At 39.2% G+C, this 144,179-nt stretch overlaps 1 protein-coding gene and 1 pseudogene across 1 annotated transcript; one reads left to right on the forward strand and one right to left on the reverse strand.

The window, feature by feature from the left end:
* Nucleotides 1-6,276: 6,276 nt before the first annotated feature.
* Nucleotides 6,277-69,539, forward strand: wg (wingless). The gene is made up of 5 exons (XM_065224475.1): nt 6,277-6,736; nt 32,340-32,602; nt 58,927-59,225; nt 66,334-66,644; nt 66,720-69,539. The coding sequence occupies exons 1-5, from the start codon at nt 6,633-6,635 to the stop codon at nt 67,024-67,026; spliced, it is 1,284 nt and encodes a 427-aa protein (XP_065080547.1). The 5' UTR covers nt 6,277-6,632; the 3' UTR covers nt 67,027-69,539.
* Nucleotides 69,540-72,254: 2,715 nt separating this feature from the next.
* On the reverse strand, nt 72,255-73,400 carry LOC135703215 (luciferin sulfotransferase-like; annotated as a pseudogene).
* Nucleotides 73,401-144,179: the final 70,779 nt, after the last annotated feature.

Below are 144,179 nucleotides of genomic sequence, written 5' to 3' on the forward strand. Positions count from 1 at the left end.
ACAATTAAAATGTTAAAACAATGTAAAATCATAATATACAGAAATAAACGTAATTTTACTACTACTACCAAGGCCACTGACACCCTCATAAGTGCTACGGAGTTGGGAGGTTGGGTAGAGTATCCAGTTAGGATTCGCCTCAAGTTGGCGATGCAACCAAAAGTATGTATTGTTTATGTGTTGCTCATTTAATCTCTCGATAGCCGACTACCTAAAGAAAATATTCATTTTGTTAAAATCATGCAATTTAAGAGTCATGGTGGAGAGCTTGGGATTAAACCCATGATTTTCTGCTCAGTAAGCAAAAACGATCCCTCGAGGGTCATCGGGCATCTCACAATCCACAGCGCTTAGCGTCAAAATACGATTAAGTTCTCTTTTGGCATGTAACGAACGATTAAGATACGTGATAATTCATTGTTTTTTTTTCCTACAGTCGATGGTTAATTTAAAATAAACGAATAGTACTGCCAACGACGACGATAATAGCTAATTTGGAGCTTACCTTTTGTTTAGGATAAAAATGCCATGAAACCTCCTTTGGATCCTCATGTGCATCTAGTTCCAATTATTGTTCTTTGTTTTGCGCTAAAGTCCTTGCTATAAAATTAGTTCGGTTTCTGTCTTCCGTGGTGGACGCTCGGGTTGGCAAAATATTTCCTCTAACGCCGTGCTACGGTTATCGTGCCAGTGTTCGAGCCGCACCTCCTCACTTTGCTATTGTCAGATTGACAACATTGCCAAAGTTATGCCACCCAGCTGTGTCTATGTTTCAGCTGGTAGTCGTTTGTAATCATATGACTCGGGGAGGCGTGAGGTAGGGACTTGTGAGGACCGGAACTAGGTACCACACTCCTTCCATTTTTGTAGCCCTGTCTAGTCGCATAGGAGTATTGAGCAAAAACCCAAAAATTGATAACTTAAAAAAATATGTAAATCAAAACCGAAAAAAACCATCACTGATTCTTTCATATGTTGTACAAATAAACTAATAGACAAAAAATATTATTTTTGATAACCATTCTTTCAATATTTTGATCTTTGAAATCGGCCCAGAGCACTGGTTCAAAGATATAAATTAAAAAAAAGTCATATGAAAAAATCAGTTTTTTTGGACCACCCTAACATGGAAATGGTCATCGATATTTTGTAATATTTTGTGATAAGAAAAAAAAACTACCAATTCTTACGAAATTCTGAGAACCACTTAGCGGTTTGCTATGGAATGCCTACATACAGGAAATGATGACTAATGAAGTGTAAGATGACATGTTTCTTCAACTCCTGGAGTGAAATATAATTAACATTTATGAGTTGTTTTATTAAAATAGTGTTGTTAAGAACAGTCTCATAAAACCCAAAAAAAAAAAATCGTTGTCATAAAATGTCCTACACACTTCGTTTTTTTCAACAGTTCGGCAATTTTTTGCCGAGATTTTTAACAAGATTTGCGTAGTTAAGTGCTCGGCAATCAATTTTACTCAGAGCTAAGTAAACATGACATTTGTTTATTAAGAATCAGCAAGCCATTTTCCGAGACTCGGCAACCAAACTCACTTTTGCTGTGATCTCAGTAAATCAGATTGGCAAGCACTTGGCTGTGCGAAAATCGGCTAAAAATTTAGTGTGTATATAAACCTACTCAATTAACACACTGTTACGTGGATAGAAGTGGGTTAAACGTTATTGCCAATCATATGTACGAATTACATTTACAAGCAACCAAAAGTTTCAAATTAAACGATAAAACTAACTTCCCACTCCCATAAAGTCGAAATAAAATTCCAACAGAACTATTAAGTTCCATGAAGTTCAATTAAAGTTCCAGCAGAACTTTCTTCCCAAGCAACCAAAAGATCCAAATTCCACGGTTAAACCCACATTTAAGTTCCACAAATTACATATTAAGTTACAACATAACGTTCTGGCTACTTTAGAAGCTATAGAAAGCACACGAGGAGCTTCTGGCTCCAAAAAGTACGCGTACTCTTGCAACTTGAAGTTCATAAAAAGTTCCAAAAAATCCCCAAGCACTTCATAGGAATTTCAGGCAAGGCGCAGCCCATGACCGCAACAAAGTTCCAAGCAAGTTTCCAGTGGAACTTCTTAGCAACTTTAAAGTTTCATAAAAGTTCTCTGCAGAACTTCTAAGCAACTTGAAAGTTTCTTAAAAGGTCCGTCAAAGCCCACGTGAAACAATCTTATATTTTGCGATAAGGAACAAAACTACCAATTTTTACGAAAATATGAGAACCACTTTATCATTTTGCTATGGAATGGCTGGAATCATTCATTGACATCGCGGATCTAGAATTAAATTGTCAGGCTGATCAACCTCTGGTAATAGATGACAAGTGTAAAAAGTTTAAAATTATTTAGCACTAATAAATTGTTTGAAACAAGGTTTAACTCTTTGCTTGAAACTCTACATAACGAATATCCATACTTTATGGGAGCATTGTTTTTTTTTATTAATTACTTTATTTGTACAGGCTCAATCGAATAAACTTTACAGAGCCGAGCTATCATTTTCGTTATACATTATTGATGTCTTATATTTAAAGTTAAAGGAGCTGGACTCGCGGTTGTCTCGAGGTTAGTGGAGATTTACAATTTTTTTGGATGGGAAAAGGGAGAAGGAGGTTTGAAATGTGGTTTACGATGCAAATGTTTAATTAATCCTAAAACATGAACTTATTTCTATTCATCTTGAAAACAAACATTGTGCGGGAGCATTGTGTTAATATTAATCTTTACTTTTCATGGTTGTATATAATTTATTTAATTTGCAATTAATATGGTAACCAACAAGATCCTGGAACTTCGAATAAATTTCAGAAAATTATGCTGAGAGTTTAAAATTTTGTTGTGAGATTGCTCTATCAATTTGATTTCAATAATAAAGGGTGTCCACGATGAAATTGCCACACACAAAATTGATTCGCAAAATTCGAGTTTTCATCCGATTGCCATCAAATTTTCAGGGATTGAGAAATAACTATTAAACTTCATTTTACCATTTTACTCGTATTTTATTTACAGTCCATACGCAAATGCCCGCACCTTGGCCTTAACCCCGGCCATAAGATTCTGCACAACCTGTGAATCAACCGTTTTTTGCATGTAAACCCATACTTTCTTCAGTTCCTCGACTGTCTTCACTACCTTAGGTCGTTTAAGAAGGTGCTGCTTCATAATCGCCCAGTACTTCTCGATGGGGCGGAGCTCCGGAGTGTTGGGAGGGTTGAACATTTTCGGCACGAAATTGACCTTATTGTCCGCATACCACTTCAGCACGTCCTTGGAGTAGTGGCATGAGGCCAAATCCGGTCAGAAGATTGTTGGGACGTTGTGGGCCTTCAGGAGAGGAAGCAGCCGCTTCTGGAGGCACTCTTTTATGTACACCTGTCCGTTCATCGTGTCCTGGGTCACGAAAGGTGCACTCCGCTTCCCGCACGTGCAGATGGCTTGCCATACCAGGAATTTCTTCGCAAATTTGGACATCTTCTGAGTGCGGACATGCTCCGGAACGCTGAATTTATCCTTGGCCGTGAAAAACAGGTTGCCGGGGATCTGTTTGAAGTCGGCCTTCACATATGTTTCGTCGTCCATGATGCAGCATTCAATTTTCGTCAGCATGTTGAGGTACAACTTCCTGGCACGGGTTTTGGCGGACTTGTTCTGCGATTAGGGGCCTTTTGTACCTTGAACGTTCGAAGCCCAGCCTTAGTTTTGGCCTTCTGGACAAAACTTCGGCTTAGGTGCAGCTTCTTAGCCACATCCCTAACGGAGGCGTTCGGATTTCGGTTGAAGGCCCCAACTACGCGGTTGTGATTTTTGGTGTTGTACGGAATACTTTTTCCTTCACTTCTGGGCTTCCGATCGGTGGTCAACCGTTCCTCGAACCGCTTAATCACTCGCGACACCGTGGAATTCGCGATTCCCAACGTTTTAGCGATGGAACGATGCGAGAAATCCTTGTTCTCGTGATGAATGCGCAAGATTTTATCACGCACGAGCTGTTCTTTCGACTCCATTTCCGCGAGTTTTGATCACAGGACTTTAAAACTTGCAGGATGTAAATAATGCACTATGAACTAAATCCACCCAAATTTTCATTAAATTCTACCCAACGGTTAAAAAGTTAGAGCAATTTCATAGTGTGGCAATTTCATCGTGGACACCCTTTATTATTTAAAAAAAGGATTTTTTCGTGGTTAAAATTTTTCAGAGCATTCCAAATTTTTCCAGATTTTATATTTTAACTGGATCAGATTTTCCTGAAAATGATATGGCAACGCTGAATACAGACCACGAATAAAAAACGTAAGGCAAGCCTGTTTTGAAGATTCCTCATTAATCAAAACAGCCTTATAAATCAAATTAATCATGATGCCCCATCATAATTGAAGTTGCAAGTATCTCCACTTGGCACCATATAGCAGTTGATGGTGAAAATTATGTTCCATTCTTGCATTAAATTCCATGGAGCCGCATGGTAAACTTCTGAAACACACATCCCAACACATCCACGTGTCTCCATGCCTCATGATTTTGAATTGTCGGCGAAATGGATCATTTTCACCAACAGAATTATAAACATACAGCACACATGCCCACACAACCCACAATTAGCACCCACTGTGCGTAACACGACATTGTCATGCAAGACTGTCAGGTCGTACGCGTTAACCTGGGACATGGGGACCAGCTCTGATGCATAGACGACTCTGACTGCGAGACCAGATACATTTGTATATCGTCGCTGTTGGCTTGCCTCGTTCCATTTCCTCCCCCTCACCACCCTCCTCGTTCGTGACTAGCGCACACAAGGTAGTTAGGTAGGCAGGTATCATCTCATAATCATAAAACGTGTTGAGTTGAAACAGTTTTCAGTTCAGCATAGGCATCGACGCGGGTAACAACACAATTAAACAATGTTTTGCTGCTGCCTTCTGTCAGGATGTAAATTTATAGCCCTCTCGTGTGTTCTCGTTTAACGACAAGCATTGACAGTTGGGTTATTAAAATGAAATTGTAATCACTCGGTGCAGTATCGATGCGATCGGTGAGGAGTGATTGCGAGCGTGGAAAAAAGTGCGCTTGCGGCAGTGCATAAAACCAGGAGGCACTCGATCATCACTCAGAGATTATGCTACGTGAGAGTTTGGATCTCTTTGCCTGTTGCCCGTTGTTGTTGTTGTTGTTGTTTGTTTGTTTACCTTCGTATTTCCATTAATAAAGTGCTCTCGTCGGTCACGATCGTTTGAGTTTAGCGAACTCCCATCTCCCAGCGGCAGCAACAGAGCATGGCGAGGTAAAACATATCGAAACCCTCGAGGAAGTAGTGAAGCAAACTGGCGTGAGAGATTGAGAGAAAAAGAGAGCGATCGTGTGCTTAGGAGTTAAACGTGCGCGAGCGTTTAGGTGCAAAAAGAAAAGTGAAAAGTTTCTTTTCTTTTCACGCCGGCCAATTTGGGACTCTTTTATTACCTGGAAAAGCCCGCTTCATCACAAGAGAAAGAGCGAAGAGCGAAGGCGATCGATCGCCAGAGTGCGAAGAAGGAAGGAAACAAAAAAAGGAGGTGGTGACGAGTCCGAAAAGCATACACACATCGGTCGGTAGGTAGAAGAAGTGGAAGAAGAGGAACGAACAAAAACAAAAGCGGACAAACACAAGCGAAAAAGCGTGCCGAAGCGAAGCATAAAAGAAGGAAAGAGAGAGAGAGGGAGACAAATAGCGAAAAATTCCAAACCGATTGGTTGGTGAGACTGCAGGCGAAGGAGAGAGAGAGTAGTGCGGCAACATGCTGGAAAGAGAAGGCGACGTCTTTAGGGCTGCTGCTGCCGCTGAGAGTGGAGTGGCAATAGCGAAACAATCGAACGAAGCGACGACGACGACGACGACGGAGGTGCTAAGGGCATAAGCGCGCCGAGAGAGCAGTAGATGCAAGCAAGGCATGAGAAAGGTGCTGCTGCTGCCCGAAGGATATCGTCGGTCTAGTAGCGCAGAGCGTCAGCATAACAGTTTTCGTGCGCGATCGTGATTGATGTTCGTTTGCCTCGGCGGCCCCCATTTTTTTTCGATGTGTGGTTGATGTGGAAAGTGACTCTAGGAGGAAAACAGAGCCGTCGCCGTTTTTCCGTTGCCACCGCGCGCCGTTGCCTAGAAAGAAGAGAAGCAACGTGATGTGAAGTCGATTTGAAAGGATTTGATTTTCCTTACCTTCTGCTACATGTGTGCAAACTGTCGTTTCGATCACGGCGACCAAAGGAAAGCTTTCTGGCGGATCGTGATTTGAATTTGAATCCGGTCCGGAGTGATCGACCAAGGACTAGCAGCCTTTCGTCCTCTGGAAGTGTGGAAGCGTTCTCGAGGATCATTACCGGTGGACGGTGGAAAATGATCGACTCAGTGATTGCCGCGTCTGACAGTGTTCGAAAGTAGAATTGGAAAAAAGTTTAGCAAAACCGGATGTGATTACCAGTGCGTGCGGCGGTTGCAAGGAGCGTGTGCGCTATTGGCAATTTGTGGTGACAAAAGATTGCGTTTCCGTTTTTTTGTTTTGTTTTGAGAGAGGTAGAAATAAATCCGTCAGCCCGATTGCTGAAGAGTGTAGGAATATTGGACGATGGAACTGCTGTCGATTGTGCTGGTTTGCCTGATGGCGGTCAGTGCGAACGGTGAGGTTGAAAGCAAAAGCAAGCCCGGACGAGGGCGGGGGTCCATGTGGTGGTGAGTAGTTTGGCATTCGAATTGGATTGATTGGCAGTTTAAGTGATTAACTGGGTACTTGCTGCCGGAAGATTATGACTTTTCGATTATATTCTGTTGTGACAAAGCAGTATCTGGAACCATTAAATGTCGTAGCATGTTGTAAATAATGATTTTAAAAGTATTTTCTCGAAACGCTGTGGGTATGATGAAATTTGAATGTTGAGATTTTGAGTTAGAAGAGTGGACATGATAGTGGACAAACCATGTGCATAGTTATAATTCTCAGCGCATATGTTAATTTAGAGCTTGACAACTGTAGGGATTTCTATAAAGGTATCTGCATTATGAACCAGTTGCCACTAGTGTTGGTAAAGTTGACGAAAACTCAATATGACTCGCGAACTTTGTGGAATGTCGCGAACTTCTCCAACGCTGATTGCCAGTGAGAATTCAAACATCACTAAAGGGCAAACTTTTAACTTTTTTTTTTCTTTCGGGTCATAATCACTGTCCTGCATTGATGTTTTGTGATATGTGCGTGTCATTTGATTAGTGCATGCCCCAGTACCACATTATTATGGAAAAGTTATGATGTATTCGTTTTCGATACAGTTAAATCAAACATAATTGCTATTCTCACAAGAAGCCTTATTCAATTGTGATGTTTTGCAATATTCGAAGCGTTCTAGGGCCATTCCAAAGACTCTCATCAATCAAAATAGGTCTTACATGAATCCTCAATTAATTGTGATGTTCCGCATCATTTGAACAATTCTGGGATCTCTTAAAAATATGTACCTTCTCAGCAATCAAAATAGGTCTTCGTAGTGAGAAAAACAAGCGATGATACTGATATTTGACTAGGCATCGGAACCCTGATCTGAACCTTTTTCTTGTATCCAATCTCAAAACCGAGGTTCATAACCGTCAACAAAAAGAACATCGGACTAGAGTTCGATGTGGTTGATCTTTCATCCCGTCACGTAGCAAGAAAAGGGGATGTACCAGCGTTACTATTACATATTTAAACTATTTAAAACAGACATTGGTCGTAAGCTTTCCTTTACTTTTCTCTTTTTCTGGTTTGAAAGCCACTTTTCAAAAATTCAATCAGTTTAAATACTTAAGTTAACTATTGTGAATCTCAACCATTTTAAATCATTCGAAAGAGTGCGACAACTGTGTATTGCACTCATTGTTCTCAGAAAACATTGGACCTATTTATGACTTGTTTTTAAAATTATTGCTAAAATTCTGATATTTGGTCAGCGGAGCATGGTGCATATCATCGATTCATTCGGTTTTAAGAGCAATTCCGATAATTCAATCTATGACGAGAGGTTTCTGTTCAACCGTTGGTGAGAGGATTAGCTTGAAACTGGTTTGTTTATGTGTTATTTTGTGTTCTTTCTAATTGACGCTTAATCCTCAAAATCCTCCGGAATGCTACTTAGCAACGTTTGTACATTAATAATGTGGCTTAGTTTTCGTATAGTTAAATCTAAAAAGTGGTGTTCGAAAATCGATGTTTTATTATAATGTATTTACTAAAGCAACGCTCTGCCTGCGTTTCACCTATCGAGGTTTGGTTATCTTTATACACAGCAAAAAAACAAATTTTATTATTACATCCAAGAGGATGCACTTCAATCATGTCGAAAATCTCATGTAATTTTGATGGCCACAAAAATAAACAAATGTAGTAAAAGCAGCGTAATGTCAGTTCATGCACTGTATTAATGATAATTTTATCCTTTTTGGCAAGTAATATTACACCATATTTTTGACACGATTGAAATGCATCCATTTTGATGTGATATTAAAATTATTTTTTTGCTGTGTACATTTATCCGACGGATATCCGTAACTCACTCTTTTCTGTAGGTCACTTTTAAGTGTATTAGTCGATGTAACATTATTCGCCAAATACAAAATTGATTCTAGGGGTTTAACAAATAAACTTTAGAGCCTCAATTGACCACCAGGTTTGATTTTTTCTACTCGATACTTCTGGTAACTACTGCGATGGATGAAGATATATATGTGTTTGATTTGTTCAGATGAGTACAGTTATATATTTTAAGTAGCTTAGGGGATCTACACACCTTGAGTTTCATCCGAAGAATTCACTGAGATAACTGTCATTAATTCAACATTCTAAACCAAAAAAACAAAAACCTTCTTAAGACAGTGTTTCTCAATCCAAGGATCGTGGGCTATCTTTATTGAGGGGATGAGAACTCAATTTGTTGGGAATTACAATCTTTTTCGAACTATCGCGATTCAGCTCAAATATCAACCTATTTGATTTTTATTCATTGCTGCCATAGGTGGTACATTTTATATGTCATCACTAAATTGTATGGGGGAAACTAATGTCACAACATTTTTCCCCACAGCAATTTCATGATATTTACCACCACAATTTGGATATTTGGCTACAAAAATGTTTTATGAAATTATGGAATAATTAGATATTATTACAATCTTTTGCTTGTGTAAGCTTCAAGAAAAGATTGTGAAGTAAACGTTTCGTTTTTTACTTAAAAAGGATTGTAATAAGGCTAACACAAATGTTACCAAAAGATCTTGTTAAACGATTTTTGTTTATTTTTTCGTTGTTTGTAGTATTCCATAAGTTTTAATTTTTCATGAGTTTTTTAAATATAGGAATTGAATACGGACATTTTGAGATATTTGGATATTTATTACTTTTTAAATTTATTTAAAAATGTCTTAAAAAAATTTACCGTGTATATTTTCTCTAGAAACCCTTTTTTCTACAAATTTCCCTAAGTCGTGATTTAGATCAGAAGTGACCTTCTTGTGCAACAATTTATTAAAAAATATTAAAGACACTATCAAAAAATATGTACAAAAAGGCCGAAATTTAGTAAAAATGCGAATGATTGCCTTCAACAAACAATTATGCAAAGTTTCTTGCAAACAGGGTTACTTCCACTCACTTGCTATAAAAAAATGTGTTTCCGGATTATGAAAACATTAGATGTTATAATGATAATTAGTACTTGTAAGTTACAAGAAGAAGTCGTGAAGTATGTGTTTGCCACATTAAACCTGTCAATATTGCTTTCAGTGCGTCACAATCAGCGATTTAACGATTCGTGAGCGCTCACTCAGAGTGAACGCTCGCGAATCATAAGATCGTCGATTGTGACACTCTGAAAGCGAAATTGACAGGTTTTATGAGTCAAACACATCCTTTACACCCTTTTCTTGTTAGTTACAAGTACAACATATAATTATATCATCTAATGATCTCATAATTTTGATAACCATTGTTTTATAGCAAGTGAGTGGAAGCAACCCTGCTTGCAAATCGGAGAAGGTTGAGTCAAAAATATATTTTTTGCTTTCTATTTGCGGCCTGGAATTGCTCATTTCTAGGACCGTTTTTGGGGTGTTTAAAATCATTTTGATGTTTTCAAGAATGTTTTAATATTCTCAAGGTTATTTTTGGGGTATGGTTGATTAATTATCGTTAGTTGTGTATGAGACTTTTTGCCTCACGTCCCAACCGTCAGAGGAAAATGGAGCAACACTTAACGTTTCTAGTTTGGATGCTTCCAACGACCAACCAATCATATAATTCCCAAAAACGATATGTCCACGTCTCATCCATTGGATTCTGAAGAATCGTGTTTAAATCCTCGATTTAAACAGGCCCGATGTTTTCTGAATCATCTTGCCCCTTAAATACTGCACAGTAGGCCTGGCCGTTGTGATATGTGTGACGCATCTTCGATGTGAAACATATATTGAATAGACAAGTAAAATGATGGAGGTATATCAATCATTTCCCAGGTTGCTTTCAATGTTTGGCAGAGTTGGTGTTAGATTAAATTTAAGGGCAATTCGATGGTTTTTTTTTTCATTAATTTTAGTGTTAAGGTTAATTTTGCTGTTTTATATTACTGTTTTGGTACTTTTTTACCATCCTGGATTTTTAATAATTTGAAGATTTGGGTTTCACAGATATCATTCAATTTATTTTAAAATTGGTTTCTTTAATAGTTTAATCGTTTTAATCGTTTTGTTTGGGATTGCCTGGCTGAGATTGAGAGCTTTAAAAGCTTTTTTTTTAACGTTTTGTGACCATTATAGCTCATTATGCGCTTAGGAAGCTTGTGAAATCACTAAAACCGCTTAATTGTCTCTGTAGGCTGTACAAATATCTCTTAAACATCTAGGAGCTTTGCTGACCTTTTCAGATCCGTGATAACCTATTGAAGTGCACGTAATCATCCGGAGCTTGCTAAATACTTGTGATGTTCTTTCGACCTTTCTCTCGGAAGCTTACCGCCCCGAAAACAACTCTATGGAAAATTTACTTGTTAAAACACTTTTTCTATGGAAGTTATGAATAGGGTTGTTAGTTGAATTCTCACAATAGCAAAAAAAAGGTGAATATTTTCCATTTAATTCCACTTAGAAGTTTGTATCCATGGCAGATACGTGTTTCAAGTTCAATGTGCAGTCTTCATTTGTGTCATCCTCACTAAAGACAAATTTAAATCCAACTGTCTCACTAATGTGCTTGAGAGGGTTAGTTTTTTTTTCTTGATTTGTTTTCCTTCGATCTTGTTTTCCGTGCTGAGCACCAATGCTACCAACGCCAGGGAGGCAGCTCCCACACCTTGACCCTACCTATCGACCCATCAACTCATGAATCGGGGACCAACGGCGTGATCAAAGATGTTATGCCTCAGAACATCCCGGCGGCGCCGACTGGGATTGAACCCAGGCCTGCTGGGGTGAAGGGTTAGCTTTCAAAAGATCTTTAGTTGGAATGACACTGATGAATACTGCACATTGTATTCAAAATACGCATTGGTCATGGAAGCAAAATACTAAGATGAATTATATGGAAAATAATCACATGTTTTCTAAATTATCGTGGTAAAAGGTTGGACTTAGAAATCCACTAAAATCACCCTTTCGGTTTTGTTTTGAGTCCAACATTTTTTGCATGATGAGATAGAAATGGCTATTTATGCAACAAGTTGCAAAAGAAGATTTTTTCAACACGAGCCGTAGTTTATCCAACGAGGTTTGCTGATCGAATTTTGCAACAAGTTGCCACAAAAAAAAAAAAAAAAAATTACCCTCAAAAAAGTGTTGAAAACTAGAACTCATCGGCACTGGTGATCATCCAGTTCTTTTCGGTACTGTTATTTTTATTATGAAAAATAGGCCATTCTCATCCTCATCCTTTAAGTCAAAAATGGATTCCGTCACGTGTAAAATTAGATTTTTTTTTGTGCGACGCGCTTCTCGTTAGCACTCTTAAGAACTCCAAATTCCGCTGAACCTTTTGGTGGTTCGCCGAATCTCTCTCTCTTTCTCTTATGTTCCCCAAACTTAACAGTTTCCTTTTCTTATTAGTTCTCTGATCTTCTCAGACGGTATCTTCAGTTAAGTTTAGCGAACTTTAGTGAAATTCAGAGCATTTCAAAGAAGCGCAACTCAGGAAACTTCAGAAAGGCTAGGACACCTCAGTAGACTCTTCGGAAACATTCATATGCACCTTAGGGAAGCTCAGGGCTACTTTAGAGAAGTTGAGTTGTTGAGAAGTTTATAGAATATCAAATTAGTTTAGGGATTCTCAGGGAATCTTTGGAAACCTTCATAAACATCTGGGAACCTCAGATGACCTCAGGGATTCACAGAAAACGTTTTACATGACAAACTCAGAGTACTTTTGAGATACTCAGAGATCTTAACAAATAATCAGGGAACCTCAGAAACGCTTTGAAGGCTTACATGAAGTTCAGTATAGCTCAGAAATGCTCGGGAGAGAATCTAGGACACCTCCTTGACATTTCTTACCAAACTTTCACTCTCAGTGCAAGTAAGTTCTATCGACCAAAAAGATCGAACATATATTTTTTAAATGCTTTAAATATCATTTATCATATGTCAGATATTGATTGTCAAACTGATCAACTATACCCAAAGACAGGGCTAGTTAGTTAAGCTGAATTTGACTTACAATATTTCTTGGCAATCAAAGGCTCAAATGCAATGACAGCGGAAGCGGAATGGCAGCTGCAGCGGTTGAGCCTTTCTGTTGGATAGTAATCTAGTTAGAATCAAATCGAGCCCATTAAGCCTTTTTGGTGTCATTCTTGCACTGCAGCTGCCGTTTTGCTTCCACTGTCATTGCATTTGAACTTTTGATTGCCACGAAATATTGTAAGTCAAATCCAGCTTAACTAACTAGCCCTGTCTTTGGGTACCGTTGATGATTTTTGATCACTATCAAAGCTGTCGTTTACATTTCGCTTCCGTCCACATTGCGTTTTGGTCTTAAAAACTTGGACACCTTTCGTTACCAATAATTGGAAATACCTTATTCTTGTGAAGCATAATCCTCCCAAATGTGGCTGTTGGTTTACAACTCATTGATTGATTTGCATTTGAACGGCATGCGGATCAGCAAAAGCTGATCATTCGATAGTTTAAGCGAATGTTGAGCAATGCAGTCGATTTCTGGGTCTCGATCGATTCAATTTATGGATTTGAATCGAGATGTGTGCTGCTTCAGTAGAACTCCACATCACTCCACATCGATAAACATACTTGGCCAATTTGAAGTACCAAATAGAACAGGTTTTTGAACATTAAATTATACATCTAACCATCTGAAATTGAATGAATTAAAGCTGGAATTTACACGTTCATCTGAATTGGTATTGTTGTTCGTTGAAAATTAAATCAATTTCAATTGAATTGTTCACATTCATGTAAAACACACACTTGCATGTGGAATTAAATCAAAATGAATGTATTATTGATGTTTTTGCTGTTTCCGGAGATGAACCAGCCTGCGGCTGAAAATCTCCTAAATAGAGATAATAATAATAAATAATGTTTTTGCTGTATATCCAAGGACAAAACATACATTATTGTACCAAGCGTAAATTTACATAATTTTGTTAATGTTCGTGAGGTGTTCTATAAGCACCATACTGCAGTGCATTGATTCAAATATGCACAGCAAAAAAATAATTTTGATATCACATCAAAGTGGATGCACTACAATCATGTCGAAAATTTCATGTAATTTTTATGACCACATAAATAAACAAATGCAGTAAAAGCAGAGTAATGTCAGTTCATGCATTGTATTAATGATAATTTTGTCCTTTTTAGCAAGTAATATTACACCATATTTTCGACATGATTGTAGTGCATCCACTTTGACGTGATATCAAAATTATTTTTTTGCTGTGTGGTTTCCTTTTCCTTTTTATTTCAATGAAGATTTTCCATTGACTGAATCTGATATGGTTTGTCCGTTATTGGCAAAACTCGTTGTTAGTCAACTCCAGTCAGTTCTAAACATTAACTCAATTACATTGCAATGACAATCACAAACTCATCATTGAAAATTAATTAAAATATGTTCTACACAGTGTAGACTACAACAAGCAACTCTATTAATCATCTTCAAGGTCGTGGCTTTAATTTCTAAATGATTCTAAATCAATTTTCCCCACTGAAGAAAAAAAAATGTACATCTCAATTAGCCACAAAACGGTTCTTGTAGCAATCAATTATAAATGAAAAACCAATACCGGAAAACAGTGAGCTACGCATAATCTTGTCATCACGTAAACATTTTTTTTCTCCCCCTCAATGCGATCATCTCCCTTGACGCTCACGCACATTTCGGACGCAGTTTTCGAGTTGCTTTTCGAAAATCCAACACACGTTCCGTTTGGCTTTGGTCTCAGTCACCACCAGCACTGAGACTCGTTCGTTGGTCAGCGCCTTTTACATACCACACCACACCAGCACCGCGCTGGCCAGAGCCAGAGGTAGGCCGTAAAAAGTGAGCACCGAGAGCGATCCCAATCGCAGCGTACCTACCAGCGACACGGTCTTGGGCTGAAACTGCTGCGCAAAACATGTGTAAATTTTAATTTGAAAGAATTTTACAATTTCATTTTCGCGGTTTGTCGCGCTTTTTCGGTCGTCCGTTGTCCATCGTCGTCGCCGGTCGCGAGCATGAAAATTGATGATTTATACCTCCACCAGCGCAGAAGTTTCGATTATCACATCGCACGGAAGACGACGGAGACCGCGACGACGACGATGACAACGACGGCGACGACGACGACGGAGAACTCGTCAACTTTGGTGACGACTGGAATGGTGATGGGAATGGGAAGTTTGGTTTTTGTCTGCGTTTCATTCCCTTGCGATGTCAATCAACACACTCCGGGAAGGGTTCAAGGATTTTTGCGCGAAGGTGAATTCCTTCCGTAAATCGGGATGCATCCGAGGACCCCTTGTCCCCAGTATGGTGGTGACACAAAAAGTGCGCTCTTACATAATAACTCTTGTTATAAAATAAATTAGTTTGTCTTTCTGCACGGCAGAACAGGGCAGAAGCAGCAAATTGTCAACTCCTGGGATCGAGATGTGCCTGGAAACAGTTCACTGTGTAGGCACTTACGGTACATAATAGCCCGTATTGTACCGCGGATGAACAAAAAGCGAAGGTAGTAATAATAATTATCATAAACAACATTGCTGTGCATTGTAAATCATCTCTTTTCCGTCCCGCCTTGTTGCGTCCCCGGACGTGTGGTGATCTCGCTTTCTGGTTCCGTGGTAAGTGTGTTGACAGTGTCATTCTACTCCTCCGGTCGTCTTCGTCGTCGGTCCAGGAAGAGTCTTAAAAAAGCGGGACATAAAACCCGAAGATCGCGTACGATCGAAAACTACTAATAAGGTGCTGCAGTCAAGTCCCGTGTTTGATGGGATGTGTTTGTTCCTGGGTTGAGCTGCTTGCTGCCAGATGGAACGGTGGTGCTTTCGATGGCATTGAAGGAAGAATAGGTCTTGGGACATTCCTGTAACGCGCGGGGTTGCTCGTGTGAAACTTTTCGTTTTTGCCGTGCAGTCGAGACGTAATAGATCATTATTATCGCGGGCAGTGATGAGAATTTGGATCAGCTTGTTGGAATTCTGATCCAGGAAATGGGCATTTGTCTGATCCGTTTGTTGTCTCATGGTGGAATATGAATTTCAGCCATTCGTCTCCATTTTCTTTTTCTTAGCATTTCTAATTTATTTCTTATCGCATATTAGCTTATTGCGTGCTCTCAACTTAGTGTTCTAGATGCGCTTCCTCAGTTATGAATTGAGAGCTTTCGATGCCTGTACCAATAAGGTGCATTAGTATAATTGCGTGGCAAGTACAATCATACTCTATGCCCAGCGAAGTCGAGGCATTTTTCAACCCGAAACATTTCTAGACCGGACCAGCAATTGAACCCATCTACCTCCAGCATGGTCTTGCTTTGTAACTGCGCCTTTACCAACTGAGCTAAGGAAGGTGCCAATGCGTCTCCATCGTATAATCTATTTAATGGAGACGCATGATACGATTTAACTCTCAGGGTATCAAGCCTGCAAACTGCAACCGAGCTCGTTTCTTGGCAACGGGACTGACGTGCTGTGTGTTACAGAATAGACACGTAGTTTGCAGGCGTGGTACTTTAACTGGGATCAACTGTGGTCCAAATTATGTATTTGATCCACTCATCTTGATTGATTCTAAATCAGGTCCCGATTATCATTTATAGAGATCTTACACTTTTATTTGGATACGATGAGCTCAAATAAAATTGCGTTAGAGAATACCTTTCAAATTCAATCAGCAACGTTTATTTAATGAACCATCGATATGAGACGGTATGAAAACCAAAAACTAAACAAATCTTAATTTCAATTTCTCATTTATTAGTTGATAATATTCGAGAGGCCTTTAATGTTACGAAATGCTAATGAGCGATTTTGTTTAAAATACTTTATATACATTTATACGGATTTGAGGGATATAAAACTTACTTTTCATCCACCATTCCTGGCGTTTCGGTCCAATTGGAACCTCATTCAAGGGATCGATTGTTATAGTTTTCTAGTCATGAAAGTTTTGTAAAACAACGTAATGTCATGAGCAAAATGGTACTGAGAGTCCGTCCGGATTGCAACCTTTTTTGTGCCGTATCCACCATTGCTTTTCACATGATCAATTACATATCCCAATTTAAGACGCAAAAAAAGGGTTGCAGTCTGGTCGGAATCAATCTAAGTACCATTTTGCTCATGAAATGTCGTTGTTAATGGTCTGTTTACATTAGACTGGCTCACAAAAATAAAAAAAAATCTTATTTTTCACGGGCCATCATCTAAATTTGTTCCTTTAGATGACAAAACCATCCTCTGAAAGTTTCAGCTCATTTGATTGCTGGCGCTTTTAGTTTGAATTTGGTAATGAGAATTCGGATAAAATTCATGAAAAAATGATACCCGTACACTCTTTCGGGCCTCCCTTAGCTCAGTCGGTAAAGGCGCAGCTACAAAGCAAGACCATGCTGGAGGTGGCTGGGTTCAATTCCCGGTTCGGTCTAGGAATGTTTCGGGTTGGACAATCTCTCGACTTCCCTGGGCATAGAAGTATGATTGAACTTGACGCACAATTATACCAATGCAAAAATGGTACAGGCATCGAAAGCTCTCAATTAATAACTGTGGAAGTGCATCTAGAACACTAAGTTGAGAGCACGCTATAAGCTAATATGCGATATGCAATAAGCTTGAAATGCGAAGAAGAAGAATAAGAAGAAGAAGACACTCTTTCGGTCATAAAAAGGTTTCCTTATTCTCGATTGAGTAATAATTTTGTTGAAGACTGCATCATGAATCTAGTTATTATTATTATTTTTTTTTTTTAGATTCCGTATTTGGATGTATATGAGCATTTTGTATATGCACATGACAAAAACAGCTGAAACATTCAGAGAGTGGTCATCAAACCTAAAGACATGAGCCTGGATGTTGGCCTGTGGAAAATTTGAACTTTTATATTTTTAGTGCCGATCTAGTTGATACGTTGCATAAGCTGTATTTTGTTGCAATATACGAACAAAAAGCCCAAATAATTTCAAGAAAGAAAATCTCCATAATACTAACTTGAATCGTAATGGTGTCTTGAGTAAAGTTGTTCCTTTTAGTTTAAGCTACATGTGCTGGAACTCTGAGCTTTATTGAGTTTGCTGAACCAGTTCTATGCACGAAAGAGTCAAAGCATGTTATTTCTCCATATATTTCAACCAAAATGCCCATATAATTTTTATACCAAAAGCGCCAGCTCATGTTACATCCGAATAAGTTGAAATTTTCATAGAGTGGTGTTCTTACCTTATGGCACAAATCTGGTGTTTGGCCCGTTGAAAAAATCTCCGTATAAATGTGGACCAGTCAAGTTTACATATATGTGATTATGCTGAATAACCATAATTGAGGTAATCTCATCAAGGCTTACCAGTACGTGAACAAGCACAAGTGTATAAACCTCATACACAAAATTTCCATGGCTAGACCATCTATAACAATCAATTGCTTGAAAATGATCCCTAAAGAACCGAAAAGTCGATTAGATAACACTTTAGTTTTGAGTCTTCAAAAAATAAAGTGAAATTCCAACGTAGTTATGAGTAGAATATTAAGGGAAACTTGAATATCATTAAGCGGAAGTTTGCAAAGAAATACAGAGGAACTTTTTAAAAGAATTTTGACGATAATTGCACGATTATTCTATGCAGCATTTCAAGAAATTTCCTGAATCATAGAAAGGCCATGCGGTGCATAATTTCATGAGAGTTTTTGGAAAATACTTAGGGTATACTAAGGGGAAATACAATTACATGTGAGATGAATTCCAAAAGAACTTCATAGAAATTCGGAGGCGAATTGAGAATATGGTCTGACTAGAGTTGCAAAAGAGTTCCGGCTAGAATTCTATAGTTGAGTAGAATTCTTGGGATTTGAAAGGGGAATTGCAAGTTAATTCTAAGGAGAACTCTAATGTTTTCAGTAGAATTCCAAAGCAAGGAGGTGAATTCAAAGGAAATTTTAAGAAGAGTATGAAAGAATTTAAAGAGAATTGAATTCCAAGGAAAATCCTGATACATGCTGGAGTCTATAGTGAAACTAGTCTATTTGTACAAGACACTGGAGAAGTCTGCACATTGTAGACGAAATACGCAAATATGTCAATGATAGTCAATTAAGAGAGTGGATTCAAATGTAATCCTTTTTTTTTCCTTGATTTGTTTTTCGTCGATCTTGTTTTCCGTGCTGAGCACCAATGCTACCGACGCCAGAGTGGCAGCTCCCAAACCTGAACCTTTCCTATCGACCCATCAACTCATGAATCGGGGACCAACGGGCTTACTTTCCTTCCGGCACTGACGAAGACTGCATATTGTAAAGCTTGCTTCATTTAGAATTGGAACAAACTTTTGCTCATATTGTGGTGCTCCTGGTGGACGGATTTGGAAGTTCTTGGCGCCCACGTGTCGGGAATTTTGTCAGCTTCACGTATGTATTTTTGACATTCCGCAAATCGCCTGTACTTTGTAAACAATCAACATGGAAGCCGAAAGAAGGGAAAAAATTGTGCACAGTTATTTGGAAAATCCATTGTGGTCTGCATCTAGGCTAGCTAAACAGCTGAAATACCGTATGGCGCGTTATCAAACGGTATAAGGAAACATTGACGACGATTCGGAAGCCTCAAGCCAATCGTCGGAGTAGAACTGTCGACCGGAAACTGCGTGGTAAGATTTTGAAGACGATTAAGAGGAATCCCAATCTGTCGGACCGTGATTTGGCCAGAAATTTCGGTGCTGCCCATAGTATCGTGAGGAGAACTCGACTCCGGGAAGGAATCAAGTTGTATCGAGCTAGCAAACAGCCAAATCTGACCATAAAACAGAATAGTGTGGCCAAAATCCGTGCGCGGAAGCTATACGACCAGGTGCTGACCAAGTTCGACGGGTGTCTTCTGATGGACGATGAAACCTATGTCAAGGCTGACTTCGGGCAAATCCCAGGTCAAAAATTTTACTTGGCAACGACTCGGGGGGATGTTCCAGCCAAATTTAAATTTGTTTTTGCCGACAAATTTGCACGAAAATTTATGATTTGGCAGGGCATTTGCAGCTGTGGCAAAAAAACGAAAGTTTTCGTTACAAATAAGACAATGACGTCGGAACTATACCAAAAAGAGTGTCTCCAAAAACGAATTTTGCCGTTCATTCGATCCCACGACCATCCCGTAATGTTTTGGCCAGATTTGGCAAGCTGTCATTACAGCAAAGTCGTTCAAGAATGGTATGCAGAGAAAGGGGTCCAGTTTGTTCCGAAAAACCTTAACCCACCCAACTGCCCCCAGTTCCGCCCTATTGAGAAATACTGGGCAATCATGAAGAGGAGACTCAAGGCAAAGGGAAAGGTTGTCAAAGACATCAATCAGATGAAGACCTGGTGGAATAAGATAGCTAAAACGATGAACGAAGAAGGTGTGCGCCGCCTAATGAGCCGTGTTACAGGAAAAATTCGAGAATTCCTTCGAAACCGTGACGAATACTTTTATCCGTATTTTTTCTTAAAAGTATGAAGAAAACGCTACATTTGTATAAAAAAGATCTTGAATTCAATAATAAATAACTGAAATACAGGCAATTGTTTTTGTTCCAATTCTATCTGAAGAAAGCTTTAGTCGAAATACGTATCTGGCATGGATACCAAAATTAATTAAGTGGAATTAAATGGAAGATAACCTTTTTTGCTGCTATAACTAAGGAATTGTTTAGATACATTCAGTGACGTGTTCTTCTTCTTCTTTCTCGCATTTCAAGCTTATTGCGTACGGCATATTAGCTTATTGCGTGCTCTCAACTTAGTGTTCTATATGCACTTCCACAGTTATTAATTGAGAGCTTTCGATGCCTGTACCATTTTTGCATTAGTATAATTGTGTGGCAAGTACACTCATACTCTATGCCCAGGGAAATCGAGACATTTTCCAACCCGTAAAATTCCTTGACCGGACCGGGAATCGAACCCAGCCATCTCCAGCATGATATTGCTTGCAGTGAAGTGTTTAGGTGAGAAATTCCAGTGAAATGAATGTTTCAATTTGGTTCCCAAGACCAGCGAAAGACTGCCAAAGCCGTCATTTACCCTAATCAAGATTATTATGACTTCCTGTTGAATGATTTGCAATCCAGTAAACAAAATCTATCCACATACTAGCACACTCCGGCAGTCTCTCGTTAGTACGACCATAAATAACGTCATAATTAATAACAATTAAAATAGAAAGACAGCTGGAAAGATAAAGAGACACCCGTATGTAGGTACCGAACCGACGTGGCGCTACCTACCTGCTGAATCGAATCGATGTCCGATCGATTGGCTGCTGCAATACCGTAATTATATTCATTTCATAACCATTCAACTAACCTACGGTCAGTGTATCAGCACACACTCCACTGGACCGTCAGTCAGTCAGTCAGCCAGTCTGCCAGTCTGCCAGTCAAGCACCCCAACCAACCGGCCGACGGAGGAAGGAACGATTTGCAATAAAACTAAATTAATTTATCAAACGACCGGTATTGGTGTTCTCGGTTCGTTTCGCAGCGCTTGTCTGTTACTATTAATCAAATTGGTAATCATTTTCCTGATCCTCTCCCCACACATACCCTTCCCGTTCCTACCACAAACCTCAAAACCTCCCAGACACCCGCGTGTGGTTCGGGCGAAAAAATACGGCCTGTCGAATGAAAAATGACACAACAGTGTTAATTTGTCATTTATTACGCTATTAACAAACGCCCGTTTTCCCCCGGTCCACTGCGTCAGGAAGTTTCAGGAGGCAGGCGGAAATTTCTCGAGTCAAACTACAAAAGGAGCACATACGGGGTGACAAATGTGTGTCCAGCGTTCAGCAGGTTCATCGCTTACACCCATTGAAGTCTTTAGTCTCAACAGTTTTTCATTCGGGGATTTTGGGTATTCAAATCAACTTAATTAGACAGATTGCCACGCGAGAATTTGCATCGAGAAACATCTCCAAAACTGCAATAAATTTCGTTGTTCATTCGAGAAGAACATCAATGCGTTTCGGCGACGAACTCGGGACCAGTCAGTCAGTCACTCAGTCACCAGAAAGGGTAAAGGAAATAAATTGTTGCGCGTCCGTTAACAAGCACTCTCTCGGCGGTTCAGTTTCCCATGTTAAAAGTTGACAAGCAAATTAATTGCATTTCACACCTGTGATAGATGCTGCTGCTGCTGCTGTGGCTGCAGAGATTGGTGTGTTGCAACCAATCAAGCGGGTGATTATCGTGCCGGGGTGACCTGATTTTTCTATACGTGTGTGTGTATGCAAAGACAGGAATAAACGGGTGATTTTATGTCGCTCGTTTGTCGACCGAGAGGTGGTGATGCAATTATAAGGGAAAAATGTTAACCTCTCTCTTCAAGTAACAGCCTCGGAGTAAGCTTTATGACAAGGTGAAGGCACAATTTTGTTGCCCAGATAGCGATCGATTTGGGTCGTAGACGTGCGAAAAAGTGCACTTCCATGTGCATTGTGCAATTCGGTTTGCAATTAAAACCGACAAAACGAAGGGAAAAGTTTAATTTAATTAGCACGAAACTATGGTCCGGGTTGAGTTCGGATTGGGAAAGGGACGACAGCGGATGAATACAAATCAATTTCAGCTCTGTGGCAATGGCAGTGCAACAGCAGCGTTGCGAATCTGCATGTACGATCAACGTGCGCTCGGTGACGAGGCGCGAACGCGGATGAAAATGTAACCGAGTGCATATAAATTATGTTAACGAGTTCGTTAAATGCCATATAATGCTGGTTAAATAATAAAATTAATTACACAAATAATTATAATCAACGTTTACGATGATTACAATATTGATTACAGCCCGAGAACGAACGGTGGCAGTCAGTTACAAGTTGGCCGGGAAATGATCGTTCATCAAATATACAGTGTAGCAAAAGCATGATCTTGCCCTGTTCACGGTTACTCATGTAGCCGCACCAGACCGGATTGGCTTTCGTCTTGCTGTGTGCTGTGCATTCAGACGAGAGGTCACGATTACTCTCCAAACGTGTGACCTCCGCCAATCGAAATCGAAAATCTGGTCCATAAATTTCCATCGCTGCATTTTTGATGAACCACCGAAAAGACAGAGGTTCCCGTCATTAAATCGGAAATCTACCGCCAGATAAACACGAGAAAAACAGAGTGCCTAATGGGAAGTTAATGGCCATTTAATGGGGGTTTTGGGGATGAGAAACACAGTCTGAAAAAGGCATATGCGCGCGTTTGTGTGTGTGCTGCAGGAAACTACGTTCGTTTAACGATATAATTTGGTGTGATATCATCGATCGAATGGCTCAGCGAGCGGGCAAGTGGAGACAAAGATCGAATATAAATAGTGATGGATCAATGTGGTTATAAAAAAAAACTATTGATTGACTGGGTTTTCTACTGTTTTCCATACGGTGTACGTAGGGTTTTAGTATTCAGTACATCAGTGATGTATGGTGAATCAATCGTAACGCTAATAGGACTACGTGAAATTATTTCAAACGCATTCTCAGCTCAATCGTGATTTGGTGTGGGGTGAGCTTGGTGGAATAAGTTTGAATGGTTTTAAGCCACCGTATTAGCGGCGCCAGTGGTGTAGTGGTAAGCGTGATTACCTCTCACCCCAGCAGGCCTGGGTTCAATCCCAGTCGGCACCGCCGGAGTGTTCTGAGGCATAACATCTCTGATCACGTCTTCCTTCGGAAGGGAAGTAAAGCCGTTGGTCCCCGGTTCATGAGTTGATGGTTCGATAGGTAGGGTCAAGGTGTAGGAGCTGCCTTCCTGGCGTCGGTAGCATTGGTGCTCAGCACGGAAAACAAGATCGACGGAAAACAAATCAAGGAAAAAAAAAAGCCACCGTATTGCAGTAAAATCACACTGATGTAGTACTAGGGCGCTTCATTTTGATAAACATGTGGTGACAATTAAATCAAACGTTAACATTCTAGTGCAACATGTGCGCACGTTACTTATTGCTATTTTACATATCTGTTTTGTCAATTAGCTTAAGTGTGTCAACTTGGTGGGCTACAACAAAAGTCTTTGTTGTCTTTGAGAAAGTCGACACTGTTGCAAGTTATGGACATTTAGGTGCTGTAAATCTAACAGCTCTGAAACTTAGAGAATTTGAGATGCATTGAAATATTATGCTACATACTTTTCTTATAGGGCACTCCCCCCAGTTTGATTCATAACTACAAAATATGAGTCTGTGCAAACAATGGTAAAGATTGATGAAGTTGATATAAAGATTTTAGCGAATTACTATGAGCAGTTATTGAATTTCACTTACATCGGTTTAACTCTGACCAAACGATAAAAATAAATAAATATTTGATTGCCATAACAATGACCAACTAGCCTGTTGTTGATGTAATGAAATAGATGCCGTTTTCTGGTACAATGTCATAACAATCACATAGTCACATACCCAAGTAACATTTCAAGTTTTATCGAGGTTTTAAAGCATGCTACAAGTCTAAATCATAGTATTCAGAACCTTAATAAAACCAAAATTGTTACTTGGGATAAAATTAGAGCGATATAAGTTAAATTTAAAATGCATTCATATTAATTTCCATTCAAGTTTCAAACCATTTGCGTGACTTGTAAACCTTCATCAATCTTTACCATTTTTGCACAGTTTCATATTTTGGTGTTATGAATCAAACTAGAGAGTGGCCTATTAGAAATTTTACACATTTAAAAAAATAAAACACCCAAATGTAGTACCCTTGCTTCTTTAAATTTACCAGTAGCTTTCAAATAGCTACAATTTCCTGTTCAGACTTTTTCTCATGTGAGGCCAACATAGGCTTTGAAATGTTCAATGAATTAATAAAAACATCAAATCAGCATGGAAACTCCAAATTCACAATAAATAGCGTTATAAACGTTTTAATAACTATAATGACCTTCTAAAGGCGGAAATCGTCTTAAATAATAGCTTAAAAATCAACCAAATTACTCCTAGTGGTCATACTTTCAAATTCTCTTGCAATTTTATGTGGGTTTGTACCGTTTTTGATCATTTCTAGACCTATGTTTTTCCGGACTTCTGGTCACTGGAATCTGCTCAGGGTGGACGTGCAATCCAATCAGCCTACTGATCATTCTTGTATGAAATTGGTTCCAAACGTAAACAAACCCTGTAGGTTACTTATGGCTTGTTTACGTTTGGAACCAGTTTTGCGAGGTAGGCGACGGTTGTTCGTATTTGACAGCCACCTCCCCCCCCCCTCTTGTGTTCATCTTGGTGGGGCTGATTTTGATGATGAATTGTATAATTATTATTTTTATTTTTCACAAATATAGCACTGTAGAATGGGTTGTGTTGGTTTTTACACGCAGATCGATGAAAAAATATTGCGTCATGCTGAATTGAAGATTATATCCAGGTTTTAGACTCTGAAGTCGACAATATTCAAAATAAGCTATTTGCCCTTAATGAAATTGATTACTTTGCGATCCTCAAGCTTCTGATTTGGACAATTTTGGGTTGTATATTAAAACACTGATGAATATCAACAAACGTGTATTCACTGATGTATAATGAACTCATTTTGTTTGTTTCGCTCGTACGTGACAGCGAAGATTAAAAAAAAAACGCGTCACTTTTCAAATTGACCAATCCAGGGTTGCTTCCACTCACTTGATATAAAAATGTTTTTCGGAATTACGAAATCATTAGATGTTATGATGATATTTTGTACGTGTAGTTTGCTGGAAGAGGTTGCAAAGTATGTTTTTGACTCATAAAACCTGTCAATTTCGCATTCAGAGCGCCACAATCAGATATGAGCGTTCACTCAGAGTGAGCGCTCACGAATCATCAAATCGTTTATTATGACGCTCTGAAAGCAATATTGACAAGCTTAATGTGTCAAACAGTGTTAGAAAAGTTCGCGATATTTAACGAAGTTCACCATGGGAAAAGTTCGCGAGTCATAGTGATTTGTCGTGAACTTTTCCATCACTGGTGTCAAACACATACTTAATAACCTCTTCTTACAATATACATGTACTAATAATCATTATAACAACTAATGATTTCATAATTCCGTAAACAATTTTTTATAGCAAGTGAGTGGAAGCAAGCCTGGACCAATCTACATTGATCGATTCGCTTCATCGACTCTCTCTCGCTCGGCTCCAAAAACATGTTCATCTGTTCTTATCATCCAATTTGCTAAATAAAACTTTCTTTTTAACAGAGTATGTAGAAAAAATAGCTCAAAACATGAATTCAGTCAAGTTATTAACAAAAGAGAGAGTCGATGAAAAGAATCGATCAGTGTGGATTGGTCTTTTTGAAAAGTGACGCTAGAATTCATCTACACTCAAAAAAGGCCACACGTCTGATTGAAGCGTTTAAATACTTAATTTTCAATTGCACAATCATATTTATTTTAAGTGTGTTTCACCTTGGTTCAATGTGTTATTCACATTAATTTGTAGTGTGAAAATCTTTCACTATCATTTCAAGTGTATTGCACATTGGATCGCACTACTGTTCAAAACAGATGGATTCAAAGTGTTTTGGTTTTGAATGCGATGTGAATTGCTTGTACAGAAAGGTGAACATCGAAAACAAGGGTTGCGACTTCGTCCTTATCAACCAGCTTCATATATGAGAAAAATCGTGGTAAAGTGAGATCGAACGAAGAAAACGGCAGTAGCACACCCCAACAGGCTAGAATCGCATCCCAAATTAGGTTTCATCTGGCAGTTTTGTTTACATACTTGTCCATTCATTTTTAGAGTCGGTAAACTAGAAAACCGATCAAGTAGAATATTGTAGAACCTTGAGCATGGTTCATAGCATAAGATTCACACATGAAATGGATGTATTTCACAATAAGTACAAAATGATGATGACGTGTGAAATTGTTTGAGTGTACTCTGAGTTGAAGCGCTACTCCTTGCATGTGATAGTAAATGATAACAACAGACACTGATTTAAATACTCGCGAAAACATATGTATGAGTGATTCTAAATGTGAATCTGAAGATATTTGTGAAATTTAATGCTCACATCATATGCCGGATATTTTGAAGGATTCCAGGATTCTGTATCTAACTATAACGAACGAGCGCGTGAATTGCAAAAGTTGGTGCAAGCATTCGATTACCAACATTTCCAGTACACACAAATTCATGCCTCCGCCGTTCGGTTACTATTGAAATACCGAACTGTTCGGTAAAAGTTTAAAAATCAGTGAAAAGTTTATATCAAATAGAGGAAATGGAAGTAATGTCGGCCTAAATGCTCCTAATTTGGGCCCATACATAAATTCAGCAATCGACTAAATTTTTAATAGCGACCAAAAATATCCATTAGTACCGTTTCAATAACGCGTTCATCTAGATAAAATTGAAAAATAGCGGATTTTTAGCGATGGGCCCAATCATAGATCCATAGGCCAACATTAGAGCCATTTCTCCTATGTGCAGACTTAGTTCAGTTAACTCCATTTAATAGTAAAACATTAAATTAGTCGATTTTAATGATGTCTTACGTGTAACTGTCATTTGAAATTTTACCGACTTTTTCAGCTGTTCAAAAACCCGGTAAAATTTTACCAACTTCAGTGATCTGAATTCACTGTGTACGGCCTAAAGGGCACACGACTGCAGGATGTTTTCCACTTTGCATTTTCAAGAACACTAATCTCATCATCCAGAAGTGTTGCAGTAGTGTTGCACCAAATAGTGCTATTCGGCCAGGTGTTCGGCGTTTACACCAAAATGTTATCTGATATTCCGCTGTTTCATAACTAACCAGTGGTCGACAACGTGTTTAAGCGTAATTCGGTGCATCATTATCATGCAGATCCAAAAATTTTACGCGATGTTTGTACGAGAAAAGGCTTCCACCAATCGTGCCTCCAATGCATCAAAATGGGCTTCATATAACCGTAATGGTCATAAAGTCCAATCTCAGCCTTACATTGCAAAAAAGGGCAATGCTGGTTACTTGGGGATGGTGTAAGTACTCGAAAGTAAACATTTTTAACTTTCCCCTAAAACACCAGAAAGATCAAACTGGTCTCAAAAATTCTTAATGACCCAAAACATGTCAATATTGGATTAAACATCCGAAATGGTCTGAACATTGTTTGAAGGTTTTAAATAAAGTGCAAATAGGGATTCTAATTGCCAAATGGGTTTAAAATTACGCGATCACTTCCAAATATTTTAATAGCCATTAGGTTAACAAAATGGCTAGAAATGTTAAAACTGCTTTTAAACTCTGACCCATTTTTTTTTCGATCATATCAAAATGTCCATAAGATTCTAAAATCTCCCAAATTATCTTAACAACGCCCTTGGAAACATCAATGGCTTTCATGAGCCCGAAACAATTTCCTTTAGACGACAAATGACCGAAGCAATACCAGGAAATTCAGTTAGCCCAACAAGCTAAAGTATTTTCATCTTACAATAATTTTTTTAAAAATATTTCCGGCCAACTGGTCAATGGGTCAGTTCTAAAAATCGCTGAAAGCGCACAGCCACTCATTGATGGGGTCATTCCATTCATCTAACAAAATCAACTTATCGGCATGGAACTGACCAACTGGTCGGTTAACCAGTAACCAAAGAACGAGTCAACTGAACAGCTTTGCAGGTTTATTGATTGGTTTGTTTGTTTGGGTGATAGTTGGTTGGTGTTTCCATTTGCTGGCTTTAAAAACTTTCAATTATTTTGGTCGGTCTATCCATAATTTTGGACAGTTCTTTTGTGTAGTTGGATGGGTTTCTTGGTCAATTTGGTGTGTTATGGTCAATTTGGCTCATCTTCATCGAATGATGAGTGTGCTTGTGTCGGAAGTGATTTCTGCTTAAGCAGAAACGGAACGCCATTATTTTTTGGAAAATCAAAAGTTGTTTTTTTTGTTCAGAACCAATAGTCTGAAAATGTGTTCCTTCCCAAGTAACAAAGCTAGAGCTGCTTGGCTATATTCAAAATTTATAAAGGTTTTATTGCAGCTGCAACCATTACCTACAGCTTTATCACGGTCATATACAATGCAAGCCATGAAACATTCTTATAGCTATCTACAAAACTCCTATAAAGCTAATTAAAAAACCAACTGATGCTTACGCTATTTTCACTTATGAAAGGTTTTATGATTGCTTTGAAGTATACAAAAAAGTAATATGAATTGCCCTTATAAAACCAAAAAATAAATCCTTTCGTTGCTTTATAAGTAAGCACAATAAAACTAGTTGGCCATGAAACAGTTATTTTAAAACAATTATAAGCATTCAGTTGCAACTTGTCAGAAATGTAAATAGGTGGTTTATTTTTACAACATAGAAAAGAATCAAAACTTTCCGGTACTTCCAAGCGGAGCGCAAAGAAAATCAACAAAATTGTTAGCATGAGCATGAAAACATTTCGTGTATACGTATACGCGACGTAGTGTGCGTAAGAAAAACGTCAGCAATCTCCATGATTCTTCCGTTCTCGCTCGCATATACATGGGGTGACACGGTCGAATCTTGGTCGAAATACATGGAATGGTGACAGTCCTAGGGCAAAAAGGTTGAAATCACGCATAACTTTTCATAAAGGTTAATGTAACATTCAAAACTTTTCTAAATGTTTGTAAAATTCATCGGTTGCACCCGTAGAATAGGAATATACATTTGCCCTCAAATAAAAAAAATAATTCAAGTTGAACATTGCATTAGGTCCTAAGTTACATTTACAGATTCTCTTCGTCGACTTTCTCTTTGCATCCCCACGGTCATGTAAAGACTTAAATCGCACAGTATGTTTCTTCAAAAAAGCTATTTATTTAATGTATTTGCAGAAGAGAAAAATATAACATTATATACTTGTTAGCCAAAAAATCCGAAACAGAAAGTAAAAACCATATTTCCGACGTTTTTTTCTTTAACTCCATATAACTTGGAACCAGCAGACTGTGAAAATTTAACGTCTTTGAAAGAGCTGTTCATTTTGTCAAGATAAACAACTTTGCCCAGAACATCAAGTCTCCAAAACGTCAGAGAAAGAAGTTAGATTGTGGCACCATCTTTGCGGAAGAGTTTTGAACTATTTGTTTATGTCAATAGATGGTCCTTATTATGATGGGAAATTTTGCCCAAGACACCAAGTCACGGAAATGTTTCGTTTCGGAGTTATTAATTTGTGGATTCGTGACCCAGTGTGCAATGTAAGCATTAGACATTTTAAGGAATTGCGCTTGGTGTTTTTCTTGCCTGCTGTCCTCTGTCGCCATATTGTCATTATGAAAATGCCATTAGCCTTGGAATAAAATCCAAGAAATTTCAATAGAATAATGGCTAAATAAGAGATCCGAAATGATTTCCAGTGTGCATTGGTGTGAATTTATGTATTGAGATCTATTTTCTGCAAAATTAGGGTGATTCCATCAAATTCTTTTGATTTCTGAAACAATCTTTTTTGTTAACTTGAATTATTTTGGAGGCGCATTTATTTAACGCTCATATTATCCCAATATACACGATAAAATTTCAAGCGCATATGTTTTGGAACTTCAAAAATGTCGTATATTTTATCTGAGATTTTCACTAATGTCGTCATGAAACTAAATTGATTGCATGATGATCTTGACACCAACACTCAAACCTATTTTTACCGATGAAGACTTCCATATGGAAAAAAAAGTTTCAGCAGAACAGAACAACTAATTTATGGCGGTTGCTTTGAAGCCAATGAAAATTAAATTGGCTTTATAACTGATTTTCACCAAAGCGTAATAACACTGCTTGGATACAATATTACTCTTATAGAGGCTATGAGAACCTTTTGTAGAGTATGGGGCTTTCTGATAAAAGGTTTTAAGACAGCTTTATTGTGATTCTCAAACATGCTTTATAAACCTTATCAAGAGTGGTCCACTAAGCTGGAAGACGATCTTATAGCGGTTATCAAGAGGTTGTGCTGGAGCTATTAATTTTATTGACAGTTTTATAAAATTGATCTCAATAACCACTAATAGAGTGCAATAAAACAAGAAATGCTACTTGGGTTGTGTTCCGGTAGGCAAGTAGAATTTAATGAACACATTTTCATGAACATAATTTTGGTTTTGAACGAAAGAACTGTTGTCAAATTTTTGAAAATGAATGACGTCTCATCTTAATTAATTCTCATTTATTTTATGAAAACACTGACAATAGCGGAATATTTAAAAGCATTTTCCCTTAAATTGAGAAAACTTTCTTCAGACTACACACCTTCTCAGTCTTATCATCTTCCCACATCCGACGCATTATTACGGATAATTTATTACCCGTGCGTGTGCAATACCGACCGTCTGGTCACATTACACCCAGAAGAAATCCACCGCCCGGTAAGCGTGCTCTCGGCAGTCTTTCACCCAGCTTTCCCTCTTCCAGCATCGATCTGGGAATCGAATTCGCGCGATTGCCATCGAAATGACCATTTGGGGATAAAGCGCCACGGTTTCATCACATCATCGTCGGCTAATCTGTTCGCATCGGTCCGCCGACCGATTGTCGCGACTTGTCTTTTGACTTGGACAAAATGCCATCGTCGCTCCCGCTCCGTCGCCATCGCCGCCGTCATCGGTAGCTATGTAGCTTATTAAACATTCAACAAAACATGCTCAACGGTCTCAAACATGGTCACATCTTGCCACGCTGCGCCGCTAAAGTTCGCTCTTTTTATGATCATTGTTGGCGATTTTATGGCAATACCACTCTGTCACACACGCACGCGGCAGTATCGTCGAGATGTGGATCCATTTGTCGTCGCTTCCTTCTCGTCACCGCGCGAGATGGTTATTAAATTACACTGCTTGAGTTATGAAGCGTGGCTGGTCAGGAATTCCGATTCCATCCAGTGTGAGCCACTTTCCTGTGGTTGTGAATTTTAATCTTCATGAATTCTTGGAACGGGACGCGGAACTTATGGCTCCACCGAAATTAATAACCAATTGCGCGTCTGTTTGTCCCCAAACAGTCAGTGCTCCACGAACGCAGTTTCCCCACCACCAGCCAGTAGCTTGTTTACCATTTATCACCCAGTCGTCGTCGTGGTTGTCAGCCCCTTCCAGCAGTTCACAGTTTTGTAGGCAAACTTCATTTGCATAAAACAACAACCATTTCGTAACTACTAGTTGGATCGCAACAACTCTGTGGTCGTATTTTTCCACGTCCCAAATATTGATCCAACCAATACACGAGTTGACATCCACAGCGGTCTTGAATTCAGTTTTGGTGATTGAGACGTTCGAAAAGACGATTCCAAGAAACAACCGACTGACACACATGTTTTTGAGTGACCATATGACCAACCTGTTACTTCCTGGCATCCTTCAACCTTTTTGCTTTTTTTTTTCGGAACGAGATTGTGTGAAATTTGATGCGTACCTTCCTAGGTCAATATTTGTTCTAAGAGTTAATCCATCATCTTCCGTTCCGTGTGATCCACTGTTTGTCTCCTTTAGTTCGTTTCTTGATTCACAGGTGAATTCTGAAGTACGTCATTCCATATATTTACCCAAGAAATCTAGGCATCTTCGAAGAAAAACATACCCGACGAAAGTTGGAGTTGAACGCATTGTTTTAACAGATGATCTATCCTTTCCTTTTCACAGGGGAATCGCAAAAGCAGGAGAACCGAACAACATTTCCCCGCTGGCCAACGGGATGATCTACATGGATCCGGCGATACATGCCACCCTGAGGCGGAAGCAGCGCCGGTTGGCACGGGAGAATCCCGGGGTGCTGGCGGCAATCGCCAAGGGAGCCAACATGGCCATCAACGAGTGTCAGCATCAGTTTCGGAATCGGCGGTGGAACTGCTCGACGAGGAACTTCCTCCGGGGCAAGAATCTGTTCGGCAAAATTGTGGAACGAGGTAAGTGCGTGCTGTGGGATGTTGGGTGTGAATTGAGTGTAATGAAGTGATCAAATTGGGTGGCGCATATTTATTTTTACACTTGCGAAAATAGACTCTCGAATCGATTAATAGGTGGATGAAAATTGAATTATAGTACGCACGAGTTTGCTTGGCAAACTTGTTGTCTCATTTCCTTAAGGGTAATCGAATCGCACCGAAACAATATATTGGTTTCTAAATAATATTGGTGTAAGATTAGAATAAAAAAAATAAACAGATATTTTTCCTTTTTTTCTAAAGATAAATTATTTGTAGGCAATATGTCATCATGGCACAAAAATCGCTGGGCTCAAAAAAAAAAAAATTATTTACACGGAGATTATCTTTAGAAAAATAGGTCGGTTAGGTTTATTTTCTTGATGAGATGAAACCAATAGATTTTCTTGGGTTTTTTTATATTGTTTTCCAATAGTTTGAATAATCCATCAAAGTGTTTTGTTATTTCCATACGTGTAGTTTATGATTTTCAAAGTTGGGAGGAAATACTATACTAATATCAATATGAAGCTTTTGTGCAATAAATTATTAGCTTGAGAAAGTTCTTAAGAGGATATGCCATTAATGCGTCCATACTAATCAATTACACACTCTTTTACCTTACTCATACTTTGATGTATGAGGATATTTGAGGTATGCAAGATCAGAGTCAAGATTTTGAAATTAATTCATAAGATCAATGAAGTGATTCTAAAGGTCTTCAAAGTTCACTACTGAACCTGACCCGTTAGAACATGACGCCTCTGGATGCGGATAGCTGAATCTGAAGTTTATGCAATTGAAATCAGGAATCGACCAACCAACTCGACTTTTAACTCTTACCGACAGAGCGCGATAAGGCTGAAATACATGTCATGTAGGTTGCATTTTGATGCATGTTTTTTTAAATTTACCATCTAATCGAATAAATGTAGATGGAATGCACTGGATTCCCATTGAACGCAACATGATTTTCTTAACTACCTGATTGTAAATCATAAATGCTCGATATGAGAAAATGTCCGAAGCTTGTATATAGAGTAGTGCCTAAGTTATTATGAGTTCAACGTAGAAGCCCGAGCAGGAGAAAATATCTAATGAATACGTAATTCTGACCTGATACCAAAATTTGGTATTGACCAGCATGACATGAGAGGTAAAATACTATAGAATAATACCAAAAAAATGCTTGCAAAATACTGTCTAAATATTAAAAATTGATATTTGTTTACCAAAAGAATACCTGTGTGGCATTGTTTTGGTATTGTGTTGTCACAGTTTGGTATTAGAATGGTTTTGTGGGAACATTTTTTTGTATTATTTTTGGTATGTACATCCATACCAATTTAATGTATCAAGATATTCGTTCCTGCTCGGGAGTCGCATGAGTAAAGTCCAGAAGGCTTATTGGTCAACATCAGAAGCTTTATGGACTTAGTCTAAAGGCCTAACTAGTCATCTGTTTACCATTATTATGACGTTGCCTTGTAGGTTGATTTTTCGGGGTGAGCTTCAGATTCAAATATCTACTTTCAATGATATTTTTTATTAATATTAGAAGGTCTGATGAGTTTAGTCCAGTGGTCTTTATTAATCTTAAGGGGTAGTTTCAGCCTCCTGACTCAAAATTTCAGAATAGCTATTGAGGAGGATCCTGAGCAGGAGAAAATACCTTATGGATACCAAATTCAGGTGTGAGAATAGCATAACTGGCAACCTGAATATGGTATTGACGAGGCTGACATAAGAAGTAAAATACCAAAAATAATACCTCAAAAATGATCTACGAATAACGAACTAATAATTAATTTAGTTATTATAATAACTGACGGATAACATACGCCTTTTTTTTACGCCAGAATACCATAGCCTGCTATTTGAAAGGACTTCTAATACAAATACACTAACTCTTTGTCGTTATTGTCTAAAAACTGAACCCGAGCAGGAACGAATATCTCGATACCTTAAATTGGTATGGATGAGCCTGACATAAGAGGTAAAATACCAAAAAAATGTTCCCACAATACCGTTCCAATACCAAATTATGATAATGCAATACCAAAACAATACCACCCAGGTATTCTTTTGGTATCGAAATATCAATTATTGGTATTTACAAAGTATTTTTCATGTAACTTTTTGGTATTATTCTTTGGTATTTTAACTCTTATATCATGCTGGTCAATACCAAATTGTGGTATCAGATCAGAATTAGGTATTCATTAGTTATTTTCTCCTGCTCGGGATTTGATATTTTACAAAATATTTCGATAACTGAAAAATATCAAAACAAGCTTTTATACCACACGCATAACAAAATAAGCTATCATACCGCATTAAGATATTCATATGATATCGGTTAGCTATCGGTTCCTGCTCGGGATACGAGTAAAATCGGAAAGATCTCGTGAATCAGTTATCCTGGCTTGAGAGTCAGGATTTAGATATTAGTTAAAACATTTTATTGACCAATTTCGGTGGCCTTAAAAGCAATCTTCAGACGTCAGCTTCGGTTAACTCGTATGGTTGAATTGATAGGCTATATGGAAGGTGTAACTTAGGTCAATTTCAGATCTCTTTCAAATCATCTCGGAAGCTAATGCTTATAGTGTAATCCAAGAGCCTTAGTGGTTAACTTCGAATAGCTTAGGAGATAAGCCCACAGACATTATAGATAATCTTATAAAAATATTGTGGGACATCTTATGCGTTTACTTGGTGAGGCCTTCACAAGATATCTTGTATCAATATTCATTACAAGGTGCTTTATGAGTTCAATCGAATCATAAGTCTCTATATGAAGGTTCATTAAAAGGCTTTGTGCCAGCTCTGTAACCAGATATTTTCAAAGATTATGAGCTCTAGGAGGTGTAACAGCTTTTTTATCAAAATGATTTTGAGCTAATCGAGGCGTGATAGAAATATTACCTGTTATGCTGGTTGGGTCTGGTTACTAGATATTTTCCGAGATGTTGAGCTTCTGGGTGCGTTAGTTTTTTAATCAAAATAAGTTTGAACTCCTGGAGGTGCAGCAGCTTCGTAATAAAAATGATTTTAAGCTCCTCAAAGTGCAACAGTTAAGGGCCTCGCTTAGCTCAGTCGGTAAAGACACAGCAACAAAGCAAGACGGTGCTGGACGTGGATGGGTTCGATTGTCGGTCCGGTCTAAGAATTTTTCAGGTTGAAAAATTTCTCGACTTCCTTGTATCTCAAAATTGATCTTACACCAGGACAGAGGACATTTTGACGTAGGACTACGTCTGTGATTTCTATATGGGGGTGCTTTTTGTGAAATGCAAAAATGGAACATCTAACAAAATTATGAAAGATTTGGAACGTTAATTACTCAGCTGCCCCTGGACCGATTTTAATAGGTCAGAAATATTTATACGTATCTGTTTAATTCAAGGCTTTACCATTTTTAGAAATGTCACTTTTGAAAATTGCACGAATGTGCAACTGTTGCTATGATAATTAAAATTATCACCGATTGACTGCGAAAAGCGATTTCCCTAACACTGATTTCAAAGTTGAATTCCATCCGGTCTCCCCAAACGGTATTTATTCAACCACCGCGTGGTGAGTGGTGGTATTCTCCAGTACACAACGAAAGGCTCCCCACAAGCAGCTAGCTATCAAGGCTGGTCTCAACCGCTGATCGGATTCATTTCCAAACACCACGTGTGGTGGTGTCCGGTCGTCTGCATCATCATCAGCAGTAGCAGCAGTGCTTTTGACACGTGGTGTTGAACATTGTTCTTCAGTACACAACGAAAGGCTGGCTGCAAGCAGCGAGCTGCATTCCACAAGAGCATCTATAGAAGGAGGATGAAGCCGCACCGCTATTGAGGAATCAGTAGCTCTTCGTGGGTCGCTATGGGCCATCTATGTCAAGCGCCTTATACTATAGAGTATAAACAGAGGGTACCCCGCTCAAATTTCTATTCCTACACATAACACAAGCTCATGCTGCAGTTAACAAATAAGATTTATTATATAAGACCACGTAGTCCTACGTCGCCATTAAGTACAACCCCACAGGGCTGTCCCTTGTAGTTTTTTTTTTGAAAAATGGTGAATAGATATATTGTTTTAAATCATAGCTGGTGATTGATCAAATGTTTATTGATGTATTGCTATAGTTTTAGCCTTTATTGGAAGAGCTTGTAGGGGAAATGGATGTAATATCGGCCTAAATTCCCCAAATTTGGGCAATTGACTAAATTTTCAATAGCGACCAAAATATCCATTAGTACCGTGCCAATGACGCGTTCATCTAGATAAAATTGATAAGTAGCAGATTTTTAGCGACGAGCCCAATCTTAGATCTATAGGCCAACATTAGAGCAATTTCCCGTATGAAATTAGATTTATTTTAGTGAAACGCTCAATTTTCAACTTTTTACCTAGTGGGCGAATTTTAGTAAAATTAGTGGCATATGAATGATCCTTACTACCACTGAGATTGAGCAAAATTTTAAGAAGTTATGATCATTTTATTTAAAGAAAATAAGATTTTTCAAGAAAAAAAACGGGTTCCTTAATTTGCTCTAACTTTTTGTAAAATCAACCAAATATGCCTAATACTGAGTCAATAATTGTTAAATGTATACTGAGTCTGCTCCCAAAAATTCAGAAACGTATCTTTTTAACTTGTGCTTTAAGAAACGTTTTTTCTCTAAAATTTAAATACAGCTGTATTACTTTCTTCTTGAGGATGAAATCATCTTGGAACTTGGTGAAATCAAATACAAGTTTGCTTGAAAGTTTCTGTTTTTTCTAAGTAACTATACTACAGTCTTGAATCGCTAGGGTTTGAAATTATTGGGTTTGCGGATGATATAGTGATAATAGTCTGCGGAAAATTTGATGAAATCATATCAAGCAGAATGCAGACGGCATTAAATGTAGCTACACTGTGGTGCAAGAATGAAGGATTGAAAATAAATCCTTCAAAAACAACGATTGTACCCTTTATAAAAAGACGAAAAGTCTTATTTTCAAAACTTTCTTTGGAAGGAACAGAATTAAAATATTCTTCGGAAGTAAAATATTTAGGAGTAACTTTAGATAGCAAGCTCTATTGGAATGTACATTTAGAACAAGTAATAAAAAAAGCAACCAATGCTCTTTGTATTAGTAAAAGGACGTTTGGTAAGAAATGGGGACTCAAACCTAAAATGTTACATTGGATTTATTCGGCTATAGTAAAACCAAGAATAATTTATGCATCACTAGTTTGGTGGCCAAAAACAGTGCAAAAAACAGCTCAACAAAGACTTGAAAAACTGCAGAGGTTGGCCACTACCTCCATAACTGGAGCAATGCGCAGTACTCCATCTAAAGCCTTAGAAGCTTTGCTTAATCTTCTTCCTTTACATCAATTCATTCAACTGGATGCAATGAAGAATGCTCTCAGACTCAGACGAACAAAAGAGCTCTTTGAAGGAGATCTTAAAAATCATATGAGCATCTTGAAAGAGATTCAATTAAGTCCACTAATTTTAAAGAATGAAGATTTTATGGCAAAAACTCATGAATTCAACCATCTATTTAATGTGTTTAATACAACACGCAATGATTGGGAGACTGGAGGGCCGTTGATTCGTCCTGGGTCTATAACATTCTACACGGATGGCTCAAAACAGGATAACAGGGTAGGGGCAGGAATAACAGGTCCCGGAATTAACTGTTCTGTAGCAATGGGTAAATGGCCAACAGTATTCCAAGCAGAAATATTTGCGATTCTAGAATGTGTAGAAATATGTTTAAAAAGAAATTATAGGAATGCAAACATATGCATTTTTTCGGACAGTCAAGCAGCATTGAATGCCCTTAAATCAATGATCTACACTTCAAAGTTAGTGTGGGAATGCTATAATCAACTTCAGAAATTGTCCTGTCGTAACAAGATAAATTTATATTGGGTTCCTGGTCATTGCGGCATTGAAGGAAATGAAAAAGCTGATCAGTTAGCAAAGCTTGGCTCATCCCAGAAATTTATTGGTCCCGAACCATTTATTGGTATATCGCCTTCTAATCTGAAAATGGAATTAAAGAACTGGGAAAAAAGCAAGGTACAATCCAATTGGAATAATACCTCAACAGCCCGGCAATCTAAACAATTCATTAAGCCCAACGTTTTGAGTACGCAAAGGTTACTCAATCTTTCCAAAAAAGATTTAAGCACCTACACTGGATTAATAACAGGACATTGTCCTAGTAAATATCATTTTAAAAAAATTGGAAAGCTTAGCGACGATAGATGTCGCTTTTGTTATTTGGAGAGCGAAAGCTCTGAACATTTATTGTGTGATTGCACTGCTTTATTTAATAAACGATGCAGATTTCTTGATAAAGGACTCACCGTACCTGAAGAAATTTGGACCAGTATACCCAATAAAGTTGTAAACTTCATTCGAAGTGCAATTCCATATTGGGATAATGCCGATGATCAATGATGAAGATCACTCTACATAGTGGTTGATAATCAAAACACACGGCAAATAGTAAAGAGAGGATACACCACAATAGATCAAAACACTGGTCGCAGTGGTAAATGTCCACGACACGGAAAAAAAAACTATACTACATGAATTGCTCCCATGGATTGTTTTACACATATCGCTAATTTATCAAACACCAATTATTCCTAGTACTATACATTTCACAATCCTGAATCGTACCAAAACCGAATGTGCACTGAATGCTACTGTTGGATGTGAATTGAGCAATTGTGATACATGATACGAATGCCGATTAATTCCAGCAGTCAGCATCTTCTCAGCTTAAACTTGCTGTAAATGTTGACTGTCAAATCAAGTTGAACTTAGTTAAACGAGATTGCCTACAACACGAACCGGCAGGTACGTGTCTAGCAACTCTCCAGTTCCAAGACTCAGCTTGCCAAAATCTTTCACTTTCTTCTTCTCGCAGCAATGCTTCCTTCCACCGCTGTGTAACAAAACAGGCAAAAAGATCCAAAACCTCTGATTTATAGCCCATATAAAATCATTTATTAATATGTATCGATACGCTTTAATAGGGTTTCTGCCTTCCCCGGTCCCATGCGGCTAGATAACTTCTAGTCTTTTGTTCCGAACCATTTGGATTGAACGGCCGTACAAAACGGGTGCAAAAAAGCGGTCAATTTTAGTTCCTTAAAAAAAAATCCCGAAAGTGGAAACGAGTAGACACCAATATGAGAAATTTTTATTGCGACATTAAAAAATAAAACTGTCATCATCGCCATCATCCCACCGGGCACCACCGCCATCACCACCACCGGGGGCGGGCGTAGATCTATCGGTGTCGGCCGGGGTGGTCATAAAAGTCGGAGCCTTTGGACCTCTGAGGCAGCCCGGGGGCGCTAGATCTTCATCGCCATCAACATCTCGCATCTCGAAGTCAGCGATGAAGCAACAAGCACAGAAAAAAGGCGATTCGATATTGTGCGGTTGCACAATCTTTCTTCGGCCAAGGGCTTTGATAGAGGTAGTAGCGTGGTTGTAGGTCGTGTGACAAGATTTATAGCTTTTAATTGCCTTCTGGTAATAAAGTTGTAGCTGATGGGAAGAAGTTGAGGCGCTCCAGCTTCATCGTCGTCATCATCATCATCAGCAGCAGCAGCACCAGCATGATCCGTGTGGTCAACCGCATGTGAATAGCGAACAAATGGACGAGGCAAATCTCGAGAGGTAGCCTTAATTTGCTGGTCAATTAGGACCATTCCGTTCGGTTGTGGCAGAGCGAGCCTTGCGATTGCTTCTCGGTGCGAGGCATGTGCGATAAACAAATCGAAGTGAGGAGATAAAATCGCGATAAAAATATTCTCACGGTCGGATTTTTCCGCTCCGATTTGCTTTCTGTCACACACGCACGCACACGAAACGGATCGGACGGAAGCCGGTCCAACCGGTCGTCCCGTCGTCATCATCACCGACATCGTCGTCGGCGTCGTCTATCGCAAGCTGATCAATCTTTGTTCCTCCCGATGAGAGGACTACCTTAATACAGAAGGCTTGGCTGGGTAGATGGACACAAGTGCCATCACTTGGTCGGATAGCTTGGACCACACGGTTTGGCTCGATTATCGACGAGAAAATGATGAAATTAAGAGGTAGATAAGCACCTCATCGGCATGAGAAGAAGGAAGGGAAAGATATTAGATGGTACTTTGGTGTAGTTCGATTTATACTTCTGGAAATGCCTACACTGCAATTGAGCTGGAGATCCATGTGCCGGGAATTCTTACCAACTCAAAATATGAACCATTCCTCCAAATGTACCCTACCGCTAGGTGGATTACTTTCCGCATTCCGTTTAATCGTCACTTAATCTACCATCTTGATTTTCTCCCGACTCCTTCTGAGTCAGGGCTGATGGATCTCTGCGTCATCGTCTTCGTTTGGAAAACCAAAGTGACATCACGATTCGTTCCCATTAAAGAGATCTACCGAGAAGTGGGCACAGTGACGAGCAGTAGCAGAGTGCAGAAGTTTGAACATAATTACGAAAGAGTCTCCGTCGACGTCGACGAGGCCGCTGTGCATGAATGGCGGTTATTGTTTTAAAATGCCTTTTGCCCAATGCGCGGATCTATGAGTAAATACAATTTGAGCGGTTGTTGCGAGCAGCTACCTGAGCTGCCTACGAGACGATCTACTACTCCGTCGACCGACAACTTGAGGAGATCATTCGAGGACGATGAAAAAAAAAAAACGAGTGCAGTGCTGGGTGCGCTGTTTGCTACAGCTCATACAAAAGCGATTTATAAATGGCTTTGGAGTCGTCAGTCGTTGTCGTCGTAGGGGGGAAAAAAGCAAACAATCCGATGAATGGTTCGTAGGTGGGCTCCGTGTGTGGGTGGTGGGTGTTTGTCTTCAGGTGCTGGCAGCTGGTTGGATTGGGGAAAAGTGCGGGAACGGCGGGTTGAGTTTGCCGATTAGTGTGGGAAAGCTACTCTCCTCAACTGAACGCGCCGAACGGTTGCTGAAGAGAGCGTGCGTTGAATTTGAATCAAGCTGATTGGTGTTAATTGGATGTGAAAACATTTGTAGGGTTTTATCTGTGTGTGTGTATATTTCTGTTTTGTTTGTACTGCGAGCGGCTTCTGTTAGAGTTAATAATGTTTTGTTGAAATGTAGTTGCTGGCGAGTATTTTTCCTGCAATTTAATTTGACAGGTAATTTTCTTGTTGCATCTGCACTATCGCTCGTTGCGAGCCCATCGGTTGGTATGGTTTGATGTAAAGCGAATGTTTACTCGCTCGAAGGGTTTTTAACGCGCAGTTGAATAGTAATTACTGTAATCCTTCCGACATTTTGCTGCTGCGTCGTTTCTAAATTGGATGGTTCTTCGATTAATTTTCCTGGAGCTTTGGGGAGTTTTTGTATTTAGAAGACTTTCCTGAGTTCCTGCTGTTCTGGGAGTCTTTGAAACTCATTTCTTTGAAATCTGGGAATTTTTGAGTATTTACAAGGTTTTAGAGGTCGAGTCCCAAGTGACATTGCAAGTTTTATAGTGGATTTAAATCATGCTACAAGTCTAAATCATGATCTACAGAACCTTCATAAAAACCAAAATTGTTACTTGGAGTGGCTTGTGAAACTTTTTAAATGTTTTGAAATCTCTAAGTTCTGAGGCTATTATAAAGTCAGAAAACTTTTATAATTACCGGAGCACTAACAATACTAGGTTTTTTCTCATCACTATAGGAACTGCAGGTAACTTCCAGATCTCAGAACTCTAGGAGTATAAAAATCTGGATGAAACCTAAGTGCTCTTTTTAGGAGTTCCAGGAAATATTGGTACCTTAAGAACATTAAAATTTTACGCAACTCTCTCAAAATATTAAGATTTGAGATAATTTCCCAAAACTTCAGGAGTTTCTTGTACTTGATCCAGCCATCAAACTCCTGAGAACTTCGTGAAATAAAGTTATTCGAAAAACATTAGGATAATCTTCGACTAAGATAAGTATGCTAGTTTTTGACCCAAGTCGTCATCTAATCGGACATCTTATAGACCACTCGCCAGATGGCCGGAAATGGTAAAGATTGATGAAGATTTAGAGGTGGTGCAAATGGTTTGATGTTGCTTGCATATTATGGCGAATTACTATAGGGAAAGTTCTCAGAGTATCGTATAAATTTAATAAAGGGTGTAACGATCAAAATTTGGTCGACTTAGACTTGACGCATTTCTTTTATTCGAGCATTTAAAAAACCTGGACACCCCTCATTGTGTAGGTGTTTGCGTGCAGAATGATACTTCTATTTTGACATTTGTTCTTCATTTAACAAAATGGCACCAAGCACCAAAGTTTTGCACACGAATCTTGAAAATCCGAACTACTCGCACTTCAAACAGACTTAAAACTTCCTAGGCAGAAGTTTTATACGGCAACCGGAAGGGGAAAGGAGGCAGTCATTTTCAACCATATGAAACTGTTCGCTAAGTAATATCTGGTTTGCAGGCTATCTGTACCTGTGGCTTGAAAAGCTACATTTTCATTGCAACCAGGAATTTTAAGTGAACAAGTGTCTGAGAAAACGTCTGCTGCCTTTCCTGAAGCAGCACGATTGTTTCTTGCTGTTGAAAAATGCAAAGATCCGTACAATCGAATAGTATTGGGCGATCATGAAGAAGACCCAGAAAACTGTTTGAAGAGAGAAACAGGTTAGGTTTTCTTTATTAAGGAGGCTTTCAGCCTGGGGCTGGTTCGCCTCCAGCAGCGAGAAGCAGTTTAAGGTAAACTGGCGTTCTGCAGTGAACAATGTGGACGAGGTTGATGTACAGAATCTGATGGTAGGAGTTAAACGAAAGGCCCGGCAATTCGGATTCGATCAGCCGGAAGCTTAGCTGAATATTTTTTTCTGTATATCATACTAACTGAACTCAGTGTTCACTCGGCTTTCGACAAAAGCAGGCCACTCTCAATGTGTTCTACATGATCGTCTGTTTTTTCGGCAGCAACTATTGTGTGGTTCTCCTCATTGTTCTTCATCAGCAGTTCTTTCGGTCGATGCGCCGTCGACTTTGGAAAGCAACCGTTTTGTGATGAGTGTGTGAGTGCTGACCACGTTTTGCGTCCATTGTTGCAATGGAAGCGCTATGACCCCCGTTGGCGTAACTGCCATACAATGAAACCACGCGAAGCGGCTCCAGTTCTGATGGAGGAGGCTTTTTGCATAGCGGAAGATAAAGTGTTTATTGTGTTGTACCTTTTGACTATAGATGTATTGTATAGTGACCAAGAATCCTCGGCTCTGTAAAGTTAATTCGGTTGAGCCTTATCAAATAAATTAATAAACAACAATACTAAGTGAACTTAAAAACAAAAAATATTTGATTTTTAATAAATAATTTAATCTTTCTTGGATTGTTGTTTGGCCAAATTCTGATTGTAACACCCTTTATGTGGTTGCCATAACAGCGATAAATAAGCCTGTCGTTGTTGTGATGAAATTCGTGCTGTTGACAGGCCCATATTAAACTATAAATTTACCCTATTGTCACTTTTCCATATTTTTTTACGAATTGCTACCAAATTGAGCGTAACAAAACAGGCTTGTTGGTCGTTGTCCTAACAGCCACATATTCCAATTTTACAGCGTTTTAACAACTAGAATCAAAGTTAAAGTGATAAGTAATTATGAAGAGCATCTGCAAAATGATATTTAGAGTTCTAAAATCTTGAAATAGTCAAAAATATACTGTAACGATGCATTCAAATAACACGAAAATGCACTGTCCGAAACTTCATAAGAGGAACTAAATCTATCATGATACCAGTCCCTTAAAGAATATTTGTTGGTTTAATTTCCTTTGAATAGTTTTAATGAAGGCCAAGGCACACATATTCGAATAACAATTTTTCATTCTAAATTCTTTTTTATTTTACGCCACAGTTCTTTTTATTCAAAAAATTTGAATAGTGAACTAGAATTCTTCTCAAAATAATTTCGAAATGCTCCAAGATGATATTAGAACTCCTCGCACTTTCCTTGATTCTAATCTCAGAATTTGACTTATTTTGAAACTATCCGATTAAGATTCCCTTTGAATTGTTATCAGAGTTCATCTCGAGTTCTTGCCACGATGCCGTTGAAGCTCTAGTCAGAATTTCCTTGGTAATCTTGGTAAAAATTATTTTCAGAACTCACTTTGGGAGCATCTATTAAGTACGTTACGCGAAATTGAGGAAACATGGTCTCCCCTCTCCCACTTTTGACACGTTTTCCCTATACCTTGTACAATTCTTATCACAGAACTCTAAATCCCCCTCCCGTCTTGGATCGTCCCTTTGCTCCTCGTCTGCTCATAATTCCGCTGGATTCATTTTCAAAATTTCGATGGAAAATTCCGCAATAATCTGTTGAAGCTTTCGATTCATTGCTCTCCTTTACTTAAGATCTTCTTCGTGCACTTCTCATCCTGATGCTGATAAAGATTAACCTGTCAAAAGGCACTGAATTTGTACTTATATTCTTGAGAACTCTCACCAAAAATATACCAAATCAGTTCTGGAAAACTGACGTACTTGCTTTCAAAGACCTTTTGATATGTCCTGAAGCGGCCGGAACCTAATCAAAGTGCACTTTATCTACGTCTTCAGATTGGTTCCCAAAATGTGTGAGACCCAACCACCGAAGTCGTATACATCTTCACCGGAACCACCCTGAAGTATGCTCAACCTGTGCATAATGTCCTTCAATTTCTTCCTGAAAGTTTACTAGATGAATTATAGAAGATCAGTGGACATATACACAAATTGACCAAACTTTTTTTTAGTGTGTTGCCGAAATCGAAAGCTTATTCTTCTTATTCGCATTTCAAGCTTATTACGCATATTAGCTTAGGGATGGTCCATTAATTATGTCACGCAAATTTGGTCCATTTTAAACCCCCCCTCCCCCCTTTGTCACATTTTTTGTATGAACCTTAATTTTTTTTTGTATGGCTCGTCACAGTTTTCAAAATCCCCCTCCCCCCTAAATGTGTGACATAGTTAATAGACGACTCCTTATTGCGTGCTCTCAACTTAGTGTTCTATAAATGCACTTTCACAGTTATTAATTGAGAGCTTTCGATGCCAATACCAATGCATGAATTTGTATATTGTGTGGCAAGCACAATGATAACTCTATGCCCAGGGAAGTCGAGAACATTTCCAACCCGAAAGATTCCCTAGACCGGACCGGGAATCGAACTCGCTGCCTCCGGCTTGGTAGTACCGTGCCTTTGCTGACTAGTAAGCTGACATAAATGAAAAGAGCCAAAAATGAAACGTGCCAAAAACTTTGGGAAACTGATTTTCGAAGGATGCTGGTTAAAAATTCTTTTAAATCATTGCTGCCCTACACTTCACCCCTACGCACTTAATGGTGAACACAAATTGTAATCACCTAGACTCTAGACATATCCATCGAACTGCAGTGCATTACTTTAGCTCCACAAACCAGATCAAATCCTCACGCCATGCAACAAACAGCACCACCGTCACTGCCACCTTTGCCTAAAAAAAAAAGAAAAACGGCAGTGGCAATTAATTTTGCATGTTTACTTAATCAATCAGTATAAATTCGCTATAACTGTTTGGTAAATTGCCATTAATTTTCCGACAATTATTATAATTTATTGCCACTGGCTGCTGCCGGGGTCCAGATGTGCAACCGCCTAGGTCGCTGCTACTGCCATCGCCTAGAGCCACACCACCACCACCACCACCACGGTTCGGAGAGGCCTGCATTAATTAATGATATAGCGGGAGCACCGCCAAGATTGCAGAGCATTCTCTAATGGATCGCGCGCGCCATCCCCTTCTCCGCCTGAACCAACCTCCCTTGCAACCCCTCCTGCGTCCAACGCAGACTTCGTGATGAATAATGACTTAATTTCTTTCACGTTGGTTGCTGCTGCTGCGGCGCACGAGACTTTCTCCTCCCTTGGACCCGCAGTAGCTGAGGCCAGAGGCATTTAGATGCACCCGCCGCGTGGCGGACGAAGATTGAAAGCGACACCCATCAATATAATTAGAGCGCTCTCGACGTCTCTCCCCGGAGCCAACCGAGCTTGATCAGATTACGAAATCGATTCGCTTTCCACAGACCGGGTGGCTCGCAAACCAGGAAGCTCACCGCATTGAGACCTCCTGGCGAGCCTGCCGACAGGTCTAGGAATCCCTGCTGGGCCGAGTCCAATGGCAATCGAACGTCTCTTTCTCCGGGAGACAGTGTTTCAGCTTTCAGGAAGATTACATTTTTCGAGGCTGGTGGCAAAAATCAACGTATTTGCCCTAGCCGTGCGACTTTGGGCTATATCGAGGTAATTCGAGAGAGATTAACCAGCCAATTTGGTTTCTCCCATTTGCTTTTCGATTCATTGAATATGTTTGCAGCTACAAGGAGGGGTTGCTAGAGAAAACAGAAAAACAACACTCCACTGTGTCACCAGAGAATCCTTTGCTACACGGTCGGGAAGGGTCGGCTTCTCCGGTTCTCTTCTTTCGTATTTCCTCTTCCCGTTCAGGACGGAATTAATCCCGAAAGGCCTGCTGATGCAACAGGATCAACCAAACGCTCAATTGTTTGTTATTCCTATTGACGTTGTATGTACACTTTAATGTTGATTTTCCCCCTTCCTTTGATGCCCCTTTTGATGTGCGAAGGATCGGCACACGAGAAAGAGTCGGAGCCAGGCTGCGGAGGACTGAAAGAACTCTTGTAAGTGGCTCGGTTTCTCGGCTCGAAGTGAATCGAAAAACTGAAAAGGGAAAGGAAGCAACCATTTGACGACGTTTAACGTTTCCTTTTTGTTTCCCTGTCATCAAACCACTTGAGAAGACGTTAAAACGTTTTTGATTTAGGGAGAGACCGGCCCAGGACCGATGCAGAGATTTTGGTGAAAGAGCTCTCTAATAATGGTAATAAAACTGTTATTCCTTGCCGTCCGTCGCGTCTCGTATGGGACAGATGTCTGGCGGGCTTCTCTTATCTGACGGGATGCATCGAAGCCGTCGAGTCGAGCTCAAAACTGTTACAGTTTATTTTCGCGTTGCTTCCAGATGAACCAGGAAGGGGAAGTGTCGTCCGTGGGCCTGAGTGCGTAATATGATCGTCGAATTACACAAGATATGACATTGGAACAATTCCTAGAGCACCGGAGCAGCAGCAGCAGCAGTAACGAAACACGACAATCGTGTCTGGTGTGAAAATTAGCAGTCTTCTGGTTCGAAAATGAAATCCGACGTAAACGTGAAGGGACGCTATCGGAGATCAACGTGTGCGTAGTAGGAACAACAGTGCGAGGCTGACATTGAATTTGGCTGCGAGATGATCCGAGCTGGAGTGCTACCATGACTATGACCATATGACGACGGTTGCGTAGGTCTAGGCCTACACATGTAGGAAGAGTGGGAAACCGCAGCTATTCAGCGTGACCACAAGCCTACGCAACACTCACGTCCGACTGTCGATCCCGGTGTAGGAGGTTATGTAAAGCGGTGGTGATCCACAGAGCAGCATCTGAATGATAATGAAGCTGTTTGGGATTGTAAAATGTCGTACTAGGTGGTTGTTGGAAGATTGCGCTCTTACAGGGTATTGTGGTTGAAGAGTTAGAGCGTCAATCACAAGGTGTCTGGTTTGCAACGTTACTGATAATTTCTACCAGTATGTGTTGAAGTTAGTTCAGAGTACAAATGCAACTAATTAGCCTGTAATTGCGAGTTTTCGAACAAAATTTTACTAAATTAGTAGACTTTGTCCATTTGAACAACTTTGCTTTAAATTTGTCCATTTGAACAACTTTGCTTTCAGCCCAGGGCTGAAAGTCTCCTTAAAAAATTATACCTTTATTAAGGGGGATTTCCGGTTCAATTGACCTAAACTTTGGATTTTTTTTTCCAGGGAACTGGTAAGAGTTAGAGACCTGAGTTTTTTGTCAAATCTTTATTCATTCTTGCTCTACAACTGGGAATTTTTTCAAGTCCAAAAATTCAAAATGGCGTCCAATATGGCGGCTGCCCGGCGGGTACTTCCCAAAACTGCGAGCAGCCTAGAGGTCGCAAATCGTCACCTAGAAAGAAAATCGGCTCAGTTTCTTGAAGAGTATAGTTCAGAGAATGGAATGAACTAGAATCTTTGAAAAATCTCAAAATTTGACAAAATGGCGGGCATTTAAAAAAAAGTCATTTACCTAGTTACCGCCATTTTGACAAATTTTGAGATTTTTCAAAGATTCTAGTTCATTCCATTCTCTGAACTATACTCTTCAAGAAACTGAGCCGATTTTCTTTCTAGGTGACGATTTGCGACCTCTAGGCTGCTTGCAGTTTTGGGAAGTACCCACCGGGCAGCCGCCATATTGGACGCCATTTTGGATTTTTGGACTTGAAAAAATTCCCAGTTGTAGAGCAAAAATGAATAAAGATTTGACAAAAAACTCAGGTCTCTAACTCTTACCAGTTCCCTGGAAAAAAAATCCAAAGTTTAGGTCAATTGAACCGGAAATCCCCCTTAAGGAGACTGGTTCGTCTCCGGACAGTATAACGAGAGATGTGACCTTTTGTGGGAACTTTAAGTCAACCTCGCTTATTCTGTTTGATCGCGATTCAAAAAGTGCTTCAGCTCCATAGTACTACCCACAGTTTTTTTTTCGATTACTATTGAGGTGCCCAACAACTGTGCCAAATATGAACGAAATGAGGTGGATTTGAGGGAGAACTTTATAATTTGTATTGGAAACATTATGGGAAACGGTCCAAAACTGTACAATTGCTTGTCAAAAATTCAAAAACCGCTAATGTTTTACCTAACCTGGGACTTAGATTGAGAAAAAAATATACAGAGCAACTTCGTTGAAGAATGGAGATGGATTCGACTTCTGTGCAAAAAGGTGTTTCTTTTACGCGCTTGTAGATATGAGCGGAATATCAGGGTGACTGTGAAAATTAATAACTTTTGACACAGAAGTCGAATCGATTTGAGGTCTTGGACGAAGTTGCTCTGTAATGTTTTCTCTATCTAAGTCTCACGCTTGGTAAAAATTTACAATTTTAAAGCAAATTAATAGGTTTGTTCCGATTTCCATAAATTTTCCCATACAAATTTTTAAACGCTCCCGCAAATCCAAATCGTAACCGAATTCAAAATTGGCATCAAAATTTGGCACAGTGTCTGGGGAGCCCAATACAAATCAATTGAGCTTTTTTCCTTGATTTGTTTTCGGTACTTAGTACCAATGCTACCGACGCTAGGGAGACAGCTCCTACACCTGGACCGTACCTAGCGATCCATCAGTCCATGCATCGGGGACCAACGGCTTTACTTCCCTACCGAAGAGAGGCGTGATCAGAGATTTTATGCCTCACAAAATCCCAGCAACGCCGACTGGGATTGAACCCAGGCCTCTTGAGGAATCTAAAGAGCCGTGGGGAGCCGAATCCGCCATATAAAGTTGACCCACCCTACTGCCCATCCGATTCAGGAATCATGTACATAAATGCACCGTTTGGTGCAACTAGTATCTCTCAAGGGCGTAGCCAGGTTACAAAATAGGGGAGAAGGAGCAAACATTTTTTAATGATGGATAATTTTGCTGATGAAGTATTCGGTTTTGATACAGTTGCCATCGCATGGAATCGATTCTAATTGAATGGTCCCGCTATTTATACCCTTCCCCTACCCCCTGTGAGAGCACCCTGGAGGTGCCCCTTTGTCAGTCAAAATTGGATTCCCTAGCAACAAAATTAAGCAATGGCATCCATGCATCAGAACCCTAGTCTTAACCACTTCTAACTAGAGAACAACTAATAGAAGATTAGGAATCACATAGATGAAGACTAACTATTTTTTTCCTTGTTTCAAGATCATCCTCGGTGGACAATGTCGTAATGTCTTCGGAATTAAGGAGATTTTCCCGGTTGTGCAATATACATTTAAATTAAGCATAAAACCGAGTAATTAAAAAGAGAGCAAAATTTTTCTTAATTTTAACTATCTTGATAAGCCGGCGCTGGTGGTGTAGTGGTAAGCGTGACTGCTTTCTCACCCCAAAAAATCTCTGGTCACGTCTTCCATCGGAATGGAAGTAGAGCCGTTGGTCCCGGCCCAAGTGTGTTTGAATGGGTACGATATCCTTCGCAGGTGTGAAAGCTGCCTTCGATTGATACCCTACCTGATTGATACACTACCTTGATAATTCGTATAGATCTGCTCGCATGATTTTTTTTGAATGATCTCATCATATTAAAATAAAAAAAAACATTTCCCTTTACAGAGTTCCTATCAGAATTCCTCTTAAATACATTTGAGAATCTCTCCGGAATTCCCTCTAAGTTTTTTTTTACAACATTCTATGCAGTAGTATAGAAATCACGGGATTCATCCCAAAAATTGTCTGATTCTTAAATGATTCCTTCGAGAATTCACTAAAGCTGCCTTTCATAATTATATCTACAAATCGCTTGAATTCTACATAGAATTTCACCTGAAACTTTTCTTACTATTACCTTGGAACTCTTCCTACGTTTGACTTGAAGTTCTTTTTTAAACCATCAGGCTTAAAGTTTATACATTGTATACAAGCTGAAAGTATAGAGTTGATAGTCCCGTTAGAGTACGGCAGTGTGAAAATTGAACATAGAGAGTAGAAAGTGAGCAAAGGTCAATTTTGAGGAAGGAACGAATCGGGTTGATCATCGCCTTTACCAAACTCGCCCGTTGGGGAGTGATGGTGAGGGATATCCCCACCTCACCACCACTGGCAAAAGAGATGATCGCCGATTTGCTCACGTACCTTCGATATCCTCTCACCATCGGTCATCTTTTCAAGTTTCAAGCGTTTTTCAGAACCCTGAATTTTTTTTTTACTGAATTTCGAATCATCTGTCTTTGGAGAAAGTCCCAGAATTTCATTTAAACTACAGATAAATTTCGTGAAAATTGAAGAAGCTCATAAAACTGCATTTAAAGATGCTTTCCTTATTGTTTCTTGGGGAATTCTTCATAACTAGATTTTCTTTTGGATTATCTCAAGAACCTCCATAGATTTTTCGCTGGGATTTTTTTCATAAGTGCCATAAGTTTTTAATTTAAAATTTATGATCGAGCCATTTCACATTTATATAAAAGAGGCAGAATTATGACTAATTTGTTTTTCTTAAAATGCTGCACTTGATAGCATATATCCCGAACATATTTTAAATATTTATTAACTACGACGAATTTGTGAAATTTGAGTCGAAGAAAGAGTTTCATACTCAAGAAAATGTTAATGATTTTGGACAGAGATTTTTAAATAATAGTTCTAACTTTACGTAATTGTTTGTTATGGGCAATGTTTCACATTTATGGAAACATTCGGCTATTTTGGGTCCTGTAAAATTTTCAAAATGGCGTTCTCGAAACTTTTCAAAAAATTGTAGCACAGAAACCACATTTCTGATTAAAATGACGTCTGAGACAAAGTTGTAGAGAAAAATATTTTAAAATAAAAAAATATTTTTAACCCATGGGCTTTATTACCGACGTCACTTCACGGTGAAGTGACAACATATCACTCACGGTGAAGTGATTCCCATTTGATTTGCACAGTAATCACTTCACCATGAGTGACAAGTGGTCACTTCACTTCGTTTTCACCGTGAAGTGATACTCGTAATAAGGGCCCATATATTTTGAAATGAGCATTATTAATTTTTGAAATAATAAAAAAAAAACGTTAAATGAAAAAAATTGTTATTTGACGAAAAGTACGTTTGATTGAGAAGAATTTTGCGTCTGTTATGAATCAATTGTTTGTCAAAATTAACGCTCGTTTACATGTCAGCCTCAGAGCACTTAAATTTGCAAGATTTGTTTTAAGTGTATATTCTTAGGTGTATTTAAGGATTTGAGGAAAGTTTCATTGACATTTTCAACGAAGTTTAAAGGTAAATTTAAAACGAATACTATAGAAAATTTCAAGGTTGTTCCTGAAATCATCTTTAGAGAACTTAAATAATAGACCCTAGAGAGCCCGATTTAAAAAAATTCGCGATTAAAATAAAAATGTTTCTCCAAAAACATGGCAATTTTCCGTTGATGTCCTAATCCTGGAAAACTCAGATAATTTTATTTCGCATAATAAGTAGACACTCTGTCTTTGGTATAAGAATTTTTTTTAAAAAGCATTCGCTGCAAATGAAAACTGTTTGAATTACTTTTACAATTATGGTGATAATCTTATTAATCCTTCATAATTTGTAATTCTCTTTCAAATTCTCATGGAATTTCCCCTAGAATTCTAATGATCAACTCTTCAGAATTACCTTGCAACACTCAATAAATTCTCCTCATGTTCACTTCATAAATGCGTTTAAACTTTACTCCGAGCTTCTAAACTCTCTTCAATAAATTCAATAGATTCGATAAAGTTTACTTTTACAACCTAAAAAAAATCTATATTCACTTCTGCTCAGCAAAAAATCTAAAACAAATCCCACAAGAAATCCTGGACTTTAAAAAAATCCCTTTTCCCTGAAGGGCAATAATCAGCCTCCTGCAACGCACTGACGTTACTGACTGCCCGGCTGGAATCAGCAGCACTCATTTTCAGTCCGATTTCACACCTATCTCACGAAGATGATCCTCAATTATGACTCTTACTGCAAATCAATCATCATAAAGCTTCCCCGGAGTTGGACGAGCGCAGGCAAGAAACGGTATCCTGTTGATTTCTAGTCTCTCTCTCTCTCTCCCTCTCCAAACTTCCGTCTCATCCACCTAGAGGCAAGTTAAGTGTGACGACCAGCCTGGAAAAATCACCCACACTCCTATTATCACAGGAGGACATCTGGGTGCATCTTAATATTCTTTTAGGGAAGTCTTGTCTCGACTCGCCAACCACTTGGTAGCCGAAAACTCTCGCACCTCTTCGCCCCCGTCGTGTGGTGGTGGGCACAATTGAGTTGTCAAATTTTCCGCTCAATATATCAATTATCGTATGGAAGAAAGCGAACGAGGATGGTGAAGGAAGCATCGGTGATTCTCCAGGAAGGATCGAAGGCCGTGCCGGGTTTCCGAATCTGTCTCCTTGGGGAGTTTGGGTAATAAAGATGTTTTTCTGCCAAATTATGACGTTTATTGGACAGCTTGAATCGATCATCGATGCCGGTTCACAGCTCGTCGATGGTTGAGGGCTGTTGCGTGCCCGTGTTCAATTATCGGATCTATAAAGCAATTAGGGCTCATGTTTGGTGCGGTCTCAGCCACAAACAGTCATTATCTTTGTTCCATGTGGCACTCCTTTGTTGGCACTGATAGTGAGCTATTGCCGTAGTTCTTCAGATTCCAGTCCGGGAAGTATGTGTGGAATGTTGTAGAACGGCATGCCCCTGGAGGGATGAGGCCAGACAAATTTGACAATTCATTTGTCTTGTAGTGCTTAGTGGTTCGGTTTGTAAATGCGTCAATCGTTGTACGCCATTAATCTCTGACTAATGAAATCGAGCCTCGGAGTGAGAGCTGATTGATCATTGACAGCGAGAAGTTAACTCTTGTAGAGTTGCTTGAATTTTTAGACGTTCATTTCCAAAGAGAGAGGGGGGGGGGGGGCAGGATTCAGACGAAGAGGTAGCTTACGGATTAATCTTTATTGATGTCATTTGTCACTCGCTGTCCAGCGTCTCTCCCTCTCATTCGCTGCTGTTGAGCCTGTTGAGAAAGTGCTACAACTTGTGATTGATCTCATATTAATTGATTTATTGAGATTTGTCAGCTCGTTTGATGGAATAGAGCCGTGTCGTTTATTTATTTTGGGCATCAGCTAAATGATCACTATATAAGTAAGTCATCGCTCTCGTCGTCCCAGGGGTCCAAACAGGCACCGATCGATCGCGATCGCGATCCAGGCTATGATGAATATGTTATTGGATTAAATCTTCCACCCTTTCCATTCTCCTCCGGATCGATCTTATAATCGCCCGGTTTCAACAGCGGTCCATCCCGGTTCCCATTTTTGGATTCAGACATCAGTAGGTAATTGATACCCTGTCACCCCCTCATTCCCTTCCGCACTCACACCGTAGGAAGTGTGTCTCGGAAAAACGTTAATCCCGCAACCCGATGATGAATAAATTAACTCCGACATCACATTTTGCGAGTTCACACGCCATCGGATCGTGTTCCAGCGCTGTCCGTCAGTTTTGTGACGGTTTGCCCTACATACGCAGCCAGATAGTGATCTCAGCGGATCGCCCCGTACGCATCGTCGTCGTCGTCGTCACCACGTGAGACGAAAGATGAATGAAATCATGAACCCTTTGTCCTCGTCATCGTTGGGAGATATGATCTTTGCCTACCACCAGAGGAGGCAGCACTATTGAAAATGAATCGAAAAAAAAAATCTTCAACAAAACGCCAAAATATTTGTGATCATTTACCATTCATCATGTTAACAAACAGATATCCACATCATCAACAACACGGGGGTAAAATTATGCGCACTTTTTGATTTGTTGTTTTTGCGTGCTTCTGGCAGAGATAATTACCGGTTTTCACGAGACCGTCAGCGTCCATCAGCAGCAAATAATGGGGCGCAGAGATGTAGGATATTTTTTTTTCGGAGCAGAAAGGAAATCCGGTTGTGTGAGGCACCCGAAATATCGAATCAAACAAATGGGCCGGGTTCGGTGCTGCTTATTTTCTGTTAAATAACAATTAGTTTAATGGGTAAATTGAGCTATGGGCGTAACACCGATGGGTTTTTGTTTTCCCCACAGCAGAAAGCGAGCGAGACAGAGAGAATGAGAGGCTTTGATGTCTCTGATGGGTTCATCCCGTTTTCGGCCGGTTGGGAGAGGAAAAAGAAGAGTGACATCACAAAGGACGACCATGATCGGCAGCCAGCAGTGCAATGCTTGAGAAGCAGAGATCTTTTAGGGATGGATGCGTTACGAAGACGAAAAAGGCGAAGGAAGGTGCATTCATTTGCATTTGGGCGTTGCAAATTGCAATTTCGTACAAAAACTAATGAAAATTGCTCATTTTCGTGCTTTTGTTTGCGATGTGTTTCGTATTTCTGGTCTTGCGAATTTACGGCCGCATTGCAACTTTTGCTCGTCTGGCCATTTCGATGATTGACAAATCCATTCACGGTGATTGCGTTCGGGGAATGGTAGAAGCGAGAGATGCAGCCGAATAGATGGAATTTTGCTAGGAAATGATGTAAGAAACCTTCCTGGGTGGGATACTGCATAAGGCAACAGGAACTTTCATTCATAGATGCTATTCGTTGGTGGACAACACATTATTCAAGGGATAGAATTGTCCTTGACACATTTTGCGGTTATTGATCATGTAAAGAATTGAGTTAATCTAATGAATTCAAACATTTTAAATCCGTTGAAATTTGTCATGAATCATTAAATGTATGGTACAAACATTTGGAGCATTTAAACAATAGTGTTTTTTTTTAAAGAGACGATCTAGCTAAGGACTGAAAGTCTCACCCGAAAAAATCCTAGACCGGACTGGGAATCAAACCCAGCTACCTCCAGCATGGTCTTGCTTTGTAGCTGCGCCTTTACCGACTGAGCTAAGGGAGGCCTCAATCTAATGGCGCATTTATTTTAGTGGCACCGGTGGTGTACAAGTAAGCGTGACTATCTCTCATTTCAAAGGGTTAGGGTTCAATCCCAGTCGCGCCATCGGGATTTTCTGAGGCATAAAAAAGGAAAGGAAGTAAGGTCGTTGGTCCCCTGTCCATGCACACTTAGTTGTTTCACAAAGCTTGGCAAAAAAAGTTTTACTGAGATCTCAGCAAAAGTGACATTTGATTTCTGAGTCTCGGATAATGCCTAGCTGAATCTCAGCAAACAAATTAAATGTTTGCTGAGATCTCAGTAAAACTTTTTTTTACCGAGATTTGCACAGCCGAGTTCGGTAGAAAAAACTAAGTGTGTGACTTTTAAAAAAATCTGTACATTCCCTAATGCTTTTAAGTCTATTTTTTTGGACTGAAGCTCATGGAATCCTGAATTTATATAATTAAACATTTACAGATCATTAAACTTGGGCTAAGTCCCAAAACTGTCTTTCAGATCTTTGGATTTGTGTAATGGCCCCAAAATTGGTCTAATGCTTTTAAGTCTATTTTTTTTTGGACTGAAGCTCATGGAATCCTGAATTTATATAATTAAACATTTACAGATCATTAAACTTGGGCTAACTCCCAAAACTGTCTTTCAGATCTCTGAGCTTCTCTGGAGCTAGTTTTCTTGAAAGTTTCTACAATTTTCCTCAAGTTCTGCAGACTTTTCTGATGATTTCTTGACATCTCTTAGGTTTGCTGCATATCTTTGGAGTTATAGAATTTCTTAAAAGTAGCTGCAGTTTCCTTGAAGCTAATGGATGTGCCTTGAATTTGAAGCTAATACGTCCCAAATCCGTCAGAAGTTGCCTCATTATCCCTAAAAATTTCCCCGAAATCCTCGGTATTTCCTTTCATTCCTCGGAATTGTTTCCTAAAATTTTTGTGAACCTTCTTGACGATCTATATTATTTCCTGAAGTTCTCGCTTCTCTTCTGAAGATGTTCCTGGAATTTCCCTGATATTGAAAAAAAAACTGCCCTAAAGATCTCTAAACGTCCTGATGCTTTCTGAATTTCCGTGAATTTCTCGCAACTTCTGTGAATTTTCCGAAATTTTAATTATGTTCTCTGTGTTGATAGTTCCGGTAGAGTACGGCAGTGTGAAAATTGAATAGAAGTTGACAATGAGCGAAGGGCCATTAATGCGACAGTACTAGTTGCCTGTGGATTTGAAGAAAATCTTCAAGGCTCCTCATTAGACTGATGCAAAATTTGAAATTTTTGCTCCACAGTGCTCAAGCGGTTCCAAATCGGGTGTAGATTAGCCTCCCAAGGTTTGAACTGTAACTGTAACAAGGTAAGAAACTGACTGGGCGCAAACCATTTGAAGTTTATATGGAAATTACTATGGGGAAACCAAACTTTTTCTTCCATATTGCACCGTTAAAAATTTCTATAGCTATTCTTATGGAAAATTTTCTCAGCTACAACTTGGTATTTGCTTTCAGCCAAACATCAAATTAAATAGTTATTATTTGTTTAAGATATTTTTTTGATTTACGGTTTAGCGACTTTGCAGTAAAATTAATTGTTTAAAGGAAAGTTTGAACATACTGAGAGGTAAGCACATATCATCGGTAAGAGACGTGTGTGTGTGAGAAAAGATATTGATGACATGATCAAGCAACTGTTTTGTGGGCAATACTGTATTCTGCATTGTGACATAGTAGTCATTATGTTTTAGCTCTATTCTACGCGCCAGAAACACCAATATTGCCTGCTGAGCAGTTGATTGAGCATAATCATAAGAAAATAGTGACTTGAATCATTAATAACTTGATCCTTACATTTTATCGAAAAATAGTTTTCAACAAAGTTGTAGCTGTGAAAATTTACTAGAAGTACAGCTAACAAATTATACAGCAGTGTAATAAGGTTAATTATAAGATAGATATGAATACAAAATTTGGTTTTCCCATAGTAATTTCCATATAAACTTCTAATGGTTTGTGCCAAGTCAGTTTCTTACTAAATGACTTCAAATTTTAGGAGGCTAATCAGGAACCAAATTGGAACCGTTTTAACGCTGTGGAGCGAAAATTTAAAATTTTGCATCAGTCCACTCCTCATCCATTAATGTATGAGTTAGGGAAAGGAGTGTGCGTTTGATAAGTACTGCCGCCTTAAAGCTCTTCCCTCATTTTCAACTTCTATTAAATTTTCACACTGCCGTACTCTAGTGGAACTATCAACTTTATCTAGCTAATAAATTATCACACTAAAGCTTCATGTTGATATTAGATAGCATTTACAACCAACTCTGGAAATCATTATATCATTAAACATTCGGAGGTGAACCAGCCCAGGGCTGAAATTCTCCTTAATAAAGATATATAAAAATAATATATAATTATATCAAAATGAGTGGAAGCAATCCTGAGTTTAAACATTCTCAAGTGCTTTGTATATGAAAGTGACCCATCCAACGTTGACAAAGAAACAACGAAATGGAAAAAAATAACTTCTCGTTAAGTCCGGTTGAACGACTTAGACCATACTTATCCCTAAAGAAAAAAAAAATGAAAAAAGAGCCCATAAGAAGGATTACAAAACGATTTAATCATTCTTTGCTCTAGCACACACGACGCTCCCTGAGGAGTGCTACCACATTGATGATACACTGATGGATTTCCTTTCTTTCTTTCTCTCTCTCTCTCTCTCTCTCTCCAGGATGCCGCGAGACGGCCTTCATCTATGCGATCACCAGTGCAGCGGTGACCCACAGCATAGCCCGGGCGTGCAGCGAGGGATCGATCGAATCCTGCACGTGTGACTACTCGCACCAGAGTAGGGCACCGCAGGCCAGTACGATGGGTGCCGTGGCCGGGGTCCGGGATTGGGAGTGGGGCGGCTGCAGTGACAACATTGGATTCGGATTCAAGTTCTCGCGGGAATTCGTCGATACTGGCGAGCGGGGGCGAACACTCCGCGAGAAGATGAACCTGCACAACAACGAAGCTGGACGGGCGGTAAGTTTCGACTAGAGTGGCACTCCGTGAATTCTACAAAATCCCACCTAAACAGTACTCAAATCCTATCGTGCGTCAAGAGAACACATGCCTTTCCCGTGCGGGTACCACACAAGTAGCAAATCCAATTTATTAACCCGCAGAGCCTCGGGAAGCCGTCCGCCGCACTCAACCGTTGAGAAATCAAATAAATAAAACTTATTTATAACCGTTTCTTCGTGGCTACCACCAAATTGCTGCTCCCGCTGTTGTTATTGACGACGTCGACGACGACGACGACGACGACGATGTTGTGGGGAGCATTGATTCGGCGCAAAACCCATTTCGCCATACTTTTAAAATTTCATTAATAAATGTTTTAATCCCCTTCGCTGTGGGTTCGCGTGAGCCACGAAAGCACGCCTGCTGCTGCGTCTGATGGCTTCCTTGGTGGCACGATGCCGATACGGCGAATGGCAAGGGTAGGGTGGCTCCCATTCCCATTCACTTTCCCAGCGTCCACCACAAAAAAAAAAAAAAACCCGTCTAACAATTTCTCGCAGGAGACCCAAAAGTCCCCATATATTATATGCGCTGACAGCTGATAAAAGACCTAATGAAATCATTTATGAATTTTATTAATTTGTGGTGATTGTAATTAAGTGACATATTAGTCCTGCGGTGGGCGGCGTGGCGCGGGTTCCGGATCGATTGCGATCGCCAAAGCCAAGCAGAAGCCGCGGTCGGTTGGTCGGTCGGTCGGTCGGGGATTAGTGTGAAGTGGTTTCGGTTTCACTGCGCGCCTTGCCGTTGTCGTCTTTCTCCTTCGTTTATTTTTTTTCTTTTATTGATGCTTTTCTTCTGCTACAGAAGAGCAGAAGCAGCAATTAAGGTGAGATTCCTGTGGGAAATCTGTGGGAATCGACGGTGGTTTTCGGAGCGGGGTGTAGAAGGATTAAGCTGCACTGGCCGTGCAGGGGAAAGAATGTGAAATCCTGCCAATTCCGGAGGATGATGATATTTAATTGATTTTTATAGGATTTTATTTGAATTGAAAACGAAATAAATGGCTATTTAATGTGGCCATAAATCTGAGATTTGCTGTGAAGATTGAAGTCGCGCACACATACCCATACGGAAATCGTCCGAACGTCGTCGTACGGCTGTGAGTGCAAGAAGTGTGGGGTGGGACTCTTCTTTGCTTAGTCGATGGTTGGGGAGGAAATGAACTTGTAAACTGTGCAGCATTCCTGTGGTAGTAAATTATTGAAGAGGAGACGGACCCCATGCTGGTTCGTTGATCTGCTTTGGGTAGCCAGTGATGGTCAGGGTTCGTAACCGGGTGATTTCATTGTACATTTTATCTATACAAATTCGTGACAAGTTCATTAGGAATGTTCTTTCTTAGACATAAAACCTTACTACTGGGTTTTGGTCAATGAAGCGTAATTTTGATAGCTTTTAAGCCCACGGTGGCTTGGTATATTGTGTGGAAAATATAACTAAACCCAATGCCTTTGGAAGTTGATACAATTTCTACAGCGAAAAAATCTACACCAACAAGGTTCCACGTCAAATGACGAATCGAACAGACTTGACCTTTTCCGATATGAATGAAATTGTGTTGTTATGGGCAATCATTCACATTTAAGCTAAAATTTGACCAATTTGCAGCTCACAAAAAAAAATCAAAATGGCGTTTTTCATATGTTTGAACTAATTATAACTCGAAAACGTCACTTACAATCAAAATGACGCTTGAGACAAATTTGTTGGAAAATATTCTCTCAACATATGTTCAAATCTAAATCGATCAAAAGTTTTGCCTAATCGCAATTCTCTCAACCGACGCATAGCTTCGTATAGTGATTTCACAGTGAAAATCCTAGGGAACTTGATGTCGCTTAGCTATCGGTTTTTGTTGGCCCTTGTTTCCATTGAAGAAATAATGATTGTGATAAGATTTTTCAAAGTTCAAAGTTCATCATCTCACTTACCTCAGACGATTCAATCAATTTTGAAAATGAAATATCACGTCGAATTTCTCGGGTTGCGACCAATCGTATTAACATTAGTTTGGAGTAAAGATAAACCATTTCTAAAAACAAATCAAACATTATTGTTAGAGATATTATACCAGAAGTGTTCCTCACCAAATATGTGCAGAAACCAACAATTCACAATCTTCTTTGTTCTTGCCGATTTCCATCTTCTTGCACTCGTTTTGTGATGAATTAAAGGCACACAAATTTAAGCCTATAGATCGTTTATTGTTTGCTTATTCATTTTTAGTGGAACAGCTATTGCACGTCTAGTACAATTTTTATGCAAATCATCGTTTATTTATCGCTTAGTTGAAAAATGATTAAGTTTTAATCTATGAATGTATAATGTTATTTTTGAGTGTTCCTTTTTCAGAAAAATATGCACTGTGATAAGAGTCAAATAGTTGAGGGTTTAAAACCCCTTAAACATTATTAAAACTTTAAAAACAAAACAATTACATCTCTTAAATATTTTTTAAATGTGCTTTTTTTTTATCAAAAGCTTTTAAAAATTGCTATCTACTGTAAAATTTTCAAATTGGAAAATATAAAATTAAAAAAAAAAATCATTGAACAGCAACGTTTGGACACATTTTTGAACAATTTGTATAATATATTTCTGGGAATATTTCTTTCTGTGCAACATTTTACAAACAAAAAATTATAATCAATAAGTTAAGTACTTTGACTATATGTTTTAGTATTACTTCTACGTGAAGTCAACGATTTACATAGTTGAAGATGCTAATTTCAAATAACAGACTGTAGTGGTAATTTTTATACGATAGATGGAGTAGATGAAAGCATAGAGTTGATAGTTCCGTTAGAGTACGGCAGTGTGAAGATTGCATATAGATATTAGAATAGCGAGCTAAGGACAACTTTTAAGGAAGGTACAAATCGGTTTTTTCATCTCTCTTTACCAAACTCCTCCTTTGGAGAGGGATGGTGAGGGGTGACAGGAGCACATATCGTGGTAGGGGTAAACAATAGTTGCACTTTCCAAAACCTACGACTGGATTCCTTCCTTCAAATAACAACTGAAGTGCGGTAAAAATCGGTAGAACTGTTTCAAACACACAGTTGGTACTTGAGCGGGTCGGTTTTAATCTCTTTTTGCCAGTGGTGGCGAGGGCGGACACCCCTCACCATCCCTCTCCAAAGGGGGAGTTTGGTAAAGAGAGATGAAAAAACCGATTTGTACCTTCCTTAAAAGTTGTCCTTAGCTCGCTATTCTAATATCTATATGCAATCTTCACACTGCCGTACTCTAACGGAACTATCAACTCTATGCTTTCATCTACTCCATCTATCGTATAAAAATTACCACTACAGTCTGTTATTTGAAATTAGCATCTTCAACAATAAGTTAAATTAATTTGGATTGATAATTTTTAGATGTGTTCTTCTTCTTCCTTGCATTTCAAGCTTATTGCGTATGGCATTTTAGCTTATTACGTGCTCTCAGCTTAGTGTTTAAGATGCACTTCCACAGTTATTAATTCAGAGCTTTCGATGCCTGTACCATTTTTGCATTAGTATAATTGTGTGGCAAGTCCAATCATACTTCTATGCCTAGGGAAGTCGTGAAATTTTCCAACCCGAAAAATTCCTAGACCGGACCGGGAATCGAACCCAGCCAGGTGTCCAACTTAAAATTTTCTCAGAAAATAAAATTTTGCGTAAAAAAATATTTTTAAAAAATTGAAGGGGGTCCCTTTAGTGTTATTTATGTTTTATTCTTTGTTTTGGAGTTTCCCCAAAAATGATTTAAACTTTTTTACCATGTATATTTTTCTTGAAAAGCAATTATTTTTTTCCTATATATTCGTCGCAGATGACACTTTGATTAGAATTGACGTTTCAGAGATATGATTTGTTAAAAAATATGTAATACTCCATTTTGAAGTTTTTTGCGAGATTCAAATGGTCGAACACAGACAAACAGACATACCACATTGAATATTGCTCATTGTAAAACATCGTCACTAAAACATTGCCGCTATCTGTTGAGTACACTGTGGTGGTTAGTACGGTAAACAGATGGCAGTAGTGTGTAAACGTCAAACGCATGGGAATTTACTATGCGCGCCACAGGTGACAGTACTACCAACTGAGATACTTTCAAATTGACCGTTAAATGCTTGTTCGATGAACAACTTATGATTGTTATGTCGGTTTGTCTGTGGTCGAAAGTTTGTTCAAATATGACCATAACAAACAGTTATGCAAAGTTTCTTGCAAATCGGAGAATGTCGAGTCTGAAATTAATTTTGTTTTTGATATTTGGCCTGAAAATGCTCTATTTTGCAAAATGGCGAATGAGAACGACCCAAATTTTAGTTTAGTTCACTCATAATCACCAAAAGTGCAGGAACTCAGCGATGAGTAAAATTTGTCTCATGGTTTCCTGTGGAAAACCTAAAAAATCTGCCGGAAAATGAGGAAATTGACGAAAATTTTATTAAGTCTCAGAGTAGTACCAATAGACTGAGTGAATCCAATCTTTACTTTTCTCAAATTCGGGAATTTTTCCCTGGAAAATCCTAGAAAACCCTGGGAAAACATGAGGCAAATTTACTCATCGCTGAGTTCCTGCACTTTTGGCGATTATGAGTGAACTAAACTCAAATTTGGGTCGTTCTCATTCGCCGTGTGAGCAATTAATGGACTAGTTGCTCATGTCACCGTCAACTCAACGATCGCGATGAGGCACGGGTAGGGGAGGTGCCATTTCAATTTTAAAATATCGGTAAAGGGTGAAATTGATCATCCCCTCAAATGGCTTCCCAGTGAATTTCTAGTAATTGTTCTTGTGAAATGTGATTTCCCTGAATCCGATACGGATGCTAAGACCCTTGTGTGAAAAGTATTTTCAGCAGAAACACCATAACAAGATGTCTTTAATACAGAGTAGCGCCTCAATGTAGGCAATTTCATTCATTACCACTGGTATTTTGTGGAAAACCCTGGATTTCATGATTTGAATGAATTCTTCCGTAATTTATTAAATAATTCGCATTCATTGACACTTTGTTTAGTAAAAAAAACTGCTATTTGAATGGTAATGACATCAATCGTTGCACATCTACGAAGAGAACATGTGATTGAATTGATTTTCTCATTTCATTCAACTGATTCATGTGTCAAATGGACCGCTTACATATGTCGGTCCCAGGAAACAGAAATTTACACGACTTTTTCGTAGTGTGTACTATACTGCCCTTAAAAGCATAACAGTCCTATATGGGTTTTTGTCAGAATTGAGTTATCGACTCGAATCGATTGTAAACTACCGGCAGTTCACACTGTGCACTAAAATGTATACTCTTTGTTCAGTAAATATCGTGAAAAATACCAAAACTAGACCATTCTATGCCTTAAAACCTAACCTATTAAAAGCCATGAAAACATCCAAAATTGTTACTTGGACGGAGTTCTCGAACCAACCTTGGAGTTCTTGATATTCTCATAAAGTTTTTGGGACTGCCCCGAAATGAATGGAATTATTATAAAAATCTATACATTTCCCCGAAAATTTCTGGACTTGTGTAACGATTCCAAAATATGTTTAATGTATTAAGGCAGACTTTTCTGATGTTTCCTTGGCATCTCTTAAGTTTCTGGATATCTTTGAAGTCATAGAAATTCTTAAAAGTAACTGTAGTTTCCTTGAAGCTAATGGATCTACCTTGAAGTTGAAGCTGATACGTCCAAAATCCGACAGAAGTTCCCTCAGTATCCCGAAAAACTTCCCCGAAATCCTCGGTATTTCCTTTCATGCCTCGGAATTGCTTCTTACAATTTTTGTGGTATTTACCTCATTTAAAAAGACAAACACCTTAAAGATCTTTACACTTCCTGACACTCAGGCTTGATGGAACCTCGCTCGCGAGTTTGAAATGAGCCGAGCGTAGCATTTTTCTGAGGAGTAAAATGCCTACTACCAAATCATTCCACTGAGCTTCAGAGCTTGTGAGCGAAGGGGGATAAAATGAGAGTGAGGTTTGCTGCTATTCATGCTCATGTTTTCTATCACACGCTCTTACTCTCACTCTGGGTGAACTCTGAGCTTCTTGCGTCGAACAAAAAAATCACCCGGAGTCTTGAAAAGCGCACCTCACGTCAAATCATCCTCATGCTGAAGTTCACTCTCCCTCTCTCTCGAGGAGTTTTTGTTTACTTCTTCCATATTCCTGCCGCCACTCACTCAAAGTGAGGGCTGACTAAACTCCCAGGACAAGAGTGTTTTAAAACCTCCAGTGAGTTTGAGAAGTGTCAGCAAGCCTGCTGACACTTTCTGAATTTCCGTGAATTTCTCGCAACTTCTGTGATACCAAAACTACACACCACGAAAATGTCATGTAAATTTCGGTTTCCTGAGACCGACACAAAACATAAGAATCAGTTGAAAAAATCAATTCAATCAAACGATCTCTTCGTCCACTTGCGTATGTTTCGGTTTGAGAACACTTAATTTTACATGAAATGATGGTTTACGTTCCATGATTTACGTCCAATATGGATTACGTCTCGTGTGTTTCTAAGTGTGTAGGTTGTCCCATCCACAAGAGCTGTCCAATACATTTTCAACAGTGTATTTTTCGACTAGCTGTTTTTCCATATGGGACTGATATGCTTTTATGGGCAGTCTACGTGTCATAACGGGGCTTATCGGATGTCACTTCACGGTGAAAACTTGTCACTTGTCGTCACGGTGAAGTGATTCCCATTTGATTTGTACGGCAATCGCGACTCTTATTCTGAGTATCACTTTCTTATCACCGTGTAGTGATACCCGTAATAAGGCCCAACAAAATTTGCAAGTGCTACGCGAAGTTAGAAAAAATATAAATATCTGCAAAAAATAGTATCAGATTATCGGATTTGTCCAAATTGAAATATCTTCAAAATTATTGCAATTACCCTCATCCTGACGGCTCACCGCTCTACCCAACTCCACGATTAAGATCACCGCACGATCGTAAATTATCTTCCGACGATTTATGATATCAATTCCGTTCTCTTGGTTTCAACGTTCCCTCTCTCTTTCTCTCTCTGTGTCTTTCTTTCTGAACATGCAGCACGTCCAGTCGGAGATGCGCCAGGAGTGCAAGTGCCACGGGATGTCCGGCTCGTGTACGGTCAAGACCTGCTGGATGCGGTTGCCGAGCTTCCGAGTGGTGGGTGATCTGCTGAAGGATCGCTTCGACGGCGCCTCCCGGGTCATGGTGAGCAACAGTTTGCGGACCAGTGTGAACGAGGCTACCCTATCGAACCGCGCCAATCCAAACGGGTTGAAGAGCCAGAACCAGGTCGGTGGCCCCGGTGGACCGAACAGCGTATCGAGCAATTCGATTCACGCCAGGAGCCATCAGCAGAAGAAGATCAATCGGTGAGTTTTGACCGCGTTTATTTTTTGGCGTGGTTCTAATGTGAATTTTGCTTTTTGTTTTCTTCTCCGTTGCAGATACAATTTTCAGCTGAAGCCGCATAATCCGGACCACAAACCGCCGGGTACGAAGGATCTGGTCTATCTGGAACCATCGCCGGGGTTCTGCGATCGGAACCCGCGGCTGGGGATCCAAGGAACGCACGGTCGCCAGTGCAACGATACCTCGATAGGGGTCGACGGATGTGATCTGATGTGCTGCGGTCGAGGCTACCGGACGCAGGAGGTCATTGTGGTGGAACGGTGCGCCTGTACCTTCCACTGGTGCTGCGAGGTAAAGTGTAAACTGTGTCGGACCAAGAAGATTATTCACACATGCCTGTGAGTTTCACCCTCGGAGAGACTAGTCGAGTCATGAGGCAAAAACTCCGAGAACGGTGTGTTTCGCGTCCACGTTTGTCCATACGTTTTTCTGTTTCGTCCGTTTCTCTCCCTTGGCGTTGATCTCTGAATCATAATCTTGCGACAGTTTCGACCCATGCAGAGGGGGTATGGGGTTGGGGGAGGTGGACGTGGGTCAGTCGCGCGACAGTCGCAGAGTGCTGGTCATCCCCGTGAACGTGCGGTGGGAACCAAAGTCGAACCTCGGCTGCCGGCCCGTCACGAGAGACGCAGAGTGGCACAAGAGAAAAACGAGAACATCTCCTTATCTTAAATATTCGACTTTTGTTTTAAGTTATAATGGATGACATTTTGTGCTTCCTTGCGAGAGCGTTCGTTTTTTTTTTATGGTGGCATTCTTGCTCTCTTGGGAGTAGCTGAAAAAGTTTAAGATAAAAACCGAACCGAGATTAAGATTCCGGAATCAATCCGAAGGGGGTGGCCGCAGACGGACAGACGGAGAAAAAATTTGTAAATATTTTAACCTTTTTCTTTATAAATATTATTTAATTAACTAAATTGACGACCAAAAAATATTATATATTTTTTCGCTTGGTACTTTTTTCTTTGGTTATTTTTTTGTGTTTGTGAAGGAAAAATAATTGTAAGAAGAAAGTTTCCCCTTCCTTGCTTTCGACCTTGTCCCCCAATCCTAAGGAAGTGTATCATTCATATTAAGTATTTATTTACTCGGAAAGCGACTAGAATGGTGGTGAAGCGAAATACAAAAATGCGAAAAACTGATTCAGTATTAAATGTTCTATTTAATCCTTTGATGGAGTGTAGCAACTAAGACTAAGAACCTGAACGCATATTGACCTTGTAGCTTTGTAAGCGAAAACGAGATCCCAGTTATTTTAACGAATGCTAAGTTTGTTTTGTTTAGATAAGCCGTGTACAGAAAGCGAGAGAAAGAGAAACGAATTTTACTAAGTTATGCATATAGATATATTTTTTTTTGTATTAGTTTATAACCGAACGAAAAATTGTAACAGACTAACAATCAAACGAAAGACTGATAGAAATTAAAACGATTTTGCCTAGAGAGAAAGCGAGAAAGAACGGTAGCTTTGTTTTCCAAATTTACAGCTGTTTAGTAGGAATATCAGTGCAGGCACTATTTTGCAGAAAAAATAATTATCTGACAACCAATTTTGAAACCGGTCTCGATGTTGAAGAGAGGACATCTTTGAAAACGCATCACTGGAATCTGATGGGGAGGATGATCCTGCTAGAATCGCTTCTTGTTAGAGGACGAACACTCAACTGAATCTTGTGGGAGATTGGTTTGACAGCCCCTTTGACCGGATATCATGATTTTCTATCTCATTCGCACATTTAAACACACTGGGTAAAGTCCAAACGGTTCTCATTACTCACCATCTTGATGGGACTATCCTCTTCACTGGATCCGAATACCATCTCAGGATCCGGAGGATAGATACGGTTGGATTTTAGCCTTAATTGATCTCTGACAAAGTGTTTGAACTTCTTTCCTACAACTCATAATTGATTCCCTTCGAACTTTTCAAGAACGCGATTCAAGCGAGAACATCATTTTTCAAAAATCTCGGTGAAATGCTTCCAAAAAGTCCTCCCTTCAACGCCACCATGTTCCAAAATTTCTAAATTGTACCAACTTTCCCAGTTTCATCATTCTGTGACAGACAGAATCACCTGTTTTTTGTTTATTGATCCTAATCGATTAAGGTTATCTTCTTCATGAGTTTGTTCTCCTTAACGCCAACGGAAATCAGAACAAAATAGAACAATCAAAACAATCTTTAATTGTAAATATAGCCACGTAAGCAAAGTTCTTCCTAATTAGTCTTACTTTAACCCATTACCTGTGCTTGATCGATAGTAACTTATTAACTCCTTCTTCAATCTCACCTTCAACAACTTGGCAGTGCTCATAGCAGCGTAAGATTTATGCAGTTTCATTTCAAATCGATGTACATAGGAACCACTGCTGCAGCTCTTGTATTGGTAGTAGACAAGTGATAATATTGTTTTAAAAATCGATCCGATTTAAACTTAATCCTTTTAGCAATGCAATCAACTCCATCTGTGTATGTGTTTGTGTACCCTACTTTTAATGCTACTACAGTTTAGTTCAGCGTAAGAACGAAACACACAGAACAATTATAGGCTCCCTACTTAGTTAGCTACTTAAGAATGGATGTTTGTCTCCCACACATATTATTCATTACACCTACACTTAGATAGAGAAACGTATATGGATGTTCAGTTTGTGCATGTATGAGTGAGAAATGATTCAATGAGAATATGTGAATGAAAGTAGAACTTATGTATCAAACAACAAAAACAACAACAAGTAACGCAACGAAAAATTAACACGCTTTTTGTATTTTTTACATATTATAAATCAATGTTGATGCAAAAAATTGGTGAAAACAGATTCGAAAAATAAAAAATGAGAATTTTTCATGACAATCAACGATACTATTGTGGTGTTTTATGTTATTTTTATTACTATCCGAATTGATCCTTGCTAGGGGAGGGCGTCCGTGAAAGGTCAGTAATTTACGATTATGAGAAAACAATCTACCGTTGGTCTATGGATTGTGCACATCCATAAAAAATCCAATTATTAATTTGTTTTTTCTAGATTAATGTGCCATTTATACCATCCACATAAATGGATATTTTTAGTTCCTGATGAGAAAATCGTCAAAAAAGTCCTCCATCTTAATTAATTCATGAGCATGAGCATGAGCATCATTGACCGCCTGTAGGCGCAACTCCGTTATTGCTAGATCAGCTGCACTTACACAGACAACCAATAGACGTTGCTTGGGACTAGCATTCATCCTCAATGTGTAAATATTGGCGATCTAAAATTGGTCAAGAAAGGAATGGACGTAATGTTGACATAATACTCCTCAAGAAATCACTGGGGTGTAGGATAAAAGGGTTGGGATTGCAGCAGGATTCGTTTTGGTAAACGATATGCTGAATTGATGTTCTTACGATTCAATAACGCGAAGGAGCTTGGGTTTGAACCCATGGTCTTCTGTTCAGTAAGCAAAATTGGTCACCACTAGGCCACCGAGTACCTTATATCACAACACAACTACGATCAAGTTGCCGTTCAATTTGTTTTACTATGTTTTGATCCCGGCGGTGACCTCACTCACGAAGACAAGAAGAATTTGATATGGATTTGCAATAAATACGTCTTTCCTATAATTCAAATATTACTTCTTTTACGTACCCGTCCTTTTTTTCATTACGGTCAATAGTGGAAGGTGCTTGGGTTCTAACCCAGGATCTTCTGCTCAATAAGCATAAACGGCCGCTCTACAGTCACAGTGCCCCTTACATCACAACAAGCTACGACCGACAATCGTTCATTATTTGTTACAAAAAGCTATTACAATGAAACGAAATCCCCGAAAGTAGTTAACAATGGCTTCCGAACCAGATCAGGCTTACGTCACATTTGTCTAAATATACGTATTACTTTTCCGAACCTTTCCACCGGTTTCTATTATTAACGATTTTCTACAATATAGGCCTGGATAGATCAACTCAGTAATGTAACGAGGCTTGGGTTTTAACCCATGATCTTTCACTCAATAGGCAAAAACGGTTGCTCTATAGCCATCATCCCCTTAAATTACCACAATCTACGATCTACTGCACAAAAAGCTATTCAAATGAAACGACGTCCTGGAAAGCAGGCTACAATGTCATCCAAACTAGATCACGGATACACCCTTTCCGAAATTCATGGTTTAATCAATTCAACTTTTTCTCTCGGAACCCAACGATGGCAGTTTATTCTGTTGTGGGAGAGCTTGGAGTTAAACCCATGATTTTGCCATATGCTCATTAAGCAAAAACGAACCCCGAGCATCTAAAACCACAAAACACCACGACAAAATATGATTAAGTTTTCGCTTGGTATGCAATGAACAACAGACATTCGTGATAAATAATTCATATAGTTTCAGCGGTTGATGGTTAATTTTAAATATACGGATGGTACTGCCTACGGCAACTACAACGGTGTATATGACGGCGCCTAGGATGACGACAACAGCGAATTTGGAACTTACCATTTGTTCACCACAGCTTTTGGGTCTTCAATGCAAATCGGAGGAGAACTTGAGAACAGGAGGTTGTAATCCACCATAAAAACTTGATCCATCCTAGTATGCATACTGCAATAATAGAAAGGTCAGGCAATGATGTTTGATATTAACCTGAGCAAAGCCTAGCATCAAAATCGAAATCAAATTTGGATATCAACATCAAACATAAATCATAATTCGATTCTAGTTGCTGTACATTTGTTTTTTTTTTCTTTTTGGTTTGTTTTCCATCGATCTTGTTTTCCGTGCTGTGCACCAATGCTACCGACGTGCCGGGAAGCAGGTCCCACACCTGGACCCTACCTATCGACCCATCAGCTCATGAACCGGGGACCAACGGCTTTACTTCCCATCCGAAGGAAGGCGTGATCAGAGATGTTATGCCTCAGAACATCCCGGCGGCGCCGACTGGGATTGAACCCTGGCCTGCTGGGGTGAGAGGTAATCACGCTTATCACTATACCACCAGCGCCGCTTGCTGTACATTTGCTCTTCAAAAATATGTTGTAGCAGTTTTGTTTTCATTGCCGTAGCAGAATATCATATCTCAGTTGGTTCTCACTGATAGCAGTTTTCAGTTGAATCTCACTGATAGCAGAATTCGTTTTCAATGTAATGTCACAGGAAGATGTTTTAGTTTTCAATGTTTATATGTTAACCGTTAAAACGACCAAAACGATTGTAACCTGAGTTATCGCTATCAGTGACATCAAACATCAAGTTTTCAATTTTATCTTAGACTTGCTTTGCTCCGAAAGACTTCCCAACTAACCCATCAAAGTTAAAAGTTCACTTGTTGAATTTACCGATGGTTGTTTTAAATGTTTTGATCTGTGTCTAGTACGGTATTTTATTCATATTTGTTTGATTTTAAGCCAAGTTATTTATTTATGAGCAGCAATACGGAATGTGTCCTTTTATTCAACACGTCTTCAGTGTCTTCATTTTGCTTGTGATCTCAAACATGTAGGCCCTGTTTTGCTGAACACCTCAGGATTGTGTCCCAAGATCTCTATACAGTGTATTATTTCATTTCAGTCCAACAGAATCCTTACAGTAACAACTGTAAGTCATCTTCGGCAGCCACCTTTTCCCTAGTCCATTCATCGATTTGCTTCACCAGCTCCTCCGAGAGTTCACGCTTCCAGCCATCGGCCTCTCCTTTCCTGATCAACCTAAAAATACACATCTTTTAAACAGAACCGAAGCTGTACAAGAGTTTACTCACATCGTGTTCATCGAAGGATTATTTTTCATCGATTGAAATGACAGATGCTGACATAGTTTCTCAACCTGATCCTCACTGTAACTTTTACCGAAAAATGAACATACCTGGCAGATGACCAGTTTGAGATCCTGTAGGAAGCATATAGTTTATACGATTCTTTCACTTAATATTCAAATAAATCACCTTCTTCATATCCTCATAACTGATCAGCAGAACGTTATCCAGGTGGTTCAAAGCGTTAAACTCGAGCACGTGTTGGTGATACGGAGTATAAGATATGAGATTCTTAGTGAACAATTGAACTGCTCCATTGTTCCATGGTATCTCGAAAGTGCCTGTTGGTGATGGAAGAAAGACACGGCCACGGATTTGACATTTCGATACACGTAGATGATCTTTGGCTTCACGGTCCACATCGTATCCGGTAGAAGCGATGCTGGGATGTGCGTTTTGATGAATCTTGGATTCGACATCTTCTCAACAGCCATCACACTGTCGATTTCATCGCTGAAGAGACTATATCTGTAATTAACCCTGTATGAATTAATACTTACGCATTTTATTCAGCTTTCTTAATTTTACTCCAGAAACCGAAACCGCTTGCGGAGCTTAATATCACGTGCCAAGTCGTAGTTCAAATGGTTACAGATCAACCAAACCATTTCTGCCGTCCATGTTGTTCCACTTTTCGGGTAAGAAACAACCCACACGTCATCCTTTCGCACTTGCAGGTCTTTTATGCGTTGACCTAGATTTTGATAGCTTGATGCATGAAACAAACTTTATCTATAGCTAAAGTTTGTTAATGAATTAATATTCATGAATCTTACCGCCTTACCATAAAATATGGAACAGGTTCCTTGAGTGAACCTCGGAAGGGTACATTTGAATAAGTTTTGGTTCTGACGAGTACATGATCTTGTGCGGTTTGTGTTTCACGAACCAGTTGGTAGGCTGGATCGGAAACATTACTATATTCAAGCTCCATTGCGTTACGACGTATCGGTTGATACTGAGTGTAGCGATTCAACGAAACCAACTATTACGATGTGATTCTACTGTTCTTGTACTAGCTGAGAGAGTATGAGTATGGCACTCATTGAGATAACATACATCTGGTACTAGCGAAGTAGTCGAATTGTGAGGAGATTAGTGATGATGACCATGATAGTTCGGTGACTCGAGCACAACATAAGTCATTATTGCTTTATTATCGTTAAATGACGGTGCAATTATGTATAATATTGACCTCGTTTGGATCGAGTGAAGATAGTTTCTTATCACACTTTAGTGGCTTTGAATTATCTATCTCTATGTCGGTATGTATTGATTCTATCTATTTATATAAAAATGAATTTCTGTCTGTCTGACCCTTATAGACTCGGAAACTACTGAACCGAACGGCGTGAAAATTGGCATGGGGGAGTTTTTGGGGCAGGAAAAGGTTCTTATGATTGTTCGAGACCCCTTCCCCTCTGAAAAGGGGGGCTCCCATACAAATGAAACATAAATTTCTGCATAACTCGAGAACTAATCAAGCAAATGGAACCAAATTTGGCATGTGGAGGTCATAGGGGGTAGCCCCTTAGATAAGAGGGGGGGGGAGGCTACGTACAATATAGCATGCTTTTTTTTAATTGACGCATAAACTCAAGCTAATATTGAATTCCGAGCAAGGCCGGGCACACTCAGCTAGTGGTTCATAAATAATGAGAAATCCATAGAAACTCTAGAAATATTAATGAGGAATAGCTTTCTGATGTTATGATAAAAATCGTGAGATAGAATCTACAGGTTTCCAGGAAATAAGACTAGGAATTTCCTGGAAAATCTACTCTTGGCTTATCAGTCAAATCTTTGTTCGTCTTAACACTTAATAATTTGTTGCCTTTTACAGTGGAAACTGCTTTTTTGTAACTTCCAAAGCTGATTCAAAAAATTATGATTCAAATTATCAAATAGTTTGACCACTACCTTTTAGGAAAAAAAAAATGGAGTTATTAATCCTATATTAAATTCTTATTGAGTAATATCTTGATTGATCAACAAGGACGTAAAAAATCACTGGTCTGGACCTTTCCTGGGTCATTAACTGACGTTGGACGGTTGCGATCCTGAATCATCTCGTCAACTTACTCATACTGGCAAAACAAATGGTTCATTGAAGCACTTCCCGTCGGCAGATCATCTTAACAGTGTTCACTCGGCTGTCGACAGAAGCAGACCACTCTCGATGTGTGTCATGCGATCGTCTGTTTACTCGGCAGCAACCATTGTGTGGTCCTCCTCATTGTTCTTGATCAGCAGTTCTTTCAGTCGATGCGTCGTCGACTTTGGTAAGCAACCGTTTCGTGTTGAGTGTGTGAGTGCTGACCACGTTTTGCGTCCATTGCTACAATGGAAGCGCTCTGACCCTCGTTGGCGAATCTGACATAGAATGAAACCACTGGAAGCGGCTCCCGTTCTGGTGGAGGAAGCTTATTGGACAGCGGAAGATAAAATGTTTATTGTGTTGTACCGTTTGACTATAGTTTTAAGATGTATTGTATAGTGAACAAGAATTCTCGGCTCTGTAAAGTTAATTCGGTTGAGCCTCATCAAATAAATTAATTTCAAAAAATAAAGATCATCTTAAGTATGCTTCAGAAGTCATCGCATCATAATCTTTTCTGATGGAGCAGGATCACTCATTGGTCATGGTTAGCTCTACTATCAATTCTTTGAGGACGGACCTCCAGTCGACTGTCAGCAGGGCAACCTAGTTGGCGAATCTCTCTTGCTGAGCTGTTTCACGCTAACTGGATTCCATGAAACTTCGCATAATTGTTCTCTAGGAGTCATATAGTTCAATCCCAGTCGGCGCCGCCGGGATGTTCTGAGGCATAACATCTCTGATCACGCCTACTTTCGGAGGGAAGTAAAGCCGTTGGTCCCCGGTTCATGAGTTGATGGGTCGATAGGTAGGATCCAGGTGTGGGAGCTGCCTTCCTGGCGTCGGTAGCATTGGTGCTCAGCACGGAAAACAAGATCGACGGAAAACAAATCAAGGAAAAAAAAAATCTAGGGGTCATGATTTAAGTTTATGGCAGTATTCGGCCATTTCGACTCACGCCAAAAAATGGCTTACTCGATATTTTTCAAAAAAACCGTAGCACGAAAATGGCTCATCGAATCGAAATGACGTCTGAGGCAAAGTAGTAGGAAACTGAATTGCCATTTCTGAAAAAAAAAATTCGCTGACAAATAAATCTCAAATTTTCGACAAAAATTAAAAAAAAAATGTGTAAAATCCAATAACAAAAAAATTACATCATATGTACACAAATCATACCAAATAGGTAAAATTAAGTCAATGGAGATAGTTTGAGATGTATTTGACCAGTTTGACATCAAGTCCGTTGGTTCCGTATTCCGGAGTGTGGTTTGTTGGAATATTATTACATTCGATGGTACCATACCATGGGTCATGTCAAATCATGCCAAAATGACAAGATATGATCAATGAAATCAGGTTGTAGTGTATCAAATGACATATAGCAACAGCCACATATAGGCATTGGTTAAGGGGTTCTATAACTCACAGTAATATTGGAGGTTGCATATCAAATCGTGTCAGCATGATAATATATGGTCAATGAAGGCTATTTGAGGTGCTTCCTTTGGTTCCGGAATCCGATTTCATGGATTTCGCTGTACGGTAAGGTACGGTATGGTATAATTATATTCGTTAAAACTGTATCATGCGGTGGTACAAATCGCGACAAAAAGGCAAACTAGGTCCAATAAAAATAAGTCTACATTGACATCGGTTCCTGAGGTCCTGAAATAGACACATTTTTTCCATGATTTGTTTTCCGTACTGAGTACCAATGCAACCGACGCCAGAGAGGCAGCTCCCACACACCTAGACCCTACTTATAGACTCATCTACATATACTCATGAACCGGGGACCAACGGCCTCAGAAAATTCGGGCGGTGGAATTGAACCCAGATCTTTTGGGGTGAGAGGCAATCACGCTTACCACTTTGGCATCGGTTCCGGAAGTTATGGAATCTGGTTCCGTAGATTCCGGATGATGATTTGGAGGGTACCATATCTTGCGGTACTTTAAATCATTTCAAAATGGTATGGTAAAATCAATGAAAACAGTTCGAGGTTCCTGGGATCTCAACCAGTTCAAACGAGATGAACATTACAATGCAAATAAAACATGAACCTGAGCACACTTGCCACCGTGCGGGATGTGATCCAGGTTCTTTAATGGTTCTGGATGAACTAATGGTCCTGGCTAAAAACATTCCACTGAATGTGACACATCAAATCACCAAAGCAAACCCAACTGAATATTACAATGTCAATAAGACATGATCCTGAAGACAATTGGCACTTTCCGGGATGTGATCCAGGTTCTCCGCAAGTTATTCCAGACCAATAAACCTGGCTTAACCTTCTCCTTCTCATGGTAGCACAGGTGATCTACAACTTTTCGGTCCGTCTCATTTTTGTCAATCAACCATTTTATAGTCAGTAGTTATTTAAGCTGCTCCCTGTACTCATGATTGTGTATTCTTTAGGGTCCTATTGAGGGTCCAAAATATGTTTTTTTTTATGGATTTGATAATTTTAGGCTGATAGGAACATTTTTTTTCTAGCACTTTTTTTCAAAAATACAATTTTGCATCTCAAAACCACCAAACACCTTCTGGGAAGTAAAATGTTAAATATTCCATAGAGCAGTTCCACGCCAAATGAAAAAATGATCAGACTTAACCTTTTCCGATTTGCATGAAACATTACATTGTTTGTTATGGGCAATCATTCGGGCTATAATTCAGCCAGTTTGGTCCAAGGATATTTTTTTCAAAATGGTGTATTTGAGATTGTTGTAATACGAAAATGTATCTACACATCGAAAAGACATCTGAGACAAAGTTTTGGGAAAAACAAAATCTCTCTAGGGAGACTATACAGTTATTTTTATTTAAATTTTGAGTAAGAAAAAAAAACTTATAAATTATATTGCCAAACATTTTCTTGTTAAATATTTTTAATTTTATCATTTTAGATATTTTGAAAACCATGGACACTTAAAAATTTACAAAAATCGTATCACAAAAACTTTTGTGCAAATGTTTAAGTAGGTTTTTTTTTTTATTTTTGGCAATTTTTTGGCTTCCCGAGGCACGGGAAACAGCTGTTGGCTTTGGAATTTGTCTTCTGACTTCTTTTTAATTTTTTTTTTACCCAAAAGATATCCCCAAACATCCCAAAAATCTATTCCGGTTTTCCTAGCAATAATCATCGGATTTCTTCGGAAACTTCTTCCAGAAGTCCTTATGTCTGCCGTGGCAGCTTCTTTTTACTTCAACTAGGAGGTTCATCAAATTTCTTCAGCAAGTTTCTTGAAATGTAATTGGAAGTTTCTATCGAATCGTATTTAACTACCCCAGAATTTTTTCCGACATCTCCGGAAGTTTTTCCCGACTTCCTTGATGAGACTTTTTGGCTTCGCATGGAAGTACCTCGTAAATTTCTTCTGGAATCCCTTAGAAAACTCCTCTGACTTCACCTAGAGCATTTTTCCGATTTCCTTTAGAAGATCTTCGGACTTTTTCTGGACAATCTAATCTAACACCAACACAGTTAGTTGCCCCGTAGCGCGGGTAGATCACCTTTTCGTGGTACGTTACGGGATGTAAAATCTACCACCGATTCCTAGCCTTGACTACTTCAAACTAGGGGAACAGGATTTTTCAGTTATCAGAAGGAAACACATCTTTGGTTCTTTTTATGCCTTGTTGATAGTGACAAGACTCGGCTTTGTTCACCGAGGATGATCTTGAAACAAGGAAAAAATGAGTTAGCTAGTCTTCATCTATGTGATTCCTAATCTTCTATTCGTTGTTACCTAGGTTGAAGTGGTTAAGGCTAGAGTTCTGATGCATGGTCATTATCGGTGTCATATTCATTTCAACGTAGAAGCTCTCTATACAGACTTTAGCAAGGCATTTGACCGCATAGATATACCAATGCTACTTTTTAAATTGCAAAAAACTGGAATTGAGTCAGGGCTCCTAAAATGGCTTGAATCATATTTAACTAACCGCCAACAAATAATTAAATTCAACGAAAAGGAATCGAGTCCAATTCAAGTCACTTCAGGCGTCCCCCAAGCTCTTTTTGGAAATACGAAATGAAGAAGACATCAATATATTCCGGAATGAAATACACATATTCTACATATGGTGCAAAAAAAAGTCTACTAGAATTGAATGTAAAAAAATGCAATTCAAAAAAATGTAGAAACATGTGAAAGAGTTAGGGATTTAGGAATTATCTAAGACTCTAAACTAACTTTCTAAACAACACAATTATTCACAGAGCAAATAACATGCTAGGCTTTATCAAGCGCTTTTGCTATAACTTTCAGGACCCATACACAATTAAAACACTATATATTGCCTATGTGAGGTCAATACTGGAATATTGCAGCATTGTATGGTTTCATTGGTTTCCTTTTTCCTCCGCACGAAGAAAGATTAGAATCCGTACAAAAACAATTTCTTTTATACGCTCTTCGTAAGGTTGGACATCATTTCCTCTTTCTATGAAGCACGCTGCATGCTTATAAACATAAAGGGTGATACGGTCAAAATTTGGTCAAGGGAAAACGCGTGTAAATCGGTGAAATCGTTTATTTAAAAAATCAAATTAAATTTCTTTTTCAAGTTCAATTAGTATAAAATTCAGGAAAAATATTTAGTTAGGCTTCCGCTTTTCCAAATCCGAATTGTTGGGCCTTACGCTTGACCCCTGCCATCAGATTTTGTACAGCCACCTTGTCCACCTTCTTCGCCGCAGAAAGCCACACAGCAAAAAAATAATTTTGATATCACATCAAAGTGGATGCACTACAATCATGTCGAAAATTTCATGTAATTTTTATGACCACATAAATAAACAAATGCAGTAAAAGCAGCGTAATGTCAGTTCATGCATTGTATTAATGATAATTTTGTCCTTTTTAGCAAGTAATATTACACCATATTTTCGACATGATTGTAGTGCATCCACTTTGACGTGATATCAAAATTATTTTTTTGCTGTGCAGTTTGCCTTGAACTGCTGCTCGCCCTTAGCAGTTTTTTTTGGTCTTCTTTAGGTTCCGCTTGACAATAGCCCAGTATTTCTCAATTGGGCGGAGCTCTGGCGTGTTGGGAGGGTTCTTGTCCTTGGGAACCACCTGCACGTTGTTGGCGGCGTACCACTCCATGGCCTTTTTACCGTAATGGCAAGATGCCAAATCCGGCCAAAACAGTACGGAACAACCGTGTTTCTTCAGGAAAGGCAGCAGACGTTTATTCAAACACTCTTTCACTTAAATTTCTTGGTTGACAGTCCCGGAAGCTATGAAAATGCTGCTTTTCAAGCCACAGGTACAGATGGCTTGCCAAACCAGATATTTCTTTGCGAACTTTGACAGTTTCATGTGCTTGAAAACATCTGCTACCTTTCCCCTTCCTTTTGCCGTATAAAACTCCTGTCCCGGAAGCTGCTTGTAGTCGGCTTTGACGTAGGTTTCGTCGTCCATTACCACGCAGTCAAACTTCGTCAGCATCGTCGTGTACAGCCTCCGGGATCGCGCTTTGGCCGTCGTATTTTGTTTATCATCGCGATTTGGAGTCACTACCTTCTTGTAAGTCGATAGTCCGGCTTGTTTTTTGGCTCGATGGACGGTTGTAGACGATACACCCAGCTTATTTGCGGCATCTCGGAGAGAGAGGTTAGGGTTTCGCTTGAAACTACCGGCAACTCTCTTTGTCGTCTCAGCGGCTTCCGGTTTTCGATTTCTCCCCGATCCAGACTTCCTGGCTGTCGACAAACGTTCCCCAAACACTTTAATTACATTTGTAACGGTTGATTTGGCAACTTTTAGCGATTTTGCCAACTTTGCGTGCGAGTAGCTCGGATTTTCGCGATGCGCGAGCAAAATTTTGATACACTGCTCTTCTTGCTTGGACGGCAATTCCAAAATCAAAATAGGAGCAACATTCTACACACACACACCTTCAAAATGAGGGGTGTTCAGGTTTTTTAAATGCAAAATTGAAAGAAATACATCAAGTTGATATTGACCAAATTTTGACCGTATCACCACAGACAAACAGACATAACACATTGAATATTTCTCACTGTAAAACATTGTCGCTAAAACATTACCGCCATCTGTTGAGTACACTGTGGTGGGTACTACGCTGAACAGATGGCGATAGTGTATAAACGTCAAACGCAAGGGAACTGACTATGCGCGCCACAGGTGGCGGTACTACCAACTACGATACTTTTAAATTGACCGTTAAATGCTTGTTCGATGAACAACTTGCTAGAGTTATGTCTGTTTGTCTGTGGTATCACCCTTTACAAACATCTAAAGAGCGTCGTGAATATGCAATGGTTTCATTTGTAAACGATATCGTTTCGCAGCGCATTGACTCCACAGAACTAAACAAAATTAAATTTTCATGCACCTACTCGGCAACTCCGAAAACATCATCGCACAAATTATGCAAAATATGGGTCATTAAACCGCATGATGGCCTCTTACAATCAATATTGCGAAACCATTGACTTCACAATGTCTCGGCATAAACTAAAACAATATTTTTACTCCATAAGGCATTATAACTCATAAAAAATAGGAAAGCTGACACTGCTTATTTTTCATTAAAGACAAAATTATACTTTTAACCTTTTGTCCAAAGTTGACGAAATAAATAAATAAATTAAAGAAAACAAAACTGTATTCAAATATGTACTAGTCTACGTTGGTTGACGAAATAAATAAATAAAAAAAAATAAAAGGAAAAGGAAAAGGAAAAGGAAAAGGAAAAGGAAAGGAAAAGGCAAAGGAAAAGGAAAAGGAAAAGGAAAAGGAAAAAGAAAAGGAAAAGGAAAAGAAAAAGGAAAAGGAAAAGGAAAAGGAAAAGGAAAAGGAAAAGGAAAAGGAAAAGGAAAAGGAAAAGGAAAAGGAAAAGGAAAAGGAAAAGGAAAAGGTAAAGGAAAAGGAAAAGGAAAAGGAAAAGGAAAAGGAAAAGGATAAGGAAAAGGAAAAGGAAAAGGAAAAGAAAAAGGAAAAGGAAAAGGAAAATTAAAAGGAAAAGGAAAAGGAAAAGGAAAAGGAAAAGGAAAAGGAGATAGACAAAGGGAAAACGATTACATATACTCTATGAATATAAACAATATTTTTTATATGAAATATAAAAATTCATAACGATGGTGGTCACTACCCGAGTCTTGTCACGATTAACAAAGCATAACAAGTAACAAGGGCTAAAATGTGTTACTTTGATTACTGAAAAATACTGTTCCACTAGTTTGAAGTTGTCAGAACTAGGGTTCAGTGGTAGATGATCTACCAGCGTTACTGGTTTGAAAATATAGTTTAAACAATGTAACCTAAAGGCAGCTTGACATGTGTTGATGTAGGAGTCCGAATTGTACACGATCCGCTTGACGAAGACCAACATGAATCAGTCTGGTTTGTGGCAGAGCTTTCTCGGAATGTCTTCCATTAATTTGTGATAAAAGATGTTCGGATGTAGTCGATTTTTGCTGTGCATTGGCAAGCCTTCGTGGCCAACATTCAGGTTCAGCGCTGTGACTCAACGAATGATGAGACGAATCAACGGACGATTAACTGGACGAATGATGGGACGTCAAGTACATCATGGATGTTCTACTTGACTTCGGAACAGCTTGTCAACGGCAAATAACAGAGACGTAGAACTAGATAGAATAAAATGCAGCTCTCACAAGAATTATGCTGTCTTAATGAATTCGCTGAGGAACTAGAAATCGAATCCTGGGCCTGATTTTAACCAGATCAGCTACCGATTATAGCAAAAAACTCCAACTCCACGGAAAACTCTCCAGACTATCTCTGGACAAACGCAGAAACCTGCAAACTTTATTCTTAGATGTTTCTTATGGCTGTTCCGGGAAAGTTTCAGTTGCTATAAATCAATGGATACGCATGGTAGTCTAGTCACATAGGAGTATTGAGCGAAAACCCAAAACTTGAAAGAAATATATCTCAAAATAGAAAAAATATGTAAAAGAAAAATCCTAAATTTTCAAAGAAAAATGTAACATATAACACCCTCTATCTGCAAACCATGCAAACCAATAAACAAATACAATCAAAGTGTATATATTCAAAATCTCATGTATTTAATATCATTATATTTTTCTTGGAAAACATTTTTAATTGCCTTTCTTTTAAATTTTGATCTTTGCAATCGGCTCAGTGATAAGAGTTATAATTTTTTGTAAATAGTCATTTTTGAAAAAAAAAATTATTTTTTGGATCACTTTAACATGGAAATAGTCACCCCAATGCCAACATAAAAATATACGGTTCTAATATTTTGCGATAAGGAACAAAACTACTTTTCTTTACGAAATTCTGAGAACCACTATCCCGTTTTGCTATGTAATGGATGTTTGTCGAAACTTTTACTTTGAAGTTGTCTTCTACAATTTTTTTTACTCATTAAATTGCACATATTTTTTTTCTGAAGGAAATGCTTCGTTTAATCCTTTAATAAAAAAAAGTAACGTTCAGCTTTCTTCACAAATAAAGTAATATTTAATAGGTGATATTGTCAACTGGGGAACGGGGATACACTTCTTGCAGCAATCAAAAGGTGATGTTTTAGTGCATTTTTGTTTTGTTTTGTAAATTGAAAGCGTAATAGTGCGATATTCGAACGATTATACTCATGTCAATGAAAATATTTTTTTTTAACGAAAATCGGTTATAGGGGAAACGGCTCTAATGTTGGCCTATGGATCTAAGATTGTGTCCATGGCTAAAAATCTGATGTTTATCAATTTGATCTAGATGAACGCGTCATTGCGACGGTACTAATGGATATTTTTGGTCGCTATTGTAAATTTAATCGATTTCTGAACTTTGGGTCTAAATTAGGGGCATTACATTACATCCATTTCCCCTGCAGGTCAAAAAAAAAAAGCAGATTGGTTACTTCAGCAAAAAGATGCTAAATCAAAAATTCTGGGAGGGTCTAGAACGATAAACCAATGCGAAAAATATGTTTGTTTGTCCTTTTGTTTGTTTTCCGTCGATGCTGTTTTCCGTGCTGAGCATCAATGCTAACGACACCAGGGAGGCAGCTCTCACACCTGGAACCTACATATTGACCCATCAACTCATGAACCGGGGACCAGCAGCTTTACTTCCCGTAATCAGAGATGTTATGCCTCAGAACCCAGGCCTGCTGGGGTGAGAGGTTATCACGCTTACCACTACACCACCGGCGCCACTCTTGAGAAGAATAAAGTTGAAGGTGGCAACTGTCACGTGCAAATTTAAACAAAAGGGTTAAAACATAAAAAAAAACTTTTTTTAGGGACACCATATCTTAAATTATAAAATCTGCTATAGAAATCTTAATCACTACCATTCTACGTGTAGCTTTAATCAAAATGAAGGACTTATTATAAGAAACAGCTTCACTTAAGACACTATGCTGGCAAAGTAGCAATTTCTGGGTCAACATATTTATTCCCTCCTAATTTTTTATTCCTGGACCACTGTGCATTGGATCTGACTAAAACATCCAATAGAGTATGATACATTAAATCACTATAGCTAAGCCCAAGTGATCATTACAATGCCCACCAAACATGAACCTGAGGACACCATCCACCATCCGAGATCTGATCCAGGTTCTCCGAAAATTCAGCACTGAACTAATCTGCACCTATAGCGCGGGGTCCAAGCATCAGAGTCCATTTCGTAACCAGTTACGGATTCCAGCAGCGCCTTCTCAAGTAGTCAAAACATCAACCACTAGTTTAATCCGCATTCAGAGAGAAAATTAAGCCATCACCGGGGCCTGGGGAGCCTAATCGCCTTGACCACATTTCGATGCAAACGACACACGTCCGAAACTTCTCACAATCCCGCTCCATCGCACCGTCGTCGTCCGCACACCGGTGGTCGCCGAACCATTGACGACCATCGTAGCGAGCGTGCAGAAAGAAAATAAACAAAATAATTTAAGAAAATACGACACGTTTTCGGGGAAAGGAAATTCCTATGGCTGTGATGGACGCGGTCCAAGCGGTAAGCAAATAAATGCTAGAGGTTGTTTATCACACGACTCTATTCATGTCTTGGGAGCCGGTCCGGTTCTCGTTCGCCACCGTCAACTGTTTTGTTTCTGCCTGAATGATGCCCATTGTGTCACCTAGCTCTTGGAAAAGGGACACCTTTCACTTCTGTTGGACCGTATGCGCCGCCGCCACCGGATCTGGCCACTGCCTAGGGTTGACCCAAACTCAACAGAACACGATTTTTCAATTAGACGCCTCACAGCGCTGAGCAAAGTGAAAGAAAATCAAACACACTTGAAACGGATTAACGACGTCAACACCGACGACGACTAACTCCTTTCAGATGGTCCATGACAGGGACTGCGGAGCTGCAAACTCGAAATATATTTAACCCTTTGTATTTGACCACATGTGTTTATAAGCTGTTTCGGGTAGATTTTATTTTGTAAATTCCTTCCGAGGCCTCCAAGGCTAATGAGAGAATTCTCACAAGCACACGAATCTTAATCCATGCTTGGGTTGCAAATTTTCACATCCGTTCTTTGAGCTGCTGACCAATGGGAACGACGACGGTGCGAACAGGAAAGGAATTTCTGCTGAAATTTATTAATATAGATAAGCTTTTAATTGGCGTAAATATTTCAGTTGTACCTCGACGATAAAGCGAGCAACCAGAAAATGATTAATACCTGCTTTTAAAACATTCGGAACGAGCCACAAACTAATCCGGTGCGCTGTTGAAGAACGGAGAGTTCAAATCAAGCCCAAAATGGTCGTGAATTGGATTCGAGTTGAGGTATCAATTTCACGTATAAATTATCCTCGAAAAACTGTTAAAACTCACTCGTTATCTTTGTGTTTCGGGGGCAGCAGAAGCGCAACGCACGATGGAGAAACGGTTTGTGTGTGTGTGCTGTGATGCAGTTGTTTCATTTGGTGAAAATGGAATCTAAACACAGACCCAGAGTTGAACACATATTTATCTCAAGCCGGGCTTTGAGACCGGCAAAGATTGAGCAGGGATAAAAAGTATCAAATTTTATACGAAAACTTGAATGACAGCTCCGTGAATCGAGGTGACGGCCAGTTGCGGTCCAGATATCATCTGTCCAAAGTGAGGAGCATTTGACTACTTGACAACCTACTGGTTTGCAGGGGATCGTTTTACGTGTGCTAATTGACTGTTTTATGGGCAGTTAAAATGGCCTTAGTCCATCGGAACTCAATCGATTTTTTGAGAAAGAATGAACGTCAGTTAGTGGATAAATCTCATATAATTGTTTAACTATTGAGAACAAAATTCCACTGAAATGCAGTGAAGGCGCAAGATTTATTTCCTCCTACGGCAATTTGTCTTCCGTACATCTTCTCGTGCAAGAACGTCAGCGGGATCAAGAACCTCTCCATCAACCTCCGGGGTAGAAATGTACTCAATGACACACAATGAGCGCAGTCAGTGCTCAACTATAGTTGAATAATCAGTTAACCGATTAACTAGAGGAAAACAATCGAAAAACAAGATTGTTAAAGCACTTAAAGTCACTACCGATTTGGATCGTTGAGGGTCTACTTGGAGAAATAAATAAAAACATTGCCACCAACCAACCAACCAAGCAGCATCAGCGTATGTGATTATGCTTCAGCTGTGATTCTCTTTCTCTCAGGGGTATACACAGATCTGGGTTGGTTGCTATCATCGGTCCTGGTTATTTTTATTGCATGAATGCATCCCTTCAGAAGGTAAACATTTCATGACGACATACGTGAGTAACCCGTTTGAGAATTCTTTAATTGGTAGTTATTTCAAAGTGATGTTTTAAAATATGAGTTGCCAATTTTAATGTAATTCAGAAGCTGGAAGCTCAAATCGAATATATTTAAAACAAGCATAAATCGTGCACCATTAGATAAAGATAATTGCTTTCTTCAGCAACATTATCAAATGAGTCGTTCTACAACTATGTCCAACATTGATTCCGTCTATTTCGAATAATTAGAAAGTCAAACGCAAATCCAACGCGCACTCATTTACCTATGGATTTGAGGACATAACTCAAATTCCCTCATTCATCAATGTATGAGTTAGGTAAAGGAGTGTGCGTTTGATTAGTATTGTTGCATTAATGGCCCTTCGCTCAATCTCAATTTTCTAGCGGAACCATCAATCTATCCTCCTCAGAACTTTCTCTAGTTAATACATTATCGCACTAAAGCTTCATGTTGATATTAGTATAGTAATTCCTCACAACTCTAGAAAGTTTTTATTTAGAACTCATTAGCATAGGAACCACCCTCTCCATATCACTCACTCAAGGTGAAAGTGGATCAGTTTAGAGTTACTAATTTCTTCTTATAAAAAATAATGCAACGAACTAGTGGAAAAAAAAATCATGGATAATTAATCAACAAAATATACTATCTCTGGGAACTATTACAAGTTTGATATCGTCTCCAAATTTTTCGGTGACCTTTTGTAAGTGTTTAAATTTGATGTGAAATTAAAAGAGGTTGTCAATTTTGGTCATCAATATCACAGGTATTTAGTATGCATTTAGTGTATGTTTTTATCCTGTGGAACAAGTTCGCTTTTCACCTATTTAATTATTTATTTTGTTAGTTTTTTTATTTATACAGAATTCATATTTATGCAATTAACTCATATAATCAAATTGCATGAAGTTACGTTTTTACAATTAAATCATAAATGTGTTCCCCGCCAAGGAATGTCCTCTCATGTAGAGTTACACTTGGCATACAACAAGCAATGAGTTCCCAATACGTTCAGCCAATCTGACCCGAATACGCTACCTGTTCGTTAAAGTCCGGGGTCCGAATGCGGACCGTTCTCTCTTATAAAAGAGTAACCGAAATAAGATTTGAGGGAGATAGTTTATTGAAATTACATGATAAGCAAAGAGATGGAGCATTAAACGTTTTCAAAGAAAGATGATGAGAATTGTCGTTTGAAAGGTCATTGAATTAATTCGGTAATTTGACGTTCTTTCGGCCACGATGACCGTCGAAGTCACACTTATCTGAGGGTTTCTGGAACTTCTACTCGTTCACTTTGACTTTTAAATGTGAGAAGTCTAAAAGACTGAATTTAACGTTACATTTCTCGTTCCTTTCCGTTAGCCTGTAGAGTTCAAACATTAGGTTAAAAGTGACGTGCGGTCAACTTTTTGTGTGTGCAAAGTGTATAGAAAGGTAAGGTGAATAATGTCTTTTGTGTGGAGATTTTACTCAAATGTGTCGAACAGCCGTTCGACGGCTTTTTGTGCAGGATAATGATGATTATGATGATGATGATGATGGTCCCCCCTTTTACCCCTACAAAAGTTTGAGCTGGACGATTTATCTTTAAGATAATTAAATATAAACATTTTAACCAGGTTTGCAAACAAAATCGAGTTGGTTACATTTACATATATAAATGTCCTGTTAAATATGCTATAGGCATCAACCAAAAACATTCAAAGGTGTAACTAGTTATCAAGAGTCCAAGTACAATATTCGACAATACTTCCATTTACACGTGACCCGGATCGTTTTGTGCAGATTGCAGATTGCACCGCATCGCTTCTAGCAATATATGGCTTTGCTCGGCATACCGCACCGGTAAAAGTTCACGCTCTCTAGACCCCACGCTTCAGCGTCAAGGTTCCCGGTTTGGGAAGAATCCGGAAGGAAGACACCGTTAACCTATTCTCCGACAGAGCGTTGGCCAAATCCGCCAGCATTCACCACGTGAACTAACGTGCTTTCGTGCATAACCGACGATCCCCTCATCGACATCTGCGCCACCGGCAATCGGCGCTAGTATCAGTACCAATACGAGGATTCGATTGGAAATTTCCGCTCCATACTTGTCCGGGGTGCAATGCGCAACACCAACACCGATCGATAGAGTGCTTCTTTGCCAACCTCACTCCGACAAAGGGATGCTTCTGTGCCGATACGTAATGATGAAGCAGCGACGACAATAATTGGTACCGTGAATAAACAAAATGCATGAAAATCTCCACACACACACAAGCACATGAGCTCGAAGCAAGTAAAAGGATAGGCTAGCAATCGCTAGAACCAGATCAGAAAACCGTACACACGATTAAGGTACGTTTAGACTATCTGATTTGTTGGTCTGATTCGAGCGGACTGCTCGATAATTTTGTCAGATGCAATGTTCGGATGCGTTCACACTTGTGCGGCAGGATGACGTTTTATTTGTCGAACGAAATAGGTTTGCGTTTAATTTTCATTCAACTTACCCAAAAAAAAATAGCCCCAAGCTATGTGAAAATATTGATTATTTTTTTCTAAAATTTCACGGATTTGATCCGCTAAAGAAAGCTTGATTTGTATTTTGATGGCATCCAGCAGCAACCCTAACAAAATGTGTATGGTTATTTTTCTTAACGACGTATCATCCAAACCATTTGTTCCAAAAGTTCACCAGAGGGATTGTAGATCTTCAGATAAATGTTCAAAGAAATTTTCAAAACCTTAAGCAAGCTAAAATATTTTCAGATCAATTTAGTTTTACGGGGGAAATTCACATAACTTCTGACAATTACAAAAATCCACAGTAAAATATATTGTATTTCACAGAAGTTTGGAAATCTACTGAAACATTATTCAACATCAGAAAAGTTCGTAGATCTTCAGAACAAAGCTACAGAACTTTGAAACAAAGTTACAGAACTTGCAGATGTTCTGATACATTTTTAGAATCTCAATTTTTTTTATGGATCTTCAGGGAAGCTCGGCGATTTAAAAAAAATATTTATACGATTTCAGGGAAATGTGTAGAACTTGAGAGAGCCATTTAAAACTGCAAGGAAGTTCAAATATTTTCAGAAAAATTCTGAGAACTTAAGGTAATTTAGAAGATCATCAGGGAATTTTTCAGATCTTCAGGGTAGCCTGAGAGCCTACAGAGGAATTTACAAAACTTCAGTGAAGTTTGCAGATCTACTGAGATTTTTTTTCGTAGAACTACGGAGCTTCAGACAACTTTACAGAACTTTAAAGATATTTGCAGGAATTTTTCAGAAAGCTTCACAGTTTCAGAAGAATGTGAGATTTTCAGAAAAATTCGTTAAATGTCAGAAACGTACCTCAATCCCAAAAACAAATCGCAGCGAAGTACAAAAGTACAATATTTTGCAGAACTCCATGGAAGTTGGAAATAGATAGATCTGAAGAACTTCAGAGAAATCCGTAGACCTTAAGAGAAGTCTGTAGAACATCAGAAAGTTCGTACGTTTTTAGAAAAATTTGCAAAACTCACAGAACTTCCGGAAAGCTCGCCGATCTTTAGAAGTATTAACACAACTTCAGAGATATTCGCAAATCTTCAGATACATTTTTAAAACTTGAGCAAAGTTCAAATATTTTAAGATAATTTGTAGAGCTTTGGGGAATTTCCAAGAATGTTTGATAAATCTGCAGAACTTTATGGAAATGCAAGAATCCACAAAGAAATTTACAGAACTTTAAAGAAGTTCAGAGATCTACTGGGAAAATTATTGAACTTAATGGAAATACAGTACTTCAGAAAACTCTACAGAATTTGTAAGAAATTTTAAGAACTTGAGAAAAGTTCAGAGGGTAGATCGTAAATCTACTGAAAAATCTGCAGATGTTTAAATTAAAAATTTCAGAATTTTATTGTAGTTCTTGTATTTTAAGAGAAATTTACAGAACTTCATGTAAGCTCGCTGATCTTTAGAGATATTTGCACAACTTCAGAAAAAATAGTAAAACTTCAGAAAATTTCCGGAAAGCTCAACATTTTTGAGATATTTTTTTTAATTCTTTATGAAATTGTGTAGATGTTCAGAGATATTTGCAGATATTCATTGAATCAAGAAAATCTACAGAGAAAATTACTGAAATTTTGAGAAGTTCGTAGATTATTAGAAATTTTGTGAACATCAGAGATAATTGTTGATCTTTAAGAATCTTAAATCTGCAGGGATTCAGGAAGTTTGTACATTTTTAGGAAAATTTGCAGAACTTCTGAAGAACACATAGAACTTTAAAGAAATATGAAGAACTACCGAGAATCTTCATGAAAGATTGTTGATCTTTAAAGATATTTTATCAGAGAACAGAAACAAAACTTCAGGGACGTTCGAAGGTCTTCAAAGAAATAAGCACAATTGAGTTCTTAACAGAAATTTTCAGAACTCAAGGAATCATGTAGATCTAAAGGGAACTTTTCTCACTAGCTTGTCGAAAGTTGGAATCGACATCCTGGCTTCCCTTCATATCGCAGCTCTTGAAGGACAACATGAGCCAGATCACTGCTGGTGTCCCTCCTGAGCAACCATTTCCTACTCTACAAAGTTCACCTTCTCCTTCTAATTTTATTTAAAATAATAAAAGCAAGTACACCCGCCGAAGCTATCGCAATTTTCCAGTAATTCATGATGGAAGTATTTACTTTTGATTCATGATACAGTTTTGTTTTGAAATCAAAAATGACAGTTCATTCGACTTGTGCAAGCAGTGTGAACACCAGCAAACAGGAGGGTTCGACAAAGTGTGTCGAAAGTAAATTCGAGCAGATTTTTCATTATGGCGGCGGTCAAAATCAGACCAAGAAATCAGATAGTCTAAACGGACCTTTATTAGGGAGAGCTAGCAAACAAACAAACATATGGTTAGGAACAAGTACGATGTTCAAACCTAGGTTAGGAACTCTAAGAAATTTTACAATGATTTCCATTATTTGCCTCTGAAATAAGTGTTGTTTTTCGTAAAATTTAAGCTTTCTCTGTAATGTTAATTTTGGTTTACTAGGTTTTTCACATTTGGCGTCATTCTATGTTTGCGTTATTTGTTGTGGTATTTTTTGTTAGCAGAATTGACTCCAGGTTGGACTGCTTGGGAAAACAGACTCCGCACTCACGTGTCACGATCGGTGGAGGAAATCTGAAAGGGGAAGTTCTTCCAGTGATGATGTATGTGAGTGGGGGTTGTTGTGTTTCGGTAGAACGGCGGCTAGCACCAACTTTCGCTTAAGACTGTTCGAAGCAGCCTCTATATATGAGGATCTCAATCCCTCATGGGCTTTCAGTCTGCTGAATCGCCCTCAAACTAATTTTAGGTCTCTTCCACACATAAACTCACCCTGAGGTTGGGTTTCTTGCCGGGCAAATCAAACCGTGTCGAGTGGTCCTCTTCGGAGGCGGCGCTTAAGCTACTTGTTTTGAGACAGCGTTTGAAATCTCGCAGGTTGCGGGGCTTCCGTTACACCTGTAGATTATTTCCCTTCACAGTAAGATACACTTCCTCTGGAGACAATACAGAGTAACCAACTGGGTATGAATATGTACGGATAGGTGCTTTGCCTTGTCAACACGTGGAAGAAGAGTGTGATATAGAACAGCCGCACAAAGAAGAGAATCAAAAACAAATCAACTTGACCCCGCATTGATGAATGCATATTCAAGAAAAACCATCAGCACCGAGAACATGATTAAGCTCACGCGTGACGCTTTTCGTTTGCTCTATTTGATGAACTTTGTTAGTCAGGTTAAATGAATGATTTTCATATGAATATGAACAAACAAACGCCTCATCATCAGGCTTGCTCAAACTCCTCAAACTCACTGGAGGTTCTAAAACACTCTTGTCCTGCGAGTTTAGCCAGCCCTCACCTCAAGGGAGTGGCGGCAGGAATACGGAAGAAGTAAACAAAAACTCCTCGAGAGAGAGGGAGAGTGAGCTTCAGCGAGAGGATGATTTGACGTAAAGTGCGCTTTTTGAGACTCCGGATGACATTTTTGTTCGACGCACGAAGCTCAGAGTTCACCCAGAGTGAGAGTAAGAGTGTGTGATACAAAACATGAACATGAATGGCTGCCCCAAGCAGCAATTTGGGTTTTATAAGGGTTCTCAAGACCATGATTTAGACTTGTAGAACACTTTAAAACCACAATAAAACTTGAAATGTTACTTGAGGCAAACTTCACTCTCATTTTATCCCCCTTTGCTCACAAGCTTGAAGCTCAGTGGAATGATTTGGCAGTAGGCATTCTACTTCTCAGAAAAATGCTACGCTCTGCTCATTTTCGCGAGCGAGATTCCATCAAGCCTGCTAATCATTCACTGCCTCGTGAAAGTCTGAATGATTGGGAAGTAAACAAGTCACTAACAGCAGAGCACTCTGTCAGTAAAGTTGAGTTCTTTCCCGATAATGTTCATGAAAAGTTCACTATTTTGCCATAAGAAATGTAAAAAAAAAAATACGAATGGATTAGGACATTTTTCAATGAACCATCCATGAGAGCTTGAAGTTGTAAACAACAATCTCAAAAGTCATAACTGCAGGGTTGCCAAACTCATGGTATGCTGAGACTGACACCTTGATTTCGGCACTTCGGCACATATGGCACAACGCTTGGCACAGATTGTGGCAGAGAGAAAGTACTCGGCACAGATTGAAATGTGCAGAGTTGAATACCACTTGGTATCGGAAGTTCCATCGAAGCGAGACAAAAATGATACATTGCCATATCCACTACTTCAAAAAATCCTTCAAACTACTCAGTCTTCTACTCTCTAGTCTTCCTTCCGGAAGCCGAGGAAGAACACCGATTTGTTTTCGGGATAGTTCTGACGCTTCAAAGCACCGAAAGACTGCTAACCTAAGACAAGGTCATTCCGTTAGCGGCTTACGCTACGCAAATAAATCTACGGGAAAGTGGATCAGTAACTGCGGCAAAAGTGGTAAAGGAAGCAACAATGACAACTCCTACTCGAGCATCTAAAATGCTTGTTTCATGAAGTGATTCTATTATGTTTATAACTTCCTTAGTTATTAAGGCAGAAGTAAACGGAAAACTTTTTGGCCGATTTCAAAGATCAAAATATCAAATGAAAGGTTTTTAAGAATGCTTTTTGGGAAAATCAAATGATATTAAACAATTGGGATGCCGCATTGAAAACGTTGATTGTAATTTATTTTAATGGTTTTTATGGTTTCTAGACAGGCGGCGCAATATGTTTTTATATTTTTTCTTGAAAAGTTATGGTTTTTTACACATCATATAAAAAAATCCGTCTTCCCCTCAATCAATAAAAGAAATAATAAAAAAGAAACATAATGCCTTCCTTTTAATTAGCAACGGGTGTGACAACGATGGTGAGTTCACTATGTTATATCTTCATTTTATTTCAGCAACCTTATCTTCCAGCAGACGCTCTGGACAGCAATACCAACATTTATAAAAAAAATCTACATTTGCCAGCAACACTGACTGGCTTACCTTCCCTACTAACAAAATTCCTCAATTCACGAGACATTAATAAGGGGTCGTAGAGTTCTCTGTATCTCTCTTAAGTAAATGTTGGACTAACATACCTTTCCTATCCCTACCAGTTGTAAGGACGTGGCCAGAAAAATCCTTAACTGTTGGAGTGGGATATGTCTTACTTACTTAAGGGACCTGTGCACCACCAGCGGTGCAAAGGGCCAACGTGAAAGACTTCCATCCTGGGCGACTGCTCACTTTTGCCTTGACCTGGGCCCTGGTCAGATTCCTGTCGACTTGCTTAATTTCCTTATTGAGGCTCCGCCGCCATGAGCCCCTGGGTCTGCCTCTGCTGCGATGTCCTGCCGGATTCCAATCCAGCACTTGCTTGCAGATTTCGTTTCCGCCTCGTCGAAGTGTGTGGCCGAACCACCTCCACTTTCGCTCTCGAATTTCTGTTGCTATCGGCTTCTGATGACATCGACGATGGAGCTCGGCATTCGAGATCCAGTTGTGAGGCCACCAGGCACGAATTATATACCGCAGGCATCGGTTGATGAAGACCTGCAGCTTTTGAGTGTTCTCCGCTGATACACATCACGTCTCGCTGGCGTATAACAACACAGATTTCACGTTCGAGTTGAAAATTCGGATTTTGGTGCGTTGACTTATCTGGTTGGATCTCCATACGTTTCGTAAACTCGCAAAGGCAGCCCTAGCCTTCTTGATTCGTGCACCTATGTCGCTCTTGGTCCCGTCCGACGCTATTTGGGTGCCAAGATATTGGAAATTTTCGATCTTCTCCACTGCTTGCCCCGCTACCGTAAAGTTGGAAGGGTTGCCCGTGTTGATATCCAACGATTTGGTCTTGTTGACGTTGATGGTGAGACCCGCCGCAGAGGAGCGTTCGGCTAGGTCATTGAGCTTACTCTGCATATCAGAGCGCCGTTGTGCTAGTAGAGCAACATCATCAGCCAAATCGAAGTCGTTGAGATGCTCCATGGTGATAGGTTGCCAAAGCAGCCCACGGTTCGGTACACGGTCAATTGCACCTACCATGATCTCGTCGATTACGATGAGAAACAGTAGCGGAGATAGTATACATCCTTGTCTCACACCAGCGACTACCCGGATAGGGTCGGACAAGGCTCTGTTATGCAGAACTCTGCATGTGAAAGCGTCATACTGCGCTTCGATGAGGTTGACGATTTTATCCGGGACTCCCTTGCGTCTCAGGGCGCCCCACAGATTCTCGTGATTGAGACGGTCAAAAGCTTTTTCGCAGTCAATGAATACCAAATAAAGGGAATCTTGGAATTCATTGACCTGCTCCAGGATGATGCGGAACGTGACAATATGGTCCACACAAGATCTTCCGGCACGGAATCCTGCCTGCTGCCGTCGGAGAGTCGCGTCGATCTTCTCCTGTATCCGATTCAGGATAACTTTGCACAGAACTTTGAGAACAATACACAGTAACATGAATACCAATACCAATACCAATACCTCGCCAATTGTCGCACACAGTCAGATCCCCCTTCTTTGGGACCGTCTTTATCTGGGAGATAGTAATTATTTCCGACTTACTATCTGTCCAGTAATAGTAATATCCGTCTTGCTCTTAATAGTTTTGAATTTGTACCACCTACGATATTGTGCAACTTGTTCGATTCTAATGCTAATTCTAATGCTAATGTTAATTACTTAAAAAAATCAATGATGTATTTTATTTTTCGTTTTTGAGTTAATTTTTTTTAATTATCAAGTGTTGGGTTTAGGTTTTGGGATGTCTCTGGTATAGGTGTTTAATAATCGATCCTTTTAAAGATACACCCAAACCTATTCTGCCTCTCTACAACAACCGATTTCCCTTAATCCGCTTTTCTTGCCCCCCTATCGCAGCCACCGTTGCACGCTGGTGCCTGTTCTGAAGTGTTTGTGTTCTCAATATTCCATTCAATTCAAATCAATCTACCCCGGTATTCCTGACACTTGAGCTCCTAGATCCTATATAGTTACTCGCTACTATGACGACATCAAGTGCTAGCCCGTTTCTGCTGCTGCTAGTGGTGGAAGAATAAAATGTACATATTCATCGATTTCCTCGTGTTAACCACCCGGACCCCGGACGGGAGGATGATGACATTCAAGGTGCCAAGCAGTGTAGAAACAGATTAACACCGAAACACTCCAGTTGTGTGCGAAGGAATTCCTCCGTTCGTTGTCTGGGGAGTCAAACGAGATTTTCTGATTGACTGCTTCCATGGAGAGGAATCTGTTCGATCAGCGCCAGCTCCGGATGGCATTGTACGGAATTCAATGGGACCCTCGCTCGTCTCGTGCGAATGCCATAACTATTTTTAATTAATTTAAATAACAATGTTGACGATTGCCTTTTATGTTCAAGCGTTTGTGATCGCACGCGCATACCGTGAAGTATTAATAATGCAGGGAATTTCGCCATTTAAATCGAACGAATAGTTTGCTACTATGTATGTACATGTAACTGAACCAACCAGCTGGGTGGCGAAGGTTGGAAGTGAATCGATCTGATCGTCAATCAATTTAGCCAGGCACGAGTGCGCTAACAAAAGATGACTAACGGGAGAACGCATCAACATTCTACCTCCAACTAACCACCGATTCGCGTCTTTCAGGTCTTCATGGGAAATGAATAGGACACTCTCACAAAAAGGGCGACTCACTCCAAGTGTCAGATCTGTCGGATTGCTGACAATAATTGAAACCATTAAAAAGACCCACTTCGAAGATGATAATGATAGAGGCGCGAAACGGGAAGGGGAATATTCCACGGTGAAGACGACGACGACGACGATGATGATGATGATGATGATGATGATGGTTATAGGGCTCCCATTCGGTGACGAACGGAGGTGTGTCACGGGAGGATGTTCCGAGGTAATGTAATCGAGCCAAAATTGGTCCAGAGGAGTGAGCTCGTTGCCACCCAGATGAACGGGGTTTGGAACGATCAAAACATAAATTAATGATCGGGTTCGGGGTGGGGTAATGATATCGAACGGTTTTTGTTGTTGTTGGAGGGTTCCTTCTGGTAATGATGCCATTATGATGATTTTTGAGGAACGAAAGTTATCAACACAGTTGAAGTTACATCAGAAAGTGGAATGGTTTTGAGAAATGGTACTCTTGCAGAATTTGCTTGTTTTAAGAAGTCTATATTTTGACAAAGAAATTTAACATTTTGCAAAATTAATGAGCCATAATAAGAGCTATAAAGTATAAATAAATGAAGTAAAGGAGGACGAAGGGAGTTCATATTCAGCAAGGGCTCAACCGGAATCAGGATCGGCATGAGATTCCATGACTGAACGCAATTGCCAATGGTTGACAGTTCCTGGGATTGGTCAGGCCAGCTCGCAAGTCAAGTATAGGGTGTCCCAGATTGTCTTAGCACGATTTAAAAAAAAACGATAACGTAACTCTGTTTACAGTAAATTCGATTTTTATTTCGTATTTATGTGCTCTATAGAATGCTCTTACAGTTTAACGTAGAAAATCCGAGATCCGATTAGTCGTAAGCCAAGGAGCGGATTTTTTATCTCACGCTACTCATTAGCTTCAGCACAGATGCCTTTCCAACAATATTGGATACTTTTTCCAAGTCTTTCGCAAACTTTGTAACGGAATCTGCTGCCTTTACATCTTTCGGCAAATATGCTTTGGTCGGGGCCCAAAAAGTTTCGATTGGCCTGGGGACAGTTTGGCGGATTCATCTCCTTGGGTATGAATTGGACCTTGTTGGCTTTATACCAGGCTACCGTGTCCTTGGAGTAATGAACCGACGCCAAATCCGACCAAAACAGTACTGAGGCGTCGTGTTTGCGGATCATGGGTAACACACGCTTGTTTAAACATTCACGCACGTAAACATCGGTTGTCATTGTATCCGTTGTCACAAACGGTTTGGAAAGCATGCCACATTCACAAATGGCTTGCCAAACCATACCATACCGAATTTTTCGGTAAAAATCGACTTATCCGCGATCACCAGGAAGAGTTTTGTAATCAAATTTAACGTTTGATTCATCGTCCATAATCACGCACACTGATTTTCCGCACAGCAATTGGTCGTATAATTTCCAAGCCCTTGGTTTTATCGAATTACGTCCAGATTTTTGCTTGTCCTGGACAGTTGCTTCATCACCATACTTCCGAATCGCGTTTCGAACGGTTCCGATGCTTACACTTCTCAATTTCGCTAATTGACTCAGAGAAACGTTGGGGATAAAGGGTGTCCCACATCAAATTGCATCACGGAAAAAACGCTGTAGAAAATTACCTAGTTAACCGATTCTTTTCAAACTTTCAGAAAATAAAATATAACCCATTACTAAGCTTTTGGCATGTTTATTTCATTCAACTTCAATACCATAACCGTACGCTCGCACCTTACGCTTAAACTCTACTCATTAGGTTCTGTAAAACATCTGGCCGCAGCTTCTTCTGTACGGAAACCCACTTTTTCTTCATGTCTTCCTCAGATTTGACCTCCTTGGGAAGCTTCCGTAGGACCTGGTTCAAATAGCCCAGTATTTTTCGATAAGCCTTAGTTCTGGTGTGTAGGGGGGGGGGGGGGAGGTTATGTCGTTGGGTACGAAAGTGACCCCGTTGGCTTCGTACCACTCCAGGACAACATTTGAATAGTGGCAGTCGCTTCTGTAGACACTCCTTGAGGTAGATCTTCCCGTTTACAGTCCCGGTAGTCACGAACGGCGCACTCCGTTTGCCACATGAGCAGATCGCTTATCAAATCATGTATTTCTTGACAAACTTTGAAAGTTTCTGCTTCCTTACTTCCTTACTTGTGCTGAGCGGTGAAAAACAGTAGCCCCGGAAGCTGCCGTTAGTCCACCTTGACGTAAGTCTCATCATCCATGATGAGACAATGAGGCTTCGTAAGCGTCTGGGTGTACAATTTCCGGGCCCGTGACTTTCCCACCGTATTTTGCCTTTCGTCACGATTTGGAGCCTTCTGCACTTAGTACGTATGCAGTCCCTCCCGGTCCTTGGCTCTCTGAACGAAAGGCTTGGACAGATTCAAATTTTTGGCCACATCCCTGACCGAAGCATTGGGATTCCGCTTAAACGCTTTCACGACACGCTTGTTATCCTGACCACTAATAGAACATCCATTCTGACTGCATTTCTGCTTCCGTTCAATGCTCAGAGTTTTGTAGCAACGTTTAATCACATGACTCACCGTTGACCGAGAGGTGACACAATTTTTTCTAACTTTCGGTAAACTGACAGCGGCAAAAATACAGTGTAAACAATATATTCTAATCTACATCTACCCACATTTTCAAGAGAAAATACCCAATGGGTAATTTTCTACAGCGTTTTTTACATGATGCAATTTGATGTGGGACACCCTTTAGTACACCATTTGTGCACGATCTGGTTGCGCTTTTCCGGAGAAATGCTTTGGATTGTCACGGAAATGTAAAGAACTAACACTTGCTATACATGAAACTGTTGGTCGAAATATAAACAATGATTCAGCGTGCTAATCAGCTGTTTAAACGTCATCTCAAACAAGCAGGGGTGTTCCATAGTCGTATTTAGATATTCTGGGACACCCTATACAAGCTTAAAGCAACAATTAAATATAGTTCACATGTCGGAGTTCACATGTGTAATCGAAATTCTGCTTCTGGTGACTGCATAAAATTTCGTTTATACAACGAAATCGTTCTTTTGTTTCACGAATCCATTCGTTGTTTTCTGAAGCGAAATAGATTCATCGCTAGAAATATTCCACAGCCACAGACGGTATATGAGCAAGTCAAACGCGCACTCTTTTGCCTGTGGATTTGAGGACAAATCTCATATCCCCTCATCCATCAATGTATGAGCTAGATAAAAGAGTGTGCGTTTGATTAGTATTAGCATCCAAATTTGATTATTTTGTAAATATCAGAATAAAAGATATACAACCGAAATTCCGTACTTGTTCTGCATGACCAGACATCAAGACGTGTGAAAGGTGAATGTTACAATGTTTCAGATTTTAACCAAACCAAGGCATTCGCCAAATACGGTTAATTTAAAGAAAAATTCTGCACGAATGCTAAGCGAAAATTGCTTTAAATAACTTTATTTACCAAACGCTTGTTTTGCGGCATTTTCCCCCCATTCAGTAAAATATATGCACACACCAAAAATGCCCCTTTTCGGCACTTTCAAGCGAAGCTCCAATAGCTTGATGAACCCTATTTCCTGGATGGTAGTAGCATCGAAGGTGATGCTGGACAGTGCTGATTATAGGCCCCGAAGATACCGAAATTACATCTTTGTTTTGTCTTTCAGCTCCACGCCGCGCACGAGAGAGAGAGAGAGAGTGAGACAGAGGCCTACGGAGAATCATCTTCGATCTTCTTGACCAGCATGGTTCCGAGGTGCACTCCTCGCTTTGTGGCAGGCAGAAGGACTCACCCGGCTCGGCAAACATTTGCACTCGCAAATCGACCCCGAGGCTAGGACCGCGTCCGACTTGCCGACAACGACGGTGTGTGGTATGGTTCGAAAAAATTTGAGCTTTCAATCGACCAGTGCTGCGCCGCGCTGGTGTGGGGCGGCGAGAACGTGCGTGGTCCTCTTCGTGGTTCCCTGGAATAATTTGGTTGGAGAATGTTGGTTCACCGGGGCACATGGGGTGAGGAGGAGAAGGATGGTCGAACTAAAAGGAACAAAGCACATGCGATTCTTCACTCGCCATGGCGCGGCCAGCAGAAGTAGAGCCAGGTTACGTTGTGCGCCGGAGGTCTCCGACTAAATAAAGACGTTTCGTGACCATTAAACGTATCTAAATAAGGGTTATTAGTCTTGCTTTCGCACCGATTCTGGCGTATTATGTTATTATTGTTTTATATTTTGCCCTTTATATTTCATGTTCCTCATACACCATCGCGCATCGGCTTTATAGCCTTTGGTGGAGCGCGGCTCCTTCCTGCTGGACCTTCCTCAATTTTCGTGTGGTAGGGATTTTTTTACGATGGCACAAATTTTTTGCACCCTCCGCACATAGCTCCCAAAGAGCAGAAACCTGTTTTCAGGTTCGGAATGTTTATTAAAAAATTATGAAATTTATGACCAAAACACTGAATCGTTCTTAATTATTCAAAACATTGACCGGGTGAATCTTCCTGGGTCGGAGCATTCCAAAGTTGCGGGGTCGTCCCTTTCCGTCGTCCAGCGCATCTTGCTGACCGAAATCCGGAGGGTATCAGTTCTTCACTTTTATTCACGCTTTCGACTTGCGCATCATAATTTTGAGGCGTGAGGAACACCAACGTTGATAATTACGAAATTGATGCTGAAGGAAGCGATATACCTCCGAGGGAAAGAAAGAGAAAGATAATGCTGACTGGGGAGTAGAATCTTCCGTTCATTGATTGAGACATGCATGGAAAATCGGAACAGAAACGACTTGTGAATTTCAAGTGCCCGCACATTTCGATGAATCAGTTTAAATGGTGAACTCATTACGCCGGAATGTGATGAAATTGTATCACGAATAGTCGCTCATCATTCGTGAGCATTCCACGCGCTGGCATTCTACGGAAATCGTACCACGTCATCTCCGACCGACTCACCATCCTCAGCGGTATTCCCACCATGCTCACGGTGTTCGCATATCTCCATGTGCTTCCGCTAAGCTCCACTGAGTTAATCGTTGCCTGATGAAGTGATTAAGCTCTGAAACCTCACCACACGAGTCTAATATTGCGAACCAGCTCATGATCTTAACCAGCTACGACAGGCTCTCTACGCGATAGAGTGTGTCTGGACTGAAACTAGACGCGCATTTCACAATAGGACACTGTCGATCCCGATCAGCGTCAAATGGGAAATGAAAACATTTTGACTTTATTGTATTATTGAGTCGGGGAATGCTTCTCTCATTGGCCATATATCCGATCCGTGCGCACGAGCATGAGGCGTAGAATATTGACGGACAGGCATCTTTCTGTGTCCCGTGGATGAATGTAGAGGGAAGGGATCGTTGATCGAATTCAAAAGCATTCAGCATTCTCCAGAGGTCCCTTTCTGTGGCTGAGGCTGAGGCTGCTGCTGCTGTTGCTACCCGTCATCGTCGTCGTCGTGTGGCGTTTGTGCGTCCATTACCGTGGCGTTGATAATGGTCAGTATCATTTATCATCATCAGCCCGCATCACAATCAGCATCGGGGTATAAAATAGGTGGACGGTCCGTTTTGCTGCTCCTGCTGTAAGTGCGCCGGTGGAGGAGAGTTTGCGCGAGATCTGACAATTATTTTCTCTGGCGTTTAGTTTGTTGCGGCGGTGTGTAAACAATTTCATATACGTGAATATTTGGCATACATTCATAACAAATTGAATAAATTTTATATTTTTTTTCTCGATAAAATCGGATTCGTTGCCCACAGAGAATGAGCTGTTCTAGAATAAATTAGGGCCTAGTTGGATTCCTTTGACTTAAATGACAATTTATTACAATTGATTATGACTCTTACATTTGATGTTACTTTAAGTGCTGTTTATCTATGCCATTTGTTTCGAACAACGTATTGTTTGTTCGCGTTAGTGTCGCTTTAAAGTAGTGCTGTCTTGGAAAATTTAGAGATAAAGATAGATATTTTTGCTTATGGTCACCACCCACCTATCGCAGCTCTAAATCAGTAACACCCCTTATTCAGATCTCTTTTATTGGCACTAGGACTTGGGTAAAACTAATCTGCAATCAGCTCACCATAAACTTGAAAATACTATCTACTAAAATACTAAGATTGTCATTCATAACATGTAATCAAATTTGTTTTGTTAGCAATCGATATCTGAGACGTAAAAACAATCACCAACCATATAGAGTTGGTCAAACCCTCACCTTGATAAGCCAAGGTTTGAGCCTCCCGTGCGTATGACGGATCTAGAAGACTGATGATAAAAAATAAATGCAACTTTGAAGCTTATTCGGAAGATACCTTGAGCTAGTGGTAAGTTTTTTGGCTTAATGTTGGGGTTCGTGAGCTTTCCTTACATTGCTGAAAATTATGATATCTAATGGTACCATAATTTTCAGCAATTTAAGGAAAGCTCACTACCCAGTTGGACTTTAGATTTTTTTTTTTAATAGAGATTTGAATAGATTTTTTTTTCTTTACTTAACTAAAATCTTTGATTATCATTAGTTAGTTAGGTTCCGATTATACACGTTGTAGTTTAATTTTTATACCTGTTATCTTGACATTTTTACCTAGGGGATGAGTACTTAAGGGGGATAGGTTTTTGAAAAATCTTTAGTGGGAATGACACTGATGAAGACTGCACATTGAATTGTGAACAGCTTAGTTCAGAATACTTTCACTAGGTGGCACTAGTGTTCTTAAAAATTTCGTGTGAATGCTGGGTCCATATCTCGAGATCCTTGCTCCATACAAAGATGCTGTTTTCAGGATGTGTTCAGGATGTCAAGGTCTTTTGAATTGTGGAAATTTCAGTTCTGAGTCCTTTTCATGTTGTTCTTGATGCCAATTCTTTTTAATTGTGGAAAGTTGAATTCGGAATTCTCTCGCCAGGTAGCACAACTGTTCTTATAAATTTCGTGTACGTGCTGGGTAAACATCTCGTGATCCTTGATATATACAAAGTTGCTGTTTTATGTATTGGCCTTTTTAATTATGGACAATTTACTTCGGAACCCTACGCTCATGCTCCTCCCCTTATCCTATCCTTCAATAATGTACCCCTCTAACCTCGTGTAAGCCACGAGTATTTGGCTCAACTTCTACTAGACATAGAATTAAGTGAATTTTGTTACAAACAAAGAACAATGAATTATCGGTTCCGACAAGCTAACGCGATTGAGCCTTCCAAATAAACGAACAATATTTAATAAAATAATATTTACCTCGGAATTCTCTCACTAGATGACACTATGATATCTCGATATCTTCACTAGATACATTTTTTCTGTTTTTTTGCGAATATGTTCAGGAGGCCAAGATCTTTTGAATGGTGGACAGTTTAGTTTGAAATTAGCGCACTAGTGTTTCTAAAAAATTTAAGATTTTTAACAATATCTCTACAATCTGTGAATCTTCATCAAATCCAACGGTACGTATGGAAAAGTAAAGAGATTTAGAAATCACTTTAAGCAGAACCATTCCATTTATTCGTTCAAAAAATATAGGTTAAGTGCGGAGTGAGCTTAGTAGGGCAGAAATTAGATCAAACGCCCTGCTGATATTTTCTTTTAAATTATAAGCTGATGAAGAGTTTTGAGTGTGTTGGTTTATTTCCTTTAAATTCCGTTATAATTGGCAATTATAACGGAATTCAAAGGAAATAAACCAACACACTCAAAGCTCTTCATAAAGGGATTCCGTTAAGAAGTTCGACAAATTGTAAAGATATAAGCTCATAATAAGTTCAAATGCTGTGGTAATTTGATATATGTGTTAATGAAGGAATGGAGATGCTTTACCAGTTTTTGGAACGATATTTTGACTTATCGGTTGTGACTCTGAGATTTGTTTTCAGTGCCAGCTTTTTCTCCAGCTTACAATGCCCTGCATATGACCCACCGTTTTTTATAAAAAAAAATGTAACCATAGATTTTCATTTAAATGACATTAAAGTATCTCTAAGACTATATCAAAGTGCTTATTATGAATGTGAAATAATTTGGATGTTAATGAGTTAAGGTCATTTGATTTCCCCCTAAAAGCGCTCCAGACGATCTTCTTTGACGATTTAGAATATTGTATAAAACACTCAAAGCTTCTTCATTGATCCCAATAATTTTCCTGAAGTATATAGATCAATCAGAAAGTTATTTGCTTAAGATATTTATCTGAGAAGTATTCTGAACTATGTCTTCTATGTTCTTAGAGCATCGCTAAAGTTCCCACAATGTATCTGATGTTCATGGAACTGCTCTGAAGTTCTCAGAAGTTTTCTAAACCTCATGTTCTTAAAACTGCAATGAAGTTTTATAAACTTACCTTTTGAAATCTTTGAACTTCCTTAAAGTTTTTCTGAAGGTCTCGGAACATTCCTGAAGTTTTCGAAATTTTTTTTTTGAAGGGTTCAGTACTTAAATATTTGGGTCATGCTGTTAACGGCAATTTTCATTATTTTATTTAAAAAATTTCGAATGTTTTTAAAACGTTTGTTTTTATCACAGTGAGCAAAGTAACATTTCTTCACCTACAAGAGCACCTATTAAACATTGGGATTTGGATAAAAAGCATTTTGATATGTAGGTATTGCCAATTCAGTGAAAAATTAGCATTTCGCGTCAGCTTATCAGCTTTAATAGCATGCAGCGGTTTTACCTTAGATCAGCACTGCGCCGGACGTGGTCTCTGGATATCAGCAATAATGGTACTCTAGTCCAATTGTGTTCATCATTATGAGTTTTGACAAAGAATGAATGAGAAATAAACAAAATACAGCTTGAAACATGTTCATCGAACAAACATACAGTTGGTTAGGCCTGCCTTAGAGTTTACATGGTATTCACTTTAAAATGATCCTGAAATCTTACTCCTGATCTGAAATATCCCTAGAAGTTCTATCCAACATTATCTTCGAATATATGATCTACAAAATTTTCTGAAATTCTCTTCAGGATTTTTTTGAATACTCTTCCAATTTCTTCTAGAACTCTTCTCGGAATTCTCTTGAAACTCTTCTATGAATCCTTTAATCCTTTAGAACAGCCTTATAATTGTCTCCTGAAATTCCTTGAAACTCTCCGAACAATTTCATCCCTCTTCTAAATTTTCACAGAGTCATCTTCACAGTTCGATTTTCTTAGATGTCTGCATAGTATCGCTTTAATTTATCATCATAATTAATTTGATTTATATTTGCTCAAAAATTCTTTATAAATTCTCATCAGAAGACCATAAATGTTTATTTAAATTCGCTTGTAATTCTAAACAGATTAAAACATTTCGTCTGAATATTGAAATATCCAAGATTCGGTATCGATCCAAACCTCAGTATCTTGAGAATTTTCTAAAATCCCAAAAAAAATTAGATTTAAGAATTCTGTAGTCTAATTTTTAAATTAAATCCCTTTGATTCCACATTTCTATTTAATGAATCATTCAGGTCGATTGCTTTTGATAGGTGACATTCGATGTTGTGGTTACATTTAAAATATGTCTAACACACTTAGTTTTTTCTACCGAGCTCGGCTGTGCAAATCTCGGCAAAAAAAGTTTCACTGAGATCTCAGCAAAAGTGACATTTGATTGCTGATTTTCGGATAATGCTTAGCTAAATCTCAGCAAACAAATGAAATGTTTACTGAGATCTCAGCAAAACTTTTTTTGTCGAGATTTGCACAGCCGAGCTCGGTAGAAAAAACTAAGTGTGTAGGATTATTAGTTGTTTAGTAACGGGATCAATATCGAAGGACTTACGGATAACCAAATCTTCCCTGATGTTCTGCACCACAGCCAAGTAGATGGCATTCTTTACAACATAGATGTCTTTGGTATTCTCAATTTGTCGATGGTAATTGACACATTATTGAATAGCGGACTAGTTAACCCGTTGGAAGTCACTGAGCTCAACAAGACTGGGTAGTGATTGGAGCTCAAATCATCACAGTACTAAGTTCCGGCACTGTGATTCAAACATTGAATTTATCAATCAAATATCTAGGGAAAGTGAGTCAAATTGTCCGAATCACCACTATAACCACACTAATAAAATTGTGATTTCAGAAAAAAAACAACTCAAATGACAGTTACTCGTTTACAGACAAAGCTCGACGATAACATAACAAATATTTCGTAAAAATAATAAAAAAAAAATCCTAAATTACTGTTAAAAAAAAAACTTTGAAAGAATCCTTGGAAAAGATCCAATACTGGTAGAAACGTCGGATCATGGAACCATATAGTTGATTTAATCCTCCTAAAGACTGAAAAGCTAAAACAAAACTAAACCTATAGTTTAAACCATTAATGTAATTCAAGCTTTAAAAAAATGTAAAACATTCGAGATTTAAACACCGCCATCAAACTCTGCTAGGAACACCTCGAACACGACTCGACTAGACCTCATAGCCCTAGTTGAGCATCATTAAATATTTGTATGCATCGAATTATGAAACTGTCAAAAAGCAACAATTCAATAAATAGATATGTTCTGACAAGTCCATTAGCCCAGTCACTCGAAGTCTGCCCCTTGGCGTGAATTGGTGTGAATTCCGACTCGACATCGGGCTGGAAAGGTGACTTACATCTTTTGCTGAGATCGTGAAGATCAAAATCCCACTATGAGAACAAGGCAACAACAATATAATAAGCCATCCTCAGACACTACCACCACCGTCCACCAGTGCTGACCGGGTTGGGACGGTGAAGAAGTCAAATAAAATGGAAATTAAGATATCGATGATGATTTGTTAATTTTCGCCGTTTTTCTCGATTCTCATACTGGACATGATCCGCTTTGTGTGTTTGTGATTTTCTCTTTCCCTTCTCAGCAGCGCAGCAGTGCGACGGAGGGACGTCGACTTGTGGAGCTGGGTAGCTCAGGGAACAGCAGCAGCATTTTGTGATGTTGATGATGATGATTGTTCACTTTTTAATTTCGAACACGATTGCGGGAATCGATAAGCCGATCTCTCGCGCGACCGGCCAAGGACCCAAGCCGGACAACCGCCGAGATTAATACGATCAATTTCAGCGAAATTTGTTTGCCAGAAATTATCGCTGATCCCCGCCATGGGCATCAGTCTTCGATAAAGGCCTGTGCTAATTGCGGGCTGCGTCAGTGCAGGTGTATTTTGTTTAGGGGTAGAGAGAAGGGGGTGAGAAGGGGTATGGAACTTATACGTAGAATGAATAAAATAAATCGCAACTATATACTACGCGAGGCAGATTTAGGTCAACCTGATTGGCATTCAAAGTCCGGGGTCTCTGTGTGTGGATATGAGTTGCAATTAATTGGCCAATTATTTCGATGCAGTTTACGTTCGTTTTGAAGGTTCGAGTGACAGAAATTGAGTGGATGGGAGGATATAGCTGTCAGTTATGGTTATTATTGCAATGTCATTCGAGAAATTTAAGACAAACTGTGGTTTTTAGATTGGAAATCCAGTGCACGTTATGGCATTGTACATCGACGGTGCTTCACGATGAACAATGATGCAAATGATCATATAAATGTAGGATAAAAATTTAATTCGGCCTGATCGCTCATTTTTGCCCTATCGAACAGAAAACATCTAATAAATCTATGATTTTGGCACTTACGATCCAATTATGCATTTTGTACGATACTTTAGTTATATAGCTATTTTATAAAGTCTTTAAGAGTGCAAAATATGAGTATTTACACCCCTTTTTTTCTAAAAACAAAATAAGCACCCCAAGCGAATCAATTTTTCAATCCATCAATCATTCAAATGACTTTAACACTTAAGAAATCAATAAAATAGCAAAACAAATATTTTTTTATCATTAGATAGAACTAACTTAACGAAGTGTGTAAAATTTTAAATTTGTGGAATTTTCACTGATTTTTAAACTTTTACCGTTCCGTAGTTCAAACATTAACGAACAGCAGACGCCTGGATTACTGAGTATGTTTTTGACAGGAGGGAACATGAATCATCCATAGATATTTCAAGCGTAATATTTCAAATCGACGCAACTGCTTTTGTAACCAATGGCTTTGAACGTCGATTTGTCGTTACTGCAAGCTAACCTATGAAAAACTAATCAGGGTAGAGGGAAGTGGAAGGAGGATGATAGAAGATGCAACTAAAATTCAATGTAATACATTTTTGGTTTGCGTGCAACCACAACGTGTGAACAACGTTCGTGATCTAGAAATTACACTTGATTCAGTTTTGAAATTTAAGCTACATTACACGGATATCATAGCCAAAGCTAGCAGGCAATTTGGATTTATCTTTAAGATCTCTGATGAGTTTCGGGATCCTTCCTGCCTGACAGCTCTATACTAGTGCGACCGGTCTTGGAATGTGGTGTAGTAGTATGGTGTCCGTATTAAACAGTTTGGATAGCGATGATCTAGTTTGTTCAGAGGAAATTCGTTCGTTACGCTCTTCGCCATCTTTCTTGGAATAATCCAACGGACCTTCCTCCCTACGAGATCGTTGCCAACTCCTGGGTATTGAAACTTTTGAACGTAGGTGGAAGATTAACCATGCAGTTTTAGCAGCAAAAGTGCTGATAATCGATATCGACTCTCCCGGAATTTTGGCTGAATTCTAAATCTATGCCCCTGCACGAGTTCTACGATCGAGAAGTTTCCTGAATCTCGGACCTCGAGCAGCTAATTACGAATTACATGATCCAATATGGTTCATGTCTGCACGTTTCAATGAATTCTATGCTTTTTTCAACTTCAACAGCCCAGCGGAAACCTTTCGTCACACTGGATTCAACATAGTTTGCTGAATAGGTGACGATACGGTTCGACACATGCAACTGCTTTCAATCAGCAAATTGCTGCAAGACGGTGAGTAGCTGCCCATTTAATGTACATCAGATTAATGTTGCAACCTGTTTCTTTAGTTTTTTTTTTTCGATCAACTCTGCGATGACGACCCCGAGCAAAGTTTGAGATCAAATTGGAATCTAAATTTGATGTTGTGATTTCGTTGATAATGATTGCTCAGGTTGCTGTCGTTTTGGTCGTTTTAACGATTAAAATATCAAAATTGAGAGCAAAAAAATCTTCCTGTGACATCACATAGAAAACTATTTCTGCTATCAGTGAGAGCAAACTGAAAACTAAATTTGATATCAATTTTTCCTGTTGATAACAAAACAAGTATTCAATTTGATGTTATGCTAAGGCAATGAAAACAAACCCGTAACAACATATTGTTGAAGAGCAAATGTACAGCAAAATGAAAACAAAATTTGGTATCAAATTTGTGAATTGCGAAACTGAAATCAAATTATGATTTCAGTTTGATGTTGATATCAAATCTTGATTTCAATTTGCTGTCATTTTGATGCTGGACTTTGCTCGGGACTCGACTTAACTGATCCAAAAACAACTCCATGCCTTCGGACGAGAACGATTTTTATGCTGAAGACCATATTATTATTATTATTTGACATTCGTTGTTACAACAGACCGAATGCACCTCTACATCTCCACGGTTGTCACAGGAGAGACATTTTGTTAATAGGGTGGGTAAATGAGATCTGGAATCACTTTGGAAAGTGATGCGACCTTTTAAAGCTTGACAAGAAAATTATGCAATCCTATGAGCTCAATTGTGTAAATGGCTTCAGATTAAAACGCTTTCCGCAACTTTATGGGACTTTCTGCCCAGTAAGAAAAATGGCTATTATTAGGCCACCAAGCCCACTTTTATCACATAAAACTAATTCGACCGACAATCCTTCAATCCCAGCAATATAATATAAACGTTATCAATTTACCGATGGGGTTTAACTATGAAATAAAAATATGTATAAATAAATAATTACGCGCCTCCCAGAGTCTGAGACTTAACTAACGGTATTCTGCTCAGACCATCTTCCATGACCACAATCATTCGAACGCGGCATAGTCGAAAAAAGCATAGAATTCATTGAAACTTTTAAAATGGGATGGTGTCTCCATCAGGCGTCAATTATTTTGCAAACCGAGTATAGTTCATAGCATTCTTTTCATTGGATTAATACATTTTCGTTTCATTAAAAATTAAATAAATAAAAATTACATTATGCCAAACCCAAAAAAAAAATATATATATATAACTAAATAAATAAACACATACATACATACAACACACCTATAACTATTGTTTGGCAACCTTGTCTCCCCGGAATCAGGGATGTCATGAAATTCCTGAGCCAACCCTAAAGACCCATCATCATCACAAATACTTTCAAACTCTTGGCTGCTTAATTTGCGCCAAATTTACTACCAATCTGATTTCAATATGCACTTGGCACTTTTCTTAATTAACACTGGTTAATCCACAAATTTCACAAATTCCACAACCGATTGCTGCATGGGACTGTGGAACGTGTTGTTCTGTCACCGTCTGGATGATTGAAGTGTTAACACGATTCCACCACTACAACATTGGGAGAGAAAATCATGGAAAATTGATTGCATATGCACTTTTATGATAGGTCAAGAACCGAGAAGGCATAGATTTAGGTTTCATTTTTTAATTATTATAATACTTAAGATACCAAAGGGCCAGCTATATGAGCAGACGGTCACCGGACCAGGTTTTAATTTTTTTTATAGATGTAGTTAGTTGTAATAAATATTCAATGTTTAGTGTAGTGATTTTAAATAAAGTGTTCAAATGTACAGACTATTAAATGTAACGAAATAAACTGTAATTAAGTTGTGCGCTGAATTGGATCCCATTACTCACCGCGTTGGAAGAAACCTAAAGAAATAATGGCGATCAGAATCATAAGGAAGAAGCTTCGGCGCCCAGTCTAATTTCAACCAAGAAACCAATCCTGGAAAGAAAAACCAGTTCCGAGGTCAAACAGACGGTAAAGTCGAATTCGTTCCCACAAAGGTCGATTCTACTGCTGCTCCACGGTACCATTTATTCGGCGTCTTGAATGCACTATGACAGTGTAGTGTGCTTCAGGTCTCATGCACTAGATTTAGTTCCTACAGCTGGCTATAACACCCTCGCACCCTCGAGTCTGCTGCTTTGTTAGTTCGGTTTAACGGTCCAAACTCTTCCGTTTGTTCCGTAATGCATCAGTTGTGTGGTAGTTTGCCTTTTGAGGAGACTCTAAATTTCTAATGTTAGATATTTAGTAGCTGGGGAAATTGAGAGTCACAGGAGGAAGTTTCCCATTTTTTATGCCAACTACGTATAGGATGCCAGAACGGAGACATGGCAATTAGAGTGATGCAAAATTTGAAATTTTCGCTCCACAATACTTAAACGATTCCTGACTAACCTCTCAAAATTTGAACCCATTTGGTGAGAAACTGAGATGGCACAAACCATTTGAAGTTTGTATGGGAATTACTATGGTAAAACCAAGATTTTTGTTCATGTCTATCTAATAATTTACCATATCCGTCTGCTTCAAAATCTTTCAAGTGTACTTGTAGCAAATTTTCCCAGCTACAACTTTGCACAAGACCACTTTTTGATTAAATGGAAGGATCGAAAGTTATCAATGGTTCAATGCGCTGATGTCTTATGATCATGCACAATCAACTGCTCAGCAGGCAACATTGGTATATTTGGGGCGTTGAATAGGACACAAAAATCATGGCTACTATGTCACACTGCAAATACAGTGTTGCCTACAGATCAGCTGCTTGATCATGTCATAAGTTTACCAATCTATTAAATAATTAATAACTTTTTCCTGTCTCGTTTTACATAGAAATAATCTTGCGCAAAGTTGTAGCTGAGAAAATTTTCTATAATAATGGCTATCGAACTGTTTCGCAGCTCAATATGGAAAAAGACTAGAAGGCAATGAACAAAAAATTGAGATTTCCCATAGTAATTTACATGTAAACTTCAAATGGTTTGCGCGAAGTCTGTTTCTAACCGAATGAGTTGTAACTTTTGGAGGCTAATCAGGACCCGATTTGAAACCATTTAAGCACTGTGGAGCGAAAAAGTCAAATTTTGCATCAGTCTAATGGCCATGCTCGTTGTGCTTCACGGGATACTTTTCGTTACGACCATCAGCCCGCTACACAGTTCTCTCTATACAAGTTTTTGGAGACTTGAACAGTGTTACTGGTGCTTATGGCAGTATCTTGGCCTTACATCAATACTCTGAAACCTCTGGTACGCGCTGTCGGCGTCTACCTGCTCCACTGATAGTGGCACAAAAGCTGGCTCGTAAAGAGATTTCCGATTCGCAGTTGACTCAACATCTTCCGGTCCTGATTGACGCAAAGCATGGTATCCACTTCGCATCATGGAACGTTAACGGTTGTCGAACAGTGAGTAAGCGTGAAGCTATTGACGCTGCATTGCTGGTCCAGAGAGTCGTTGTTGCAGCTCTACAGGAGGTTAACTTGGATTCCCAATTGATGAGTACTGTGAATTATCGATGGATCCTGGCTTCCTGCATTCAGCAGGAAGCGTGGCTTAGCAATTCTCATACGACACGGTGTTGATATGGAGATTATGAAATACGACAGTGTTTAGAAGTTTATTGCAATGTATGATATAGAATAATATACCATAAGTTATTATTGGCTTTATTTCCTATATTGTATCTCATTCTCTGTTGATTGAATCTGCTCGACAGTGCATGTTGAAACGTTCATGGTCTAAATCGAAACGCTGAATGTTTTTTTTGCAGAACTAGGCAGAGTGTTGAGCCAACAGTCTGACACTCGTTATTTGATCGTCATCGGAGTTGTTGGGTGTTTTGCAGATCGCGAACAATTCAATGAATATGGTTAACATATGAGGATGTTTTTGAATGTGTACTCCATGGCTGTTTGATCAACACAGCACAACCCAAACAACAGCTTCAAGTGGACGTGGAGTAATGAAGTTTCAAGAAGTCAGGTTGATCATGTACTTATTCATCTCAATTCCAAACTATATTTGATAAAGATGTGCCCTGTTCGACCAGGTGCAGTTTCAAGTGATCATAAGCTACCACTCCTTAGGATCAAGGGAATACAGCTTTCAAGGCGTCCATACTGCCTACACAGCAAATAAATACATTTTTATTATTAAATCCAAGAGGATGCACTTCAATCATGTTGAAAATCTCATGTAATTTTTATGACCACAAAAATAAACAAATGCAATAAAAGCAGCGTAAGGTCAGTTCATACACTGTACTAATGATAATTTTGTCATTTTTGGCAAGTAATATTACACCATATTTTTGAAACGATTGAAGTGGATTGCCACACACAAAATTGATTCGCAAAATTCGAGTTTTCATCCGATTGCCATCAAATTTTCAGGGATTGAGAAATAATAATTAAACTTCATTTTACCATTTAACTCGTATTTTATTTACAGTCCATACGCAAATGCCCGCACCTTGGCCTTAACCCCGGCCATAAGATTCTGCACAACCTGTGAATCAACCGTTTTTTGCATGTAAACCCATACTTTCTTCAGTTCCTCGACTGTCTTCACTACCTTAGGTCGTTTAAGAAGGTTGAACATTTTCGGCACGAAATTGACCTTATTGTCCGCATACCACTTCAGCACGTCCTTGGAGTAGTGGCATGAGGCCAAATCCGGCCAGAAGATTGTTGGGACGTTGTGGGCCTTCAGGAGAGGAAGCAGCCGCTTCTGGAGGCACTCTTTTATGTACACCCGTCCGTTCATCGTGTCCTGGGTCACGAAAGGTGCACTCCGCTTCCCGCACGTGCAGATGGCTTGCCAAACCAGGAATTTCTTCGCAAATTTGGACATCTTCTGAGTGCGGACATGCTCCGGAACGCTGAACTTATCCTTGGCCGTGAAAAACAGGTTGCCGGGGATCTGTTTGAAGTCGGCCTTCACATATGTTTCGTCGTCCATGATGCAGCATTCAACTTTCGTCAGCATGTTGAGGTACAACTTCCTGGCACGGGTTTTGGCGGACTTGTTCTGCGATTAGGGGCCTTTTGTACCTTGAACGTTCGAAGCCCAGCCTTAGTTTTGGCCTTCTGGACAAAACTTCGGCTTAGGTGCAGCTTCTTAGCCACATCCCTAACGGAGGCGTTCGGATTTCGGTTGAAGGCCCCAACTACGCGGTTGTGATTTTTTGTGTTGTACGGAATACTTTTTCCTTCACTTCTGGGCTTCCGATCGGTGGTCAACCGTTCCTCGAACCGCTTAATCACTCGCGACACCGTGGAATTTGCGATTCCCAACGTTTTAGCGATGGAACGATGCGAGAGATCCTTGTTCTCGTGATGAATGCGCAAGATTTTATCACGCACGAGCTGTTCTTTCGACTCCATTTCCGCGAGGTTTGATCACAGGACTTTAAAACTTGCAGGATGTAAATAATGCACTATGAACTAAATCTACCCAAATTTTCATTAAATTCTACCCAACGGTTAAAAAGTTAGAGCAATTTCATAGTGTGGCAATTTCATCGTGGACACCCTTTAGGTCTGCAAGAGGTAGCCATTTCATGATTGGATAGCTTGGAGAATAATTGGCAGTTGTTAAAGTAGAAGATACAAGGATCAGCATTTGCTGTCTTGGCAAAAACGTCACCTGTTCTACCAGATAGAGCCTCCTCATTAGCTTTTGTCAAGGTTAAGAAATTTTTGTTTTGGGCAAATCGATCTTTTAATCCAAAATGGACTTACTGCTTACTGAGGCAATTGAATGGTATAGAAAAGCTTTGGTATAGAGAAGTTCTTCCGAGACCTTAACCAGTACCCAGCCGGAGGAAGGATCAGTCGCACTTTCACTCCCCTACCCATAAGAAGTTCAATGAGAAAAACGAACTTCTGTCAAATAGGGTTCAAATTCGTTTGGATAAGTGGATACCTAAGAGCTCTGGTCCCTCAATGATTCCTGGAAATCTGCCTGAAGATTCTACACGTCTCGTTCCTATCCCTCCTACATTCAGTGAGGTACAGCAGATCATCAACAGCATGCAGAACGGGAAATCCATCCCCTCGAATAGAAGTTCTCCACTCCGAATTTTTCAAATACTGCGATGAGAGAACGATTCAAGAGGTCCACAGCCTTCTAGTGAGAGTTTGGAACGAAAACAACATTCTAGAGTTCTGGTTGTTCCAATACCAAATGTTAGGAACGCTTAATCGGTGGGTAATTATAGGCGCATTAGCCTAAGCTGCACAGGATTATACAGAAACTTCAAGGATCAATTGTGTCAATTGGACTCCACCAAGCTGCATTTCTTCCAAAACGGTCAACAACTGATCACTTACATGTGCTGCAGAGGATCCTGCAAGAACGATGGAATGGTGGAAAACATCTCCTATTGATGTCCCTTGACATTTAGAATGCGCTCGCTCAAGTTTTTCTTGATGTCCTACCTGCACAGCCAAAAAATTATTTTGATATTATATCAAAGTGGATGCACTTCAATCGTGTCAAAAATATGGTGTAACCCCAAGTTACCAAAATTTCCACATTCAACGATTGAAATCACTTCTAGGTTCCAGAAGGTTCCGACCGAACGTTCAAGTTCCATAAAGTTCAAATAATGTTCCGACAGAACTTTCAATGTGGAGGCGAACCAGCCTAAGGCTGAAAGCCTCCTAAATAAAGCTAAATAATAATAATAATAACTTTCAATTCCATACAGTTCGAATAAAGTTCTGACAGAACTTTCAAATTCCATGAAGTTCAAATAAAGTTCCGACAGTACTTTCAAGCCACATGAAGCAATCCGCACAAGTCTTTTTTAGTAACAAAATTTAATATACTTAAATATGAAATGATCAGTGGCCCGAATAAATCATAATTCCTATAATTATGCAATGCATCAACATTCTATCTAATCATAGAAACATTAAAGAGTACATAGTTGAAGATGCTAATTTCAAATAACAGACTGTAGTGGTAATTTTTATACGATAGATGGAGTAGATGAAAGCATTGAGTTGATAGTTCCGTTAGAGTACGGCAGTGTGAAGATTGTATATAGATATTATAGAAGCGAGCTAGGACAACTTTTAAGGAAGGTACAAATCGGTTTTTTCTCGGAGTAATTTCCTGAATTCGAACCCGTGTATTCGGCATGCGATCAACGATTGCTAACAACTGCGCCACAAGTGTATTACCATGCCCATGTGTTTGCCCAATTTAAAATTCATCAAGGTGTTGTGTTTCGTATTCAAGTCAATCAGCTGGCACTGAAAACTCCAAGTGTAGGCAGGACAACAGCACTTTAATATATCTCAGATGACGTAGTGGTTCGTGCTGGGGCTCTCACGCAGAAGGACTGGGTTTAATTCTTCAAACAGCTCCAATTCTACTATATATGCTGATAAATCAATACACATTAATACCTGCCTTTAGACATAACTCTCATAAAAGTGCGAACTAAATAAAGAATGTGGTGTAGAGGACAACAACCTTTACTAGTTTATTTTCTAAAAGTTCCATTCAAGTTCTGCCAGAAGCTGCTTAGAATGCTCTTCAATTATGGTACCGGAACTTTCAAGTTCTTATAACGACTTAAAAATGAGGCTGCTTAGAATTCTATAGACCATCTTCAACCAAGCTGCTTAAGCCACAAATAGCCTTTTATCAGAACTTTTGGTTACTTGAGATATTACTTGAAAAAAGGCAAGGTTGCAAAGACTCATTTCAGCTAAAATAATGTTTTTCGGAATAATAAAACCAAAAGATGGTATGATGGCATGTTTTACTTGTAACTTACAAGAAGAGGTTACAAGTATGCGTTGGAAACATAAAACCTGTAAATTTTGCTTTCTATGAGTCACAATCAGCGATTTGCTGATCGCTGAGTGAGTGAGTGAGTGAGTGAGTGAGTTTGTGAAAAATCGCTGATTGTGACTCTCATGAAGTGAAATAAATAGGTTTAATATGTCAAACACATTCTTTGCAACCTCTTCTTGTATCCTACCAATTCAAAATTTGATCATGGCATCTAATTATTTCATAATTTAGAAAAACATTGTTTTAGCTGAAATGAGTCTTTGCAACCTTGAAAAAAGGACAACATTATCATTAATACAGTGCATGGACTGACATTACGCAGCTTTTACTGCATTTGATTATTTGTGTGGCCATAAAAATTAGATGAGATTCTCGACATGATGTAATACTTGCTAATTGGCAGTTTTGTGTGACATTTTAAGTGGTAAGTACTGATGCGCATGACGTATGCTAAATCTGAATTAACCTATGGTTTCCTTTCCTTTTCTTCTCCCTTCAAGGCAAGGGTGTTTTGGATCCCTACATTAATCGGATTATGAAATTTTTTATAGATGAACAGTAGCAAATTTTGTAGGGAGGGCAGCTGTCCACCGCAGCAGGGACATCAAGTAAGGTTGTTCCCTATCATCATTCATCTTCAACTTGCGGATAGAATCTGTGCTCGAGTCAGTTGAGGTAGAAATAGAGAATCTGAAACTGAATCAATTGGAGCGTTTCACGCTTCCCACGATTTTAGCGTTTTCGGACGACCTAATAAACATTGCGGAAACAAAGAAGGATGTTGAGAAGATTTGTTCGAAGCTGCAAGAATAAATATCCTACGTCGGACTCAACCTAAATGAGAAAAAGTGTAAGGCACTAATACGAGAGCAAACAGCGAGGCTCTTTCAGAAATCATCATCAACGAGACAACATACAAGACGACAGAACGTCTGCGATACTTGGGGTATACTTAACCTCCAAATTAGAAAGGCCAATAACTACGCGCACGAGATGCCGAATAGCAATTCGTATCTCTAAAGCCGTTATGCAATTTCTTAAAAAGTATCAACCAGACTTGACAATGGGGCGAATAATCAACGAAATTGTGATAGCACCTGTTATGCTGTTGCCATACTAACCATTGCCACCGGTTGCCATGCTAACAAAATACAGTCAACAACAAATCGTGCAAGGGATGGCCGTTCTATGTAGAAGTTCGGATGGATCTGAACTTCCACGGTCTGTAAACCATTTGCTGCAGAAACGGTGGATAACCAAAAAGGTGCGGATGTGCTAGATGCGGTGGTGGGGCCATGTTAGGAGACGACCCCCATCTCATCCCCTACGCTGTGCAGTTCGTCTGAGAGCACAACATTTGCGTCGCTGCAGACCTAGTTTTAACTGGTGGGACAGTATCCATAAAACTATACAACGCTATGGCAATCTTTCATACGAGCAATGGAAGGAACTAGCGATGAACAAAGAGGCATTTGAGCACGTTTGCGTCCATTACTGCAATGGAAGCGCTCTGACCCTTGTTGGCAATACTGCCATAAAATGAAACCACTGGAAGTGGCTCCCGTTCTGAAGGAGGAGGCTTTTTGGATAGCAGAAAATAAAGTGTTTATTGTGTTGTACCTTTTGACTATAGTTTTAATATGTAATGTATAGTGACCAAGAATCCTCGGCTCTGTAAATTTAATTCAGTTGAGCTTTATCAAATAAATTAATAAACAACAAAAAGAGGCATTTCAAAAAAAGTTACTTGAAATCTACAATAAGGAGGAATCCGATTTCAGCGATTGGGGTAAGGCCCTGACAGTTCACCGTTGTTTATTAACACTCTTATCTTGTTTTTCAGAAACCACGCCAACCTCCGAGTAAAAAGCTTATCCGAACGTCAAGTTATGTTGAATAATTCGAACAATGCACCTTTGCTGATATAATGGAAAATTTATTCATTCGTTTTCTTTTTCTATACACTGACTGAACTGTTCGCCATTCAGCAATCAGTTGTAAATCAGCTCGTACTAGTTTAAAAAATTGCTGTAAAAAATATTCAAAATATACTTCATAAACCTTTCAATGTTACCCCGTTTTACGGTACACTCAATTCTATTTTTTCCTTGTTTTTTTTTTAACTTTTTTTTCCTTGATTTGTTTGCCGTGCTGAGCACCAATGCTACCGACGCCAGGGAGGCAAGCTCCCACACCTGGACCCTACCTATCGACCCATCAACTCATGAACTGGGGACCAACGGCTTTACTTACCATCCGAAGGAAGGCGTGATCAGAGATGGCCTCAGAACATCCTGGTGGCGCCGACTGGGATTGAACCTAGACCTGCTGGGGTGAGATGTAATCACGCTTACCACTACACCACCGGCACCGCTGTTTAACAAGATTTCTTTTTTTTTTGCCTCTATTTTGGATCGTGTGATCTCAATGATACATCCAAATCCTCCTGAAGCCCATTAGACTTCTCTCATAGTAATCATAGCAATCGTGCCCCTGAAGATCTTGTCCCAAACACTGCTTCTGTTTTAATAAAAAATGAGAGATCCTCTATTCATTTTCGAGCTGTTTTCATTGAACGTATGTCCTACGTTTCATCGTTAATATTTTTCTCGATCTTTACTGATCCGAGAAGAAAAAAAATGTGAGCGTGCCTCTCTCTCTTCGGCTAACGCTAACCAATTACACTACCACCGATGCCGGCTAATAAGTGAGGAAGTAATTTTTGAATAATCGGCACTTAAGCCCATTACTTTATTCAACACGTTACCCGCCAGTCCGAAGGAGGCTGCAATCTTTTGATCTGTGTGGTTAATTATTTTCTATTAGAAAGAATTAGAAGGTTGCGCTCGCTCGCTTGGATGTGGACGGAATGTGCGAAGGAGTTGGCGGGAGTCCGGGAAATTGTTTCCAATCCGCTGCCAGACCGCGTGTGGGAACATTGAGTCGAAATCGATCGACCATCCGACCAACCGCGCAAGAGATAACGCGCAAGGAAGTTACGAATTTATGTAAAATATTTTCCCGCGCGTACCATCCACGCGGATACGGGAGTGAGTGGGGAAATTTACAATTTAATAGATACCTCATACCGTAATTAATTGCGTGGAAATTGTTGCGATCGCCCGGGTGCGATTAGAGATCATCGGTTTCCTTCGGCAGACCCGGGGGGAGTTTCAGGCATGCCAGATTTTTTTTTTTCCATGGTCGTTCCTTGGTCCATATCGGGAGATGGTCGGAATGCGAACGCTCAGAGGAATTCTTTGCCTGTTGCGGCACGTTTGGACCAGCTCACATGAAGTCACGAACAAGTCACCGCGTGGAATCGGCAGCGTGCCATTGGATTTGAGAAATTGGTGCGACCGCATATAAGTTGATTAGGGTTCGGGTGGATTTTCCGCATTGAGATGGGTTGGGGAGAGCGCAGACCGTGACCAGGGCGTTCCCCTCTGTCACTTTCGTACTAAACAGCGACGAAAAAATGTCACATTAATGCTGCTCGTTGGCAACGTAAAAATTTGCATAAATTAACTCGATCAGTGTTTGATGACGGGGCGATTAAAAAGGCGATCGCAAGACACTGACTGGTTCCGTGTATGCGCTGACGGTGGGTAGCATTTTGCGCTGGCTGGCAGACGGAGATAGTCCCAGGGGAATAGAAGACGACAACTGCGACCCATGCGATGGAAATTAAGATTCTTATTGATTCATTCACTAATCAAAGTGACAAATTGTGGACGACGAAAAATGAGACCAATCTGTACGAGACGTATGAATAAGGCGACAGGGGAAGAAGCGGGTGCAGTGGTTTCAGACCTGGAAGGTCTCCTGGGTTTTCTGTTGGAGACAAGCTCTAAGCAGGGCCCAGCAGGGTAGGTAAGAGAGTGTGAGATTGTCTGCTGGAGACACGGACGAGTGTGGAATCCTAAATTTGCTGGAGCAAATTGATTTGCTAATTAAGTAAGGAGGAACTAGAATCGAGTCTTTGGTTGTACTTCCAGTTTCCTGGAAATATTGGCAGAATGTTTGCAAGTGTTTCGACCTCAGTTGTGTGTTTTGATTCGAAAATTATACTTGTTGAAAAGTGTATTATGAGCCAAAAGAATATAAAGGCATAGCAATCCCGTAATATGAAAAGCAACACAGCAATAATTTAAAATGTTTAAATTTGGCACATTGATGTGTTCTCTGACCTTCGTTGAAAATACAGCAAAAAAATTTTCATTTTATGTAAAAGTATTTATTAATCCATCCATTTGCATTTAATTTGACATTTATCTGTGTTTTTACATGGCAATGAAAAGCTCAATTGAATTCAACGAACAACGATATAAATTTACATGATTGTTTAAATTGTACTGCTTTCTCTCTTAGATGACTAAGTTTGTCATGACGAGAGGAGCAACACAATAGTTGAGTAAAGAAAAATTATTGCATTATTACACACCATCGACTGGAAATGTTTTCGGCAACGTGGGACTTTAGGTGGTAATGAAACGTCGCTAGAACTATTCCCCAGCCGCAGACAGTATATGAGTAAGTCAAAGCGCTCATTTTTGCCTGTATATTTGAAGACAAACTTCAACTCTCCGCGTACATCGTACGGGTTAGGCGTGCGTTTGATTTTTTTTATTTCCTTGATTTGTTTTCCGTCGATCTTGTTTTCCGTGCTGAGCACCAATGCTACCCACACCTGGACCCTACTATCGACTCATCAACTCATGAACCGAGGACCAACGGCTTTACTTAGGCGTGATCAGAGATGTTATGCCTCAGAACATCCCGGCGGCGCCGACTGGGATTGAACTCAGGCCTGCTGGGGTGAGAGGTAATCACGCTTACCACTACACCACAGGCGCCACTATGCGGTTGACTTGTACTGTCGCATTAATGGCCCATCGCTCATTTTCAACTTCTATTCTATTCTACTCCAACGGAACTATCTACCTACACACTTCTAAGTCCATTCTCTAGCTAATAAATTATCACACTGAAGCTTCATGTTAGATAGCATTTCCAACCAACTCTGAAAATCGCAAACTTCACGTATGAAGTAACATAAAAACACTTTGAATGCCAAATTATATATATTTTTTTATACAAATTCGCTATAAGTTAAGAACCAGTGTAAAGTTCTAGCAGGGACGTAACCATTTTTTGAAATTTAATACAGCAAAAGAAGATCTATTCTTCCCAACAATCCCGAGAACACGGAAAACCAACAACAACAAAAGAATACTCTTAAGCGGAAAAGGCTATCGCGCCCGGGAGTTTCTTATTAGATTAATGTTATAATGATATATCAATTATTTCTTTCTTCAACCGGGCATGATTCCCCCTATCGCATGTTGCCTCGATGAAAAAGAAGAAGCTACCAAATCTCCAAATCATGCAGCCTAAATGAATATTTTGTTCAATGACAGGGCAAAAACTGGCCATGTATCATGCCAAGTGAGCGCGTGAACTCCGTTTATGCGTTTCCTCGAACAGTTGACCTCGCCGCACTGGAGCAAGAACCGAATCTTCCTACCCGGTCTCTGGGGGGCGAACCTCTTAGAGGAGACTCACAACATAGTAGTGCTGGCGATCGTGGTGGTGAGAAGAGTTGAAATAGCGCAACTTTTTGTGTGAGCCTGAGCGTGGAGATATGTGTTCATGGGAACTGAATGAGTGAGTTTGAATTATTTTTGTTGAGCGCTAGGGGAGTGTTCTCATGGGCACATAGAATGGAAAACTATTTCATGGATAAATGCCCACAGAATCTCCTGTGGTCTTGAAGCTCTTAGTTGTTGACTTTTTTTATGGTTTGGGGAGTTTTGTATTTATTCTTTGTGGTCATTTACGTTTGAACTGGATCTTTTCAATAGCCCTCATCGTTCGGATACTGTCGGGCTCTCAAATATTTTTCAACATGTTGATGAAAACACACCTACATTGCTACTTGTTGCTGTCCAATCGAGGAAAGATGCAGTTAATCAATTGCATCAGTCAGCTACGTTCAAGGGAAATGATGCAACGATTTCAGTTTCCAAAAATGGATCATACCATTTCAGCACATTAAAATTACAATTTGTTCCACTGAAACTTTGCCATGGAACACTTTTTTGATATTTTTCGGTAAATATGGTGTTGTTTATGATAGTCCTAGTTCTCTTAAAGTCACTGGTAGAATAACGTCCAAAATCTGCTCGACTATGTGATTCATTCTTCATTACAGTATTCAGATTAAACATCGAGCCATAAGACATTTAGCCCGAGCAAAGTAAAATAACAACCTGATATCATATTGAAAACAAGCCTTGTTATTCCAGATATCACTATGTTTTCAGTTGTTATCGCATAACTAATTTAGTTATCCACCTCGATTTTTTTTTTGTTATCAGTTGGTATCATGAAAAAATATGAAATGATGCAAGGTTAGTTAAAAACTTCCAATATTATCCACATGGTGAGAAAAAAAAAACACTGCCAATCATATTTCAGTTATCAGCGTAAGGCTTTAATTTAAAATTGATAAAATAATTAGGGATTTTGTTGGAAAAATTGGCATGGATCACAGGATTTGTTATCAAGATGTTTTCAATTATAACTAAATTAGTTATTTTTGTAATATCCCAGAAGTATTCTTTTAGTATAATTTTTGTTATGTTGTAAACAGCCACAAAGATAACATGTTCAGTTATCAAATCTTGATAACCGGGTATCAGAACTTGTTGTCAATTTGGTATAATCCTTTGCTCGGGAATGCTCTCCAAACGATTCTAGAGATAACATCTTGAAGTTCTACAGGCTCAATGAAGTCTTGAACATCTTTAAAAAACCGTGAAGCTCACAACAGCTGACAAAATAATCAAAATTTATTGGTATCAATAAGATATTTTATGTTCTCCAAACTATTCTGGAGTCAAGATTCAGCAGTTCTGTAGGCACAATGAATTTTCGAACAATGCCCTGAAAAAAATGTCTGGAAAAATTTCAAGAGATTATAATACGTGGAATAGTATAAATGCTCTCAACATAGATTGATACGTCTTTCGAGAAAGGGAGGATAATTTTGAAAAATATGTATGAATGATCCAATCATTATATTCAGCATTTTATGTTTATAATTAATACCGCATGGTATTCCTCGGCATTACCAGATAATTTTCAACGTTTCCTTTGAGAAGAAGTAGATTTGATATTACCCGCCTCCACTTGACGACTATTATTTTTACAAATAAAAATTGCAGCAATTGTAATAAACAACGGTTTTACAGAAACCACTTAGGATAGCAATATATGTCATGCACAGGGATGAGTGCATCGATGATAACACGGTGTTACACGAGAAAAAACTTTCCAAGTAGCCTATTGTAGGTATTTAGTCTAATTGAGTAGACCATGAAATCACATTTGAAATGGTTCTAACACTCTCAAAATTTAAAATACGTAGCCGAGCAAAGTCATTTAACAAAATGAATGCAAATCGCTATGAAAGTTTGCAGTTCCTATCATAAGAAAACTCATTTTGATTTCAATTGTCACGACATTAGTCTGATATCATATTGTGCTTTCATTATGCAGTCAAGACTTTTTAAATGAAAGCAATTTAACTTGAAGTTCTGCTGTTAACGTCTTGTTTCAAATTTGATTTATGCTAGTATGTCGTTGAACTAACGATTACTGTTTATTTGTTTTGTTTAACGCATTTAAGATCTTTCATTACTTGTCCGGGGTGAGATTAGAGCTCATGTCTTTCAGCGTGATATGGATGGATGCTAACGATTTACGCCAGGCCCGTGATTTCATTGATAGCAAGATTAGTTTTCCGTTTGATTAAATAGTGTAAAATTTTGATCTCATTTATGCTATGTCAACCGTTAAGTCAAACAAAATGAGATCAACTGGAGATTAAAAATAAGTTCCATCATAATAGCAAATTTTGATTTCAATTTGATCTCCAGCTTTGCTCGGGTAACTCAACCATTTTTTAAATGAGCTTTGATTTTCAAACGGTTTTGGTTAGCAAAAAGTCAGAGTTTTATAAATATATACACATTTATGGTGGTTTTTCTGAAATCCGATGAGGTTTTTCAAATTAAATATGATTTTTATACAAACTTTTCTAAGTAAAGACGCCATTAGGGACCAAAACATGACACTCCTCCCTCGACGTAATATCACTTGTTTTCTATGAAAATTTGAGGCTTTTGGTTGAAATTCGAGCCAAATCGGCAAACATTTACCATTTGGAGCTATTTTTTCGAGTTGATGTTTAAAATCTATAAACAAAGACACAATTTTCAAAATTTTGAGAGCTAAACCTCACCATCCTTCCCCAACAGGAGAGTTTGATGAAGGAGATGATCAACCCGATTCGTACCTTCCTCAAAATTGACCTTTGCTCGCTTTCTACTTTCTATATACAATTTTCACACTGCCGTACTCTAACGGAACTATCAACTCTATTCTTTCATCTCCTCATCTATATCGTATAAAAATGACCACTTTAAGTCTGATATTTGACGTTAAGCATCTCCAACTAAGTTATGTTGATAGGTGGCGTTGGAAACGTCTCAATCATCACTAAGCCCAATACTTCCATTTCCATTGCACCTGTGATTGACGAAACATTATCAGCCAAGCAACACAAGAAATAACTCCTCACACTGCGCAATGTTAATCCCGAATCACACTTGTATTGGACACACTAATGCATTATGTGAAGCCCGCACTTTAATCCCGGTCATTAACTTCAAGCAGGAAACTTCCTAGATAAAATTAGTTTTTTTTTCAAAAACACTCAACACCTGTGCACAGCATGGCTCACCAGATCAACCAAACAATAAATCTCGCCCGATTGAGGTTACACGAGGTTATATTAAGGGAATGCACCAATAACTAACATAACATTTAATTCCATTTAATTAATTTTGGTATCCATGATAGATACGTATTTCAACTACAATGTGCAGTATTCATCAGTGTCATTCCCATTAAAAAAATCTAACCCGCTTAAATACTCATCCCCTAGATAAAAAAAGTCAAGATCACAGGTATAATTAGTAATAATTAATAATTATGAGTTGGTTGGAAATGCTAACATGAAGCTTTAGTGTGATAATTTATTAGCTAGATAATAATCTTTAGAAGAGGGTAGGTGGATAGTTCCGTTAGAGTACGGCAGTATGAAAATTGAATAGAAGTTGAAAATGAGCGAAGGGCCATTAATGCGACAGTATGGCAAAGGATGTGCGTTTGACTTGATACTGTCGCATTAATGGCCCTTCGGTCATTTTCAACTTCTATTCAATTTTCATACTGCCGTACTCTAACGGAACTATCTACCTACCCTCTTCTAAATATCATTCTCTAGCTAATAAATTATTAAATTAAATAATTCAAGCAATGCTGTCGACGGAAGGGAATTGGAATCCAATTTCAGAACTTCCTGGGAGGTCCAGCAGCTCCAACTGAACCGGTCAACAACAAGAGAGCAGCCAACTTAGAAGAGTGAAGTGAATGCGATTCATAAAGCGCTAGAAACCGTCGAATTAAACACTTACAATTTGATGGGAATACACAAAATACCGACCGAACTACCGACAATAAACTTCAGAAGCTGTCAGTCAGCTGGAAATTGGCTGCCTTCCGAACCACAGCAGTGTTTTCATATGGTGAAAGGGTTAACTGTTCCGAAAAATCCAAGCAAGCACACATAAACTTCATAGCATCATCCGGGAGAAGGTACATTTTTCGGGAACGATCGAGCTTCCACCTGTTTCAAGTTATGTAGACACACTTCCTGAGTAACTGCTTCTAATGGATGAAAATCTCCTTTGTCAAGGATGTCACGCATCTCATTAACCCAACATTGGGGCAGATCCTCGGTGAAATAATTGCACAACGAAACTATCGAAAGTTAAACAACAAGATGAAGTACATTACATTCTGAGTCACAGATCCAATGAGCGAAATACCGTTTATCGCACCTTACAGTGGTCAAATAAACTGAAATTAAAAAAAAACAGCAAAAAAGGTTATCTTCCATTTAATTCCACTTAATTAATTTTGGTATCCATGACAGATACGTATTTCGACTACAATGTGCAGTCTTCATCAGTGTCATTCCCACTAAAGAACTTATCAAAATCTAACCCCCTTAAGTACTCATCCCCTAGGTAAAAAAGTCAAGATCATAGGTATAAAAATGAAACTACAATGTGTTGAATCGGAACCTACCTAACTAATAAAAACCAAAGATTTAAGTAAGCTAAAGGAGAAAAATCTATAAAACTTTCTAAAAAGGAAAATCCCCAAAGGCTTGGTAGCCATCATAATGAAGTAATGAAATTGGGTTGTTAGCGGAATGCTAAATAAAACAGCAAAAACAGAGTTTTATAGATTTTTCTCCTTTAGCTTACTTAAATGTTTGGTTTTTATTAGTTAGGTAGGTTCCGATTCAACACATTGTAGTTTCATTTTTATACCTATGATCTTGACTTTTTTTTACCTAGGGGATGAGTACTTAAGGGGGTTAGATTTTGATAAGTTCTTTAGTGGGAATGACACTGATGAAGACTGCACATTGTAGTCGAAATACGTATCTGTCATGGATACCAAAATTAATTAAGTGGAATTAAATGGAAGATAACCTTTTTTGCTGTTTTATTTAGCATTCCGCTAACAACCCAATTTCATTACTTCATGAAATTAAAAATTATCACTCGCGATGCCACAAATTTCTGGTCCGGTATAAAAAAAAATCAAACAACGCAGATAGCGACACCTCTTCTGATGAATCACGTTTTCTTTCTCGATTCTAAAACGTCCCGGAAAGCGAGAAAACCACCAATCACACACGTATAACCGTCCGGGAGGCAGAGTTCCAGCGCTAATCAGGCAAATGAGCATGAGCATGAGCATGAGCATGACTGACCGCCAACGGTTGCTACTCTGTTATTGCCAGATCAGCTGTAATTACACAAAGAACCAATAGACGATGCTTGGGACTAGCAATCATCCTCAATGTGTAAAAACTGGTGATCTCAAATTAGGCAATACCAGCGCCAGCCGCGCCTGAACGCAGGTCAAGAAAGGAATGGGTAGGAATGTGTTGACGTGACACTCGCTTTGATGGAAGCCGAGAAATCCTCTGCACTTCCACGAGGAGTCACTGGGATGTTTGGTAAGAGGGTAGGGTTTGCAGCAAGGTTCGTTTTGGTAAACGATAAGCTGAATTGATGTTTAAACCAAGGTTGCAAAGACTCATTTCAGCTAAAATAATGTTTTTCGGAATAATAAAACCAAAAGATGGTATGATGGCATGTTTTACTTGTAACTTACAAGAAGAGGTTACAAAGTATGTGTTGGAAACATAAAACCTGTAAATTTTGCTTGCTATGAGTCACAATCAGTGATTTGCTGATCGCTGAGTGAGTGAGTGAGTGAGTGAGTGAGTTTGTGAAAAATCGCTGATTGTGACTCTCATGAAGTGAAATAAACAGGTTTAATATGTCAAACACATTCTTTGCAAACTCTTCTTGTATCCTACCAATTCAAAATTTGATCATGGCATCTAATTATTTCATTATTTAGAAAAACATTGTTTTAGCTGAAATGAGTCTTTGCAACCTTGGTTTAAACGATAGGGAGGGGTTACTGTATAAATAAATAAATAAAAAGGAATGATCTCAGCCAAATAACCAAGTGGAGCTGCACCAAAAGCAACCGGCCAAATTCATATTATATTATAATAAAATAAAAAGTAAATAACAATGATAAACTATTTAATACACCTTCTGGTCCTTCAGGATCTACAGGACAACTTTTTCTAGAAATGAAAATTATAGTTATATAATGATAGTTATGTAGTGATATAATGAGATTTTAAAAATGTGAAATAAAACTTATTTACTAGTCATGCAATATATAAAATAATGTTAAATAAACAAGTATTACAAAATACGAATAAGCTCGATTTCAGTTAACCTCAATACATTCAACTGATTTCAACTTCTGATATTTTATTGGAATTGACACCCTTTTATGCACCCTTAACGCAATATAGAATGCTTTTTTAAAATATTGGTAAACTTTCATAATGCATCAATAGTCAGAAAAATCGAGGTTATTTGGACAGTTAACAATTTTTATGCAATTGTTATCATGCATTCCAATGTTTTTTGTATTTTCCTGAACGAAGGCTGAAAATAGTGAATCATTATAATATTAATCTAAAAATGTCGAAGAGCTGAAAATAAACTTAAAGATTTAAATCAATGCGTCCAGCCTAAACGGAGGGCTCGCGAACACAATAAGCTTCCTCATCACTCATATTCAGAATTTGATTAAATAAGTATTTACAAATATACAAATAAATATAAGTTATGTAACTTTCTATCCTGGAAAGGAAAAATTAAATGGTTAATTTCACTGTCATATAAACGTTAAACATACATTAGAGAAAATCAAATGATGTTACGTTGCTTCCTCCAGTTGTGTTTTGACCCTGTTATAAATATTTATCAATGAATATTTAATAATAATATAAAATGACCTAGGATGTATTCAAACTCAAACAATATCAAGATGGAAATAAAATCATAGTGAATTATTCGTATACACCTAACCGTAAAAAGCCGACGAACATGCATCATGCGACCGTGGTCATCACTCTGACAAATGAAACGATGAACGATGAACATACATAAATCTCGAATACTCCCCAGAAGGGACGCATCCACTCCCGCAAACAATGCATCCCATCGTCAATCTGGTGCAACTAGCATCCCGCCCACGCATGCCAACACCACCATCAGATAGGAGAAATTTTCCCCTACCTGATGGCGGCGCCACAGCGCGCGGGCGAGCCACCAACCACACCAAACCGACACCAAACGCACTGCCCACAAAAGCAGACACGTGTGTGTGTGTGTGTGTCATCCTCTATCCCTCACCCAGCCGGGGGCGTTGGACAAGTAGAACTAGTACTTCAAAAAGGGTAACTTTTGAGGCAAGACAGGGTGTCCTCAACAAGTTAAGGGAACAGGATGTACTAAATGTCCACAACAGGTACAGCAAAACATCACATAGACGCCCTTATTCACACTAACTACTCAGGGGGTACCGCCGCCAACTAAAGCTTGAACCGGGTACCTGGAACTCCCACGATATACCCGCGATAATGGTCAGCAGACGATGCCCTGTGCGTATTTAGTATGTAATATGTTTTATTTGGATACACAAAATGTTTGAAGCCATGCGTCATCTAAACCATAATTTGCATCACCACAAATACACTTGTCAACAATCTTCAACTGGAACGTACTCACCAAATCACTTCACCCGGGAGCGCATTCCCGATGCTTCCACGCATATTTTTTTTCCCTCCACTCCAACCACACTACAACCAAATATCACTTTTCTTTTTCTAGTCACTCCATGCAAAAAAGCAATGCACATCGCAAAACCCTGACAATAGATCAGCGCACTTCTCATCACCGCGTAAATAAACAGAAATTAAAATTTTCACTCGCGATGCCACACATTTCTGGTCCGGGAGAAACAATTAAACCACGCCAATTTTGCAAACATGATGAATCATGTTTTTTCTCCAGCGCTAATCAGGCAAATGCAGCCAAAAACTATGAAAGCGAAGGCACGCACAAAACATAGAGCAAACTTAAAACACAACCGTATCCAAAGGGGTTCAAAACTGCACTCTCTCTATATTTTGTTAAAATATATATACAATACATTTAAATAATGAGTAAAATCAACGTTTTCCGCAGCATATTAGATTTAATCTGGCACCTTAAGCTAGACCAATATATGCGAACTGTTTTAATAATTTTTGCATATTTCACTGATGAGGAAATAAGGATTTTCCATCAGTTTTGTTGTTCCAATACATTTATAATGTTTTTGTTTATCACTTGATAGGGTAGAGCGCTACTTCGTCGTAATCGCTCATTCCCGTTCTATCGATCAGAAATGATCAATAATATCAATGATTTGACCGTGCACAAAACAATAATAGGTTTGTTACGATCCTTTAGTGCATTAGCTACAACATAAATCCTATTAGGACGCATTGTTTGAATATTTACACTCATTGTTATCAAAACAAAAGAAGCGCTCCTAGCAAACCACACATTTCTACGTTTATCCGTAGAACGAAAAAAATAATTAATAGCGTTCCAATGCGTTAGGACGGAATTGAAACTCGTAGGACGAATTAAGAATCAAGAAGCCGTTTTAGATTTTAAACAATATCTCAACAGTTTGTGACTCTTTATCAAATCCAACTATACACATGGAAAGGTGAAAAAATTAAGAAGTCATCTTTGACAGAAAAATTTCATTTGTTGTTCAAACCCGTTCAAAAACGAGAGATAAAGCACGGGTTGTGCTAAGAAGGACGTTAATTCTAATCTAATCTAATCTAATACAAACGCAGCCAGTACGAGAAAGCATCCTGGAAAATGATTAGGTTAGATGAGGTCTAATCATTTTTCTTGTCTAATTGATGTTTACAGCATATCTGAGATATGATATAAACATCAATACGGCCAGGCCTACTGCATTGTATTTGCCGCAAAGATGATTCTTGAAAATGAATGGGAACATTTCTTGAATCTACAGGGGTGGAAAGATGCGTGGACATACCATAACAAACGCTCCGAAGTACTATGGGTAGTTGTTTGTTATGCGTAAATATTTGTTCAATATTGAAGAATCATAAAATAATGCAATGGAAGGATCTTACCGAATTTTCTCCTATGTTGGTAATGATTCTTTTGCGCTGGATGCATCCGTTCCTTGTTTATCATAGGGTTTGCGATGCAGTTCCTCGTCATTGTTCGTGGTTATGTTAAGTGATGTGATGGAGATCATTTCTTTCACTAGAAACTACTACTGCGAAAACAAAGAGAAACAGAAACAAAACAGAAACACCTTTTCCTCAACCGTAAGCGTACCAACACTAACTATGGGTACACCTAGTCCCAACCACAAACCAGCTACTATCGCAGTCTTCTGAGAAAATATCCCCAGTACACAACCGACAAGCCGCTTAAGAAAAAAGTCGTTTCGCCACCACAATATATCCAACTTCCTAACCCCACAAATTGCCCCCACTAGATGCTTCTAAATAAGCGTCACCAGCTCCGATGTGGAGCACCAAAACACAATGAAATTCTCAGCACATTCGTCTGCTGTGGCACTTTTTCGTGATCGGTTATTCAGCCAAATATCGCAAAATTACACTAACTTCCACTCGGTTCTTCAACGGCGCACCATTGTCCTACTTCTGCTGCAAATTTACTGCTGCAGCACAAACTGGTAGTCATCGTAATGAAAAGTCATTACGTCCAATAGAACAACGAAAAGGCAAATTAATTTAACTGAGCGTTGCAACGCGTTTTTGGCACAAACGACACCTAATGCAGTGGAAATGGAAAAAAATAATTGATAATTGACACTTATTGTACTTTTGAACACCACTTTTTTAAACCGAAATTGTAAAAGTTTATCATTTTATAAGAACGAAAAAACACAGCAAAACACGTCATATTCGCAGCGCGGCCTACCGTGCTAAGAAGAACGGTAACTAGATCAAAAACCCTACTTATGATTTCATTTTCATCATTATTGATGTGTTTGGTGAACTTCGCAAGCTTCTAAGGCAAATGGTACAGTTTTGGTTCTTATGTATGCCAAATTGCTTTTGTTGTAGTTAAAATATGGTGACCGGGGTTTAATGAATGTTGTTTTAGCCTTGTAGTATTTCTTAGAGCGTAAAATGTTACTTGGGAGAGCTGTGGTGGTCTGTCAAGTGCACACGTACTTACTCAATTCACTTACTGTCTTCCTATCTCAAAACCTGACTAGGCACAGTTTGATCATGTGGCTCCCATTGGGACTGCAACTAATGATATAAGACTGTTAATGTGGCTCAAAAAAAAATGGTAAAAGGCTCATTGCAAAATACAAATAGCTTCTAAGCACACTAAGCACTACGGAACAGGGAATATATTTGTCAATACAATGACGCTTATTGCAAACTAAACTCTCTGGAATTGGTCATCTTTGCATTACATATAACAGCACATTTTAAACAGGCACTACCAATTTTTTTTTCTTTTGTTTTTCTTTATCTAGGTGATTTTTATCTCCGACGCCAATTCTTTATTTTTGTACAAGTTTCCAATTCAAGCGACACTCGAAAGCGTGGTGTCCCTTAGCTTAGTCGGCGCAGCTACAAAGCAAGACCATTCTGGAGGCGGCCGGGTTTGATGGACCGGGAATCAGGAATTTTTCGGGTTTGAAATTTTCTTGACTTCCTTGGGCACAGAGTATGATTGTACTGGCCACACAATTATACTAATGCAAAAATGGTACAGGCATCGAAAGCTCTCAATTAATAACTGTAGAAATGCATCTAGAACACTAAGTTGAGAGCACCCAATAAGCTTATATGCGATAAGCAATAATCTTGAAATGCGAAAAAGAAGAAGAAGACGAAAGCGTGGTCATATGGGCTCCTTGCACTCTGGTGTGTCTGTAAGCATGTATCTCAAAAAGCTGAATCTCAAGATAAAAAACAACCCACCAAGCCAAGACCCACTAAATTCCCGCAAGGCTTCTTGTTCGTGACCAACTTGTATCGCACATTATTTTCAGCTCAGCGTCACATGATATATGGATTAAGTTGTAAATATCATGTTCTATAAATAATAATTTCGTATTTTTTTTCCTGCCGGCCAACCTGGTCTGCTGGCGCAATATCTGCATGCGCGCGCACGTCCATTATGCTCCCTTTCGCCAAACCACACACGGCAAACAGGGGACCCCCAAACTCCTTGCGGTGTTTGCTGTACTGAGCCAACCAACCAGCCAGCCCTCTACCTCCATATCTGAGCGTGTGCGGTAACCACAGCCTGCGGCCAGTATCAACATGAGCCCGAAATCCAAACGCGCGCTTCATCAAGAATATCTCACAACCTTCGACGCGTACCTACCAACCAACCAACCAACCTACCTCGCATGCAACGAAAGGAACAAGGGAAAAAAAATGAAGACCATATTCGATTACCACGCCACGCCGCGGCAAGATTCTCGACTTTGAACAAACAACTCTCATCGCCATCCATTCGGCCATCCGTAATTTCTCAATTTCGCGGGGGTGGCGATTTGGACCGGTCCCGATTCATGCTTACCTACACGTAAGCAGCAGTGTTCGTGATTCGTTGTTCGCTCGCTGTCGAGCGGTGGGGCTTACGAACGAGAGGTTACCATCTTGTGGCCGACGACGACGACGACCACGGCGACGCTGGGCCGAGCTGTAGAGGAAGAGAAATTTGCATGTTCATCGCGCGTACAGAATCTTCTCGGTTGGTCGATTGCTTCCTCAGCACGTACCTCAGCGGCGGACAGTGTCCATTTGGTCGCCTTGGAATGCAATTTATGAAGCCTCCACCATTCAGCACCAGAAGGAACGAACGGCAATCTACACACCCGTCGCACCACCACCACCACCTGCCGGTTTATTGTATGTATGGGCTTTCATGCGGAATCCTCCGTGCGCGATATCAAGCATAAAAGGTACGAACACGGCTCGGCAATATTTAAACATCATTTCATATCTTAATAACAAACATAAATAAATAAATAATAAAATATTATGTATTTTAATATTCACGAACAACAATTTATGTCTTAATAAATATTATTGATAAGTTAATATGTTTTCAATATCTTTGCCTCTCTTCGCTGTGCTTCGTGCTTTCTCCCGGGGCAGAACAGTCGTCCTTTAACTGGATGGGCTTACGGGGCTAGACCGTGTGAGGCCGTTTATGATTGCTGACTGGCTGGTTGGTTGGTTTGGTACGCGATCTCGATCTCTTGGCGGGTTCCCAGAGCATTTGAAGGCGAGATCTCGGTCGTGCGCTAAGCCCCGTGCGGTGATATTGATTTTATTGAACCCGTTCGATGGCTCACTTCTACCATCATCGGCATCTATATCGGACCTGCGGAGATGACTGGCTATGGTTTTGTTTTAAGCATTTTTCTTTTTCTTTATCCATTGCAGCGTGTGCTTTGCTTTGGTTTGATTCATGAGGTCATTTGCCTCTTATAGTATGTTTGGTTTAGATTTGATAGTGTACCGTTTTGACTGAAATTCCGAAGCCTTTACCTTAATCATTATCTCTGTTCGTTGATGTTTGATCATTTGAGATTGTTCTTTACTTGATTTTGAAGTAGACAATAACTGAAATTAATTAAACGAATACCATAGAATTGAAGTTTGTAATCTCATTGACAAAATGTGGTATTGATATGCGTGAATAAAGTTTCACTTCAGAAGGATTGCAAGAACACTGCATCTTGCCTTCGCCTGACGATATTGGATGCAGACACGGCGAACCTAGTGAATGTTCTACTCCATGCATCGATGACATCTCTAATGGCCTATCACCGATACCAGAACGCACTGCCTATTGCGTTATGGAAGCCCCTAGCCCTTTTGACCCAGTCGTGCTTGCTGGTTCCAGTCGCCTCAGTCGTTCTGGCCCTATGGTTGAGAGTGGTGACGGGGTCTTCCAACCTCCTGACACTGGCAAGTATGCGTTTAATAGAACTGTTCCATTGCCTGATGTGCCTGCATTTTCCAGCTCAGCAACTCGCCACTCTGATGATCTCCACCAAAACTTGCGAATCTACTACCAGAACGTGCGTGGACTAAGGACAAAAATTGACGACTTCTACCTGGCTGTTGGCGAAAAAGAATTCGATGTCATTGTTTTGACGGAAACGTGGCTTGACGAGTGCATCTTCTCATCGCAGCTATTCGGGAATAATTTTTCTGTTTTTAGAACTGACCGCCAACCACTCAACAGTAAAAAAATCGAGGAGGTGGAGTTTTCATAGCTGTTTCTACACATCTTAGTAGCTGTTTAGATTCATCAACCATTTGCAAATCACTAGAGCAAATTTGGGTGAGAATTGATATGAATGGTTGCATCATCAGCGTCGGAGTTATTTATATTCCACCCGATCGGAAAAACGATCTCAACGATATTCAACTGCACATAGACTCAATTGGTGCGGTCGCCGCTGGTCTAGGAGCTAACGACATGGCTCTTCAGTTTTGCGATTACAATCATTCAGACGTATTTTGGAAATCAAATGAAAACGGTTACTCTTCTGTGGACATGGATCGTTCCCGTCTTTCAACCGCCAGCTGCGCATTGGTGGACGGATTCAACTTGCATGGATTATCGCAGCTCAACCAGATTGCAAATTCAAAAGGCCGCATCCTCGATCTAATACTTGCAAATGACATCGCTTTGCCTAATTGTACGGTTTCAGAAGCCATCGAACCACTGACTTCTATTGATATTCATCATCCAGCCATAGAGGTTGCATTATCCCATACGGTCCCAGTTTCATACGAAGCGGTGCATGATAACACCAGTTTCAATTTCCGAAAGGCTGATTTTGCTGCGATGAATCAAGCTCTACTTGCTATCGATTGGAGTTACCTTAATTCATTCCAGAACTTGGATGATGCTGTGGATTTTTTCACGAACGCTGTAAGCAGTATTATCGCTGAACATATACCTCTTGCTGGAGCTGCACAGAAACCACCCTGGTCAACCAATCGCTTGCGAATGCTTAAACGCCACCGTTCTTCGGCCCTTCGAAAATATTGCAGCAGTCGTTCGTTGCACTTAAAACTACAGTTCAATCGTGCAAGCCGAGCACACAGGAACCACAACCGTTTCTTGTACGCTCGGTACATAATTCGGATGCAGCGCAACCTACGTACCAACCCGAAGCAATTTTGGTCGTTTGTCAAATCTAAACGTAACGAAGAGGGTCTTCCTTCGTCAATGTATCTAGGAAATCTCTCTGCTGACTCAACTGCTGAAAAATGTGAACTCTTTGCATCCCAATTCAAAGTGTCCTTCAATAATTTCGCTGCGCAACCTGCTCAAGTTGAAGAGGCAGTTCGAGATACTCCACAGGACGTCTTGGACTTCGACAATTTCTACATCGATGAAAATGAGGTTGCGAGGGCAATAAGTAAACTGAAATTCTCGCTATCTGTTGGACCTGACGGAATTTCTTCAGCGATGCTGAAAAGATGTACTTCTGCGCTATGTCAACCTTTGATGAAACTCTTCAACCTTTCGTTTCAACAAGGAGTGTTTCCCTCGAATTGGAAATCATCATTCTTGTTTCCAGTTTTCAAAAAGGGGGATAAACGAGATGTCAGCAATTACCGTGGCATAACCTCCTTGTGTGCATGTTCAAAGGTATTTGAAATCATCGTGAACGACGTTCTTTTTGCCCGCTCTAAACATTACATTTCGGTTGATCAGCATGGATTCTATCCAAAAAGGTCGGTTGCTACAAACCTTGCTGAATTTACCTCTCTGTGCATTCAAGCAGTCGATTCTGGGAAGCAGGTGGACGCTGTCTACATGGACCTGCAGGCTGCTTTCGATCGGGTTGATCATAACATCCTTCTGAAGAAGCTGGAGAAGATTGGTGTAACGTCTGCTTCAGTGGATTGGTTCAGGTCGTACCTAACCAACAGATCCTTGTGTGTAAAAATCGGTTCAAGTCAATCGGAGATGTTCGTTAATCAATTTGGCGTACCACAAGGGAGCAACCTGGGACCACTGTTGTTCTCCTTGTTTATCAACGATGTGTCACTGATTCTGCCACCGGGAGTGCGACTTTTCTATGCTGATGATGCTAAAGTCTACGTCATTGTAAACAGCTTTGAAGACTGTCTCGAACTGCAGAATATCTTGAATTCCTTCGAAAACTGGTGCACAAGGAACTGTATGACTCTCAGCATCGAGAAATGTCAGGTAATCACGTTCAGCAGAAAGTTCAAGCCAATCGTATATCCACATTCGTTATCCGGGCAACCTCTAGCGCGGGTACAACGTATTCGAGACTTGGGAGTTAGTCTCGATCAAGAACTCACTTTCCGGTTCCACTATGATGACATCATCTCTAGATCAAACAGGCAGCTTGGATTCATTATGAAAATTGCTAGTGGATTTCGTGATGTTTTCTGTTTGAGGTCATTGTACTGTGCTCTAGTACGGTCAATTCTGGAATTTGGAGCAATCGTTTGGTGTCCTTATCACGATAGTTGGATTACACGAATCGAATCTGTACAGAGGAAGTTTGTACGTTATGCTTTCAGGAACCTTCCATGGCGTCATCCTCAGCATCTGACACCATACCAGGATCGTTGTCAACTACTCGGAATAGAAACGCTGAAAAATAGACGTCAAGTTGCTCAAGCGATGTTCGTCGTTAAAATCCTCAGGAATGACATTGATTCACCATCCTTACTAGCAAGAATGAATATCTACGCCCCCGAACGTTTACTACGACGACGAAATTTCCTACAGTTTGAACCCCGCAATACCCTATATGGACAGCATGATCCGGTTAGATTTATGTCAGCTACCTTTGATGAAGTTTTTCATTTATTCGACTTCAATGTACCGGTGTCCACGCTGCAACGACGGTTTACTGACCATTTTCGTAATACTTGACTAAATTTGTGTAATTTTATTTATTTATATTTGTATGAACCCTACATTATGTTATTCATTAAGACAAAAAAGTGTCAGATGAATTATATCAAATAATAATAATAATAATAATAATAATAATAATAATAATAATAATAATAATAATAATAATAATAATAATAATAATAATAATAATAATAATAATAATAATAATAATAATAATAATAATAATAATAATAATAATAATAATAATAATAACAATAATAATAATAATAATAATAATAATAATAATAATAATAATAATATAATAATAATAATAATAATAATAATAATAATAATAATAATAATAATAATAATAATAATAATAATAATAATAATAATAATAATAATAATAATAATAATAATAATAATAATAATAATAATAATAATAATAATAATAATAATAATAATAATAATAATAATAATAATAATAATAATAATAATAATAATAATAATAATAATAATAATAATAATAATAATAATGATAATAATAATAATAATTCTGTTTCGACTAATATTTGAAAAGGACCAAACTTTTTCTGCCGATTTTTTTTTTTCAAAAAAATGTTATGGAAAAATGACAACTCCAACAAAAATATGTGTTATGGATGAATTTTAGGAAATCGACCAAATTATCGAAAAAAAAATACTGAAAAAAATTTCATTTGAGACCTACACTGAAAAAAAATCGATTTTTAAAATTTAAAGTCGATTTAAAAAAAAATGGCCATGTTTGATTTGGATGAAACTTTGCCTCAAGATAGGTAATTATGTTTAATACCAACCGTCCATACATCGCGAGATGGGCACTTTTAAGGAAAAAAAGTTTTTCTTACAAAAACTTTTTCATGTCTGAACTGATTTTTTAACGTACCATTTTTACACAAAACTAAACCAGTGAAGCTCAAAATCATCTCAGAACCCAATGAAGCTCCATTTGTGAATCAATTTTGTCTTATCAGCAACTAATCACTTGGATTAATCGAGAATTCTATATGAAAAGGGCTTATATCATTAGAAAATAATATAATTGATTATATTGTCTACTACTGAGGCCAAATCCGATACTCCTATACTGCCGGTGGACGCATAACTGTCCCATGTTACAAAACACAAAACTGAGAAAACTGCGATTAAAGTTTGAAAACACTTTTTGCCGTTGTCGTGAAATTTCGCTGTAAATTTCTGTTCTATTTCTTAAAACTGTCGAAATTTAACTGTTCCATACACAACTCAACAAAATTTTACCAAAAAAACTATTTTTTTTCGATAAAAAATCTTCTGGGACACTTATGCCGCGAATTTTCCTGATGAGTCGAAAAATGTACGCATATTTGTCCCACTGTGAACAATTTCTCGGTTGCTGTTGTTGTTACGTTTGACACTTCGTGCGAGTCGGGTGTGTTTTCTTTTTTATAGTGCTGATTTTTAGTGTCATCAGAAGCTATCAGAAGAACCGGAACTGGAAATGTCTGGCTTGGAATATTTGAAACAGTACGGTGGTTCCAGTGAGAGTGAAGAAGAATTCCATGGGTTTGACCTGGAAAACGGCACGGGTGAATGATTTCCGCAAGCATCACAGTCGGTAAACACTGAGGTCAATCAATCAGTTTCCAGCCAAACTGGTTGCTGCGATGAAAATTTTGAAGCCGGAACAAGCGCCGAAAAAAGCAGATCCGAAAGAGAAACAACAACAAACTTGGAGCGGCCGGATTGCAACACCGCTAGTCGATCCTGTGATTCGGACAGCTCTTGCAGTTTTTCCGAGCAACAGCCAGAGAGAAGTTACAGGAAAAAAACTAAAAAAGAACGGAAAAAGGAAGATTCGGCTAAAAAACGACGCAAATCGCATGCGATAATTCTGGAAACTTGTGGTTGCCTCAAAAATTGCAACACTAAGTTCACGAGAGATGACAGGCTACAGTTCCATAAGTCTTTTTGGGATCTGGATAACGTCGGCCAAGGAAATCTAATCAGGCAGTATGCTCATCTAACACCTGTCGGACGGCGCCGAAAATGTAATGCGAAGGATTTGGCCAAACAACTTGCGTACAAATACACTGTACCCAGCTCAAGTGGTGACCCCGTAAAAGTGTGTAGGAAGTTTTTCTTGAACACTCTTGGATTTGGCGAACATTGTGGGTATGTATTAGAAAACATTCTTAATGCTGTATGCAGGCTTTATTATATGCAAAAAATAGCAATATAATTTACAGATGCGTTCGAGGAGCTGAAGATGGACCTCGAGAATACCGACGTGGGAAATATAGTAGAAATAAGCATGCACGCGAGGCCATCAAGGAACACGTTTTTGGCTATGGTCCATCAATCTCCCATTATCGGAGAGCGCATGCTCCGAACCGCCTGTATTTGCCTTCCGATTTGACTGAGAAGTCTCTGGACAAGAACTATGAAGCCACGCAGGATGTCAAAGTAAGTTATTCGCTGTATTGCAAGGTTGTAAGACAATGCAATATATCATTTGTACGGCTTGGGCATGAGCAATGCGAGACGTGTGTTGCTGCAGAACTGCATAAGAAAGTCGCTGAGCATTCGGAAGCAAAGGATTGTACCTGCTGCTCGGAGCACGAACTTCATATCAAGCGTGCTTCCGAATCGCGAATGGCATATCGTGCAGATGGCGACTCAACATCACCAAACGAGGTGGTATTTTCAGTAGATCTACAAAAAGTAAGTGATTGGAATTACATTATGGTATGTGACATTATTTGTAAGATATGCATATGTTTTCTAGGTCATTCAACTTCCTCGACTGGATGGATTCAAGAGTGTTATCTTTTCATCAAGGCTTTTGGTCTTTAACGAGACCTTTGCCCCAGTCGGCGCATATGCACGATCATTTCCGGTGTCTGCGTGTATTTGGCCCGAGTCGATCAGTGGCCGCACAGCCAACGACATGCTCAGTTGCTTTTACAAAGTAATTAAGAAGTACGCACACCTGAAGAAGATTACGTTTTGGTTGGACAATTGTTCATCACAGAACAAGAATTGGAATTTGTTCCAACACATCATCCTCTTGATAAACAGTAATGATATTCAGGTTGACCAAATACTGTTTAAATTTTTCGAATCTGGCCACACCTTTATGGCCGCCGATTCATTTCACGGAGCGGTCGAAAACAAAATGCGTCACGAACGAGTCGTAACCTTTGAACACTTCAAATCTGTGGTTGGTTGTGCCAAGAAAAATGTTGACGTACTTGACATGGAAGTGGCTGACTTCTTCCAAGCTGAGCTAACTGTCTCACAGTACACGTTGAACTTGTGCAAGCCCCGCCCATACGTGGACACCATGCGAAAAGTGGTATTTCAAAAGGGACGTTATGAACTTGGATACGCAAGCAACATCAACAGCGAGGACCTCGTATACTGCAAACTGTTTTCCAAGAAGCAACTCCGGTTGATCGAAAAGGATACGTTCTCTCTTGAAGCTAATGTACGCTAGCAAAAGTCTCCTCGAGGAATTGAAGCGGATAGGAAGGCTTCCCTGTTGGCGGTTGTTGTACCTGTTATTACCGAAGAAGAAAAACCTTTTTTTATTGACCTTCCGACAAAGCAACAAACATCTGAATAGTAATGTAAGATTAACCGTTGTATGAATTTTTTATACTTCAAATAAATCGCATCACTTTGTTCCATCCATAGCTTTTCAATACGAGATTTTATGTCACGAAGATGTACAAATAAGCACTTAGCAGAAAGCGAATTATGTTCGCCATAGAAGAGGAGATGACAATTCTGATTTTATGATCCCTTCAACATCGGGTTAGGGAAAGTTGACTGTAGGATATTTTTACCTTTCAGGTAATCGTTTGGGACTTGTAATGTGCTTACACACTAAGATTTTTTTACAGGAGTCAGTATTTTTTTACTGGGTTTTTGAATTGCTGAAAAAGTCGGTAAAAATTCAAATGACCGTTATCCGTAAGGAATCAATGAAATCGACCAATTTTATTTTCTATCATTAAATGGGGTTAACAGAAGTAAGTATGTACAAGTTCAGAACAAATATTATTATTAATAAATTTTCCACAGATTTTTAAACTTTTACCGAACAGTTCCGCAATTCAAAAACTCGGTAAAACCGTACTGACTCGATTAGTGTGTACAATATATTATTTGGCTAACAAGCTTTAAATTTGTTAAACATTTTTTTATATTTAGTTGGAATTGGTGTAGTGGGACAAATATGCGTCTATTTTCTCAATGGGACAAATATGCGTCCATTTTCTCAATGGGACAAAATGACTTCACATTTTTTCGAGCTTTTGTAGAATAAACAGTATGTTTTTATGTGATATTCGAAAAATATGCATCAAAATATGACGATTAGCATCAAAATCTCAAAAATGACGAAATGTAACATGGGACAGTTATGCGTCCACCGGCAGTATAGCAACTTAGAATTCTTAGCTCAAATTATCCATTAAGAATTAGGTATGAATAAAATTTAAATTGAGGTCTTCTTTCATTCTACCTATGAGCACTATAAAACTAAGGTTGATTTCATACAAGCAGCAGTCAATCTGAAAACGAAAGTTGTGTAGACAAGTTGTAGTAAAATTATTATCATTGACCAAAGTAGTAATTTAAGGCTCAAAGGATTGAAACGTTGTGCAAATATAAATAATCCGAGATGTAACCGAAATAAGTTACGGGCCATATCGTCAACGATGGTCGAAAAAATACATTCTATGGGATATAACCACGAAATTGATGAAACGATGAGCATTTGTGAGTCATGTCGTAGCGTAATATCTCATAATAGAAGTCCAGTTATGAAAAAACGCCGATCGGTTGAAAATGAAGTAAATATCCAACCGTCAACTAGTGGGTAAAACGGTGCCGGTGGTGTAGTGGTAAGCGTGATTACCTCTCACCCCAGCAGGCCTGGGTTCAATCCCAGTCGGCGCCGCCGGGATGTTCTGAGGCATAACATCTCTGATCACGCCTTCCTTCGGATGGGAAGTAAAGCCGTTGGTCCCCGGTTCATGAGTTGATGGGTCAATAGGTAGGGTCCAGATGTGGGAGCTGCCTTCCTGTGGCACGTCGGTAGCATTGGTGCTCAGCACGGAAAACAAGATCGACGGAAAAAACAAACCAAAGAAAAAAAAAATACTAGTGGGCAAGCAGCATAGTGATGATCCAGGTCCATCAATGAGTGGCCATCAATCCGTAGATGAGCTAGGTAAGAACAGTCATCCTGATGATTCAGTCAACTTTTAACTGCAACCTCCTAATTGCACTTATTAATTATTTCTTCTTCTTATTTCTTTCAGATACGGTACCATCGGTTCCATCATTGGAGTCAGTTCGATCAGCAGATGATCTGCA

This window comes from Ochlerotatus camptorhynchus, unplaced genomic scaffold (genome assembly GCF_037179485.1).
Source record: "Ochlerotatus camptorhynchus isolate MF236.1 unplaced genomic scaffold, CSIRO-AGI_Acam_v1.1 ptg000211l, whole genome shotgun sequence".
NCBI lineage: Eukaryota > Metazoa > Arthropoda > Insecta > Diptera > Culicidae > Ochlerotatus > Ochlerotatus camptorhynchus.

Excerpts from the sequence above, each read along its gene's own strand:
- wg (XM_065224475.1), top strand. The coding sequence starts at position 6,633 with ATGGAACTGCTGTCGATTGTGCTGGTTTGCCTGATGGCGGTCAGTGCG. Across the intron at positions 32,603-58,926 it reads CGGCAAAATTGTGGAACGAG|GATGCCGCGAGACGGCCTTC; the intron begins GTAAGTGCGTGC and ends CTCTCTCTCCAG. Across the intron at positions 59,226-66,333 it reads ACAACGAAGCTGGACGGGCG|CACGTCCAGTCGGAGATGCG; the intron begins GTAAGTTTCGAC and ends CTGAACATGCAG.